This window comes from Cyprinodon tularosa, unplaced genomic scaffold, assembly GCF_016077235.1.
Source record: "Cyprinodon tularosa strain WSP-4 unplaced genomic scaffold, ASM1607723v1 ctg39, whole genome shotgun sequence".
Lineage (NCBI taxonomy): Eukaryota > Metazoa > Chordata > Actinopteri > Cyprinodontiformes > Cyprinodontidae > Cyprinodon > Cyprinodon tularosa.
In genome coordinates this window covers 1,168,758-1,312,936 of record NW_024039107.1, presented here as the reverse complement: position 1 = coordinate 1,312,936, position 144,179 = coordinate 1,168,758, and the positions used below count along the sequence as shown (strand labels likewise).

General features: G+C 41.2%; 2 protein-coding genes across 12 annotated transcripts; one reads left to right on the top strand and one right to left on the bottom strand.

Moving 5' to 3' along the window:
- Positions 1 to 41,300: 41,300 nt before the first annotated feature.
- LOC119791434 lies at positions 41,301 to 48,788 on the bottom strand. 7 transcript variants are annotated; one of them, XM_038297512.1, is made up of 5 exons: positions 48,512 to 48,788; positions 47,650 to 47,764; positions 44,310 to 44,383; positions 42,828 to 42,867; positions 41,301 to 42,314 (listed from the first exon to the last, which is right to left on the bottom strand). In XM_038297512.1, exons 2-5 carry the CDS (start codon positions 47,758 to 47,760, stop codon positions 41,925 to 41,927), a joined length of 615 nt encoding a protein of 204 aa, XP_038153440.1. In that variant the 5' UTR covers positions 47,761 to 47,764; positions 48,512 to 48,788; the 3' UTR covers positions 41,301 to 41,924. The 7 variants fall into 7 exon arrangements, 2 of the variants coding, with proteins under 2 accessions (XP_038153440.1, XP_038153441.1); XM_038297513.1 differs by lacking the exon at positions 47,650 to 47,764; XR_005281862.1 differs by lacking the exons at positions 44,310 to 44,383; positions 47,650 to 47,764; positions 48,512 to 48,788 and adding an exon at positions 44,129 to 44,206.
- Positions 43,819 to 129,610, top strand: zeb2b (zinc finger E-box binding homeobox 2b). Of its 5 annotated transcripts, none has more exons than XM_038297508.1 (10): positions 43,819 to 43,968; positions 45,692 to 45,893; positions 107,581 to 107,835; positions 112,793 to 112,861; positions 115,740 to 115,928; positions 118,101 to 118,315; positions 120,733 to 120,841; positions 121,666 to 123,671; positions 126,217 to 126,397; positions 127,489 to 129,610. In XM_038297508.1, exons 2-10 carry the CDS (start codon positions 45,821 to 45,823, stop codon positions 128,064 to 128,066), a joined length of 3,675 nt encoding a protein of 1,224 aa, XP_038153436.1. In that variant the 5' UTR covers positions 43,819 to 43,968; positions 45,692 to 45,820; the 3' UTR covers positions 128,067 to 129,610. The 5 variants fall into 5 exon arrangements, with proteins under 5 accessions (XP_038153436.1, XP_038153439.1, XP_038153437.1 ...); XM_038297511.1 differs by lacking the exon at positions 43,819 to 43,968 and adding an exon at positions 44,302 to 44,686 and having other exon boundaries at positions 107,584 to 107,835; positions 126,217 to 126,319; XM_038297509.1 differs by lacking the exon at positions 43,819 to 43,968 and adding an exon at positions 44,302 to 44,686 and having other exon boundaries at positions 107,584 to 107,835.
- Positions 129,611 to 144,179: the final 14,569 nt, after the last annotated feature.

Below are 144,179 nucleotides of genomic sequence, written 5' to 3'. Positions count from 1 at the left end.
GTCCCAAAAAACGTGTCAATATTCCTCCATACTGCTCGTCCAATGTATTCCAAGTGTCCTGAGTGGGTAGCATCCAGAATTTACTCGAAACGAAGTCATTTAGAATGTTTTTAGAGCATAAACAGTAGTGTATAGGATTTCCTGAAAGCGCGTTCACGAGTCTACGGAAACCGCGGCAGACCAAACCAGATGAAAGTGCGCATTCAGCTCGGCAAAGAACTCATGCTCTTCCTCAACACTGAAGTCCTCAGACATTTTTCTTTCGTTGTTTCTTTCTTTGCACAAGTAAACAGCACATTTCTTCTTCTACGCTTGCATTATCGGCAGAGCAGACGCTGAATGCGCACTTTCATCTGGTTTGGTCTGCCGGCTTCCGTAGCGTCATGAACTCGCAGGCGCGCGCTTTCAGGAAATCCTATACACTACTGTTTATGCTCTAAAAACATTCTAAATGACTTCGTTTCGAGTAAATTCTGGATGCTACCCACTCAGGACACTTGGAATACATTGGACGAGCAGTATGGAGGAATATTGACACGTTTTTTGGGACTTTTATGGAGCTTTCTGTCTCGGGCACAGTAGACCTCCATTATTTGAATGTCAGCAGACAGCAAGAAGCCTCCCAGATCTCCAGATGCATTTGAGATATCAAAAAAGTACTCCAGGGTGTTGTTCAGCATGGGGGTGAGTAGAAAATGAAGGCTAATCATGTTATGAGTGTACTATTCCTTTAAGATGATGAGAAAATTAACTCGTTTTCTCAAGAAAACCACAGTGGAAAAAGTATCTGAGGGACATGTGTTTTGAGTTGGCTCTATATAAATAAACTGAATTGAATTAATCTATGAAAGAATCATCTTCTGTAAAAATAAAACCTAATTTCTTCCTCTTCTTCACCCACCATTGTTGTGTGTTTTTATACATTAAATCAGCAGCAATTATGGTACTTAGCAGCCCAGTGTTAGTAATGGAGCTAATTGTTCCGCTTGGATCAACGTGGTGTCATTGGGACGGTAATCATCTGTTGGTGTGGGTCAGCGTCTGTAATGATTTCTCCCCTCCGCTGCCCTCTGACCTCCCTGTAGCACATAAATCTCCGTGTCTGAACGCAGTGTATTATCACAGAGCATTAGCCAATGAACCGTCTTCTGGCGAGTTAGGCAGGCAGAAATGAACAGTGTTATCACCTCTGGTGGTTTCCCCTCAATGAGTGCTCACTTCTCCCCGATTCAGCCTCTCCAGTGAAGCGTAGCTGCTTCTGCCGTGTTTTACCTTTATTTATTTAGTGATGACTCACTCGGTGTGACAGAGGTGCTCCGAGCCGGCTGCCAAGAGGAGCCGCTGGGAGAAGGCTTGTAACAAGCTTGACAAATTTCTTTGACATTTCAGCTCTACCTGTGCCATTTGGAGCTGTATCCCTCTCTGATTTTCCAGCGCTGTAATTGCAGAATAAACGGCGTGTTTTAAACATACTATACATGTTCAATGAACTTATGGTAAACAGGGCAGATGTGTGTTAAAGCATTGGCTTTTTACAGTGACTCTGACACATCTGTCACTATGGTTCTACGGATATGTCACTGATTATGTATAGTTCATTTTTATGCATGTAAAATCATTCTCCACTAAAATATAAATGACGACTCTAGTAAATGATGCTGTAGTTCAGATAAAGGAGAACCAATGACGGTCCTGTGAATTTCTGTCCAGTCATACTTGGTTCCAATGTCGTACCAATTTCTAAACATGTTGCAGAATTTTTTGTTGTCGTTTTAAATGCTGAAAGTGGCAACTATTCAACCAGAAACAGGTTTCATATCATTTTCTTTTGGTCCGGATCTCAGGGTGCGGGTAAATGGATTCAACTTTTTGTTGTTTTGTTGTTTTATTCTGCTGTTTGTCTTTCCTGGAATCATTTTAACACAGTAAAAACGCCAACAGAGTTGAATATAAGCCTGTTTCAGGTGGTCCCACTCCAAATGAGTGTAAAACTTACTCTATAGCCAGTGTCAACTTTTCAGAGTTAATTTCACTCATTTTGGTGTCAAAATCCAGAAGATCACAGAGACTGTCGGGTAATCAACACCATACAGAGTAAAAGTTTTTCCACTCACTATTAACCCTTTAAAGCCCGATCCAAGAATAAAACAAAACAGAAAATTACTTTTTTTTTTGGTTTGAATTCCTTATTTGGCCTTTTAACAAAATATGTAAAAAGAAAAAACAGAAATACATTTTTGATATTAATAATTTATTACTATGCGATAAGTCAAGTTTATTTTTTTGTGTAGTCTTCTACTGGCTGTTATCAGGTATATCTGATTGTGTACAATAGGATTTTGAGCAAAGTTTTTACCATTAAATTATGCAAAAGGTGTCAGACGCAAAACATTTCAGAAACCGTATGTATCAAATACGATACATTTGGCATTTTAGGGTTAACTCCAACACTTGAGCAGATTTACACTCAGATTTATACTCTATTTAGAGTAAAACAGGTTGACTGTACATTTTTAAAACCTGTTTTTTTTACTGTGCACTTTGAATACTTTTTTTATAGTATTTCTTTCCTTTAGAGTGTGTCTAATTCCTGGATGCAACCATTAAGCTTTTTCTTACAATAACTTATCAGGTTTTCTCTGTTTTCTTTCTTTCTATAGAAAGTGTCCTGGTCAGCTGTATAGACTGACCTACTGCTGTCATTTATATATGTATGTTTTTTCTGTTTTTTTTTCATAAAAAGTACATCCTGACTCTGATTCTGTTTGGGGGTTTTATCCTGCATGGATCCACTAAAAGAACTCTTGCTCACTGAAATTTAGTTTTTTCTGATACATAAAAGTTACCTCTGGCCCAGTGCTTCTGTGTTTATTTGTGTCTCTTTCTAACCTGACTCCGACAGATGGATTTGCTCCGCATATCCATCTGGAAACCTTCCGTTGAAGTAATTTTGGGAAGGGGTGAAAATACTGGTTAGCTGATTGGCCTATGTTGGTGATAGACGGGCCAAATAAACCAATCAGATCAACGAAGTATATGACGTACTAACAGAGCGACGATGAAAACACAGCCACAAGCCAGGCTACTCTTGCCGAAACCAGTCGGGAGAAGAGCAAAAACATCTTTCCCTCTGAGAAAAGCCTCCAGAGCAGTGTTTTGCTCTTCTTTCAGTGAAGAAATACTCTGTAATTCCGATAAAACTTGCTCGATAGCCACGCTAACGCTAGTTTCATCGGCTAAAGCCGCCATGTTCTTTAGACTGAACTGTCGCGCTTCTCGTTGCGTCACACTTCAACCCGCCTCAAACCCAACGCTGATTGGATGTTGTTTGGTGAACGGCTCCAAATTTTCTTCAACGGAGAGTCTCCAGACTGATCTGCGAGTGAAACCTTGAAAGCTCGCAAGATCAGGACGGTCTCACGAGGCTAGTCCCTTTCTGGATGAAGCCATAACATCTCCTATTGTCCCTCATTTTCTTTCCCCTGGAAACTATCCCTGACCCAATGGTGTAAGGTTTCCTTCTGCATTCCCTTCCTTTCATCTAAACTACCAACCAGAACCAACAAACTAACCTTAATGCTGTACTTGATTATGAAAGAGTGTTGTTGTTGTGTCAGGTTCCATTTTTATTCCTCCCACATGTTTTCTAACATTGAGGAATTGCTGCAAACTCAACTGTCTCAATGTCCTCTGGTATCTGGTCCATCCCAGCTCCTACTAATTAAACTTTGACCTTTCTGCAATGGTTTTCTGTTAAACTGTTCCTTAAAGGTTCATTTTTTTAAAGCTGTATCAGCTACCTTTAGGTATATAAATGTTTTAAGACATTTAAAATACATCTATTCCTTAATGGGAACATAATAGCAAGAATCTATATTAATACTCAACGTTTTCATTATACTGAAGTTCCTACGAGCAGGCTTTGAATTTTAATTAACTAATATCAACCTGGTCTGCATCCATTCCCTCAGGAGTTTAAGATATATAAGGTAATATCTTTGAAGCTCAAAGCCTATAAAGCGTTTTGTCAGCCAGCGTGTAAAGACACACCTACTGTCCGTGGAAAATTGCCATCATTTGTTTTAATTGAGCACTTTTTGATGTCGCTTCAGTTGTCAGAAGATATCTCGTTTGGGAGGAAATCTTCACATGTTCACTTCAAACGCTCCAGGCAAAGGATTTCTCCTCCCTTTTTGTTAAAAGTAGCTTGCTCTCGGAAATGAGGGTTGATTCTGTGACAGCTTCTGCACACGTGTGAGAACTAGGTCACTCGGTATTTAAAACACACACTTATCAGGGCTTAAAGAGGTTACTCATGCCCACCTAGCATGTTTTAAAAGGAGATCAGGAGTTACTCCACTAGCTTTGTTTCAAATAAAGGCAATAATTCTACCTTGTTTGCACACAAAAAGATTCCTTATTAAGCTTTCCTTTAGAGGTAACGATAACTTTATTCAATAACATAAAGCTTTGATATAAAGTCCTGCAGCTAAAGCAAAGGAATTAAATATTCTCTCTAAATTCTTACTGAAACTCCTCATATTGTTGCATAATTAATTCAAGAACAAGAACACATGTGAGGCAGATGTTTAAGGGCAAAGATAAGTGGAAATAAGAACATTTCCGAAATCAACCTTCCATAGAACTTCAAAGAAAGGACTGGAAAGACGATTTGATCTCTTGATCAATCTATTGTCACAATTTTGAGGTGGAACCATCTAATGGGTGAATTTGAGACGTCCTTTCACGCCCCGGACTTTCTATGTCCAGATTCCCCTAAAGCGGAGGTCTCTAACAGGGGGTCCGCGACTCCTATGGGGTCAACGGAGGTACTGCATGGGGGTCGCAAAAGTTTTGGTTGATTAAACTTCTTTTTTATATTCCCACTAATTGAAATGTCTTTAAATCTACATTAACATGAATTCAACACACTGTAGTAAACAGATAAATGGAGGCAGAAGATGTCTTTCAGTCATCAATGCACACATTCAGAGACACACAGGAGCTCTTTCAAGCTGGGCACCGATTCGCCATCAGTTTGGGGGTCCTCGGCCTGGAAAACGTTGAAGAGGCCTGACCTAAAGTATTCTGAGGTTGTCCCAAGACAAATTACACACATAATCCCTCTAGTTGGTTCATTGTTTACCCTGGGAGGGTGGCTTAAATCAGCCTGAAATGACTAAAAAACTTTGAAAGTGAAGTCCCCAGGAGGAGCTTTATCAGATGAGTGTAGAACATCAGATTCTTGTTATCTACAGGCTTTAATCCAGCCACCAAACACAGATTAAATCCTTCTGCATGTTAATGTTTACCTGAATAGGTTGAGATTCTGGTAGTTTAATATAAACTTTTTGGTTTATGATGTTATTTTTTTGGGCAAACATTTGACCTGTCCTTAATAGCAATTTTAAAATTTTTTTAAATCCTCCAGTTTAGAACAGCTTTCAGCCTCAACTCTAAGCTACTCAAACAAAAGGCTTACCAGAAATTTAAAAAATAAAACTAAACCTTTGTTTAGGGCTGCACGATGTAGCAGTTTGTGCCACTGTTGCCCCGCAGCAAGAAGGTTCAATTCCCGGCCCAGAGTCTTTCTGCATGGAGTTTGCATGTTGTCCCTGAACAGGCGTTGTTTCTCTCTGGGTACCCCAACTTCCTCCCACAGTCCAAAAACATGACTGTTAGGTGAATTGGCATTGTCCTTAGGTGTAAGTGTGTGCTTGCATGATTATATGTCTCTTTGACAGACTGCCGACCTGTCCAGGACGTACCCTGCCTCTCACCCATACACTGCCAGAGATATGCACCGGCAACACCGCAACGCTGACATATTAAGTGGGAGATGTATGGATGGACTTTGGTTTAGGTAGTCTTTGTCTTTTTGTGTTCACTTCTATTTTACACGATCAGTTTTAACCGATCGTGTAAAATATCGTGGAAAACTGCATTATTAAAAAATATATGGAACTATCATTTTTGAGATGTTGAGTGGGTTGTTTTAACTCAGAGGCCTGCTAGACATACTGGCTTTCTGTCGAATAATTCAAATATATTTAAATTATATATTTCTAAACCAATCAAATAATTCTTTTCTCATAAGGTTAATAACGAAAACATGACATAAGCTCTTTATTCCTATTCTTCGTCTTATTGATCTTCTCCCTGATTCAAGTTAGGCTCTGGGCTGAACTTTCTAACAATCCTGCTTGTGCAGTGCAGGGATAGGGTCTTTCGGCATAATCACTAAAAGCTTTCTGTGCTTGGTTTCCCATCCTCAGCGTTCTCACTCTGCCATTTAAAGATGATGTATCTCTATTGACCGACAATTGGTTCAATGGGAATCAACCTCTGAGTTGAGAACATGTTTGTCAACCAAAAAGGTAGAAAACCCACTCCAAATCAGGGAGTCGTCTCTGCCTCCACCAGAGGACTGACCATTAAATCTGTCTCTGCGCATGCTCAAAAAAATCCTGACAACACGTCGGACGGTCGCAAACCCTCGCAGACCTCAAGCAGAAGTGTGCAGACAAAAAGCCGCTGTGATTGGTCCTTGGTATGTTTTTCCTGCTGTCTGTGTGGTCGTCCTTCTCGATTCGGTGCCGGGGGGGCGCCATTTTTAAAAACAACAATGGATAACCACGACGAAAGGTTGATCGAGGAGGTTCAGAAGTACAACCACTTGTATGATGCCTCAGACATGTTGTTTTGGAAGATAAGCACTCCCGCCGGCGCCGCCAAAGAAGTTCTCCTGACCATACTCGATTAGGCTCCCCCTAGTGCTTTGGCAGGAAAGTGCTGTGCGTCCCTAGAAATTCCAGACCTATGTTGCAGAAGCATACCAGCAAAACATGTGCGGTTGCAAAAAAGGTGAAATTAAACATGAGAGGGATATATATAATTGTTTCTTATTCTTGTCTTCAAAGTAGTATGTAGTAAAGAAGGAGCTGATCCAAAGAGGGCAGTTTCTATTTTGACTGTTTCTAAATTCTGACCCTCACCTATAGTCAGCATTCACTATAAGGATCATGACCCAAAGAACAAGATCCCAGATACAAGAGGCTAAAATTAGTTTCCTCTGTAAGACAGCTGGCTCAGCCTTTGATTGAGGAGCTTCATCCTCCAGGGAGAGCTTGAAGTAGAGTGGATGGTTCTCCACTTTGCAAGGAGTCAGTAGAGGTTGTGCAGGCATCTGATCAGGAGAGGTTTTTCCCTGGAACGGGACCCCAGGATTGACCAAGAGCTCTCAAGAAACACTATATTTTTCTTTCGGCTTAGACAGTCGTATTTCAAACATATGACGGTACATTGAATATAAAGTCCTTTAGACCTTTATTGAGCTGATTGGCAGGAGAGCCATGAGATTGAATTAGAAGGGATTCCTAAACTTATACAAGAAAAGATAGCTGGATCTAACAACTGGAAGAGGTCCAAAAAGAATGGGAGCAAAGTTAGAGGAATCCATCCAAATAGAACAAGGTACAGATCAAAGCTTTTAAAAAAATGTTGAAGAAACATACCTTTAAACAGAAAATACACAATAGCAGATAAAATAAACCAAACAGCAGTTTGAGAGTTCACCCAAAAACACAGTTTATATTTGTAAGTGAACTATGAAATCGATTAACGAAAATGCCATTGATTGTAAGAATATGACAGGTGTTTTATTAGTGATGGTTCCTAAAATGGCGTTGGCCAAGGAGGAGATCTTGAAAGCACCGCTGATGAAACCAAAAATGATGTATAACTAAAGTTAATGAGCTTTAATATCTCAAATTGATTGATGATGAAGTTGTTTTTGTGGATTATGCTGCATATGTCTAGCCTCGTGAGACCATCCTGATCTCGCGAGCTTTCAAGGTTTCACTCGCTAATCAGTCTGGAGACTCTCCGTTGAAGAAAATTTGGAGCCGTTCACCAAACGAACGTCCAATCAGCGTTGGCTTTGAGGCGGGTTGAGGTGTGACGCAACGAGAAGCGCGACAGTTCAGTCTAAAGAACATGGCGGCTTCAGCCGATGAAACTAGCGTTAGCGTGGCTATCAGGCAAGTTTTATCGGAATTACAGAGTATTTCTTCACTGAAAGAAGAGCAAAACACTGCTCTGGAGGCTTTTCTCAGAGGAAAAGATGTTTTTGCTCTTCTCCCGACTGGTTTCGGCAAGAGTTTGATCTATCAATTGACTTGTGCCTGGCTTGTGGTTGTGTTTTCGTCGTCGCTCTGTTAGTGCGTCATATGCTTCGTTGATCTGATTGGTTTATTTGGCCCGTCTATCGCCAACATAGGCCAATCAGCTAACCAGTATTTTCGCCCCTTCCCAAAATTACTTCAGCGGAAGGTTTCCAGATGGATATGCGGAGCAAATCCATCTGGAAATACATCTAATTTAGTTTTTGCAATCAAGTCAATGCCTTAAACTGAGGAAAAACTACAGGAGATGCAACAACAGACTAACTGGAATGTCAAGGTAGACGGGAAGGCGACTAAGTTATGGAGAATAAGTTATGGTTTTGCATAGCTGTGTTGTTGCTCACCTCGCCTCCACCAACAAATTCCTTTCTGTGAACCAGATCAAGTAATCTACCTAGCGACTGGCTCCGGCCTTGCAGCCTCATATTTAGATAGAAACCTGGAGTGCTGCCTCTAACTTATAACTTGCTTTTGCTGTTTGGACTGTTTGGTTTACATGAACCCTCTAAGCATTAGTATAAACTCAAAGCACTTGCAGATTGATTGTTTTATTCATTTGTTGCTGGGAACATTCCCCATCTTGGGCTCCCAAAGCTAGAGTTCCAGCTCCGCTGTGGTTTTGGACTAAACCTGAATAATTCTCTCTGCCAGGCTGCTTACCCATTGAAGCATTGAAAGGGGGGGTTTGAATAAAACTCTACAGCCAAGCCTGTTGTACTCACTTACTGATGTTTGCGTTAACAGCCGCGCCTCACTGCGGGTGAAATAATATTTGACATGAGATGCCAAGTGTGAGACGGCCTGTGAGTTTTGTTCTCCTTGGGATGTGGAGGTAATGCGCCAGCTGGCTTTACTGGTTGAGAGACTGTCGACGGACAGGCCAGAACAGATGCTCAGGTATACGCACATGAAATTCCACACCAGCTCCAGTGTTCACACATTAGAAAAAGTGGAAATATGGAAGGTTTTCTGTGTGTTTCTTTTGACTTGTTCAATGTTTATCCTGATTTATTATTCCTTTTCTTTTCCTCTTCCATTTTCTACGGCTGCTGCTATCTATTGTACCGGCTGTAAGTCATCACATAAGACAGAAATTGTGTGTTTCCAACCATAATCCACCGACTATGAGCTAAAGTCGTATCCTCCAATTGAAATGAACAGGAATATGATAACCAGAAAACTGGGAACACACGCAACCTTCACCAGACACACGATTTTTCCCAACAGGTGCAGAAGATCAAGTTGCAGCACTTTTCTTCTTCCTCCCTCCTCCTCATCTTGTCCTTCCCGCCTCTCTCAAATTAATGCCGACGAGAGCGGCTTTAGAGGCATTTCTGACGTGCATGTGTGCGAATAAGGAGGGTATTGCTAATAACCAGCCAAGGTACACTAATCTCCGTTGGCAACATTTGGTTTACCTTAAGCTGGAGGGACAGCTGTATTAAAAGCAGGAATAATCCTAATCAGTTCAAACTCCATCCTCCTCCTTCCCCTCCTCCCTTCTTCACCTCTTTGCATATAAAACTTCCACATTAGGCTTAAGAGTACAACGGCTTAGCTGGTGTTTGCCCTACATCTGTCTTCCCCCTGCGACGACCAATCAGAGAGGTGGATGGAGGGATGAGGGGAGGGAGACGAGATGGAGGGGAAACAGGAAGATGTGTATGAGCAAGAGATATGACGAAAGAGACACAAAGTAAAGAAATAACACATAATATATGATGATTTAAATCATTTCATGAGTTATTTAATCTTTACAGACAAACACAAGAACCATAGTATTAAATTACCTTATTACAAAGGTACTGATAAAAGTGTTTTAAGGCATTTCTAAATGGTTTGTATAGACAGGTAAACTTTGAGAACTTTCTTTCTTCTAATTGTTTGAATGATAGTTTTGATTTAATCTATAATTTTTAATCTGGTATTTTTTCTTAAAATAAGTGCATTTGTTCTTGGATTGAGGAGGTAAAAGAGACATTTTGCCAATGGAACAAGATAATTTACACTTAAAATTAGACAATGCAATTGTGTTTTCTTATTTAAAGTGTATATTATCTAATGATCTTATTTTAAGAGTAAAAATACTCATCCTATTGGCAAACTATCTACCTTACCTACTCAAATTAAGGGTAAATACACTTAATTTAGGAAATTTTAACTTATTTCTAGATAGTTTTTCCAGTAACCTTTTCCCTGAAGAGTATGCAGAGATTAAACCAAATGAAATAGATACAAAACAAATCTCCACTTGTTGTATCCTGTTGATATATAAGCTAATCTTCCGCTATTCTGAATCTATTTGCTTTACTTTATAATCTCTACCACTAGCAAGAACCGTACATCAGCTCATCTGAAAATATCGGTAATACACTGGAAAAAATTGAAATCTCATAGTCGTTTTTTTCTTAAAATAAATAAATTTTTGCTTGAATTGAGCAGGTAAGTGTAAAACTTTGCCCATCGAACGAGACAATTTACATTTAAAATAAGAAAAAACTATTCCTTTGTCTTATTTCAAGTGCATATTATCTAATTATCTTATTTTAAGAGTAGAAATACTCACTCCATTGGCAAATCATCTTATTTATCTACTGACAGGGAGGGTAAATACACTTAATTTAAGAAATGTTGACTTATTTCTATATCGTTTTTGCAGTGTATATCGGTCACCATTGGTTACTCTTTATGAGAAGTGACATTATTCTATCACTGAATATAACAGCATAATAAAGTACATTGTGTTAAGGGTTAATAATTAACTTTGCTGAGAGATTTAATGCATTTACCTGTCTGTAGCTGATCTGTCCTGTTAGTGCAATCCCTGCCTTGTATCCAACAGCCATCAGCTTTGGATTTCCAATCATGGTCATTTTTGGTTTGATTTTTTTCTTCTTATTGTACCTGTATGTTGTATAGTGCATAATCTTGCAAAGTGCATTGGCAACGTGCATGGAAAATGTGTCTTCATGTCACCAGAGTCTCTCAACAGAACAGGAATAGTCGTTTTTTTTTTTTAAAGAAAAATTGCTCCAGGCACCTGAAAAGTCACTAAGGTTACAGCATTGCTCCCACCAGGTTACTGCCTTGCAGCATGCAGGGTCCTAGTGCCCTCATATTTACATTACGACTGTGATGTCTTATTGAATGGGGGTGGAGCTAATCGGATAATGAAGAATAAAATAAAATAATCCCTTACTTCTCAATCTGTGAAAAAAAAACAAGAAACTAACCTTGATTTAAAAGGAAAAATCTGTTTTTGACCTCTTTAGATGGTTTTGGTTACTTATGTAATGCATGTATATAAACATTGTGTTTGTATGTCACATGAGTGTGTGTATATATTGCTCTGTAGCCTGCTCATGTACAGGTGAGTAAGGTACAGAGCAATTAAGGTGGGGGCCATGTCTGACTTAAAGCCATTAAAACAGTATTTCCTTACATGAGGTGTTTCAGACCTGTTCCACTGCAAACAGTTTCTGTCTCAGTGGGTTTTTTTTTTTTTTCCCGTTTTGTTCCTTCCTCTCCTGAGGCCCTCGGCACCATAAATCCGACTGATTACTCCGCACCCCTTTTGCTTGACTGCACCTTCACAATCAGTCGTGGCTGCCAACAATGAGGCCCTGATGAATCAAACATCCATGGCATTAGTTTCACCTTGCTGCCCCTTTCCCATGCGCCGCCGCCTCTTTGTCAGGCCCCGGTTTGATGAGAAGGACTACTGACACTGCCTGCACCTATTGATAGACAATTCTGTAACGACAATCCACAAACAACCCCAGCAACCCCCTCATAACGCTCCTCCTCTTGCCCTTCAATTTGCCCCCAAAATAGGTAAAAAACTCAAGTGGCTTCATGTTTGCCAGGAAGCTGCACAGTTAGAAAGCATCTCCACATCCATATTTCTGCAAGCTACTCTTACCAGAATTCTGCTTTTATCAACTTCTTGATAAATCTATAACTAAAATGGGAAATAAGCTACCTTAGCATCAGTGTTAATTTTTGTTGACGAAGACTATGACGAAAAATACGAACCTTTTTCACGGACTTAAACTAAATAAAAACTAAATAAAAAGTGAGATATGATGACTAAGACTATTACGAAAATAACTGACACTTTAGTCAACGAATAAAAACGAGACTAAACTATTAGGGAGGGACGAATGGTGATCCTATCAGAATTACTTTTTTTGTGGGACAAGTTGGGAAGAAATCCAATCAAAAGTTAGTTGCCAACCGCCATAGAAAGAAATCCAGGTGGCGGTAATGCACCATAATGCTGTGCAAAGAAGGAGAAGAAGAGAGCGCGTATGGTTGAAGCATAGAAGCAGCATTTTCGTAGCAGTAGAAGCCTTTCAAAAATCAAATGAATAATACACATGTTACAACAGCTAGGGCGAAAAAGATGAGTTGATATCTGGGCACACGTCACATATGACACTAAGGACAACAAGACAGCCTGCAAACCGTGTGGAGCCAAAATATCCCGAAAAAACACCACCAACTTGAAACGGCATTTGCAGACGACTCATCCAGAGAAACATGCAAAGGTAAGCATACACTTTAAGCATACAGGGTTATTTTTTATTTGATTAACTGCCGTGTTTGCGCTAAACTTGGAATGAAATAGAAGTTTTTTGAGTGGTTTATCCATTTCAATAATAACATCTTGAAAATGTTATATGCATTGCATATCATTCAGGGAGAATGTACTTTTTCAGGGAGCAAAGCCACAGTTAATCTTTTTGAAATTCAAAATAAAATACATGTTTTGTATCTGTAACTGTTCAATCTGTGTCTAAATCTAGATAGATAGTTTATTGGTCCCCAAGGGGAAATTCAAGTCTAATTCAAATCTAGACTGAGACTAAACTAAGACTAAAAGACTTAAGACTAGACTAAGACTAAAACTTTTTTGACATTTAGTCGACAAAAACTAGACTAAGACTAAAAGATTTCAGATGACTAAAATATGACTAAAACTAAATGGTGTGTTATTCAAAAGACTAAGACTAAATCAGAATTTGCTGTCAAAATGAACACTGCTTAGCATTAGAATACAAAACCTACTGTTGAAGATTGTGCCACAGAAGGAAAGGAGAAAATGAAATTTATTTCATTTCGAGTTTGTTTCAAGCTATCTGGTCTCAAAGAGGTTTACACATTCAGCAGCCCTCCCTGACTTTTCCCTGTTCATTATGGGATATGGTAGTTTGCTGTTTAGAGACACTGCAACTGAACCCAACCCTAAAATAACAGCAAATTGAGTAATATATCAAATAATAACCGTTTATAGTTTGAAGAGGGAGCAGTTTTAGTGTTGTTTGCTAAATTTGCACCAGCTCTCCGCTAACGTTTATCCTTAGTGATCTTAAACCAGTGAAAACAATAAAGTGCCAAAGGGACCAGTTTGTGGAACTGAATTTATTCTTTAGAGCAGGAAATGTGTGTTTTCCCCGTGCAAAGCCTTCTGGCACCTATCACGATTATCCTCTACAAGGATGCTATCTAGTTGGTACAGTGGTAAACGTATTTAGTGCCCTTACAGATTTCTTTTGTTGTTAATGTTCTTTCCACTTGGATGTTTTAGATTAGATGTAAATATTAGACCAATATATTCTCAGTAAATACAAAAAGCTATTAAAAATGTTATTGTTTTTGTTATTTATTAAGGAAACAGAGCAGATGGATTCAAGGTTGTACGAAAAGCGGAATTCCCTACTTGTTAAATACCAAATTAACTACAATTATCAACATGTTTTTGGTTTAATTTAAGTCAGGTCTCATTTGTAAAATAAAAAAATCTCTTTAAAGGGAGCCTGTCTGACAACATGAAGTATGGAAAAAGGTTTTAAAGGGACGTGGAGTTCCACAAGGCACTAGTTTAGGCCTCATTGGTTTTAGCTTATTTATCCAAAAGTCATTTAGCAGCTATTCAGGTGTTTACTTGTTATGCGGGTGTAGATGTTTCATAAAACTTTTCATACATTTGCCAAAAGGCAAACTTCCTGTTTAGGTATTGGACTTAAAGGTATACTTTGCAACCGGTGTTGATTTTCCAGCGAGGCTCCCCCCAGAGGGCGAAAGTAAAAGTGCACTGTGGTAAATATGCTCAGCTGTTCTCCTGGTTTCTCCGTCAAGCCAGGCGCGGTTGTTTTGAGCTTAGCAGACAGGCGAATGCAACGAATCACCATGTCTACTGCGGTAAGTGACTATTTTGTTCCAATTTTCGAGTTTGAAAATTCTTGCTGCACAAATATCGCCACTGCGCTAGCAACGAGCACGCCTTTCACTGGGGGCGTGTAGCAGTTCTTGCCGTAAAGCAAGACCGTATCTCGCGATGCACGGCACTTCTGAGCCTGTGGGTGCGGGCCAAGGGCTCCTGCAATTGCAAGTATTTCCCCTACAGACCACCAGGGCGGCTGAGAAAAACCTTTGTTCGACCTGAAATGACTCATTTAATTATCCAAAACGTTATGGGAGACATTAATTAACTGAAAAATGTTGCATAGTATGCCTTTTCGGGTCGGCTTTCCAATCGTGCGAACAATTGCGTGTGTCGTGTAATGTACAGGGGGTAACGAGGGGCGATCAGCCTCTCACGACCACCTCCCCATCAGGAATTATGAGGTTCGGGAGAAAATCAAACATGTTTGAAATTCAGTCGACCGTCGTTGGCAAATCGCTCAGTGGGCATGCGTAAAACAGGATTTCTTCTTCTTTCTCTTAGATTAATACACAAATGCATGGTGGGGGGTGCGAGTAAAATGGAGTTCTTTCTGTACAATTGAAAGACCGTAGTAGCCATGTTTGTCCAAATACGTCGTCGCCTTTTCAGCACAAAATTGCACTAATTGCCAAGGCAGTGCAGTTCACTCTAGTGAACTTCATGTTCCTTTTCTACTCATTTGGCTTCTAGATAGAAGAGTCAGAGAAGCGCCATTTCACAGCAGCGCGACTTGGTTTTCAGACGTGCAGTGAGAGCAGATAGATCGCATCACGTCGCACATGCATCTTGAGCTGTGAACTCACACTGTACGACGTACATTGTGAGCTGTAGCTCGATGCTACTATAAAAAAAACGCACTGTGTACGTCCGGCTTTAGAGTCGGTTGAAAAGGTGATCCTCAAATATGCACCAACAAATTATCTTAGTAGCCATTCAAAATTTCCCTCTCCTTCGTTGATGGGCCCTCAGCTGGTCGCCTACATTTTCTTTTTAAACATCAATCTTTGCACTAAAATATTCATTCTTTCATGCTTTGTGGACATTAAGAACTAAAGAGAAGCATCATCTAATGGTCAGAACCTGTAATTCAGTGAAAGGGGGGAATCAGAGTAAAATAAGGAGAAGGAGGGGGTCACTCCTGTGGATGGAAGCTGCAGGGAAGTAAGCTGCCATTCGGCTGCCGTTTGATTGGGATGGGCCATTTTCAGTGGCTGCTACTGTAATAGACCAAAACAAATTCAGAAGCGTATGCTTCAGAATAGGTTGTGCTCAATTCCTAAAACTAAAATAATCTCTTATAAAATTGTTTTTACATTCTGAAAATGTCGTGTGAGTGCAGCAATTGCAGGTGTCTTAAGGAATCTCTGCGGTATTCCATCTAAAGCAACAAAAAGTGACAAAAAGTGATTTGCATTGTTAACTGTAGTAGCTGAAATGGGCAAGTTTTTCATTTATTTAAATTACCTGTAGGATATCTTTTAACATGCATTTTTAAAACTTACCTGTTTATGATTCATCCATGCTGCTATCAGACTTTACAATGTGGCATTATAACTGCAATAACTAACGCAATCAGTATTTGATACCTTGTGCAATAACCTGTTTATATGTAATACCCTGTGCAATAACCCTGTGCCATAATCCTGCTAAATAAGAAATGTAAGCTATTTTTGGCACATTCTTTTTCTTTGACTAGTTGAGCCAATGTAACAAGTAAATTTCTCCACTGTGAGATCAATATAGTCTAATCAATCAATCAAATTATTTATCATTGTCATAATTTTACAAAGTTCAGACTCAAATGCAGAAAACCAAACAGAGAGACCAGGGAAAAGGTTTAACGGGTTTTATTGAAGAGGTTAAACAGAGGGAGAAGTGTTCCTCTGACCACTGCTCAACCGGAACTGTAAAGTGAGGGGAAGACACAGCGGTTAGTTCAGGCTCAGTGGGGAATTTGACTCGTGAACTTGGAGAAGAGGTTCTTGGTTGCTGACTCACGTTTCCAGAGAAGTTGTTGTGTCCTTGACTCCTGTCTGTGTGCTGTGGTTCCAGTGTTTGTCTAATTCAGTGGAGGGCGGAACAGGGTTTACCCAGAATGCGGTTGATAGTTGGTGAACGGAGAAACTGACTACCACTCAGATTTCCTGCGGTACTTGAAAGGGTCGTAGTGGAGAATAATCCCTTTCTCAGTGCGAAGCACAAACGATCTCTTGGGGAAAGTGGATCCAAACCTCCTGTTTGAACCCCAGCTCAGTTTGATCCTTCCAGGGAGAGAAGGTCTGAGAAATCCAGTTTGCAGGATGACTTCCTGCCGAGAGGCAAAGACAAAAACAAAGTTAAACTCAGGTTGACAAAAACCCAGTTCGACAAAACCCATTCGGCAAAACTCAGCTTGGCTAGAATACCCAAAACTGGCAAACACTCTGGCCTCGAGGTAGTGGCAGTCAGCAGCTTAAGAACACTCCATTTAACGAGGAAACCATCAGCAGGTGTGTGAGGAGGCGGACCAGAGCTAGGCGCCTCCTGGTGGATGTAGGGAGACAAACACAAACACAAACACAAATACAGGAGTCCTGACAATCCAACCTATTGTCATTATGAGTGCGTATGAAATCGTACGAAAAGTTATGCACTGTAATTTTGTAAGTTTTGAAAGGTTTTTTTGTCGTATGCGCCTCTGACGCACCATTCACGAATGTAGAACATAGATTACAATTAGCCCTAACCCTGACCCTAACACCTAACCCTAAGATGTGGGTTTTTGAGGAAAAACGTCCAAAACGTACGAAATAGTATGCATAACTTTTCGTACGATTTCATACGCACTGATAATGAGAATATGTTGGACAATCATTACCCTAAAAATATTGTTTTTCTTTATTTATTTTCTCTATATGCTCCAATATCTGTTTTTTTTTTATTAAAGTCATAACCATTGTTAGACCAAACCTTAACCTGCAATCGTTGCACTAATCCCATCATAAAATTAATGTTCAATGTTTTAACATTGTTCAATGTTTTATTATTGCATTTAAGTTTATAAAATAGAAAAAAGTTATTTTCTTTATGCTATTTAATTTTGAAACATTTTGCTAGTGGTTTTATTTTTAGTGTGTCTATTTCAAAATCCCAACATGGGATTAAACTAATATTCCTTAAGATCTTTGTAAATCAATCAATCTTACTGGGGATGGGAAACCAAAGATGGATAATAACCTGGATTGAAATGATTACTCCTTATTTATGTCGGTTTATCTTGTTTTTTTTGCAAATTTTATATAAAAAAATCAGAGGAACCAAATAGAACAGAAATTTTCTATATGGTGTTTTTAAAGGCCTCTTCATGTCTTTGTCACCTTGCTCCACGTTTCATGGTCTCTGCATTTCTATGAGGGTTTTTTCTTAAAACTGTTTCGTGTTATTGGCCTTTTTTTTTTTTTTTTTTTTTTACCCCCATCTGCATCTCTTTCATGTAAAAAGCACTTTGTCAGACCTACGACTTAATAAATGCTGCAGTTTTCCACCCAGGACTATAAATATGACACTTCTGTTGCAATAAACTGACACACTATACCTTAAATTACATGTATTTACCTTTAATTTGAGTAGGTAAATTAGATAATTTGCCAATTGAATGAGTATTTTTACTCTTAAAATAAGATAACTAGTTAATATAAGCTTAAAATTAGACAAGGCAATTGTGTTTTCTTATTTTAAGTGTAAATTGTCTTGTTCCATTGGCAAATGTCTCTTTTACCTCCTCAATCCAAGAACAAATGCACTAATTTGAAGAAAAAATGACTCCCCTAGATTTTGATTTTTTTTCCAATTTTTTCTATACATAGCAAATGATGGTCAGGCAGAAGAACCTCCAGCTAAACAGGTTGTTGTTCTGGACTTAATGCTTCTCTAGATGACCAATTCCAGGTGTAAATGTGCCTTACAGTACAACGCTGCAGGAGGCTTCCAACCACAGGGAAACAGGGATGCAAACCATCAAACACTCTGAGCAGCTAAAGCGCATCCAACGTGTTATCCACAATGTTTTATTCATCGAAATATATTTGATTATATTTGAATCAAATTGACATTTGGAAGAAACTGACGACTTTCGTTCCAAAACGGCATAACCGCTGTTTAACAGAATTAACACCTCGTCTTAGGATTACATATCATAGAAAATCACGTGGATGCTTCTTTTAGGGTTACATGTGTTATTTGTGCGTAAATAAACTTTTACAACTGAATCTGTGAAAACCAGACAGAGTTAAAACATGTAAAGGGGTGCAAATTGTAATAATTAATTCCTCCGACTAAACCGAACCCAGCTGGTTGTTTTTTTTTTTTTCTCTGTTGCCTCCAAAGATGGATTAGTTATTTATTATTTAAAAACAAGCATACAGCTTAGGGTTTAAATTGTTATATTTTATTCATCATCAACCTTTTGAAAAGTTTTTTTCAAAATAAGTATATTTGTCTTTCTTTGAGCAGCTAAGATTAAATTGAAATGGAATGAGTATGTTGGGCCCGAAATTAATAAAAATAATTACATATAGTGCACTCAACATAAGATAACAAAAAGGGTTTTTTTCTTAACTCTTAAGATCTTTTCCATTTGCAGATTATTTTATTTGCTAATTAAAATCACGTGTAAATACATATTTTGATTAAAAAAAACTATTTTTACCCCCATCTGCATCTCTTTCCTGTAAAAAGCAGTTTGTCAGACCTACAGCTTAATAAATGCATTTGCAGATTATTTTATTTGCTAATTAAAATCAAGTGTAAATACATACAGGTGCTGGTCATAAAATTAGAATATCATGAAAAAGTAGATTGATTTCAGTAATTCCATTTAAAAAGTGAAACTTGTATATTATATTCATACATTACATACAAACTCATATATTTCAGATGTTTATTTTGTTTAATTTTGATGATTACAAATGACAACAAATGAAAATCTCAAATTCATCATATCAGAAAATTAGAATATTGTGAAAAGGTTCAAAATTGATGGCCCCTGGTGCCACACTCTAATCAGCTAATTAACTCAAACCACCTGCAAAAGCCTTTAAATGGTCTTTCAGTCTAGTTCTATAGGCTACACAATCATGGGGAAGACTGCTGACTTGACAGTTGTCCAAAAGACGACCATCGACACCTTGCACAAGGAGGGCAAGACACAAAAGGTCATCGCTAAAGAGGCTGGCTGTTCACAGAGCTCAGTGTCCAAGCACATTAATAGAGAGGCGAAGGGAAGGAAAAGATGTGGTCGAAAAAAGTGTACAAGCAAGAGAGATAACCGCACCCTGGAGAGGATTGTGAAACAAAACCCATTCAAAAATGTGAGGGAGATTCACAAAGAGTGGACTGCAGCTGGAGTGAGTGCTTCAAGAACCACCACACACAGACGTATGAAAGACATGGGTTTCTGCTGTCGCATTCCTTGTGTCAAGCCACTCTTGAACCACAGACAGCGTCAGAAGCGTCTTGCCTGGGCTAAAGAGAAACAGGACTGGACTGCTGGTGAGTGGTCCAAAGTCATGTTCTCTGATGAAAGTAAATTTTGCATTTCCTTTGGAAATCAAGGTCCCAGAGTCTGGAGGAAAAGAAGAGAGGCACTTCATCCACGTTGCTTGAAGTCCAGTGTAAAGTTTCCACAGTCAGTGATGGTTTGGGGTGCCATGTCATCTGCTGGTGTTGGTCCATTGTGTTTTCTGAGGTCCAGGGTCAACGCAGCCACATACCAGGAAGTTTTAGAGCACTTCATGCTTCCTGCAGCTGACCAACTTTTTGGAGATGCAGATTTCATTTTCCAACAGGACTTGGCACCTGCACACAGTGCCAAAGCTACCAGTACCTGGTTGAAGGACCATGGTATCCCTGTTCTTAATTGGCCAGCAAACTCTCCTGACCTTAACCCCATAGAAAATCTATGGGGTATTGTGAAGAAGAAGATGCAATACACCAGACCCAACAATTCAGAAGAGCTAAAAGCCACTATTAGAGCAACCTGGGCTATCATAACACCTGAGCAGTGCCACAGACTGATCGACTCCATGCCACGCCGCATTGCTGCAGTAATACAGGCCAAAGGAGGCCCAACTAAATACTGAGTGCTGTACATGCTCATACTTTTCATGTTCATACTTTTCAGTTGGCCAACATTTCTATAAATCCTTTGTTTTTATTGGTCTTCAGTAATATTCTAATTTTCTGATATGATGAATTTGAGATTTTCATTTGTTGTCATTTGTAATCATCAAAATTAAACAAAATAAACATCTGAAATATATGAGTTTGTATGTAATGTATGAATATAATATACAAGTTTCACTTTTTAAATGGAATTACTGAAATCAATCTACTTTTTCATGATATTCTAATTTTATGACCAGCACCTGTATTTTAATAAATACTGGCCTATTTTCAGTTAACTTTTTGCAGTTTAGCATATCCTATAATTTATAATACATAATTTTTACACTGCCAAACTTATAATAAAGAAACTGTTTTCCCTCAGTACTAGTTACCTAGTACCAGTACCTCCTGGGTTCTGTCATGATCTTGGTGCTGCAGACTGACCTGATTCCTCATTTCCTTCACCTGCCAAGCTCTGCCCAGTTCCCATTACTGTTCATCTGACCCACCTGCTCCAGCCTCTTTTTAACCAGCCTTCAATTAGTCATCAGGACCAGATTATTCGAGCCTGATTAATCCATCTGTCTGCTTCAAAAACTGGGTGGTTCTGAGTCTTGACAACCTCCAGCTCCAGCAATAATAATTATCAGTTTGTGACGTCGTAGTGCAAACATGACAGGAGTTAAATGTTTCATAAAACGGAGACTGTTCATTAAATTTGAAGTTCCATTCTAAATGATGCTATATTAGACTAGCTACCCACAGACACACTACCCACCTCTGGGTACCACCAAAATGATTAGCATGAGTTAAAGCAACACTGTGTAACTTTTGACCTAGCCTGGGTGCCATTCCGAACTTAGTCCCGCCCACAACGTTAGAGGTTAGGAAGTTTGGTCTGGCATTGCTCAACAGTAGCGCGAGTATGCTCGCACAATATCTTGCGGGCCAATCAAATTGTCAGGGCGGGCTTTATACAATGATGGACAGATGATCAACAGTAACGTAATCAACCACGTCACCAAAGCGCGCTTGGGTGACAACAACAATGGCTGCCGCTGGAGAGTTGAGGTGTGTAGATTCTGCTATTAGGTCTGTTCTAGAAGATATCGACAGCAAATTAATTTTAAAAGAGGAACAGAGAAACGCGATCAAGGCTCATCTTCTTATTCTAGGCGTGAAACTGCACGCTTTGATTTTTGTTGACAACAACTATGCCTCGCTTAACATACGTCACGCACTCCGTTGCTCTTATTGGTTGTAGGTCTATCCAATTGAGTGCAGAGGCATTTTTTTTCCTGGTTCGTTCGAAACACGCCCCATAATCACAGCTCTATGGAGCAGCATCAGACTCATATTCTGACTAGAATTGAGTAGGACTATGTCAGGCTACTTTTGACCCAAGTTTTAGCTTATTTTGAGATATTTTAGGTGATTTTTCTAGTCAGTATACATCCGTTGTCGTTTATTGATTCTCCGATGGGGCTTAAGAGGGTTGGATCCATCACTGAACCAGTCATGTGACCCATGGCGACGCTTTAGGACAGTCTAAGCTCCCCTTAAACAAGAGAGCTAGCTAAGCTGAAAGTTGTTCTTAGACAACAAAACAAATGTGACATGTAGCTGATTTGATATATTCTTTTTCTATGTCTGCTTCTGTCTCCTTGAACCCCAGTTTTTTTTCCCGTTAAAAGGGAGTTTTTCCTCTCCACTGTCACTACAAGCATGCTCGGTGTCAGGGATTGCTGAAAAGTCAGTGAGTTGATGCAAAATGGTTTTCCGTAGATAGAAAACTGTATGATCTGGCTGAATCATCTCTGTAAAGAGCCTTGAGTTGATATGTGTTGAAAATTCACTTTAATTTCCCAATATTGATTCCAAATAATGATAGATATGGATTTGCATGAAACTAAAGAGTTGATAAAGCCTTTGAGGGAAGAGTTTTGCTGCTATTGTTGCTGTTGCTAACACATACACTGCAAAAACGATATAAAAATAAGTAAAATTTTCTTAAATTAAGTGTATTCACCCTTAATTTGAGCAGGTTAATGAGATAGTTTGCAACTGGAATGAGTAATTTTACTCTTAAAATGAGATAATTGGATAAAATGCACTTGAAATAAGACAATGCAATTGTGTTTTCTTATTTTAAGTGTAAATTGTCTTGTTCCATTGGCAAAATGTCTCTTTTACCTCATCAATTCAAGAACAAATGCACTTATTTTAAGATAAAAATGACGTATCTAGATTTAGATTTGTTGCAGTGTAGGATCAAGCGTTGGGTGTTGAGTGCTGCTTAAATGTTGCCATGTTAGAAAACAGCATCAAAAAGCAGTATGTGATACGTTTTATGGTGCAAATGTAAAAACACCAGCAGCTGATAGATCACTTACCTCAAAAAGCTTCAAACTTGATATCTAACATGCCAACAGCTCCCTTCTTGGAGGTAACGAATCCAGATAATTTGCAGAGGTTAATTCAGCAAGGTTCTGTTCAGCTGGAACGCACCGTTTTAAGCTGTGTTTGTTTCCCGCCCAACACATTTAGGGAACATTTGTTGGGGAAAAAACAAACCCGCTTTGTTGGGGATGATGGCTTTGCTTCTGTCCCAACATGTGTCTGGTCCAGAGTGGTTTAAATCTGCCCACCTGTCCACACGATAATCCTCCCAGCTTTATTACAAAACTGTGCAATTAATTAAAGGCTCAATCGCGGGGATTAGTAACCAACTTCAACCTGGTTCTCAGAAATTTCCTGAATGTGGATTTGTTTACATTTCTCTGCGTTTGGAGGAAATCAGTCGTAATTCACTTACAGAGAAATGTTGAGAGCTTGCCAGGAAACGCCCCCGACAACCAGAGGTGAGCTCAGTGGAACGTTGGTCTCGTTTACAGTGGTATTACGGAGATTAGGATTATCTGTGCTGTATGTTTACAGCATAATGAAACAGGCCTGATATAATGACCATCAAATCTGGATTAGGTCATTCACAGGAGAGGAGGGAATTTCTCCCGCCGATTATTATGTTTCACGAAAATCCCTCCAAAACACACCTTTGCACACGTAGACACGAGGATCTGCTTATTTTTCCCGGTAAAATCTGCCCCGCTCCATGGAGCTCGGTGTCCTGTTGGAACTTCTGGAAAGTCTGCGACCAGGAGCTCCATAAAAAGGTGTTTATGTGTTCATTGTGTGCATCTGTGGGTTCAGGGCCGTTAGCAAAGCAGGTTATGACAGCACAGAAATGACACGGCGCAACAGATGATGGGCATTATCCCATCAACCTGCTGTTCCTGCACACACTCTGTACCCTCCATGTTCTGTCTGAAAGGACAGCAGGAGTGTCTGTGTGTGAGCGAGAGAGGGATGGACGAAGGGAGGGAGTCCTTTCACACACACACACACACTGCACCTGTCACAAACAGCCTGTCAGAGCAGAAGAAAAGAAAGTTCAGCCATGAGGAAAAAAATGAGGGACGGGGTGTTTGCTGGAGTCCAAGCAGAGTCGCAGACCCTCGACTGATATTAACTTTATTAAAGTGGTTATTTTTTAAATCTCAGTGTGTTACTGTTTGGTCTTGGATATATTTTATGATTGCTATAATCCTCATAGCTCATTTGAAGCTCCTAAAAACATAAGAACCTGCCTTAAGCATTTTTTTTCTATTTTTTACGGTGGCCCTGAAGTGCAAACTGCAACTACAAATCTAAAAGTGCAACTACATTAAGAAAAACAAAACTACATAAAGCAAAGCGCAACTACATTAAGAAAAACAAAACTACATAAAGAAAAGCGCAACTACATTAAGAAAAACACAATTACATTAACCTACCGGAAAAGGTAGGTACCAGTGGGAAACATGAGACATCGCTGATCGGACGACGGCGCAGTTTGACCCTTGAACCAGAAGTTGCGTCGTCTGAACAGTCCAGCTTCTTTTAAGTGCGTCTTCAGTGTACGCAAACTAGCTGAAATTTCGTGATTAGTCTTGAGCATATCCAGTATCACCTCATACGTATGTCCTGATTCAAAATATTCCTGGATAACGGCAGCTTTGTTTGGGGCGCCGACAATATCCATGTTTTCAAAAGCCGCGGCAGGCAGAATGACTTACAGTTCAAGGGTCAAACGGCGCCGTCGTCCAACCTACCTCTTCCGGCAGTTTCATGTAATTGTGTTTTCCTTAATGTAGTTGCGCTTTGCTTTATGTAGTTGCGCTTTTAGATTTGTAGTTGCAGTTTGCACTTCAGGGCCACCGTAATTTTTATTATTATTATATCTTTCTATTTTGCATGTCATTTTAACAGGGGTGGAAAGTAATTATATTTACTCAAGTTACTGTAATTGAGTACTTTTTATGAGTAATTTGTAATTTTCTGAGTAGTTTTTGAAATATGTAATTTTTACTTGTAGTCGAGTAAATTTTAACCTAAGTAGTTTTACTTTGCTAAATTTAAAACCCCCTCACGTTACTGAGCAAAATAAAAAATAAAAAATACTGATGGTGAAAAAATTAAATGTAATTAAATTGCATTTACCCTTTGTATTGTCTCATAATCCAGTGCTGCGCTTCGGAAGATGGCAGTATGGATGAGGAAAGGCCTGCAGGGAAAAAATATTCTGAAGAAGAAAGCCAGAAAAACCCTATGCCATATTTGGACGGATTATTTGTTTTCAAATGCACAAAAGGGAACAATTTGATAATGCAGTGCAACATGTGCCTGCCCACCAAAACAGAGCTTTCGGCTTTTAAAACATCAACATCCAATTTACGTAAAAATGTGGCGGTAAGATAGTTATCATGGTGTTGTCTGTTGGACAGTAGGATTGAAAACTGTTTGCTCTTTAAGGTTCAGGTTGTGACTGTCCTTGTGCTGTGAGGAAGTATGTTCTTTAGCCCAGCTGATCTTTTGCAAGTGTGGATGTCCAATGAAATACGCCTTGAAATCAATAAAACACCTTGTGCTCTATTCGATTCATGACTCATCCTGTTTTTTGCATTAAATAACTCAAAGGAACTAAGTAACTTTTACTCAAATAACATTTTAAATGAAGTAATTTTGTACTTTTACTTGAGTAAATTTTAAGATGGGTAATTTTACTTTTACTCTGAGTAGAATTTAGGCAAAGTAAAGATACTTTTACTCAATTACAATTTTTTTCGTACTCTTTCCACCTCTGGATTTTAAATGGTCTAACTGGACTAAAGCTGACGTCAAAGCAAACTGATCCACCTGATGGTAGCCAGTTTCTAAAACATGAAGAGTACACGTCTTTAAAAGGCTGGTATAGTCTATATTTGAATGGATTTTTAAACCATATAGTTTCCTCCATTGTTTGGGGGGTCTCCTAAAGTGACAGCAAAAACTCTATAGGGAAGTGGACAGGAAATATCCTAATATGCAGTAGTCTAAATTGTAAAAAAAAAAAAAAAAAAGGGGGATGGTGGAATTTTTTTTCTATTAACCTAAAGCAATATGCATGGTAGGGTGAGAAGCTCGGTCATCCGGGAGGGACCCGGAGTAGAGCCGCTGCTCCTCCACGTCGAGAGGAGCCAGTTGAGGTTGCTCGGGCATCTGTTTAGGATGCCTCCTGGACGCCTCCCTGGTGAGGTGTTCCAGGCACGTCCCACCGGGGGGAGACCCAGGACACGCTGGAGAGACTACGTTTCTCGGCTGGCCTGGGAACGCCTTGGGGTTCCTCCTGAGGGGCTAGAAGAATTGGCTGGGGAGAGGGAAGTCTGGGCCTCCCTTCTTAAGCTGCTGCCCCCGTGACCCGACCCCCGATAAGCGGAGGAAGGTGGATAGATGCAATATGCATGGTATGGTTTTTCTATGTCAGGTACGTCGGTCATTGACCTTGACCAAAGCACCTTACAGTAGAACTGCAGCCAGTCCCTGGAATGGCATGGCTATCACTGCAAATTTCCCACTGGGATTAGCTTCATAGTCATGGTAGGACACTTCTTTGATCTTATTTATTTAGCTCGGGCTACTCCCATCAAATGGTGAAATGGCAATATTGTTACCATTACCGTTAATATATAGTAGAAATGTTACACATTTAGTAATAACATGTCAAAGGGGATGGTATGGGGGGATAGTAATTTACAAAGGGGGATGATTTTTAAGATTTTTTTAAGAAGGTAGATGCCATCCTTCCTCATCCACCCTCAACTCAAGTACTGCAGATATTTTGTCTAGACCACCTTTACTGACGTTGACTCTTTGGACCCAGTTTTTAATGCAATGCACGGGCATTTTAACAAGTTTTAGCTATGCAGTTGTGTCAATAATCAGCCTATTGTTCATTACAAGTTGTTTAATTTCCATGACAAACTGTAGTCCTCTGCTTGTACATCTCTGAGATAGAAGATGTTGGAGTCTAAGGTCAGTGAAGGCAGGGAGATACCCTACTTCTGATATTAGAGCAATATCAGAGAAGAATATCAGCAAACATGAGTCAATCTGCATACATGAAGGCTTAAAGCCTGTATGTAATGTACCTCAGCAGAAGGTTAACTTCTCTGCCTGCAAATTGCCGCCACCCCCCACCAACACCACCGGACAAAAGGCTCAGCAGTGGCCTGGTGATTGCCTCTTTTCAAATGGAAATGCCGGTTGCTTCTCTTCTGCCCGTTGCCTTAAGCAGTGTACAAATTACAGTTTACAAGGCATGGAGGAATAAAAAGGGGAGTAGATAGATAGAGAGAAGAGAAAGTGGGAGGGAGAGAGGGCGAGCAAAGCAGAATATCTTTTCTTGCTATTATTATTTTTTTTTTTAATTCAGCAAAGTGACATGTAAATTAGCCTTTAAGTGCTCCACTCAGGGACTGTGATCGTGCCCTAATTGTCACAGTCAATTGTGGCCAACAGTCTCTTCAATCCAGGCGGCTTTTGACAACAAGCACACCGGGATCAAATGACGAATCATTGACTCGCCGCAATACACACACATGAACACTTTACTGTGTGCTTTAGGTGGAAGAAAAGAGCTCTGAAGCAAGGAGGTGAGAGTGCCAGCTTTACTCAGTTGGGTTGTCAGAGTTTACTTCCTGTATCTAGATCTTTAAATCATTAGAATAACACAGCCAGTGGATGAGTGGTGAAGTTGATCAGTGGGTTTAGAGAACTCTCGGCAGGCAAGTCCAACAGAGTTGTAGCCTTAAATGTCTCGAATGAGGAAACCTTTTGAGGAGGCAAAGGGTTCAAGACAGCTGCTGATTCTGGAACAGCAATGTTCTACCGTCAGGTGTGTCGTTCCTGAGCCTTCGGTGAGACAAGCAAGCCCAGTTATGGCCTTATTGGTTTTTTGCAAAGCAAGAACCTTTGGGATAGTTTGTCATGGAAGAAAAAAAAACACTTCATCAAAGATATCTTATATTTTCTTAGAGTTTTCTCGATGAAGATCCTTTTTTTTTTTTTATCAAGTATTGACATGTTTGCAATAGATGCCTTGACCAAACCATGACATTTTTCTAAACCACACTTGGTGTTGTACCCTACTTCCTCTAAATATTCATGCATCACGAATTACAAAGCTCCCTTGTCATAGTCACAAGCTACCGCTCACTGCCGCTCAGTAGTTTGAACAAAAACACCACACCTCTTGGTCTTCACTGACCGTGAAGAAGGAAATTATTTTAAACAGTATTACCTTAACACTTAAAGGTGAAAATGAGATCTTGTAAAAACGGTTCCAGCAAGCTATATATTTGAAAATACACAACCATGCCTCTCCCTTCAGACCACGCCTTCAAAACACATGATTGCGCATGATGTCTGTCGAGGTGTTCGGATGTTTCCGAGATCGAGAAGGAAACAAGCCGAGACCGAGTGCTCTTGACACAAGCTAACAACAACATAGCGCTTTCCTTCTGCTGCTATGGAGACAATATGGAAGACTGAGTTAAGTAACTCGCAGACCAACCATGGCTTTGAACCAGGTAACGTGACTGAGTTTACGTGACGTCACTGGTCTTCGCCCCTGCACAAGCATCGTGTGGTCGATTCGTACGTGTGTCAGGGTATTTGCACAAGCAGACGACCCTGATTCACTTCCAGACCTTCTATTTCACTGCTTGCTACGCGGATGTGAGGAGAGCTTCAAGCCACATAATAAAAAATGCGTCAGAAAACTTCTCCTACTATGCCTTTAAATGTTCATATTATCAGGCTGATTTTGATATCAGACAGAATACAATAGATTTTATTTAAAACTGAACACTTTTTGCCAACTAACTTTTCCCTATCTAAGGTACTTACTCTTTAAACCTAACAACTGCTTTTCCTTAACCTGACTCTGCCAGATGGATTTGCTCCGCATATTCATCTGGAAACCTTCCGTTGAAGTAATTTTGGGAAGGGGCGAAAATACTGGTTAGCTGATTGGCCTATGTTGGTGATAGACGGGCCAAATAAACCAATCAGATCAACGAAGCATATGACGTACTAACAGAGCGACGACGAAAACTCAACCACAAGCAAGGCTGCTCTTGCCGAAACCAGTCGGGAGAAGAGCAAAAACATCTTTTCCTCCGAGAAAAGCCTCCAGAGCAGATTTTTGCTCTTCTTTCAGTGAAGAAATACTCTGTAATTCCGATAAAACTTGCTCGATAGCCACGCTAACGCTAGTTTCATCGGCTGAAGCCGCCATGTTCTTTAAACTGAACTGTCGCGCTTCTCGTTGCGTCACACCTCAACCCGCCTCAAAGCCAACGCTGATTGGACGTTCGTTTGGTGAACGGCTCCAAATCTTCTTTAACGGAGAGTCTCCAGACTGATCTGCGAGTGAAACCTTGAAAGCTCGCGAGATCAGGATGGTCTCACGAGGCTAGCCTTTCCTCCCATTGGGCTATAAACCGCACTTTCACAGCCTGTTTAGGTTCATAGATCTACACCAACTTTACTGATTTTAATTAGACCATTCCAATAGGTTTGTTGTTTTTTTGGATATATTCAGACACAGACTTGCTTGTGTCAGATTACAAACTCCCTCAGGGTTTTCTCCAATGAATCCATCAATGCCAGCAAGTCGTCTACGTCCTGAAGAAACAAGCCTCTGATCATCAGGCTACTGTAAGCATGATGTTCTTTCACTTAAACGCTGGGTTAGTTCTACCCCTGATATAATAGCTCACAAACTTCCCTTTTGTGTTGTCAGTCCACGGAGTATTTCCCAAAAGTCTTGAAAATGTGAGAAGCACCTTTTTATGTTTCCTGGGTCAGCAGTGGTTCTGGCCTCATAACTCTCCTGTAGAGAGTCAAACCTTTTTGTCCAGTTTTCAAATCATGAACTCTGACCTTGACTAAAGTTGTGAGGTCTGGAGAGCTTTAGATGTTGTTCTGGGTGACTTCATGGGTGAGTTGTCAATGGATAATAGTTTTATAGATTATGGCTCTCGCTGTGCTTCACTGGGTCCCCATCATTAAAAATTATGCTTTATATTATTTTCCAGGCTGGTAAATGCAGGGCATTTTTAAGATATTTCGCCTACTTCGTGTTGTTAGACAGGTTCTATTCAAATGATTACTTGAAAATAAAGATTTTAAACTTATCAAGCCTGATTATCGCCTCTGAAATTGAATAGCTGTCTAAATAATCGTTCAGTCATTACTGAAAACTATGGTGAATTTCTGTTTTTAGGTCGACTTGGCTTTGATCAAGTCATTGGATTCTTTAACTATAATTTGAAAATTGTTGTGTTTTCTGAGGTTGAATTTGAAATGGCTGTTTTGAAATGAAACATTTAAGTAAAAACTGGAAACATAAGAAATCTTCAAGGCCGTGAATATTTTCCATATTCTTTAGATGTGTTTATCTAGCAGATCCGTATCCCAAAAATAATTAACTTGGGTCAATAAAAAGCATTTTTATTATGATAATGGACGTAAAAATTAGAGCTTGTGAAAAAAGTGTGACACTGTGTGTATAGAAAGTCTAAATTGTCACAGGTGAAGGTCAGAGTAACTCCCCAGTACCATGATCTACATCTCTTTGGTTTTGCTCACATTTGCCCAAACTGACATTTTAAGAACTCACAGTAAACACTGCCTAAAAACAATACCATACCTAAAATAACTTAAACTAGCAAACGTCAGTTAGAAATAACAGCAAACCCATAATGGTTTCGGATGAGCCTCTGTTATGCCTCCTTGGTAAATGTCGAAATGCCACCGCCACACCCTGCCGCACGCAGACTTGGAATTTTTCTCTTTCATAAAGGAATGCTCACCATTAGGTGGACATGGAGTAAATTATTGGCTTTTACTGTGAAAGAAAAACATTTCCAGCTTAACTTTTTAATGTGAGACATGTTTGTACACTGAACACAGAGATCATTATGTTTTTATGAATAACTGAAAATTACCATGAGATAAATCTGCTCTAGATTGCATGGTTAGTATTCTGTCAGCAGTGCTGCAGAAAAAGCCACACAGTATGTTTTACTTCCAGATTGGAGCCCAACTGGTCTTAATCCCGAGGTTCATAGGCTCTCTGAAAGTCTCCCAGTGTTTGTCTGGAGCATTTGCCTCATTCTCTTAAGCTGGGCTAACACTGTACGATTTTTTACAGTATTGTGCAAGAATTTTTCGATCGGCCTGAATTTCAGCCTGATCGTGCGTCCTGCCATCTCACTACGGAGCTGAGTCCGACGTGGTTTTTAGACGCACAATGGGAGCAGGTAGATCGAATCAGAGCGCACATGCATCGTGAGCTGTGACCTCACAGCATTAATTAGTCAATTTCTAACAAATAAAAAGTATTTGATAATAAAATCTTCAAGAACCAGAAAGAAATCCAAAAAAATCCTGGCCAAATATCAGAGAATCATGTCATCTTTCTGTCTCGATTATCTACTGAGGTAAGCTAAAGGAAGGTCAACTAAGCCAAAACAACATAAACTAAACTAAGACTAGCTAGACTAATATGGTCATGAGCTACCATTCCTGACTTTTTGGTTCTGTGGAAGTTTTTTCCATTTTAAGTCCTCAGTTATCCTTTATTTTACGTTATTCTGTATTATCAAGGTTTTTATAATTTTTGAATTCTTTTTTTTTTACTCTTCCTTGCTATCTCTTTTGCTATCATTTGTTCCTTGATCTAGTTTTAGTTGGTTATTCGTTCTCTTATTCCTAGGTTATGTTTCCCTTGGCTTCAGTTATCTCCAGTTCTAATTATCTCAGACTGCTGGACCCAGAATTCAAGGCGAGACAGACAGTGGGAAAGTTCAAAGCATTTATTTTAATACAAACAGGAGCGCGGGGCTGCTCGTCTGCTGCGGGATGGATCTCTGATTCAAAGTTCAGTCCGTCCGCGGAGAACACAGCAGAAACCAGGAGGGAGGTTTGACCGCAGGTGCGGTGGGCCACACCCCCAGAGTTCCTAGAGAGCGAGCAGAGCGTGCGCCAGCCGATGCCGAGCAGCAACAGAGTCCAGAAGGGGAATCCAAGGCCGAAGTCAGAAGACAGTTCCAGGTTCAGAAGCCGGTAGAATCCAAGATCAGATACCACAAACAGAGCAGACTGGGGGAAGGCAAAACTCGAGATCCACAGGACAGAAACTGGTCAAAATCAGGAAAGCAGACAGACTACAGATTTCTAGGGAACGTCTCACAAAAACACACGAATAACCTGCCGCTGATGGGAGGCAAACACACAACTTAAATAGTAGAGAAACCAGTGAAAATGATCAGCGATAATCAGCCGCAGAACCAATTAGACAGGGGAGCAAGGAGCAAAGGAAAAAACCAAACCATCAGCGCCAAGATCATAACAGAACTCCCCCTTCAAGGGCGCACTCCAAAATACCTCAGTCTCCTCAGCAGGAAGAGTCTGGAGGAAACCAGTTCCTGTTTTATTTTGTATTCATTTCCTATCTTATTTTAGGCAACTTTACCTCCTGAGTTCTCCCCTGCAATCACCTTAATGTCATTCACCTGGAGTTTGTGCTCCTCCTTTGTTTGTTGGTCTAGTTATTTCTTGGTCATGCAGCTTCCCTTTGCCAGTTTGACTTTGTCCTTTTGAGCCAGACATTCCAGCCTTTTTGAATTTGAATTTAGCCTTATAGTCACTGACCCTTCCCTACCTCTGTATTTGATATTCCTGCTTCCATTGGATTGTTGGTGTTTCACCCCAGTTTATTAAAATAACCTTGAACTTGATTCCACTGTGTCTGATCTTGCAGTTGACTCGTCTATTCCTGAGCCGTACAACATCTACTGGTTAAAACAATACAGAAAAGACTGCTAGATAAAACATGGAAGAACCTTCAAAAACCATGTAGAACTATTGATCAAGCCCACTTGTGAAGACATCAAGAATATCTGGCTGCTTTGATGAAACACATAACAACATAAGAAATGGTTCCAGACTTTTTTTTTTTTTCTGGCGTCGTCTTTATGATATAAACAGAATCGATTATTAAGAGAAAGGCCTATTAGTACAATCCTGCTGGTTCGACTGGATCTAAATCTAATCCATAAGTCTACAAAACATGAAGAGGTTTCCGCTTTAAAAGTATTGGTGTCTCACCAATGACTTTTTCCTCTCAGGAATATAAATTTAGCTTTTATATATTTTACCTCAAACAAGGGCTGCTAACAGAACAGAAGTAGAACAAAGTTATCATGAACAGCAACAGTGGAAAGATTTATCCTCCTGTAAGTTCATCTGTTTCTTTGAAGGGTTGGTTTCCAGGTTTTGCAGTATGATTGCAAATCTTGTTTTTCGGACCTAATCAATACATGTTTGGTAAACAGTTTTTTTCCCCTCTCTTAGCGGTGTAATATTCAAGCTGAAGCAGGGTTCATGTGGACAGCTCTGACTGAGTGGTTCAGGTTTCATGCAGATGAATGCTCCATCTTTTGATTTTATCTTTGTGTCCTGGGAGGATGTAACCTCATATACACAGGCAGATATTAAGAGCACGCAGATATGCAAATGTCTGTCGAGATTAGAGCTACAACAATTATTCAAATGTTTGATTAATTATTCATCGGAGACGCCGTCAATTATTCATTTCAGGGAGAGATAAGGCGCCTTTTTTTTTTATCTTGGAGTAAAAAGTTTTCTTGAGGGATCTATCAGCATCCCAATCAGAACCATTTTATTTGTGAAGTACAGTAAATGTACTGGATTTGTTTTGGTGGCACTTAAAGCGAGACTGTGACGGCATCAGACGGCAGACAAGTAGACAGTACGCATTATATATTCTGTATGTGAAATGCCTCTTTGTGTCTGGTTCCAAGATGATTGGATCTTTCCTGCGATTGTTTAGTTGAAGAACTGGCCACTTACTTTGATTTGGCTTCAATTGAGGCAGATGGTGTTATATCTTAGCCGGACTCTTGTGAGACTCTTCTAGCAGTATATTACCTTTAAATCACTGAACTCCCTGCAACCTCCATTGCTTTTCTCTGGTCTAAACTTTTACCCCTTAGAAATAGTTTTGTATTATAACTGCCAAGAAGACATTTAAAATCAGGGCAAACCTTGCATAATTAACACAAAAACACACCAAATTTGACTAGATTTAACCTTTCGTAAACTCTAACTGTTATCATTAAGCCGGGCATACGCCGTGCAATTTTTTTTCATTTGCTGCACGCGGCTACAGCTCACAATGTAGGACGAAACCAAAGGGTTTTCGTCCTACATTGTCGCACAACGCTCTGATGCGATCTAACAGCTCACACTGTACGTCTAAAACCCACGTCGGACTCGGCTCCGCAGTGAGATGGCGCTACTCGGACTCTTCTATCCGGAAGCCAAATGAGTGGAAGAGGAATATGAAGCTCACTAGAGTGAAAAGCGTTGCCTTGGCAATTTGTACAATTTTGTGTGCTAAAAGCCCTAAGAAGAAATGGCGGCGACGTATTTGGACAAAGACGCGGCTGAGCAAACATGGCTACTACGGTATGTCAATTTTACCGAAAGATCTCCATTTCATTCCCCCGCCATGCTTCTGTGTTTTCATCTGAGAGGCAGAAAAAGAAGAGTTGTTTCCGGATGCCATCTGAGTGATTTGCCCACGACGGCCGACTCAATTTCAAACATGTTCTTGATGCCTGATAGGGAGATGGTCATCAGAGGCTGATTGCCTCTCGTTACCCTCTGTACAATACAAGACACACAATCAGGCTGAAAGTCAGCCGATCGAAAACTTCTCGCACAACTGGAAAGTCGCCTGGCTTTAGCCTACCTAACATCAGATCCAGGCATTCTCTGGCAAGAAGGAAGTTTAAGTACTTCCGCTGGATACAGGAAACTTCCTAGGGTCTCCACCAGCAGAAAATGCCCAGAACACTTCTCTTCATTTCTTGTTCTATTTTCTGGCAAACTTCTCTAGTTTTTGGTTTCTGAGTTACCAGCCAGTAACATCTGGATTTATGTTTTTGTACCTTCAACATTAAAACTGCCAAATCTCTATCTCTGCCTCCTCTATTCTGCATTTAGGACCACAACAACATCCACCTGACGAAAATAAGATGAACTAATTTAGAATCTGTGAGGACAATAATCTAAGTTTGGCTCAACTACGGCCCCGTCCACACGAAGTCAAAACGAACACGAAACGCTAATATTTTCCAGAACGTTTGTCGTAAAGACTGAGACGTAAAATAAATGTGATCGACCACACGAATGCATGAAAACGCTGCAAAATGTTTGCCAGGCCTGTAAGTGGCGCTGTGGTGCCAAAGCAAAAATTGGGCATGCGCAGTAATATTTATACAACAACCAAACCGGAAAACCGGAAAATGGCCCTGCGGGTCCATTTTCCTGGTTCAGTCAAATTCAGGTGCTGAACTATGTTGTCTATATTGCTCTGTTCTTCCTGGCGATATTCCAGAAGAAGAAGATTCTGTTGTAAGCCCGACAGCAGGGTGAGTAGCATGAGCAGCAACAATTCAACACAGTACGGCGCCATTGTTGTTGTGATACTGTGTCGCGCATGCGTGTTTAGAGGCGACGCTATGACGCATGCGTGTAAAAAAAAAAAATGCGGTTAGAGCTTAAAGATGGAAACGCGAAAACGGCGTTTCAAAATCTTCCCACTCTGAAGGCTTAATAAAAAAAAGATCGTTTACAGACCCCCGAAACGCCGGCTTCGTATGGATGAGAGGCTGGTTTGGTGAAAAATTTGTGCGTTTAGGCCAGGGTTTGACTTTGTGTGGACGGGGCGTAAGATTAGGTAAACTAAGCCAGGACATGGTAGAATAAAATAAAGCTAGGTTAAATGATGCTTTCTAAGGAAACTGAGACATGGTAAGGTAAACTAAGGTAAGGCAGGATTTACTAAACCAAGTTGAGACTAGTCGTGTTTCCATCCCAATTTTTTTTTATTTTAATCAAATGTTAACAAAGTAAAAAAAAAAAAGAAAAGAAAACGAGAATTAGATGCATTTCCAATCCATTGGAGCAAATATACTATAGGAAGTGGCGATAGCAAGCCAACGCAAACCAAGGATCTGTGATATAATTCTACTGACGTTAAAGTCGTGCTGATCTGTTAAAGGCAATCTAATGATTATTTAAATGTTTTAATATTAGGGATGCACGATATTGGGATTTTGGCCGATATCCGATATGCCGATATTTTAAAACTCATGTAGCCGATAACCGATATCGATACCGATGTTAAAGCTGGACAAAAATAAGTAGTCATTGAAAATAGCAGTTTTGTTATCCATTTCTGACACTTTGAAAAATAATATACTCAAATATATTTTCATATGCTGATATCAAATAGATTTTTAAAAATGCGGTATCGATCTATTTTACTTTCAAAATCTCGTGAAATTTCATCGTTGTGTTACAAACTCTCGTGATATTTTGCAAATTCTTGTGAGATTTTGTTAGTAAAATAGATCGATACCGCGTCAATATATCAACATATAAAAATATGGCAAAATTTCGCGAATTTTCGGGGGATTTCGTAGCATAACGATGACATATAGCAATATTTCATTAGTAAGAGAGATTGATATGGTGTTTTTAAATGGCAATATATCAGCCTATGAAGATATTGGGATATTTTAATGTATCAATATTTTTTCCCTCGTCTTTAGAAGTTTTTAAGTCTGTAAAAAAGAAGTTTTTGAGGAAGAAGTAGTATTTTTTTATTTTTAGACTTCAGAAACTCAGAAGCTGATCAAATACCGGGTTAAATATCGGTGGGGTGGCCGATGTCCGATATTCAGTTTTAAGGCCGATACCGATAGGGGGCCGATTATAATGTGCATCCCAATTTAATATAACACAGGCACGCTTTTAATATGTTATAGTTTTAAGTGTTTAGGTTAACTTTTTAAGTCTTAAGAAGACATTAAGCTAGCAGAGCATCCTTTATTTTTATTTTACAAATCAGATTCTAGTCCTCCTAATTTAAATACTAATGCTTTGTGATAAAAGTAACTATCAATTTGAATTTGTTCATTACTTTCTAAATATTGATTTATCCTGCTGTTAGAGACACTGATAATGATGACAGAGAAACTACAAAAATATCAGAGAATAAAGTAAACGTGTCGACTGACGATGAAAGTAAAGTTTAACTTTTTGTTCAGTTGTTTCCCACCGATGCTTTTTGAAACCGTCTGACTTCTTTTTACAGGAAAGAAAAAAACGCATCATATGTTTGTCTGTTTTACAAGGGTCTGGGTTGGATAAGTGGTCATTTGTAGAAGCCTCAGCTCAGTTTTCAGCTAACAAGAACAACATGAAAATCAATACTTTTTTTTGTGCAGTGATCATTTGTTCTGCAGCTCTCTGCTTTGCAGCGTTCTTCTTCTTCTCCTGGCGAGCTTTCTTTCCGACCAGGCAAGATCAAAAATGCTCAGAGAAGAGCGGTTCTTTCCACTCCCTCTCTCTTTGCTTGTGGCGAATGTAAACCAGATTCATTATGCATTTCTTTTTTTTTTTATGTTTCCAGCCTTCGCCTCTCGGTCTTTAATTGTCCGTCATTCTCTGGTGTTTTTGTGGCGTGGCCATCACAGAGCCAAGCCCCGTCGAGAGATATGGAGTTTGATGTCGCAGAGCTGGAGGAGCTGCAAACAAGAGCGTGGAGGAGATGCGATCTAAGATACTTCTGTCTGAACAACAAGCGTTACTTTAATTAAAAAAAGAGGGGGGGAAACTTGCTTTCAGGGCTGAAGCAAACTATTTGCTGAGGGTTTAACACTCGAGAGGCTGAGCTGCAGCCGCTTGACAGCTGCTTTGAATTGTAGGAGTACATTTTCAAACTGTCCCTCCCTGCCTTTTTATCTGCACCAGACGTTGTGGTCAGATCAGCCTCGTTTGGTTTCTGCATCACATGAAGTCATGATAATTGGTATTTACTCTGTCAACTGATGGCATTTTGTTCAAACTTTCAGTCCTTATAACTTTTCTTTTCACATTCCAACAACCAAATGATAAAGTTTGAACACTGAGGGCCAAAATGCAGAGATTGCTCAGCAGGTGACTGGAATCGAACCATATTTCAGTTTAATCTTCCTTATATTAAATTAATTAGTTGGTACACTGCAAAAAACATCTAGAAATAAGTAAAAATTTCTTAAATTAAGTGTATTTACCCTTAATTCGAGCAGGTAAATGAGATAGTTTGCCAATGGAATGAGTATTTTTACTCGTACAGTAAGATCATTAGATAATATACACTTGAAATAAGACAAAGCAATTGTTTTTTTTTTCTTATTTTAAGTGTAAATTGTCTTGTTCCATTGGCAAAGTGTCTCACTTACCTCCTGAATTCATGAAAAAATGCACTTAATTTGAGCAAAAATTACTTATTTAGATTTCCATTTTTTGCAGTGTACAGCTCCCTCTCACCACTTATGTTTCACTTCAAAAACGATCTAGAAATAAGTAAAAATGTCTTAAATTAAGTGTATTTACCCTTAATTTGAGTAGGTAAATTACATAGTTTGCCAATGGATTTAGTGTTTTACTCTTAATATAAGATATTTAGATAAAATGCACTTGAAATAAAGCAATGCAATTGTGTTTTCTTATTTTAAATGCAAATTGTCTTGTTCCACTGGCAAAATGTCTCTTTTACCTTCTCAATTCAAGGAAAAATGCACTTATTTTAAGAAAAAACAACTTGTCTAGATTTAGATTTTTTCCAGTGTTCATATTTTGAGTTAATGCATTTTTTTGTTTGTTATAATTGGGCGTTTTAAATGGTTTGCAAACATTATTAAAAACCTAAAATGGAAAAATGTTTTGATAAAACTTCACAATGAACACTCCAGCCTTTAGGTTATGTATAAGTAGAAAAAAAGGAACATTTTCTGAATCAGTTTCAGGTTTAACAGAGAAATCCACTTTTGTTTTACTCACCATTAAACTAAAGAAAAGTGAAATATCAAGCCTGTTATTTAATTGTCTTTCAATAAGAACTGCTTATGTTGGAATATATAAAAAGCAGAAAACCATTAGACGTTATATAAAATATGCAGCTTGACTGCAGAAGATAAATACGTCGACTTCCTCTATCGCATTTTGTTTTTGCAGAATTAATATTCTTAGAGGCGGGTGAAAGAAGCTGTTAGTTCGCATGTTATAAGTGTTTAATTTTGGCCTCAAATCAGAGATTAGACCCAAAAAAATCAACTAAAGTTTTGTTTATGTACAGAAATAAGGGGCCTAGCAACGCTTCCTTTTAGAAACAAAGACGTTATGTAGGTTAAATATTTATGTACGGTCCTGAAAATATATAACCAACCCTTATTGTAGAAGTTGGTCAAAATGTAAAGATGGTAAAAGTCGAGCTAAGATTGTAGGAATAAGTTTTAAATTTAGTGATTTCACAATTCTTCACTACTTGCTTCATTGTAAAGTAATAAAACAATTCACTGTTAGTTTATTTGTTATTACACTGCAAAAAAATTACATCTAAATAAGTCATTTTTTCTTAAAACAAGTGCATTTTTCTTGAATTAAGTATTTAAGTGAGACACTTTGCAAATGGAACAAGACAATTTACACTTAAAATAAGAAAAAAAACAATTGCATTCTCTTTTTTTAAGTGCATAATATCTATATATCTTATTTTAAGAGTAAAAATACTCAAATCATCTTATTTACCTGCTCAAATTAAGGGTAAATACTCCTAATTTAAGACATTTTTACTCATTTTGAGGTCGTTTTTGCAGTGCATTTAGGGTGAATTTAAATGTCAACAGGTTATTTTTAAGCTTTTTCAGCTTTTATTGTTGCTGAACTTAACCTGCACTGGAAAAACGATCTAGAAATAAGTTAAAATTTCTTAAATTAAGTGTATTTACCCTTAATTTGAGTAGGTAAATGAGATAGTTTGCCAATGGATTGAGTATTTTTACTCTTAAAATAAGATAATTAGATAATATGCACTTGAAATAAGACAATGTAATTGTGTTTTCTTATTTTAAATCTACATTGTCTTGTTCCATTGGCAAAATTCTCTTTTAGCTTCTTAATTCAAGAACAAATGCTCTTATTTTAAGAAATAATGACTCATCTAGATTTAGATTTTTTCCAGTGTGAGTGATAATGAGGCGAGTATTTGGAAAAAAGGGTACTTTTATCCTCATACATTTACCTTTATACTTTGCTGAAATATATATTTTATTATATGTTAGTGTTACCTTTCATTTCTACTGAGACTACAGTGCAAAAACGATCTAGAAATAAGTAAAAAAATTCTTAAATTAAGTGTATTTACCCTTAATTTGAGAAGGTAAATACGATTATTTGCCAGTGAAATTAGTATCGTTACATTTGAAATAAGATAATTAGATAATATGAACTTGAAATAAGACAATGCAATTGTTTTTTTTCTTATTTTAAATGTAAATTGTCTTGTTCCATTGGCAAAGTGTCTCACTTTCCTCCTCATTTGGAGGAAAAATACACTTACTTTAAGAAAAAATTACTTACTTAGAGTACTTCTTGTAATCTTACACTGTAACCTTACATAAGGGAGTTATTTTCCTGATCAGTCAAGTATTTTTTGGACGGGATTCTGAAGTACAATGTTGTACTTCTTATACACTGTGTGCAGAATTATTAGGCAAGCTGTATTTTTGAGGATTATTTTAATTATTGAGCCACAATTGTGTTCTCAATCAAAGTTTCATATTACAACATGTACGAAAAGGATGATGTGGTCGAAATACTCATTTGCTAATAATTCTGAACACATTGTAGAACTGTTGATAGTAGTGTTGATGTTTCCTGTAACGTTATTATGAATGAAATCTGTTCTGATGTTAATAAAACCAAATTCAGGTAAATCCTGTAAATGAATGTGTTAATTTCACTGTAATGTCAGGATTAATGTTTTAATCATATCAAGAGTAAAAGAAAAAGTGATTTCCTCCTTCTGTATATTTATTCTATGTATCTATTTTCTATGATGAAGATAAAAATTAAGTAGATCAGATCTGATTCCACTTACTGTAAAGTTTTAATATGTTTACCTTTTTGCTACACATTAACATCCTGGACAGAATCTCTCTAAATTGAAGAATTAAAATGTATTTTGATTATTTAATTCAGCTTTAATATAATAGTTTAAATAGTTCTGTTATTGGTGTATTTAGAGTGACTTCAGTTTTGTTTTCAATCTAGAGAAATATAGAAAGTTCTGTGATTTGATTGCAATGATAATTTAAAAGTATAACAACGACGTTTCCAGCATTATGTTGTAAAATTAAAGGAATTTCCTGTAAATTACCTGCAGTTTATTAGTTTTTTTTAGCTGCTCTAATTATGAAACACTTACTAAATGTTTTAATGTTCCTGCTGCTTATTTTTTGACCAATCCGCCCTGTGTGGCTCAGTGCTCAGCTACTGCAGGTAGAAGCTTTAAGGCCTTTTTTCCCAGATGTTTTAATCAAACAAAAACAAACTAATTGTCCTTAAGCTCCGCCCATCAGGACTCTGAGGGAGGAGAAGCTGAATCATTGTTTAGCTTGGAAACGGATCCGATTTATTTGTGCTACTAGTTGGAGGATAAACCTTTGGCAGGGATGTATTTAAATGGTTTTGGCAGCTTGATGCTGAATACATCAGCTCTGCTCCAGCTCCCTGACATCCTAATAGGGAGTTCTGTGAAAAAGCTCCACGTATCTGAAGATGATGCTGCTCTGCATCAATCCATGCAGAAGATTTGTAAATTTTATTTCACATCTCTGCAGCATTTTGCTTTATTTTGTTTATAATGAGTCGAGTTTTATGCAGAAATCTCCCTTCTTTCTTTGCAACAGGTTTGGGGGAAACTGCCAGCCTGTTTCCTGAGAGGATGCAGGGATTCATCCGTGGATGCTCTCTTTCGTCACGTGACTCTCGCAGATCTAAATTAGGCCAATAATCAGGGACGCCTAGCGGCCGAGCTGCTGAATGCACAACATGTACATACAACTGTGCTCAGGTCCCGAGGCGTCGGATGCATCGGCATCTTTCTGCCTCCTGCAACTCATGGCTCTTCTATCGGTAAACTGATGCTGGAAATGTGTTAAATTTGACAAATCCAGATTGTCTGAAGCAGGTCCTAATATCCCCCCCCTCCCTGACCTCTGACCTCCCTGTAATGATTTAACTCTTGGGGCTGTGCTGAATTTCTCCTGCCGAGTCGTTCCCTCATGGAGCAGCAGCTGACAGCGCAGCAGCCAGGGTGTAACCCGAGCTCCCAAACAGAAGCTGTAATTCCACGGAAAAGACAGCGAAACATCGCTGCAGCTCCTCTGCAGCGCCGCCTCTAAGACCCAACGCTGCAGGAAAATAAAACAGGCACAAAGACATGGAGCAAAACATGAGTAGAAATGCTAAATATGTATAATAATATGTAAAAAGACTTAAGAGTTTAATTTTTTATTTAGAAATAATGACAAAAAATGTATTTTTTTGCAGAAAAAAAAGGAAAATCTGCCTGTTTTATGAGAAACATCAGCAACAAAAGTCAACAAAGTCCTCTCCTTATTTAAAGCCATATATTCATTAAACACAAGGTCCCCCTATAGGTCAGACAGCGGCTGTAATCCGTTTTCACGGTGAATATGTGGCCCCATAGACGAGGCCACTGCAGGCTCACCCTGTGTGTGTGTGTTTGCTTAGTTTACATGCTCGCACACTGGCAGTAAACTACGCATGACAATAATTCAGCCAGGATCGGATCCACGAGCGGTGCAGACTCTCCTCCTCTCCGTCTTTGTTTCAGATGAGAAGATAAAAAAAAGCTTAATGAGAAAATTAAAGGTAACATTTGAAATAAAATCCAAACTTACCCAGAAAACATTCAGGAGGCAGATCCTACTGAGTCTTCTTCTTTAGTCGGAGGCGAAAAAAGAAAATGGATATTTAAAGGTGAATTAATCCTTTAATATTAGGCTTCTGCATTTCCAGGGGGGGGGGGGCTGAAAATTTGTAAGGTGGGGGTTTAAGATGTTCCCCAAATTAAACTGTATAAGACAAAAAAACAAGGAAATGTACCTAATTATTATATAATAAATAGACGATTCAGCTTAAGTTCATTGCTATAAAATATATGCCCCCCCCTTAAAAGTGATGCAACTGAAAGACAAAAAAAAAGCATATTTAAATAGATTTTGAATCATCTTAGTTTGTTTTTAATTTGAACAATTATTAAAAAAATGAAAACAGTTTTCATTAGTGACGTCACAGCCTTTCTTTACCTCTAATAACTCCACAGAAATCTCCTGGGGGTGGGCAGGGGTCAGCAAATTCACCCCAGTCCCTATTTTAAACTGTTTAAATATATGAAAATAATTAAAATATATCAAAAATAAACATTTTAATTAATTACAGCTCGTGATTTTTTCCTTGATTTTTAAAAAATAGTTACAAATCATTGCAATAATCCCCCCCCTGACTCCACTGTTTGGTGCCACACCTCCTCTTCCTCCCGTTTTATAACATAAAAGGAAAAAAAAAAGTTAATAATTTACAGATTTATTAGTTTAGTCTCGCATTATCTTTACCTCTGCTTGTTTCTTTTTTACTTTTCAGGCTTGTAACCGTGGATCTGCTCGTCCTCCGTTTGATTGATGATTTAATTAGCCATACAGTGGCGAGCTGCAGGAGGACAGGACGCACAATAATGCTTTATTTACATAACCAATCAGGACGCAGCAAAGGTGGAGCCTCCTCACTGGGCTCCGGCTCTTCTGGGTGCGTTTTATTCCTGTCAGACCAGGCTGCGACGGTCGACCTCCACGTTTCACAGAGTTTTGCACCGTTTCCTGAAATCCTTCCATATTAACTGCGCAGAAATAAATAAAAACAAATGTTTGCGCAGGTTGCAAAATAATTTTTGCACGCGTTTAATTGTGTGGAAGCACACCTGGTTGCACCTGGCTGCAGCGCGCAGGTGCGTCTCACGTTGGAGCAGAGCGCAGAAAAAATCAGGTGCGCCAACTTATTTTAGATAAATGCATATTTTTATTGAATATATGTGGAAAAATTATGTATTTAAATTGCTTTTTTTTCTTAAATTAAATTAAAATGCATAATTTGGATATTTAGATTAAAGGTAAAGTTAATAAACAGATTAAAAAGTGACCCTTACATGATTCCAGTCGCTTCTCCTCTGATTCTGCGCCGCAGAATAAAGAGAAAACTGCCGCATATTTGCTTTTGCGCCGCATGGAAGCCCGACAATAAAAAAAGAGGAGAGCAGAGAGAAGGGAGAGGAAAGCTGGGAGAGAGAGAAGAGAAAAAAAAACAACTTCAACCGAGAAGATGCTCACGTTTGACTCTCCTCAATTATCCCCTCCCGTGAAGATAGGTGGCGCGTTTCAGGGGGCTTCTCCTTCTTCCTCCTCTGTGTTCCGCACGGCAGAGAAAAGGAGGTGGACGGAGAGGAGAGAGAAAAAAAATGTCATTAGAAGAGGCGTAACACGTCAGTCCCTACCCAGGTTTGTTTCCTGGAGTGGGTGTAAGACATCAGTTGTAAACCTGCCCTAGCAGGAATAGCGGTCCCTCCCTCCTCCCAACTATTTCTGAGGCTTTTATTTCTAAGGCTTTATTATTATCACCGGAGGAAAAGGATCCGCTCGCCATCATCCCCATCCAAGAGACGCTTCTTTTACGCCATCGTTTAATGAAAAAAAAAAGAAACAAGCAGGTAGGCATTTCTGATTCCTATTTTTATCATTATTTCAGCTTTTTTTTTTCTTCCAGGAGATTTTCATGGATTTAAACTTTTTTTGCGCGCGTCTGCGTAAAACTTGGAACTTCGACTTACCTGCACAGGTGGAAGTAAGGATAGAGGAAAGGACGGGAGGGAGAAAAGGTGCGCTCCTTTCTGTACCTTTTTTTTAAATCATCCCCGCAAAGAGAGGAGGAGAAGAAGGAGGACAAAGGTGGAGGCGTCCCGGCTTGGGTCTGACTGTCCGGGGAAGGCAGCCTCCTCTCCGGACACGGACCCCCGCTTTCAATCCGCAGCCACAATGGAACCAAAATCATCTTTGATTTTTTTTACATTTTATTACATCCAAGCGATCCGAGGCGAAAGAAGAAAAATAAACCCTCCAATTGAGAATTTATTCCTTTATTTTGGCTTTGATTGGAAAAGCGCAGAAATCTCTGCAGCCGCTCAACGCGAAATCTAAAAAAAAAGCGTTAAAAGAAAGTTTAGATCAGGTTTGAAATTAGTTTTTTAAGCTTTTAATGTGTTCGGATAATGTTTTTTTGTTTGCTTTAAACAAAGCAGCGTTTTTTTTCTCAGAGTTTGGTCCCATTTCTGCTGTTTTCCCCGTTGGTTGTGAGCGCGGTGCGCAGCTGAAGGCATGCACGGCAAAAAAATAGGGTTTAAACCTTAAAAATGCCTTTTTTTATTTATCTATTAATTTGTTTTTGCTTGTTTAAACATTTGTACCCTATCAGAGGTTCACAAATATGAGTTAATTAGGGTAAAAATATATAATCCACCAGGTTTCTATTACTTTTTTAAAATAAAATATATATATGCATGGAGAAAAATTTGTTTTCTTTATTTTTTTCTTTTAAGAATCATTCTTGGCACGACTTAAAGTAAAGTTAAACAGAAATGAAGAGTCTATTTTGGTGATTTTTATCCAAATAATGGCAGTTCTCCTCTGTGACGCGCAGTGTTTCTGTTTCCCTGCAGATATCAAGCTGAAAATCAGGGGATCGAGTCCATGCGAGCTGCCATCTGATCCCCCCCTACCTCCTCCACCACTTTCCACACACACGCACCCACCCACCCACACCCACACACACACACACACACCTATCCATGAGGCAGGAGATCATGGCGGATGGCCCCAGGTGTAAGAGGCGAAAACAAGCCAATCCGAGGCGGAAAAACGGTAAGGAACCCACGGGGAGCGCGTGTCTGTGGGAGAGTGGGGATGTGTGGATGTTGTGGCCGGGGTTGGAGGCGTCCGCGGCGGATCCGTGGACGCGCGAGAGCCCGCTGCCGGCTGCTGGAGCCTTTTTACGCATTGATGAGGGGAGAGAGTAATCCGAGGCTGCTGGGGGTCAGATGGTTGTCCCGCCTGGGAAGGCTGGTCTGGATCCGCTGTGAGGAGCATCTTAGTGGGCTTCCACTCCTCCGTCTCCATCCGGAGGAAAAAGATAAAAAAAAAAAAAAAAGTGCAATTGACTGACTTTTCCCCCGCTTGGCATCTTTTAATGATTTTATAGTTGAAATAATTCCCTCAAACGTTGCATTATTATTTTTTTATTCTAATTTTATTGAAAACATTCCAGCTTTTTTTTTCTGCAGAGGAATTTCCAGGATAAACGCTGATATTCCCAATCACCCCACACTTTATTATTACTATTATTATTTTATTTAATTCAATCTCTGCCCGCACTGCTTATTCATCTAGATCAGGTTTCCTTTATTGATTTCACACAATCAATAGCAGACAAGCCTTTAGCTCCTCTCTCAGTAGAAGCACAGCAGATTTATTCTATTTATAAATATCAATTTATCTGTTTATTTGGATTTAAAAAAGGAAAATAGGAATAATAAGAGACTTTTAAGGACTTGGTCACATGTTTTTTTTTTTTGCTTTTAGAAAAAAAAAACTTTTTTAGTTATTATTTGTGGATTTTTTTAATCCAACCTTCTCTTTAAATTAAAAAAATCTTTTTTTTCTGCTGTTTTGGGAAAGTAGAGGCTTACTGAAGCTTGGCCACTCTTTTCTTAAACACACTCTCTCTTCCCCTTCTCTGTCCCCTCTTCCTGCCTGTCTGTGGAGGGACGCCGAGCTCCAAGTCTTAGCTGACGGATAGAAATCCCCTAATCTAATCATCTAATTTGACCTAATACCAATTTATGTAGAGAATATTCCTCTCAGTCCAATAAAACATCCAAATTTAATCCCCCCCCCACTTGCAAAAAATTCCCAGAATATTTGTCTGAATTTGTTCCAGTTTGCAGAAATTAAGCGCTTCATGATTTATCCAGACCTCCATGCGTGGCATTTCTCTAGTCGCAAAAAAAAAAATATGTCATGCTGCAGAAAAAGGAGAAGAAGAGCCTCTTCGCCCTTTTTTTCCTGGTGCGAAACTTGAGCCGAGCAGCGTGAAGTTGTTTGAGAGTTTGGCCCCCGCCAGGTGTTGCCTGTCACATCCAGCTGTGAGCGGCCAGCGGAAACACACACACCTGGGATTATTTTCATCTCGCTCAAGCAGCACGAGCATCAGACGACAACATTTAAAGAAGAGAAAAGACGGAATATCTGCTGCATCGAATGGGTTTGCTGTATTTCTTCCATCTTGTGGCGTTGGGAGCACACGCATTACATAACCCGAAGTCTGCTGGGGTCCAAAGAAATCGCAAATCAGAATGTTTTAGTTACAAATTCACGTCCGAATTATCCTAATCCTCTTTTTAAAGGTGTGTGTTTAGGTGAGCCGCTTTTTTCCCCTATCATACCAGCTTTTCCTATTTATTTTTCTTTATTCCTGCCACCATGACCGAGCAATGCTGATGTAGGGGGGAGAAAAAAGAGGGGGAAAAAATGGGAGGAGGTGGAGGAGGGCTGCTTTTTCGCAGGGCGCTCGCGGACAATTGATTGTCAGCGGTAATGTGTTTCATTTACATGTTTATACCGTCAATAGTGGCGGGGGGTTGTCCAGGCCGGCATTCAGGGCTGCCATTCCCACACGGGGCTGCGCCCCACGCTCCTCGCAAGCAGCAGGAAGCTGAGGAGGAGCGGGCATTCCTCTGGAAGGAAGTCTGGGATTACTTACTTTAAAAACCAGATAGAAAAACTTGTGCTGGAAAAGTCGGACTCAAGCGAGGCCTTTTTTCTTTTGGGGCTCCTGATGAGCCTGGAAAATAGAGCAAATAGGACAGTTCCTGACTTTATTTCCTGATAATTAAATCCCCTAAATGAGATGGTCCAAACAGATTACACCACTGCTCACTTCCTTAATTGGGCTTTGCTACCATGATGTCAGCTGGATTCACCTGGATGACTTAGATGCTATAATAGCATCCCGTACAATCTGAAATACTATTTTGATAATAGGGCTTTTTAAAGCAGTTAATTTTGCTGTATCCTTTTCCTTTCGCTGTTCTGTGTCACTATATGCATGCTTTTCCTGCAGGACTGAAATGTGGAATGGATGCAGTAGACTTTTGACACACAGGACTGGCTTTGATAAGGGAGATAAAAGCTAAAAGGGGCATTGCTTGTTCCTCCGAATGACAGAAACTAATGAGTGAAACTTCCATTAATTCCTCCTTTCTCTCAAGAATCACTCAATTCTCAGCACATTTTTTTTATTATCATCAGTGCACTCTGATTGTTGGCTCTTCCTCCTGCTTGTGTGGAGATATTTCTGTGCCTGCCGGCCCTCAGAACACACACTCGCAGGAGGCACCGCCGGCCCCCCGGACCCCCTGACACCGCGGCTCTCTTTGGAATGCCTTAGGTACGATTTCACTTTCGCTCACATCAATGCTGACCTGAATGCCTTTCATATCTGATCCGCCGTGTCTCTCCTGGTAAACATCCCCCCGGGGGGAGAACAATGGAGAAAAAAAAAGAAAAAGCCTCCTCTTCTTCTTCTCCTTCTACTCCTTCTTCTTCTTCTTCTCCTTAATCACAATTCAGCCCCTCTCGCCGCCAGCAGCAGGGCTACACATTTGCATTCAGCATCAGAAAAAGGGCCCAAGATGAAAAGAGGAGGAGGGGGGGGACGAGAGAAGAAGAAGAGGAAGAGAAAAATGGAGGCAGAGAGTGGTGGGTGGGTGCAGGAGAGGAATAACCAGGGTGTTTGTGGTTGTTTGTTGCCTGTCCCCTGGTTACAAGCCTTTTATAGCCTCCTTACTGCAGCAGGGACCCCCGGCCCCTCCTGATAGACAGATAGTGTTACGAGATGGCATGCCCACACTATTCATGGACGCTCCAAAAAAAAAAAAAAAGGGGAATCAAAAGAAAATCCTGGATTGAGCAGATAAGGAGCAGGTGTCTTAATTTTGCCCTTTTCCTCGTCTTGTCTGCAGAACATCTGAATAAAAGAGTATTGAGACATTCCCAGGCATCATGTGATACGGGTTCTCAACCACAACTTTTCCTTTTTTCCCCCTCCTTCTTACTTCTGGTTAAGAACAGGGATTATTGGTACACCTTCCCTCCCTTTCTCCCTCCTGGCTGCTTGGGATTTAGGCAGATTTACTTCAGCAAACACCTTCGGACACTCCTGGGGGGGGGGAGTAGGAGTCTGTTTGGAAAAGGGGCCTTTTGTTCCGAAGGGTTCTGGATAATGCCTTACCAGGCAGCCGTGATATTAACCCCTGCTTTGGTTGTGGAAGGAGTGGGGAGGGCTGCGGGGGCGTTAGATTTTATTTATTTTGAAGGGAGCCAACGGTTCGAGTAAAAAGAGGAGCCACTTTATTTGGCCGACTGCACGTACATGCAAACACGGGAGGATCCGCCGCCTGACTAACGCGCAGGCATGAATCAGCCTCTTCCCTGCATGGCTCGTTGATGCATGCTGCAACGTTGGAGCTGTTGGCCAACTTGTACGTGGAGTAGCCTTCAAATTATGCGCTTAAAAAAACAGAAAAAACAGCAGGGATGAGTGGGGAAAAAAGGCCTTCTTTATGCCTTCTTGCTTTTTTTCTGATTTTGACAGGCAAAAAGAAAACAAAAGGCAAGCAAACAGAGAAATTGAAACTTCACTGGTCTGGCAAATAACTGCATGCATCCATTCGGACTTTTTTTGTTCATTTCCACTCCTTACCCCTAAGCCAGCATGTTTTATGCATTGCGTAGGAGGAGGATGCATCTTTTAAGATATGAAAAAAAGAAAAAAAATCATGCCTCATTTGAGTCCTTCTCCAGTAAAAATGCAAAGTCTTTATTTGGTCTCGTCCTGCTGTTTGCACTTATTCCGCCGCGTCTCGCCTGTGATTTTCTTTTTCTTTTATTTTCCTCGACTTTTTTCGAGTTTGGGCGCGACAGGCGACAGGTTGCTGAGCAGGTGTAAACTAACGTTCAGATTTCATAATTAAATGTTGATGATGGTGGGGGAAAAAAAGTGTATGGAACAAAGGAAAAAACAACTTTACAAACACCTTCTTGTACCCAACAATGCTACACGCTCGCTCGGATAGCAGCTGTTCCGCTAAAAAAATGAAAGGGTTGTATTTGCTTCGTTTTCTCCACGATTTAGTCGTGTTTCATTTGGATAACTGCTCGGATTTATCTTCCTCTTCTCTGATTCTTTAACATCCATCCCAACCTGTCAGGTCCAGCTTTTTAACAAGCTGGATTATGGAGTAACAAAAGCTTAAATGTAGATTAAATGAAAAGAACAAACACGATCACAGCTGGTCCATGTTTGTGTGAATGCTTTTCGTGTGCAATCGTCTCTATCTGTGTGTGTCTGGTGTTTGGCCATTAAAATAATTTCTCCATTTTTCTTCGTCTCTGCGCGGCAGCTGCTTTCGGAGATGACACCTTTGTGCAAACAAGTGTTGAAGGCAGCCTCCAGTTTTTCCTCGCTCTGATGTTGGTTTCTCCTTCCCTCTCTCTCTCTCTCTCTCTCTCGCTCTCTATCACACACATGCACACGCATTTAGGGAAATTCACACACTCCTTGATGTACGCAGGATTGTCAGAAGAGCTCTTCTGGCAAGGTCAGGGCCGTGTGGAGGAATCAATAGCAGATCGGCAGATTAAGGCTCGGTGACATGCGGAAATCTGGGCCGACTTGCCCACCGTTCCCACCTTTAATTCCACATAATAGAACATGCTATTTGATCAGCGCTCACTTTCTGACTCCGGTTCATTATTCAGGAGGTTTCCTGCTTCTTTTACCTCCTAAGTGTGTCCTTTTTCTTCCCGTCTTTAACGAGGACTTGTCTGGCTTTCCCCGGTGCTCCAGTTCCACCCTCCCACCGCCGCCGCCGCCTTCCCCGTCCTGCGTAGAAGTAAATTCAGATGCGTTATCTCCATTTAATTGCAGCCGATTGCCAAGCGAGATTAAGGCCCAGAATTAGGTCGTTTTGCAGTTGCACAAATTTCACTCACTTCCATGCTTTCATCTCGCCGCTGATCAAGCACCTTCCTAACCGGAGGCTGCAGCTGAGCGAGGGGAGCGGTCAGCGGACTGCTTGTTATTCCGATGTACTGTTTAACCTTTTGGCAAGAGTGAGTCAAGGAGAGCTGAGACATCTTCCCCTTTAAATGTCATCCGCTGTGCAGTCGTTGGACATGTGTAGCCAAAGTCGACCCACCGTTAATGGGTTCTGACTGGAGAGGGGACCCTCCTCCTCCTCCTGAACGCTTCATGTCCCGTCGCTTGTCAGACTGGAATGTCAAACAAACACCTCTTCAGGTAGCGAGGGAATAATCACACCGACAGCCCTGTCCTCTGCCTTTCCGACACGCACAAGGTTGGAGTCTGACAGGGTGGTAGTTTCGGTTTGGTTCTGAAAGGCTCTGAAAGGAAAGACGAGGTGATAGAAGTGAGGTTTGTGAGGCCGGAGATAACCGACGGTGACGAGGCCTTCGCTTGTTCTGGTGCCGGATCGTCAGATGCAAGGGTATTTCCTGACCTAAAAAGGTTTCAGGAAACAGCAGACATGAGTTCAAACTTGTGACTCAGCCTCTGACATGCAGCTTTGTCTCCGGTTAGGTCATGGCTTTATGACTTTCTATCAGTTTTTTCTTTGGGAAAACTCCCCCCTTGCTTATGCCGCAGTCACTAAAGTACGTTTATTATTATTTGTCCTTCTTGGGTTTTTTTTTTCCTGCTCCCATCCCAGCAGCCAGGCCAGTCATCTAACAAGTCAGCCCAGTCTAATTACTTCTCCCCCACCCAGGGGAAGCTACTTCCTTATCGCTGGGCTGTCTTGCTCCAGCATTCCTGAGATAAATTCCCCACCACTTTGTTATTCTTACTACTTAGGGGTATTGGAATTAGCATGGCCATCAAAGCAGACCTTGTACTCTGCCTTTTTCTTCTCACGACCTTATCAGCGGTCATACATTACAGCCGGGCATGGGGACGTGCCCGTGGGCTGCAGGGGTGAATAACCGACACAGTATTTGACATCAAAAGGGGATGATGAAGCGGCGTAAATGTGCAGGAAGCCGCGCAGGTACCTTCAAGGCTGCGTGGTTAAAGGATTCGTCAAACCCGTGGCGTTCAGGTAGAGCGGATAGCGTGTTTGCATTCATTGAAACTCTCATACCTGTTAAAGACTCCACTTCTTGACATTCAAACCCCACTTCTTCCTGCTGTATGTTACTCAACACGGCTTATACCTCAGCGGCGAGCTGAGTGCCGCCTTATAAACTGGCAATCACGGTATCCCTAATGTTATTACGTTTCATAATTAGTTACAGCAACACTCATTCGGCGACTGGCGGAAAGGAGTATTCCTTAGTAATTAAGGTAATGAAATATTCATTTGTGCTACCTTTTTCAGCAGTCTCACAAATGAGCCAGTCGTGCTTAATGTCCGCCTTTGCCTCTGATTTTATTATGATGGCAGACTGGCACATCTGCAATTAGTGCCCTCGCTGACAGTAAGGCAGTAAGCATTTCCCTCCTTCTTTTCCTCTCTTTGCCCCTTTTGTTGTTACCTTTGTCCCCTTCCTTCCTCAACGGAGAGGTTACCTTTCCCCCAGCGGTGCAAAATCGACTTGACATCGCTGTGCCTCCCTTCTGGTAGTTTGCATCAAATCAGGGCCCAGTCAAGCTTCAAGTGGGAATTGGCAGGCCAGAACCTGAAAGGGGAGAGGGAGAGGGAGGAGGAGGGGGTGAATCACAGCAGGCAAATGACGGCATGAGAAGCTGCAGCTTCCTGTAAGAGATTTATTCCTAGATAAAGGGGTTCTTTAGACGTTATGTCCTGCAAAGTTACCTTAATGCCTATTCACCTCTTTCATGAAAGATATTTGGGTGTAGAGGTCAGGGCATAGAGCTTGGAATCCTGAGGTTCTGAGTTTGAGCTCCACTCCCACAGACTGCCACTCTGGGTCTCTGAGTAAAACCCCCCTGATTTCTCTCCAGGCACCCCCACAATGGCAGCCCACTGCTCCCCAAGGGGATGGGTTAAACGCCAAGACTTATTTTCTCCACTGTGAGTTCAATAAAGTTAAATTTATTAATTCATTTTCATTTAAGATATGCGGTTTTGTTGAGTTTTTCATCCTGAAAAGTAAATGAGCTTGAAAGAATAAGTCATATTGGAGATATATGACCTTACCTAACGTCTAAGCTCAGCTTTCTTGGGTTTAAGTGCGGCTCATTCAATCTGAATCATCTCAGTATGCATTGTTCCTACTTATTTGATTAACATCAATGGGGATCGCTTCGATTTTATCAACTGACGTTAATCTGATCTTAACATAACGTTCGCAGCAAATATCCCTGCGTGTTATTCTTTGGATCCGCCTCTTGCGCGAAAGAAACGTGGCATTGTTAGGCTTCTTTTTGAACCCCCAGAGGAAATTACTATGAATATAAACCATGAGGTAGAACAAATGGGTTTGAAACACGATTCTCTGGTGAACCAAAGCAGTTGAGTCATGGTATTAGGAGCTCCATCTAGGCCCAGGATCGTCTAAGGTTGACTTTTTGAGGTTAAGTGGTGATAAATCCTTCTTAATTAACCGAGTATGTTTTGTTTTTTTCCCAAGTGGATCGAGGGGATAGTTTAGATGTTATCTACATGCCAAAGAAAACGGTGGCTGCTTGCAGGGTAAAAATTGGTGCCTTGTTGTCAAATACAATGATATTGACGCATTAATGTTAGGTTCTACATCTTCTTTAGAAGATGGTACCATAGCCGCCATCATAGTCTCATCAGTCCAGATGTTCTGTTTGTGTCTTCTTCCTCTCTACGCCACGGAGGGACACACACAGCCACTCTCTGTGATGAAACTTTTAGTGCTGCTCCACTTCTGCTGTTACCACGTTATAAAGCTTGAACCCCCACAAACCCCTTCCTCACCGCCAGTATATGCCCTTATTAAAAAGCACAAATTTTTATTCATTTCTTGTCAGTTTTACATCTCCTGCCCGTTGCTTTTGTGTCTTAATCTTCCCTCCCCACCTTTACGGTCTCTCCTCCTTCCCAGCTTTGTAAGGACTGACGGCAGGTTTTCGATGGGGGGGAGACACTGAGGTAAAAACGGTGTGACGGCGGCGTTTTAGTTAAGCCGAGAACAAAGGCTCGGAGACGCCGGGGCCAAATGCATTGTCCCGTGCCCATATTGGCCCCTGCCACTGTTTTTTTTTTTCTTGCAAGATTTAATGCTCTGTTTACCTCCAGCTAATATTCAAAAGAAGAGCTTCTTCCTTTAGGATGCAAACTCTGGTTGAGGTTGACAAATATGCAGCTTGAGTTGTTATGATGAGCTGATGTTGCAGTTGTAGCTGCAAAAGTAAGAGTCCATGTGATCAGACGGCTGATATAAAACAGGGAGAATAGAGAGTGTGTTGCTTGTGTGTTTGAGTGTGGACCATTGGAGTTGTCCTGCATGGTCTCTGGGCAAACTGAAAGCAGTGCTCAGTGGGATTAGGGACTGAGTGCTGCTGGGGGTGGCGAAGGGCGGAGGGACATGAACACAAGGGGATTCTGGGAGCTGTTTTTGTGCCTTGCAGCAAAGCTCTCTGCAGCACAGAGTACCACTTTCTTACAACCGAATATTTCAATGCAAAAACCACCGACTTTTAGCAGCAAAGAGTTTAAAGGGAATCCCACCTTGGTCGATGCCATGACTGACATTTAAGTAAAAGCAAAGTTTCAACGAGCGAGGAGCAATAAAGGCAGTTCGAAAGCGCTTCCATTGAACGCAATGATATTTTCACGAGCGCATAAAGATTATGAGTCCATTCCGGTAGCACCCATCTGTGCTTTCATTCGCAGCTATATGCTCAGTAGTTAAAATGGAGGCTGAGGGAAGACACTAGATGACTTTGATTTGGTTTAATAGTTTGTTTTGAGGTCAAACGAGATATCTGAGGTGGAGATCCCTCCGAGCTGACGAACTCAATATGGAGGTAAAAAAGAAATCCCTCCCTTGCCAAAAACCTGCGCCTGCCTCTTTGGCGATTAGCTGTTTTTTTTTTACAAAATAAAACAATTTCCTCAGAAAACTAACCCTTTCTCTCGTTTCTCCCTCTCTCTTTTTTTGTGCAAAACAATTAGAAAAAAATTACAGTAGATAAAAACTGAACGGCGCCAGTATTTATGCAATCAACATAACGAAGAAACAAAACAATTTAATGTGGAAAAATCATCATTCATCTGCATTATAATTGCTTCTCTTTCACATCTACGGGGATGGTTAATTAAAATTGTGATTAAATGCGCCTGCACTGCCTAAAATGTCTTCCCCCTAAACAGGTGCTACAGAATTTAAAAGTAAAGAGAGAAAAGCTAATTAGCATTGGAAATTGAGAAAGTGCCTGCAAGAATCAGTGTTAATTTCACTCACTGATGAGGTAATTTATAAAAGGAGGGTTTTGGGGGGGGGTGCAAAACGAGAGATTGCAACAGAGTGTGCTCCCCTCCACCCCCTCCCACCTCTGCATCTCTGGTTTCCCAGCATGCAGGTGAAGATGTTTGGAAACACCGAGGTTGTTTTGTGTTCTGTTAGCATTAGCATCACTTTTAGACGCTAAATAATGACACTAGAGCGCAGATTAACTCAAAGGCGGCAATTTAAGCAAGAAGGCAAAACGTAGGGGTCGGCTTAAGTGGTAAGTTGGCAACTGTCCTCCGTCCCACAGAGTTTCCAGGAACCCTCAATGGTCTGGGCCCCCCCTCTTTTATGTAATTACCTGTCGCTGTCTGTCATTATGGTGCTGAAATGCTGAAGCTAACAGTTTGGTTGCCTCTCATCTGATCAGACACAGCTTTTCCCAGCTGTGTTTGGGTTCGGACCTTTTAGGGCCAAGTTATGCTTCTTCTGATCAGTTTGTCCTGAAGGGAAAACATTTCTGTTTTGGATTGTACCGTAGTAGATGCTTGGGAGACCTAAGATTTCCCCAGAAACGGAGCTGGGAGGAGGTGGGGTGGTTCTGAGAGTGTGGGCTGCCAGGCTGGTAGATCATTAGGTTCCCGCTGCAGCGGAGCTAGAGCATCAGCCGGCATGAAAAAAGGCAAAAGGAAAAGCCAATTTGCTGAGACATACTCTGTCGACCTTTCATCATAACTGGGGCCTTTTTTTCTTTTAGATTAAGTCCAGTGAGCACAAACTCAGCCGCCTGTCAGCCCATTGAGCCCAAACCCTCCTCTCCACTTTTTAACAATCGCCTCAGAGCCCTAGAAACTTTCTGGTGCTGCTGTGTGACACATGTTGGACTACACTGCCCCCACCCCCCCATCAAATACAATACAAAAAAATCTGAATTATACTGATTTGATTTGCTGTGTAAACTCTAAACTCCCAGATCAGAGATATTTGAGGGACTTTCTGTAGATAAACAGCATAAATGTGTGCTGAACAGCTCAGGCGGGAAGTGACACGGTACGTGTCGCTTGGTGATCCTCCGCCAGGCTGATTGTTCAGTGGAAGCGTAGTGAAACTGAGCCGCTTGAGGCTCACTGAAGTGTGGAAATAAGATCCAGGATTGATTCTTTACCTTTTCCCCCCCACCTCCTCCTCTTCCCATGTCTCCTCGTCGGTTTTACAACAAAGATATTCACCCAGCTCCCACATTTCTGTTCCACCTGATGGATCACCGCAGTCTGACCTGTAACCACTTGTATCCGCCTGTTTTATCGACCTTATACATAATATAAATATACTGATTTTTCAAGTTTAAAATGAGTCTGCTGCTCATTTAGCTAATGCTTGGTTTTATGGAGCTCCTCCTCATGAGTGCAGAGGGTCACCAGCACTAAAAGTTCATTTTCACCTCATATTTTTCTGCTTCTGACGGGGAAGTACTCGCGCTGAGTCTCCCTAATGTTTCTGCCTTCATCCTTTTGTGTTTCTTCTCATTCTTGTATGGAAGAGGATTAGGGCCACTGGAAAAAAAAGAAAAGTTAACTGATTTTTTAATTTTATTTCAGTTTTCTCAGAATTCTGACCTTTTTTCTCAGAATTTTAACTTTAATCTCAGAATTCTGACCTCTTTACTCGGAATTCTAACTTTAATCTCAGAATTCTGACTTTTTTTCTCAAAATTCTGACTTTAATCTCAGAATTCTGACCTTTTTTTTCTCAGAATTCTGACCTTTTTCCTCAGAATTCTAACTTTAATCTCAGAATTCTGACCTCTTTACTCGGAATTCTAACTTTAATCTCAGAATTCTGACCTCTTTACTCGGAATTCTAACTTTAATCTCAGAATTCTGACTTTTTTTCTCAAAATTCTGACTTTAATCTCAGAATTCTGACCTTTTTTTTCTCAGAATTCTGACCTTTTTCCTCAGAATTCTAACTTTAATCTCAGAATTCTGACTTTTTTTCTCAAAATTCTGACTTTAATCTCAGAATTCTGACCTTTTTTTTCTCAGAATTCTGACCTTTTTCCTCAGAATTCTAACTTTAATCTCAGAATTCTGACTTTTTTTCTCAAAATTCTGACTTTAATCTCAGAATTCTGACCTTTTTTTTCTCAGAATTCTGACCTTTTTCCTCAGAATTCTAACTTTAATCTCAGAATTCTGACCTCTTTACTCGGAATTCTAACTTTAATCTCAGAATTCTGACTTTTTTTCTCAAAATTCTGACTTTAATCTCAGAATTCTGACCTTTTTTTTCTCACAATTCTGACCTTTTTCCTCAGAATTCTAACTTTAATCTCAGAATTCTGTTTTTTTTTTCTCAGAATTCTGACTTAAATTTCAGAATTCTGACTTTTTTCTCAGAATTCTAAATTTAATCTAAGAATTCTGACTTTTTTCCTCAGAATTCTGACTTAAATCTCAGAATTCTGACTTTATTCTCAGAATTTTGGATCTTAATGTAGAAGGTAGAGATGTGGAGCACTCAGCTTCACTGACAAAGATGTGAGTTGTTTGAGGTGGCCAGTGACACATTGGTGGAAAATGACGGCATTAGGCAACTTTTTACGTGGCCGAGGGGTCCCCTCATTAATGGAGGAACAGAAGGTCATTAAAACAAGAGAGCTAGTCTCTAAAACAGACATGGCTACAGCTTGATGCTAACATGTTAGTTAGCTGTCAGAATTCTGAGAAAAAAGTGAGAATTCTGACTTTTTTCCCATATTAAACTGAAATACTGTTTTTTTTTCAGTGGTCCTAACCCTCTTCCGTATTCTTGTGTGTTTTAAACGCAGAGATGAAGATTTCCTCCTGATGGAAATGAAATCTGTGTTTATCCGGCTTTCAGAGAGGGTTGTTTATGTTGACGTCAAGGTGGCAGGGGTAGAGCGGATTTCTACGACTTCAAAAACAAGAAGGGAAAAAAGCTTCCCTAAAACCCTCCGGGAGAGACTCATACGACAACCCGAAGGGAGGGCAGGGGGGGGGAGAAAACAATTGCTAATATTAGGAAAAAAAAAAAGACACACACACGTTGGCACACATAAACAAAGAAAAAACCTTGAGTTTGTTTATGTGCTCATAATGCGAGTCTATGCACCCCGGTGAAGCGGCGCAAATGGGAGAAGTATGCGTGGGTTCCTCAGGTAACAGGATTACGTGGGCACATAATTGATCCATTTGGGGGAAAAATGACAGGGCTCTAAAGAGGCCCCGGCTTTGGAAATGGGAGTTTATGAAACAGGCATTCGTAAATTCAAAGGAATCAATATGTCAATTTTATTACATCTCCGGGGCCAGATGGGCATTAAAGGCACAGCTCATCCCTCTGCCTTCCCAACCTCGCTCTCTCTGCTCTGTCATCTCTCTCCGTCACCGTCCTTCCTCTTTGGCTTCTTCTGCTACTATTTCTCTTCCTCTATCTGCAAATATGGAGCAAAGGTTTATTACCCCTTTCTCTTCCTCTGGGTTTTATTGTCTCGCTTGTAGACGAGCGGCACAAGCAAGTCCTCCCTGGGTCATACAGAACTTCTACTTGTCTATATTTACAGAACCGCCCAACCAAAAAATCTTTTTCAACTGGACTCCATATTGAATTTATCGGCCTGACTTTCCCTCTTACTCCAATACCTCTACTGCATTTTGAAAAACAAGCCCCAAATATATAAAAAAGGTTTCATCTGAATGTTTTTTCTCTGTATAAAACCTGCTATGGCTGTCAAAAAACAACATAAATATTCTAAATAGACGTTTTCTGACTGTCAGCATGAAAAGGCAAGGAGTTAAATTGAAAGTAAAAACAGTAAATTGAAACATTAAAGCGGAAGTTTTTTAGAATAAATGAATGTCTAGGAGCTGAAGCACAGCAGAGAGGGACTTTTACCTGCTTTTTCTTTTATTCATACAGAAATAGAAACAGAAATATAACAGGATTAAATTGGTTTGATGTGTTCCTCCTCCTGCAGTCTCCAGGGGTTTGACAGGAAACCATAACAGCTTCAGCTATGCAAGATAAACTGGATGGAAGACAAATAACTTACGCTTTGATGCACAGGCGATCAGACTGAGATGAAACAATAAGTGGTTAAAATGTAAAATTCTTACACTATGATTGATTTAACCATTTAAAACGTCATAAATGAGCAAATTTGTTCAAGTAAATTCAAACATTTGTTGTTCAAACTTATGGAAAAGGGCCCTAAAATGCATGTTTACCATTTATGGGTTTAGGGATGAGTGCGAAGATTAAAAAATTGGGGTGAAATTCATGAAGATAAAAACTCTATGAATGTTTTAGTGGCTTGATTGCAAAAAATGAATACAGGTATTAAAATAACATTTCAGTTTACACAGTTTGATTTAACTTAGAGGTTGTTTCTCTTTTGAAATCCTTTCTTCTACGTAATTCCTGCTTCCTTTATCCCCCCTGTATCTGTACTGTGACTATCATTATATGCAGATAATGGTGTCCTATATGTCATAGAGTGAAAACTTCACAATTATTTTTTGAATATTTGCATTTTTTCCAGCTTTAGGGATGAAATTAACCGTTTTTGAGGCGTTTTTTTTTGGATACATATAAAGTTGTAGATGTACTTAGAAGCATGTTTGGACTCAGTGAGACGTTTTATCAGTTTTCCCCTTTGCTGTTCCTTCTTGTCTCCTTTTCTTGCAATCTCTCACAGCTGAGAGTTTGTCATCAAGGTCTCCTCTGTCGGGCAGAGGTCCTTGGTGGCCATTTTGTTGGCCAGATTTTTGTATCTGTTTGTGTCTCCGCGTGGGCGTGAGCAGAGAAGAAAGCTGTGTGTGTCTGTGTGTCTTTGAGGTATCAAATATCCCTACCCGGGCGAACAAATCAGCTGAAATGCGTTCGTCAATGCAGTTGTTGACTCAACAGTATTATTCTTTAAGAAAAAAGCCGTTTAGAAAGAGCGGCGGGCAACAATAAACAATCTGAAAAGCCCACAGCCAGTAGTAAAATAAGGCAAAAACAGAGGGAAAAAAGAGAGTGGGTGTGTTTGTGTGAATGTGGGGGGGCAGATTAAGCATTCTGCACAACTAACCCCCCCCTTTACACTAAAATATTCACATTCCATTTAAATACAACAGCATCCCAGGCAAGATTTAATTACCACCTCGCACTATAATGCAAATGAATAATGCAGCCAAGACTGATGCAAACGGATAGAAATATGAAAACTCCTGCGCCTGATATGAGGAAAGAGAGTAAAGGAAAAGGTTAAAAACGGCCTCTTGATGCCGACTAGTTAGCTGAATTTAAAGCAGATGAAGAAGCAAAAAGAAGGGAGGAACAATTATGAGGCCCAGCTTCCCCGGCGTTTGCCAGGATTCTCCTTCTCCCATCCCACTAGTTCATTTTCAGAGTAAGTAAATAATAAGAAGTTGGTGATGCTTGCATTTTTAATTCCACCCCCCTCCCTCTCCCTGCACTTTCTCTATTTTTTCCCTTGTTCAGTTCACTGACTGACATCTGCTATCAATGCTAAGCAGGTGTTCCCGTGCAAACAGACGTGCCCCTGTTTGTGTTTCGCCGTCCCCGCCACCGTGCACCCAAATGAGCAACGTGATTAAGAATCCTGTAAATTTTTGAAAGGAAACGGATGGCTGCCCGGCTAGAACGTAATTACACCGCCGCCGACATCCGCAGCTCACCGCTGCAGCAGCCAGAGCCAAAGCAACAGCACAGAATTAATAATATATAATGGCATCTTCCCTTGTAATTCATAAATGAAATAAAATGAAGGAGGAGTAGCTGCTGATAAGTTTTTTTTTCCTCTCTTTCCTTTCTCCTGGGGGCGGGGCGGCGGCGGGTAATTCTCAGAAATCGAGTCTAGACGATCATCTTGCACGATTCGGTGACTCGACCCGATGTGTGCGAAGACAAATCTGTGGCTGCTTTAGCTAATTTGTTTCCTAAATGAAACGTCTGCATATGTTCCCTGTTTTTAGTCATTATCTGATTTCACTTCGCTGTACGATCGCACTCACATTTGCAATGGACAATTAGCTCTCAAGTGGCAGCAAACTTCCTCCCTTTGAACTTCAAAGGCAAAGGTACGGAAGAGGATTAGGGCCACTGGAAAAAAAAAAAAAATTTAACGGATTTTTGAATTTTATTTTAGTTTAATGTGGGAAAAAGTCAGAATTCTGACTTTTTTCTCAGAATTCTGACTTTGAAGCTGAGTGCTCCCACATCTCTTCCTTTATGGTGCCCATCTACATTAAGATCAAAAATTCTGAGATTAAAGTCAGAGTTCTCAGAAAAAAGTCAGAATTCTGAGATTAAAGTTAGAATTCTGAGAATAAAATCAGAATTCTGAGAAGAAAAGTCAGAATTCTGAGATTAAGGGTCAGAATTCTGAGAAGAAAAGTCAGAATTCTGAGATTAAGGGTCAGAATTCTGAGAAAAAAGTGAGATTTCTGAGATTAAAGTCAGAATTCTGAGATTCAAGTCAGAATTCTGAGAAGCAAAGTCAGAATTCTGAGATTAAAGAGAGAATTTTCAGATTAAAGTCAGAATTCTGAGAAGAAAAGTCAGAATTCTGAGATTAAGGGTCAGAATTATGAGAAAAAAAGTCAGAATTCTGAGATTAAAGTGAGAATTTTCAGATTAAAGTCAGAATTCTGAGAAGAAAAGTCAGAATTCTGAGATTAAGGGTCAGAATTATGAGAAAAAAAGTCAGAATTCTGAGATTAAAGTGAGAATTTTCAGATTAAAGTCAGATTTCTGGAAAAAAAAGTCAGAATTCTGAGATTAAACTAAGAATTATGAATCCTATTAAACTGAAATAAAATGTAAAAATCAGTTAACTTTTTTTTTTCAGTGGCCCTAATCCTCTTCCGTACAAAGGGCCGCATTAAGTTTTCTTATTTCAAATTCGGAGGTGAATCCAAAAGGGGAGAAGGTGTTAGAGCAGACGTGGTTTCGCCGTGATGGGAAACCTCCGGGGAACAGAAAAGAGGTGAGGGGAGTGAAGCAGGAAGACGAGCGTAGCGTGACACAGAGGCCAACTAAAAAAAACCTCTGACTAGAACCCTTTGACAGGATCTGCTCCTGTTTTTTTTCCCTCACGTGAGGGATTAGAGCTGCCAGGTACAACATAATCTGGATCTACAGCGCCTGATAGAGTGATCCAGAGACAGAAATGTTACATTTTCAGAGTTAAGCTACTTTTCACCCAATTTATGCCCCGTCCAAGCACCTTGGCGAGCATTTCCTCCCACAGCAGCTATTGATAGCGGCTGACAGACATTGTTTGGCCAGTGAAAGGTGCGCCTCCCCCCTAAACGCTGGCTTGCAGAAGGGAGGCAACACTCCTCTCCTGTCCCCTTTAATCAGAGCCAGAGTTGGTTGCATCCTCCCATTCGGGATACACGATAATTACCCTTCTCAGTGAACGCCGGGACTTCACTTTGAGTCGGGGGAGGGATGAACGCTGACAATTATATTAGGCATGTGTGTGTTTGCTTCCTCCTGCCTCGTAGCTACCTTTCCCCCTCCCCTTTTCTCCGTGGACTTTTGGAGCTCATGATGATGCGAAATAATAAGGTGCAGTTATGAGCGCGGCTCCCGGCTGCAGCAGGACAAACATTGGTTCTGTCTGTTTGCCGTTGCTGTGAAGAAGCGCCGAGGCCTGAGATCAGTGGGCTATTTCTCTTTTCTTTTTTCTCTTTTCTGCGTGTGGCGCTCAGTGGGAAGAACAAGGATCTGACACAGCTGGGGTGACGGAGTTCAGGTCTAGTTGGGGGAACAATGTGAACCTTTTACATAAATGCTCCGACCCTGACTGTGGATTGTTACGTCAAAAAGGTCATAAATGAGCCTTTATCATCATGTAGTTCTGGTCTAGATGGACATGAAAGGCTACCTGACCTAAAACACTGGAATATGAGTTCATTTTTAAACTACATTTGATTAACTTTGAACAGATTTCAAGAATTAAGTTGAAATTAATAAAAAAAAATTTTGTAAACTGATCCAAATCTGCATTTAGTGTCATTAATTCTTTATATTTTTCCATCTTTATCATTATTAGCATCGGGTCTGAGATTTTTGCACGCCAATGAAATAAAAATTCTTATTATCGTAACCAGCTAATGCTAATCCTTCGATAATCAAACACATTTTCACTCAAATTCTCTATAAAATACTGGAAAACTGCTTTTTAGGCAATAATAAACCAATCCCACGAAACAAATAAACATTATATTACTAATTATATTACGAAATAAAAACAAAACTATATATCTATATATATATATACAATACTTTTATATACATCTAAAAGGTCACATGGTTGATCAAACCGGGCTGTACGCCGCCATCTTTGATTAAAGGACGACTTCTCCAAATTGCAAACTAGATCAGCCTGGTTAGTTTAGCTAAAGTTTAAAGAAAAACTTTAAATTTCAGTAATTCTGGAAAACTATGAGTCAGTTTGGCAGATTAGAAACAAAAAAACTCTAGAAAGTTGAGAGAAAACTCAACTTTAAATGTCATAGACCTATCAATGTTCACTAGATGGTATCCCATAATGCTTTGAGGCATAATTTATCGTGAATGTTGTTCACAGAAACATCACAGCTGGTCTTAAACTTTTGCACAGCTCTGAAAATCTTGAAAATTAATCAAATCTTTGTTGTTTTTTTCACAATTTACATCCTGTGGTAATCAATCAGAAGTAACGGGACGATTTTCTCACATTTAATAAGAAAAAAAAGCCCCGAAACAAATGTTAGAAACATTTCAAACTGTAGATATCTCCATTAATATTTCTACTGAGGCCAGAATGAGCTTCTTAGAGCGATATCTCAACCCTTGTTTGGGCTAAATGTGGTAACTGGCTGAAAAGTTCCTCCTCTTTGTTCAAATCTCTGGTGATAAAACCGTGTCTATATCCAGAGTAGGACTTCAGAGAAAACCTGATGTGTTTTGGTTATAGGCTGCTAGATTAATTGGTGTCTTAGTGAAGGTAGGAGACACAACATGAAGGTTTAATAGTGCAGTTTTCTATCATGGAAGTTTCCCTTTGTATTGTGTGATAAATGTGCCGTAGAATAGTGCTTGCATCCTGCAGTGCACATACTGTAGAAGCCATTAGTGCACTTTATGGCTGTGTTGTAGCCTGTAGTGCTCACGCTGTTGACTGTTGAGTCTGGTTAACGTGTGCGACAGCTGTGTTAATGAATGAATAGGACACGCTGCTGCCTCTTGCCGCGCCGGGACTCATACAGTAGCTCACAGAGGGCTGTTGTAGCCTATAGAAAAGGCGGTATAATAGCAGCGACAGTCTGAGCTGTGTTCCAGGAGGAGGAAGACAGCGCAACTCTGTAGTCGTCATCGCGCGCAGACGAGGCCATCCTCCTCCAGCTGCTGTTGGGAGATGATTCGGGTCACCGCGGGCTGCTCGGAAGGGGAGGGTGGCGAATCAAGGGGGCGATTGTGTCTGGTGCCAGTCAGTCGTAATTAAGAGCAGGATCAGGGGGTGGACACGCACACGCACACACACCAGGACTCACAAACAGGCCTTGGGATGTAAAATCACGTAAACACACACATTGGAATAGACATAAACAGGGACGTCCACACTTAAGCCTCCATAGAGAGCAGCTCACCTGAAAATAATCGCTGCGAGGGGCAGCAGGGGATGCAAATGAGACCGGAGGTTAGCGTGGGAAAAATGGAGCAGTGTAGCCTGGGACTAGGTGATCCTGCGGGCAGGGGGCCGGCCTCAGGAGGGGCCTTTGTTTCCAGCCTCCGTTTAAAAATACCCGACGTGCACCTCCTCCTCCTCCTTCATCCCCATCTCCTCTATCACCTCCCCTGCCCTCCCAGCCCAGGCCAAGCCGGAGAGAAAGGCAGAGATATATGGTCTGTTTAACAAAAAGAGAGGTGTGTGTGTGTGTGCGTGCGTGTTGGTGTGTGTTTGCGCAGTTTCTTTTTTCTTAACCACCTCAAGAGACGAATCTGTTTTAAGAGTATTTTTCTATATCTTGGACATTAAAATCTGTCTCGAATTTTAAGCTGTAGCAAAAACATTAGAACATTTAGCTCCGAATTTTCATAGAATGATAGTTTAATCTCTAAACATTGGGACTTAGTGCTCTAAGCTGCTCCGACAGACGTATCTTAATAATTTTTTTCAGTGGTCCAAACACTCATCCCTGAGGACCTCCGTTAACCTGACTCTGCCAGATGGATTTGCTCCGCATATCCATCTGGAAACCTTCCGTTGAAGTAATTTTGGGAAGGGGCGAAAATACTGGTTAGCTGATTGGCCTATGTTGGTGATAGACGGGCCAAATAAACCAATCAGATCAACGAAGCATATGACGTAACAGAGCGACGACGAAGAGGAGCCAATTGATAGATCAAACTTGCCGAAACCAGTCGGGAGAAGAGCAAAAACATATTTTCCTCTGAGAAAAGCCTCCAGAGCAGTGTTTTGCTCCTCTTTCAGTGAAGAAATACTCTATAATTCCGATAAAACTTGCTCGATAGCCAGGCTAACGCTAGTTTCATCGGCTGAAGCCGCCATGTTCTTCAGACTGAACTGTCGCGCTTCTCGTTGCGTCACACCTCAACCCGCCTCAAAGCCAATGCTGATTGGACGTTCGTTTGGTGAACGGCTCCAAAGTTTATTTAACGGAGAGTCTCCAGACTGATCTGCGAGTGAAACCTTGAAAGCTCGCGAGATTAGGATAGTCTCACGAGGCTAGACCTCAGTGTGGTCAAACACTTAGCATCTTTTATATCAAGCTTTTCGCGTATCACCATAATTTGTTAAAACTTTGTTGGTGCTGGTCAGTTTGTAAAATGAAAGAAACTTTTATATCCAGCGTAGTTAAATAAAACATGTTTATGAGTATGGCAGATATTCGTGATCTATTTGTTAACATAAAACCTTAAGTATCTGATAGAAGCTCCAAAATTCAGTAATGTCTGATTCCACGCTAATCTAGTTCTTGTCCTCTTTACCAGTTTTTCTCATGCTGTATAATATGTTTTGGTTGATGTAGGCAAAAATATCTCTTCTCCTTTTCAGGATTTGTGTTTTTATGCAATTAATTCCAAGTGGATACATATCTGTCCAGCATGATTGTAGTATATGTCAATTACTCAATATGTTGATGATATCCTCATGTTTATGTGAAATTCTCAGTCTTCTATCGGAATGTATTCCTTATGTTTTTGTTGATAACCTGTATGTCAGCTGTCCAAACACTCGTCTTTAAGAAGCCTCAAAGTTGTGAATCAAGATATTCATGTACTAATTGGTTCCTCTCCCTCTTTTTACCGGTCCCCCTCCACCCTCTGCCTGCGCTTCTTCACTCCAAAGCAGGTAAGCACTTAACCTCCGGCTCTTTATGCATGCTGTAGTGTGTAAACATCACCTGTAGTACCTCCTTACATGCACAGCTCATCATTTGGTATAATGCATGCAGGAGGGTGGCATACATTCAAACCTGATGAAAGCTACAAGCATTGCTTTGTGAACAACACATTCTCATAAATATTCAAGAAGTTGAAGCTGTAAAAACGTGTGTGTGAGGGGAAGAAACCCTCCGATGGAGATGTCGAGAGGCGGTGTAAATGTTTCAACCTGTTTTTGTGCCCCTACACTGCAATACCTCTTTCTTAATTATTATTTATCGGCATTACCTCTAGCCTCCCTCGCCTCTTCTGTCGTCTCTGCCATCTTTCTAAATAATTTCTTCAAATGAGGTGGTTTTCCTGGTCTTCACGCTCAGCTTTCACTCATCAAAGTTTAATCGAAGCCCATGTTTTAGGGTTTCTTTTTTTCAAATAAAGCACACTTAAAAAATTTAGATGCAAATTATTTTGCATTATTCATGCCTCCTCCCAGTCCTTGTAGATCTAAACATATCCGAGGCCACCTTGATTCAAGTAATTACCTAGGCTACAGCCAGCACTGTCATGAATAAGGTATTCGCTACAAGCAAGAGTACGCGCCTGATGAGCTTTTAAAGTGGCTCTACACCGGACTTGTGTATTGCTTCTTACGCATGAGTGACTGGAACATGCACCGCAATCGCTCTCAGGTGGGGTGGGATGCGGGGGTGTGGGAGTGACAGCACTCTCACTTTCATGAACTGAAGGCCTCCAGGTCTCTCTGCTGTCTGCTCACTCATCTGCTCTCATGGCTCCTATAGATTTAGCGAAGATGGGCAAGAAACTACCTTATTTTGGGACGAAAATAAGCAAACATATGATTACCTTTTAAGGTGGTAAGATAACATTCAGCATTGTCTTTAATGCTTTAATTGCAGTATTTGGCTGAACAGATATACCTCTGCTTAGTTGCAATGTGTGACTTTCCAGAGTTCACTTTTTTGGCTAACTGGTTCTAGGGATAACTGTAAATGGGAAATTTTAATTAAGACCTTAATTTGGACAAATTGCAGATTCAGTTTAGTGTTTGAACTGATCCTGACATGTTTTCACAGAATTCAGAAGAAAATATAGATCGTCTTTGCTGGAAATTCATTTTTTCTTAAAATAAGTGCATTTGTTCTTGGATTGAGGAGGTAAAAGAGACATTTTGCCAGTGGAACAAGATAATTTACATTTAAAATAAGAACACACAATTGCATTGTCTTATTTCAAGTGCATTTTATCTAATTATCTTATACTAAGAGTAAAAATACTCCTTCCATTGGCAAACTACCTCATTTACCTAATCAAATTTAGGGTAAATACACTTAATTTAGGAAATTTTAACTTATTTCTAAATGTTTTTCCAATGTAGCAAATATTTTGTATCTTATACCTAGATCCTAAATTGAAATGTATACCAAAAAAAAACATTTTTTATATAATAAAGTTTTAAATGATATGGAAAAAACATACCTTTATTATCTGATTTGTTGGGGGTCCGAACACTCGTCCTTGAGGAACTCCAAGTAGTCCTAAATTCAAGATGTCATATATTAAACTAGTTATATTCAAACAAGTTCACCTTTAGCCAGATTCCTTTTAGAAAATTAGAAATCTTTTCCGTTTGTAATTAACTGTAATTCAGTGTTCGGTTAATTAATGCTTCCTTAATAAGGTCAGAATACTAACTTGCAATTTATGCCCGAGCTGCATTGATTGGTTGATGTCAGCTAAGCTACCTGAATCTCCACTTTCTGTATCTCCTCCTCCACCGCTGACTCTTTGAGTCTTTATCCTCCTCACTTTTCCAAAGTGTTTCAAATTTGAGCAGCTTAATGCTCACCTTTAAGCTGGCGGCTTTGAAATCTTTCTCTTTTCATCCACGCTTTACCTTGAAAAATCCTTGTAAATCACACCTGGCTTTGTTGGGCAAACATTCCCCTCCTTCTCCTCCTCCTCGTTCTTCACTGAGCACGTCCTCAGGAGTAAGAAGCAGTTTTATTCAGTTGCATTTCACTAAACGATATCTGCATAGAGCAGGGAAATGAGCATCAGGTGATAATTAGTTTTTGAAATTTATTCATAGCATTTTAGGAGTGAAACTTCCTCCTGTCCACTCGGTCGCCTCCATGAAAATGCCCATTTTAGCTTCTTTCTGCATCTTATTTGACTTTGTAGTAACTCTAAGTACCTGCTCCTCGGAGGGCTTGAAATGCAACCTCACTTTCATTCAGGACAAAGACGAGGAGTATTGATTCTCCGATCAAAGCTGCCACATTATACCCTCCGCGTCCTTCCAGTTATATCACATGTTTTGTTTAAACATAAAAAATTATCCGAGGAGCGACCCTGAGTGCAAGGAGGGGAGAGTGTTTTTCTCCAGGAATGGGGAACAAAGCGAGGTTCAGATGAGAGAAATAATGCAGCTGTGGCCTACAAGCAGGGGGAGGAAAAACAAAGTAGTTGACTCGGCGACTCCATCATCTTTACTACCCAGCAGAAGAATTAATATTTAAACATTCTAATAATGTAGCTCGCCTTGCATGCACTTTTAAGCAAAGCAACAATATTTTTCACCTGGGGTAACACAATGATTTTTCTTCCTGCTGTGCACAATTTCCCTTTTTGATGATCTCTTCCAAGCCTCCCACCTCCACTCTGCAGCCAGGCACTGCGCATCCCTCCCCCCCCAAACCTGTTTTGTGATTTCTACCTTATTTTTCACCCCACAAGAAAAGAAAAGAAGGAAAAAAACAAGAACAAAATATTCATAGAGATAAATATTGAAATGAATTACCCCTGTATATGAGCAGAGGCCATGGCTGTAGGAATGCACAATGTGTTCCCTCGAGGAGCAAGCAGTGATTCATAAAATCGAACCTGTTTGAAGGAGGTGTGAGGGAAGGATAGGGAAGCAGCAGAGGACAAACTTTGGGTTTTTTCAAATGCTTTGTTTATTCCGGTTCATCTGCCATTGAGATACTGGAGCCTTTTCCCATTTCCATTCTGTAAAGCCATTTTGCTTTGCCACTACATGGTAATTTAACATGTTGAAACAACTTCTATGATTTATTTTCTTTCCTCTGCTGTTCCTTTTGCAATCGGTTTTAGATGGAACTAATTAAAGAGCAGCTTTGAGAAAAGTAAAGTGATGTTTTGATAATTGATTAGGTACTTTCTTACAAAAAGTGAGGTAAAATATTGTAAAATTGATTATACTTTTTTTTTTCTGACAGACATCTTTCATTTTTCTAAATGTAAATACAATACCTTCCTATCAAATATACATACTCAAATACATTTTAATGGATAACTTCATTTTAATACTCACCTTTTCAAAATAAAGCCAAATTTATCCCAATAAGATGTCAAGGTGAAGGGTCCTTTAATAAAGCTAATTAGTTTTACATTGCCAGAAAATACTTTTTTACCCATCTTTCTTTAATTGTATGTATTATTTCTCATTTTTATAAATAATAAACACATTAAATAGGTATTTTAAGCCATTTAGGGTAGATAGCTTAGCCTTTTTTTGCTAGTTTAGCTGGTTTATCTAAATTACCCTTGATCTTATTCTCAAAATAAAGCTCAAAGGAATAAAACTAAAGGTTTTTTTATGTTTTATTTTCAATTCTGTTTATTATCTTATGTTAGATATTTATATTTTTACTCCAAATGTAGCAAGATAACAGTTACAACTGCAGCAAACTTCAAAACTCTAATGAGAAGAACTCGCTAAAGTTTAAAAAAAAAAGTAAATTTGTCTTAAATGTATTAAACATCGCCCCCTTTTCCCCTCCTGTGATTAATTTGGCATAAAATGCTTTTATCACATTTTATAGGCAATTTAAAGCCAGTTAGCTTAGCGTATTGGCCCACACTGTTAGCTTACTTAGCTGTGTTTGAATATTGGGTTTTGGTCTAATAGTCCAAATAATGTTTTATCTCCATCGCTTGTTTATACTTTAGTCATCTTTAATTTACATGAGATATTTAGCATGCTTATTTTTAACTCAAGCTTGAGTTAAAAAAGCTTTAGTTTTAGCTTGAGCTTTGACTCAAGCTAGTTTAGCTTAGCATGTTGAGAAATGTTGGCTGGATGGATTAGCTAGAGTTAAACACTCATACTGATCTCACTAACATTAATGATAGCTTGTTTTATTTTTAAATTAAATTTCTTTCTGTGATCATTGAGGTTGTCTTTACCTTACGTAAACTAAAATATTTTTTGTGCTAAACCTAGCAACTCTGCTTTTTTTGTGTCCTTATCTTTTGTCTCACAGCTTTGTGAAAAACCCGGTTTTAAGGCTGTTGACTAAACTTGATTAAAGAAAAGACGTGGATGATGAAATCTTACTGATTACTGTTTTATTTCATTTATAGTTTTTCTTTAAATCTTTACCAGGTATATCAAAATAAGACTACTTTTTATGATTTTATTTTGGTTGTTTTGCATTTTCCTTTGAATATTCCTAACTGTGTCGTTTTTATGATCTGTTTTGACTAGAACAAATTTTAGCTAAGCAATCTGACTGATGCTAATAGCATGCTTAGGTGGTGCAAAATAAGGCAAAATTGAATAAAAGGCAGAAGTATTTTATGATTAAGAAGCAAACGCTTTCTTTTCTGTTCACATTACATTTGCATACTCTTTTTCATCTGCAGATGTGCAAGGAAACAAAAAAAAAAAACAAAGCTTGCTATTAGCCTCAGAGGTGTAGGTAACTGCTGGCTCCCAGGGGAAAAATCCACATAAATATGCTATGAAAAGCAAGAAAATTAGCCAACCTGGCGCTCGGGTTAGTTTACAGTGTGTTTGTTTGTTGAGCGAGCATCTGTGAATTCACCCTGTCAAAGCAAATGCATTACAGATGCCTAAAGGTTTTGTAATTGATCTTGAAAATGAATAGCCATGTTAGCAGGGCTAAATTGAATGACATAAATAAGAGTTATGCATCAGGCCTCGCTGTCTGGTTTTGTTTATGTGTATCTGACTGCTGGAGATGAGGTGGATGTTCGTCTTTTAACAGATCACAATGGCACTCTCTGTGCTCCTTCACACTGTGCACACCTTGTAAACCTGCACACAAGAGCGGGCTTTCTTAAAAGATCATGTCGTAAGCTGATTTCGACATCTTATGCAAGGTGCCTCGCTGGGGAAAGAATAGTTTGTCTGGTGCCTCAGGGCAGAGATTAAAGCCGACGCAAAGGTGTAGAGGCACCTTTGTGTGTGCTAAGACTCGTTTCCTTTGATACATGGTGTAACTGAGTGAAATCCAACAAGCTCACCGCTAAATGGTGCAGAACGAGGATAAAGCCCCTCTCTTCCATTCTCACAGGTTTGAGGTTTTTTGTGGCGGATGATAGAGTGATATCAGATGTGAGGTTTAATGAACAAGCGGACCGAACCAGAGGGTGAGAAAAGCTAAAAGCAAAGTGAAACAAAGTTCATCAGGAATTAGAGTAGAAATGAATAGAAGATTTGAATTATCTCTGGTTTCAGGATGAGTTCATGTCGTCTCCTGGAGCCACTTTCCTCACTGTTAAAGAACCTCTGAATCATTCTGGAGAAAAAGGAGGCACCATACAAAAAAAAAAAACTAAATCTGCCTGGGACAGACTGCTGCAAATAATACTGACGGATAAAGAGATACCATGTTGGGTAGAAAGGGGTGAGGAATTATACTTTCAACAGGTTCTAATCGGGAATCAGTTGTTAAACCGGCATATAAACTTTCAAATAAGGTAATTTGCTTTTATGTGGTTTTCTCTGGACAATAGTGCCATTGAGGTGTGGGATTATATGAGTGTGGGTTTTCTCTGAGTAAACCCCCTGGGAACACCCTTTTCTCATTCCCCTCTCTTGCAGGAATAACTCCGGCCACCTTTTTAAGCGGTAATTGATTTCCCCAAACAGAGGCCTGTGCTGCCATCCAGCATTAAAACCCAGGAGACGGGCCTCTTGCTGGATTGGCCTGCCGCTCTGGATTTGTCTCCCTTCTGCCGTCGTCCCAGGACATTAGTGCAGGACTGTCAAGAATTCAGTCTAGACTGGGGTCAGGGGATTTAGCATGTTGAAGGTTGAAGCAGATGACTTTCACCAATTAGAGTAAATCCCCAGCTAATTTAAGGTACCTCTCTTATCATATCAACTCCTGTGGCGTTAAGTAATTTGTTATTTTGGTGCACACGCTCAGTAGAAAACCAAGCCTCATATGCATTTGTGTTCTTATCATGTCTTTTGAGAGCCTCTTTTGGGGGATATGATTGTATGTGTGTGTGTGATCTGCATCATCATTTTTCAGCCTCTAAAGGGCAGATTAGACGTTGGTCTCGAATATCTAGGGATGCATAGCAGTTTCCCTCCAAAACGCAAGGGGAAGCCTATACGAGAACTTGCGAGTACTTCGGATATCACGGAGATAGACCTAGACTTGTTAGACATTGGAGAGGATATCGTACAAGTGGTTCTACGTCCGAACCTCCTTGATTACCCTTTCGTCATAGTTGTCCATTGTAGTTGTTCTTCTGTTTTAAAAAATGGCGTGCCCCAGCACTGAGTCGTGAAGGACGACCACACAGACAGCTGCAAAGGCATACCAAGGACCAATCACAGCTGGTTTTTGTCTGCGTACTTCCGCTTGAGGGACGAACGGGTTTGCGACCGTCCAACGCGTAGTCAGGATTTTTTTGCACAGAGACAGATTTGACGGTTGCAGATTCTAGCATTAGAAGCATAAATTGGCCTTTACAGTTTTGTTTAACCAGTAAATGTTCCCCACATGAGCTTTTAAGTTGGTCAAGATAATTTTTTTAAGAACAATTTACTGAAAATGATGTAGGCTTCAGGATTTGAACGGTTTGAAGCTAAAAATTTAGGCTTATTTGGTTAATGGGTTATTACTGGCCTAATATGTATACATTCCATTGTAAAATGCTTGATTTCATGTTGATATTATTAACCTGTGAGGTGCTGAGGTGATATGAACCAATCCTGTAGGTAAAAATCAAGGTTCAAATCCTTTCTTATTTACTTACCTTTACCTTTACCTTACCTTTCTTATTTACTTAACTTGGGTTGGCTTTCCAAGCGAAGATTTTGGATAACTTGACCAATGGGTCAATGTTGGGTTAAGATTTTTTTTTTTTTCAGTGAATGGATACTTCTATTAGTTGCTGAAGAAAGAGCCTTTTTGCTAGCGGGACTCCTTGTTTACCATGCTAAAGTAAGCCTTAAGCCAATTATTCTTGATTTATTCTCCTGAGAGAATAAAAAACCATGTAGGATGCAGGTCACCTGTAACAAGGTAGTTTATTTTATAAGGTAGTCTTCCATGGTCTTTGATTAAGGAATAATATAATTTGTTGTAGCTGTAGTCAGTATACTGTGGACCTGTTTAAAGGCATCCTTTAAGTCAAAGAAATTAAAGACCATGCACAATGTGTTCCTGGGGAATGCAGCGAGACGGTGTGCAGCTATTTCAGTCACTGCGCTGCAAACGTGTCCGAACGCCCATCTGCTATGAATCAATCAGACCTCGTCCCCATGCCTGAGGTCGCCACAGGTCTCCCAGCTGTAATAATATGTCCCGGCTTCATCAAGAGCTCACCTCGGACTTTGGGTCAGTCCCGACATTGATGACCCGACACCTGGAGGGAAAGGGGACCCAGACGAGGGCTTTAGTTAAAGATCAAATCCAGTCCCCTCTTAACCAGTTGAACAAGCAAACCCCGACAGTTCGGTCTCAGTCAGTTTGCCAGGAGGCTAAAAATAAAACCCTTTTGATGTTGAAACTAGATCAATGCATCAGCTGGCCTCAAGAAACTGCAATCTCCTCCTCAGTCTGGCTCACAGTCTTCGACCATGATACTGAGGCTGTGGCTCTTTTTCTTAGAATAAAACAAACCAGATTCTTGGGATTTATTTTGGCTCTGGAAGCGGCCGCATTTTATGCACAAAAATATCGACCCAAACTACCACCTTTGCAGACTTGGCTTTTAAAGTCCAAATTCTGCATCTAGGGTTGTTTCGAAGCTGGTTTCACCTCTGGTGACCAGAAGGTTGGCTTGCTCTTTTGGCCGTCAGCGGTCTCGACCACAGGGCAGAGGCTCAGTTGCTCTTTTTTAGAGGTGTTGGAGGCACAAGTGCAGGTTGTTGGGTCTTTTTTTTCCACCATCTCTGTGAGTGCAGGAGAAGAAGGAGGAGGAGGAGGGAGGGAACATTCTGCATGACAATACCTACATCTGTCTGCCGTTTTGTTCTTTGTCATAACGGGGCTGTCTTTGTGGCAGAGCGCTGTCGCGGTAACAGGAGGTTAGAGGTACGGGGTGGCGGAGGAGGGGTTGTCGGAGGGAGACTTGTGACTCAAACGCCCCTGTGACACGGCTTTTGTTGTGCTTCGATATTTGATCCTCTTAGCAGTTTGCCATGCCTCCGCCCCCTTTGGTACCCTCCACCAACACTCTTACTACTATTAACACACTTTCACTCACTGTTTGTCCACCTTTGGGCCTTTATCCTGTCTTCACCAGGAGAATTCCTTCAACTTTCACCTTCAGTGCCTTCAAGCTGGGTAAGGTGTGGGGAAAGTTTTGCCTTTTCCTTCATTCCTGCCCTCTTCTCACACTTTGAGGAGAAACAAAGTTGAGGCAGCGAGCCTCTGGAGAGACCATTACAGGCACTTTATTGTTTCAAAGCTGAGGTCATCCTTCTGCTCGGTGTAGTCGAAACAAAGGCCAAGGGTTTATTGCGGGCTCAACTGTGTGAAAGGAAACACACTTCAACATTGTTTGATTGCATGGAGATAGTGGTACAGTCCACCAAAATGCGGTGGTTTTGTTTTCATTTCAGGGTTCCTATGGAGTCAGGGAAAGAATGGAAAGGTAGAAAGATATTACTCAAGAGATTCCAGACCAGGAATCTCTTTATTTTTATGAGGTATTCCAAAAATCATCGTTTTAAGTGTCTGTCCATCCATCCAAGAGGATAACTGAGGCCTGTTTACATGAAAAATGAGTAAGGACCCTGTCATTTTTTTTTTGTTTCAGTTTTTTCCCCCACAATGCCCGCAAGTGCCTCAGCTGAGGTGTTGAGCGTGACAGTTTTCTCGTACAGGGATGTCATTCCCTGTTTTTCCTGACATGTTGATGGGCATCAGAGGCGGCGAAGAGGAAAAAAGGAGGGTGAAGGGCAGCGGTTGTCAAAAATCAGGCAGGAATACTTGTCAAGGTTTCAAGCTCTGTTTATTTGTAGTATCTGACATAAAAAAAAAACTCTTGACCTCCATAAAAGTCTTTATCTGCTCCTACCACAATAAAATGTAACGGTGTTACCCCTCCTGTGATCGGAATTGCTAATAAAGGCTCATCAGACTCTATTGCAGTGGTCACAATGTCAGCCCCCTTTTGTTTTTGATGCGGTGACCTTGATAATTGTGACGGTAATTACAATAAGTGGCCATTATATTTCAAGGTGCAGCGACCTTCATTATCCAAATCAATTTGAGTCACTATCAATTTGATAATACTCTTAATGTGTGGCTGCATGGAAGATGCACACTCGGCACGGCTGTCGTCTGCCATATAATGGAATGCTATTATTGAGATTGAGCCGCCCTCCTCCCTCATCCACGGCGGCAATCAATATTAACAGGTTGTAAAGAGTACGGCAAAAGATTACCCCCTTCTCTCAATAAATGGAAAGGCATGCTTAAACAAAGTACAGCAGACAGGACTACAAGCTCCATGTATATATTACGGGCATTTCACATTGCTCTGTTGACTATTTTGGTCTTTTTTTGTTGCGATTAGGAGTAAAGACAGACCAAAATACCTTGTTTGTTTCTCAGGCTTTGTTTTTCTTCACTTCAGTTAGCAGTTCAGGATTTCTTTAATGTGATTGTGTTAAAATTTTAGCTAAAGAAAACTCTTGGAATCTCTTGGATTAGGTATTCCTGCAGGCTAAGCTAATGGCTTGTCGAAGGGAATTTCAGATTAAAGTATATTTCTATCATCTTTGAACAGACAAGCAAGGAGATGCGTCACCAATGATCTTGCCATCTCAAACAAATGCGTAGATCTGAGCATTTCCAAAAGGTTCATTCTTGAGACACCAATTCTATCATTTCTGGGTCAGTCATTTTCCAGTCCATTGCTAAGGTAGCCTCGTGAGACCATCCTGATCTCGCAAGCTTTCAAGGTTTGACTCGCAGATCAGTCTTGCTACTCTCCGTTAAAGAAAATTTGGAGCCATTCACCAAACAAACGTTCAATCAACATTGGCTTTGAGGTTTGAGGTGTGACGCAACAAGAAGCGCGACAGTTCAGTTTAAAGAACATGGCGGCTTCAGCCGATGAAACTAGGGTTGGCGTGGCTATCGAGCAAGTTTTATCGGAATTACAGAGTATTTCTTCACTGAAAGAAGAGCAAAACACTGCTCTGGAGGCTTTTCTCAGAGGAAAAGATGTTTTTGCTCTTCTCTCGACTGGTTTCGGCAAGAGTTTGATCTATCAATTCGCTCCTCTTCGTCGTAGCTCTGTTAGTACGTCATATGCTTCGTTGATCTGATTGGTTTATTTGGCCCGTCTATCACCAACATAGGCCAATCAGCTAACCAGTATTTTTGCCCCTTCCCAAAAGTACTTCAACTGAAGGTTTCCAGATGGATATGCAGAGCAAATCCATCTGGCTGAGTCTGGTTATAACCAATGATCTTGCCGTCTCAAACACACGCTTAGATCTGAGCATTTCCAAAAGGTTCATTCTTGGGACACCAACTCTATCATTTCTGGGTCAATCATTTCCAGTCCATTGCTAAGGTAGCTTAGAGATGTAAAGTTGTTGAATGACAGTAAGGGTCCGGTTCAGTGGTGACCCCAGAGGAAAAGTGTCCGCTTTGGACGTTGTTTGGTCAGCGGTTGTTATATAAATCATTTGATTTGCAAGGAGTTGCTACAGCAACAGTAGGGCAGGAGATCTGGGGGGTCTTTCAGGAGGTGCATTTAGAGATGAGTTTGTTTGGAGTCTTTGTGTTTTGCTGCTTGATACTAGATCTATATATTATGGCATTGTGTGAGAAGTACGGGTAAATAACCCATCATTGGCCTGTAAGTGGATCTATGAGCCCCTAACTGGATGAAATCTACTTCTCAAATCAATTTAAGTGTTTCTCACCTTAAAGTCCTGTTAACCAGACATAGACTCGGCTCATAGAAGAGTTTGTAAACAGGTGGAGTCCTTTTTCCTGCACTTGCACATTTGTTCACCTTTTCACTCCCAGATGTGTCTCCTGGGAGTAAATGTTAGGGAGAGCTGAGTTGCTGAGATGGAGAATGCTCACTTCAGCCTCACTCTGGAGGTTTGCCAGGCCTTGCAGGGTTTGGGAAGATCTGTATTCATGGGTTTAACTGCATTGGGGGGGATAAAGGCGGTTTGGGGGGGGGTGACTTGGCCTGTGCTGGCGATCCACCTGGTTTTTTTGTGACCTCGGCTTGAAAAGGAGCAGGCGCCCTGGCTAAGGCGTATCTCCTGTCTCTGTAGAGCCAAGCCATGGTGCAGCCCTGACAGATTAGGGTGCTTTACAAGCCTCTTTATGCTGCAGGAAAACACACACGCTTAGAGCGAGTGAGGGGCTGTTAAATGGTGCACCTGTATTGCACTGCAGGGGAAAAAAAGTGCAAGCCCGGCACTTCTCTTGGCCTTGTCCGGCTGCAACGTTCGGAGCTTCTTAATAAAAACCAGACAATTGTTTGGCAGGTCTTTTGATGTATGTGCCTATTCACTGCGTATCCTCCCTCCTATCTCACAATACATGGGAGGGATTGTTTTCTTGAAACAGACCTCCCTGTTCCCCTCCTTGTCCAGCCGAAGGATGTCTAGTGAGCCCCCAGCACGATTTACTGTCCGATTGATTCATTTTTCAAAAATTGAGGACAAACCGTATTGAGTGAGCTGCAGAAATAATTAATGACAATCCTGATTGCTCATTTTGTCCGTTTAAAGGATCTCGTTGCAAGAAAGGTTAGAGGGGAAAGCATTTTAGCGTGCAGTGAGTTTGTTTTGGTTTACATTATTGGGAATTACAAGCAGCACAGCAGCCCATGAAGGAAAAAAAAACAACAACAATTATTTCAGTGACCTCATTGTCATCTGCTGGAGAGAAAAAAATTTGTAATTAGCGCATGTTTACAAGCCTGGCACACCTGCAGCTCATCTTTCGCTGTAATGTTTGCCTTGAAGAAGCCAGGCGGCTGCCAGCCACTGTCACCGGCTGCCACTGAGATGGGAGACAAGAGAAAAAGGGAAAAACAGAGAGAGGGCTGAAGTAGAAGAAGAACTTTGTGTGCCATTCTTCCAGAAATCTGACTGGCTTAATGTGCATGTGAAGAAATGGGCTTTTACATGGGTGTACAATAGAGACTACATTACTGACACAGTAGCCTCATTATATCCCCGACGCCTACCTTCTGCCCCGCACTGGTTTACTCACTCCTAGCTCTTATTGTTGGGGTATAATGGCGCTCGGGCATTTCTGAAATTCCCTCATTATTCAGCTTATTAAGGCTGCACCAACTCGATAATCGCACCGCGTTACGTGTCAAAGGGGGTGGTAGGGGGGGATGCTGATTTGTCGCATTTTGTAAGGCAAAGACCAGGCTGCGAGCTCAATCCGCCACGCGTGCCGTGCAGGCGGGAATGAAATTGTAAACACAGTCGACGTGAAAACAGACCAGACTTGAAACCGACCTGATAGGACAAACACCTAATGGGGGTTGATGTAGAACACAACTAAATATAAACCACAACAAGAGAACCCTGACTATCTTGGTGGAGAGGGCATGGTGACTCTGGGGTAGCGCCAGAGATCTAGAGCTCAGGTTTGTACGAAATCTTACACTTAAGATAAGCCCAAAAAAACGAGACCTCAGGGTGGGAAAAGGTGGCCCCCGTCATGCTGTGGGAATGGCTTTCTTTAGGCTGGACAGGCAAACTGATTGAATTAAATCCAGGGCAATTCTGGTCAATTTAGGTGGTAAATATTGGATTGTGTTAAAAAGAGTCACCTTTAAGCTTTTTTTTACCTTTACCCCTTTCTGCCTGTTGTTTTCAGATCATCTAAGGCAACAAAACTCAAATATTGGCCCTTTAAAGTTCCTTATTTTTTTAGAAATCAAACAAAAAGGTACATACGAAGATAATAACTGCATTTTAGTCAAATAAATGTCCCATATTTCACAGAAAATGGAAGACAAACAATAAAAAATTGGTTTGCTGGACCATGAAGGGGCCCAAAGAGCCACAGGTTACGCCATAACTAACAAAATCCCAGTGAATGCATAAAAGTTTGCGGTCGTAACATGAATAGTTGCAGCGGGCACAGCGAAGGGCTCCGTCAGAGGCTAGAATAGACACCCACCATAACTGTTTACCCAGAAGCATAAGCTTTTCCAGCTTTGAGGCCTCCGAATCATGAAAATGGGTCACAAAGAAACAATTGCCAGCCGTCACACAAAGAACATTTTCTCCCTCTCGTCCTCGCTCTCCTGTTTCTGTCTTTAATTATTGTGTGAAGCATATGAGCTCTCTTTTTTTTTTTTTTTCTGAGGAACATTCAGGGATGCCAAGGATATGTGGCCGCCCAGGGCTGGTCGGGGCTGCATTTTGCTCTGTGACATGTTGTCATATAGAGAGGAAGGGGTGGGGGAGGAGAAAAATCAATTGGCAATTAAATGATACACCTTGTGTGGATGACAAGAAGCATTTGGTTGCACAGGAAGAAGTGGGTAGCGAGGGGCTTTGTAATGAAGGCCTAATGACTATTCATAAGCGATTTTCAGTCCGCCGATCCACTCGACTGGGAAGCTTCTGCCCCGGAGAGTCGACGCTGTCACTTTCCCTCACCTCACCGCGCCGCCGCGATCGACGGTGTGGGATGCGAGCGAGAAATTACCCGAAAATGTGCCGCGGGCCCATCTTGGGTCACATGCAGGAGGAGGATGATGGGTGTCGCAGATTGGGGGGACACACATCTGGCGCAGGAAAAAAACTCCCCAAAATCTCCGGGTTTGCTGCTTTGTTCGTGGTTTCTTTTTTGCTTCCAGAGCGCCGAGGTGGCCATCTGCTTGAATTTACGACCCGGCCGTGAACCACGCTCAATAGGTGATAAATTTAAAGGGCTGACGTAAAATAGTCGCTTATGACCTTTCACTCGGTCACTTCCTGCTGGGTCCTGCTGACCCGGAGCCTGATTTGTAGCCCAAAGTGTCTGTCTTTGATTCAGTCTGCAAAGAGGCTCCGTTTGTATCCATCCCCTACTCAAACATGTCGTTATCTGTCTCTTATCACCTCTACGTCTCACCTTATCTAAGGTAAATACAATAATGTGCTTATTAGGCTCTGCTTCATGGCTACTTGGCAGGCATGTTTGCTCAGTAATGAGAGCTTGTCAGAGTACAGAGTGGTGGAGGGGGGGTTTGTGTGAGGTTAAAACCCAGATATTCCTGCTTCCCGTGCCGCTCTGCGGTGCTGTAATTGAATAAGACCTTGGTACCTGAGCAGGTCGGGGGATCTGTGTGGCTCTTTTTTCTCTCCCCAGCGTCTGCTGCACGTGGCGCATGGCCAGAACGCTATTACATAATTAATCTGCATTGATCATCTGCATCTAAGGGCAGAAAGGCGCTGGTCGGCCGAACGCGGAGCCGAGAGGCGCACAAGTTCAACAGACAATGAGCTGGCTTTTTCGAACTCCGGGCGACGAGTCAGTCTGGGGTTACGGGTTGAATGCATAAATCAGGGGAAGCTCAGAAGAATCGGTTCGGTCCCGGCCGGACTCGTCTTTAGGGAATCGTACAAAGAAAACTCCCTATTTTCTTCTTATAAATTGTCTCAAGACCTCAAACTAAGCCAGGTTTCCTGTCTTTATTTTCAGCTTTCACCACGTGCAGTAAAAGCCTAAAAATGGAAACGTATATTGTCTCGTAATCTTTTACTGCTCTTTTATTAGAATAATTTACGTTTCCTGTCGGCGTCAACCTGGATGGCGTGTTACTGAGTGAATCACAGCTCAAATACTGCTTGGCAAAGCAAGTCCTGCACCAGGAGAAGGGACTCGATCAGCAGAAATAAACCTGCAAAGTTTAGCAGCAAATTTAGGGACAGGGCAGAGATGGAGGGGTAGCATGAGGAGGATGCTTTTAGGGTATCTAAATGAGCCCAACAGCTTAAAATTATCTCATAAATCAGGGAGTTGGGACTTTACTTTCTCCAAACAGATCCAGCTTCTTCATTCTTAAGTTTCTGAAGCGATTATTTAACATCTTAGGTTGTTACTTTCCTGAAAGAAGGTAGATTTTATTCAAAAAGCTGCAAGTTTTCCTATAAAAATGCAGCAGAATCCAGAATAATTCTCTTTTACAATCAATTGCAACAAGAAAGAATAAGGAAAACCTGCCTAAATAATTCCAGATGTCAATGATTTAAATAAATGTTTTAAAAAAATCTGATTTATTGCATAATTCTCTCCAAACTGATGTTTTTATTGGTGGAGATCAACAGTCTAGTGCAGGTGTGTGTTAACCCTCCAATGAGCTCTTCTGTGGCTATAAAAGACTTAGAATGAGGTTGAATTAGCTCTTGCTTCAACTCTTCACAAATGTCAGCAGGAAGTTTAGAAACAGAAAATAACAGCAGCACCTAGAAGAAGGTTTCAGTGGTGAAAGTGAATAAAATGAGACGGGCTTCGTAGGGATAGGTGTGTGGAGCAGGGAGAGGAAAAGCAGGACCCGAACACTTTCTAACAAGGTTGTTTTTGCATTTTTAATTAGCTCCAAAGCTCTAAAACTCGGCTTGTTAAACGAGGAGATGGTGTTTGTGTTGACCTGTACCCTGAACTTGACTCCTGACCCCAAAACTGCTTCTGTCTCTTCAGTGAAACTCACCCAAAACCGACTTTTTTTTAAAGACTTGAGGCTTTATTTGCAACTTTGGCCTGTTTTTTTATTATCCTTGGGAATCAATCCAATAATCGTTATACATTAAACATCTCTAAATTCTGCCCAAAAATTTAAATTGATTGCAGAAAATCACAAAGCTTGTGCTTCAACTATGACTGAAATGAGCTTCTTAGCAGGTATAATAGCGTCAGAATCAGGCTAAATTGGCGCCTTTATCCGGCTCTTCTTGCAGGACGTTCCTATTCTCACTTGGTTTAACAAAATGAGCCCCAGCTATAGTCCGAACCGACCTGATAAAAGGCGGATTTTGCAGCCGAGGAGAGGGAGACGGCTTACCTCTCCACTCTCACGGGCTGAGTCGGGGTCAGCCGCCGTCGTAGCTCAGTACTTTTAATTGAAGTAGCGGTGGCGTCATTAACATTGCTATCATTATTACAGAGCGAGTGCTTCGGATGATACTTTTGTCCCCAGCCGCCGCCGCCACCGCCGCCCCAACCCCCACCCCAGACACCCGCACATCATTATGCAGTGGCATCTATCAGATACAGGCTTAATTAGGGCCTGTACAGCACATTAAGCAAGGGGAGTAGCCAAGCTCAAATATTTATAAGGTTGAGTATATTTATGATCTGTGTCATAATCCCTTATTGGAAGATTTTTACAAAGCAGACCCATTTCTCGGCCCAGACCCCCCTCCCTCTTCCTCCTCTTTCATACAATTAACACTCCGCACACGTGAAACGGAGCCCATTCGCCGACAGCCGAGGAACCTGTAGGAAGGAGACAGACGTCTGAAGATGCAATAAATACAAAAAATGATAAGAACCAACTTGAGGATGAACCTTTACCTGTTGACATTTATCTCCTGCTGTAAAAACACTCCACATGAGGAGCGCAGTTCAGTAAAACGCTCCGTTAGAGGCTTTTATTTTCTTAATTTCTCCCCTCCCGTGTGTCAGGAGGTTAACACTCTTACTATTTTTAGTCTGAGCCGAGAGTGCGGGTCTAAGTGGCGGTGAATGGCACTTCTCCACCAAACCTCCCCGTGATAAACTCCACTCGCCTCGTTTTTTTTTTTTTTTTTTTTTAAAGCAAAGGTACCGCCGCTGTCGTCAAGAGCCCTTTCCTTTCTCCTCTCACTCAGGCATCTCTTCTCCTTTCTTAACTCTCGCCTTGGGAGAAACCACGAGGGTCATGTTTATTTCAAACACAAAAAACACACGTCTGTCCTTGTCCTCCCCCCCCCTCTTGTGAAGTGAAGGAGGAGGGGGGAGGCAGGTAAGAGTGCATTGCAATTAGAGGGTCTATGCTCGACTTATTTCCTCTCTTCAGCGGCTGCTGGTGGGGGGTGAAGATGGTTTAACGAGCTAAGATTTCCCTGAAATGTTTTTTTTTTTTCTTAATTAGCAGCACTCAAATCTGACAAAATATAGCTTCACAACTTTCTAAAGTGAATGATTTTTAGGAAATAAAAGTAAAATCTAGGGGTGCACGATATTGGGATCTTGGCCGATATCCGATATTTTAAAACTCATGTAGCCGATAACCGATATCGATACCGATGTTAAAGCTGGACAAAAATAAGTAGTCATTGAAAATAGCAGTTTTGTTATCCATTTCTGACACTTTGAAAAATAATATACTCAAATATATTTTCATATGCTGATATCAAATCGATTTTTAAAAACGCGGTATCGATCTATTTTACTTTCAAAATCTCGCGAAATTTCATCGTTGTGTTACAAACTCTCGTGATATTTTGCAAATTCTTGTGAGATTTTGTTAATAAAATAGATCGATACCGCGTCAATATATCAACATATAAAAATATGGCAAAATTTTGTGAATTTTCGGGGGATTTCGTAGCATAACGATGACATATAGCAATATTTCGTTAGTAAAAGAGATTGATATGGTGTTTTTAAATGGCAATATATCAGCATAGGAAGATATTGTGATATTTTAATGTATCAATATTTTTTCCCTCGTCTTTAGAAGTTTTTAAGTCTGTAAAAAAAGACGTTTTTGAGGAAGAAGAAGAAGTAGTATTTTATTTTATTTTTTTAGACTTTAGAAACTCAGAAGCTGATCAAATATCGGGTTAAATATCGGTGGGGTGGCCGATGTCCGATATTCAGTTTTAAGGCCGATATTTATAGGGGGCCGATTATATTGTGCATCCCTAGTAAAATCTGCATAAAAACTCGAGGTAAATGAAAGTAAGAAGCAACCCTGAATGGTTTTCACAGCTTTAAAGGCAACACCGATGCGTATAAACCTTTTAAGGTTAAGTGATAGTCAGGAAAACCAAATATTGACCCAAACGCAAAACTTAAAATGTTAATTGTTCTGTTTATAACAGGGAATTTCTTCCCTAGATATATTTCTACCAAATTGTGCTAATTTATTCTGAATTTAGCTGGATAATCAAGGTTTTACTTTTATTTTGGAGGGCAGCACCGATTTGTTTCCATTTCCCTTAAGAACTAAAAATTCACCAGAAATAAAATGATAAGATTCTGTTACAATAACCCTCCCCGCCTTTAGTAGTTGACTGTATGAGCGTCGATGGCTCTCAAAATTCATGTCCAAAACATGAATATCGGCCATCTTTGAAACTAATATGTCATATGCCTGGTTCTGCTGGAGGTTTCTTTCTGTTAAAAGGGAGTTTTTCCTCTCCACTGTCGCTACAAGCATGCTTAGTGTGAGGGATTGTATTTGAGTCAATGAGTCGATGCAATCAACTGGTTTTCCTTAGATAGAAAACTTTGTATCAATTTGATTGGATGATCTGGTGAACTGTAAAGTGCCTTGAGATGACGTGTGTTGTGAATTTGGTGCTATATAAATAAACTAATATATATAAATGTGAAAAAAAAAGCCAAATGTTAATTGTTTTGAAGATTTCTAGGTGTTTCCATAGAGAGATTTTTGTGAATATTTATATTAAGATATCTGTGGTGCATTTCAAAGTTTCCATGACTTTAATTTAACATAAAGATAGTTTAGTTTCTAGATTGCAGTTTGGACTCCTCCGAGTGTTTTAAGATGCAAGGAAACAGACGGGAGGAGAGGAACAGGATCTCACTACTCCTCTGCTGCTCCGACACTCATAGCTCCTAATGCTGCTGTGAAATGGAGGGTCAAATGTTCTTACCTCTGCTTGTAGCTCGGTTTGGGTCGTGCTGTGTGGGCTGCAGCGCTGTTTTAGGACAAGACGCAGTTGGAGTGCCTTAGGAGGGGGAGTTTTATGTTGTATTGCCATATGCTGCCAGAATAATGTGTCAGAGGGAGAGCGATGGAGGAAGGGAGGCGAGTGTTGAGTCATGTTTTGGTTTCAGCTGATGTTGGAATCCTGGAGCTTGACCTTGAGAGTCGTTAAGGAGGAAACACTGAAGAACCAAACAGTGCAGCTCATGAGAAAAATATTCTTATATTTTTAAATGTCCAGAACACTTTAGGACTTCACTGAGCCATAAAAAATGTGTATGAACACATATTTTTAACTGTGATAAGAAGCTTTATCACTAGGTGGCAGTATAGAACTCACGGTTTTAAGTAATCTTTAAAAGTTAAAAAAATGTAGAACCTTGATATGATCTACGAAAATGTCTTTCAGTGTTTCTTAGACTTAAATGGAATCAATAATGTGACTCAAACTCATCTTTACTGACATTAAAAGAGGCAAAAACATGTTTTTATGATGCAGATATGACCCTAGAGAATTAAACCTAAAATGGAAATGATTCTCTGCATCTCAGGGTAAAAAAAGTCCTTTTAAAGAGTCAAACTTTGATGCCCTAGCTTTAGCCTTAAATGCGTCGGGTCCGGCGTCAGGCCGCAGTGGCGATGTCCGACCATTTCCCGTTCTACACACGAAGGCAGCCTACAGGCACCACTGTGGGGGAGGCCCAGCTGTTCCTCCAGCTTCCGCCTCCCTGCTGTACCGAGCGTAGGAAGGAAAACCGTGCCGTGAGCCTTTGGCCAGGTTGTTGGTGGTGGGGTCTTGCCTTTTTATTGATTTTCGTTACTTTCCTGACAAACATTCTCTTCTCTCCGTTTGGCCACTGAGCAGCGTGGGGTGTGAGAGATAGAAACACTGCCTGGCCTGGAAAACCTTTGCCTCCTGCTCCTCTTCTCCATTCCCTTTGCTCCCGCTGGAAAGCTAAAACATTATTATGCATTTTGCTTTATTTTACTGCATCGATCGGAGGTGATTTTAAAGGTTCTCCGGGGACTTGTACCTGTTTTTTTCTCAGACACTTCAGTCTGTGTCTGTGTGTTAAAACAGCAGGGCCCTCTGCTACATTCAGGGTCTATTTATCCCAAAGGGAAATTTAAGTGTCAGCAAGATAAAGGAACGCAATAAATACATGAAAAGGAGAGAATCCAAGCTGTAAGTTTTCCCGTGAAGGCTCATTTGCTTCGGTATGAACCTTTTTAAAAACACGGTTTGTCAGGTAGAGGGAGGGGGGGTTCAGCTCTGCAGTGTCATATCCGCTTCAGGAAAAGCCACCAAGGTGTCCGATCGCTCACGGTTCCAGCCCTTCAACCTGTCAGACACACTTTTGTGACGCCAAATCCCTCTATTCAATTTTTCTCCTCTCCTGCACAAATATATTTCCCCCCGTCTTTTATCAAGGACAAACCTGAACGCGTACACACAACCAGGACGGAGGGGAATCTCCAGGGCCTGTCATTTTCCATTTACGTTTTTGCCATTTAGCTGACGCTCTCATCCGGGGTGACTTGCAAAGAGCAAAGCAGTAGCGACTGAACCTGAGGATGTAGGTGAAGAAATGTGAGGATATTTACCCACTTTTTGAATAAAGATGTCGGGAAGAAAAGTCTCCTTCTGTCCTCACACCTGTTTTAACCTTTTAGATTATCTGGCCTGAAAACGCAAATTTTTTGAGCCCAGAACTGCATCATCATACTTTAGCTAAAGGATACATCCCTTATTTACATCCCCAACAGAAGTCTGTTTGATTTATTGTCGTTAGCTGCAAAATGTCCGGTTCTTTATTGGATTCCACCCACATCCACTGAACTTTTTTCTCATTTGCACATATTTGTGAAGCAATTGTTTGTATTCTCTTTTAATTTAGCTTGTCAAGAATCCAGAAAGCCAAAACTCAAAGTCAAATCTAATGTCTACCTGAAAGATTTTCAGGTTTTTATTGGACCCTTCAATTTCTCAGCTCTAATTGTTTCCCTCTTCTATTGACTGCTTTATTCGTCTACTGTTCCCCATAATGGGAGATAAGTCGCTTCGCACCGTCAAGCCCCTTCCTCGTTTGTCTTGAGAGCTAACACACATTCACCCACCTCCTCCTCTTACTCCTCGTTTTCCTGCAACACAAACAGCTTTGGGCCTTGGGCCTACTGTATGAGCACTCTTATCTGCAACGCGCAGACTTTGCATTATGCCATCAAGAAGCCGGTGTCTCCCAGACGCCACCGCCGCACCACACCGCTGAGCCCCTCTCAGGTTCCTAAATTGACGTTAATTTAGCATTGCTAATCAAATAGGATGGTGTCTTTTTCTAAATAAATCGCCAAATTCGCTCAGTGTCAGAGGTCCTTTTCCACACTGGCAATATTGTCTGTTTTTTTTTGCCTTTTAATTCGATGCTCATGTATACTATGAATATCCCCACACTGTGCATAATGTAATTAAGCATGACCAATGTTATGTGGGCAGCAGTCCCAGAAGCAGTCAGTTAACTCACCCAACACATAAAACCTGAAGAAACGCCCCAACAAGCTTAAAAAATTCAACTGAAAAGGTAGCGTTGTGGCTAGAGTTCCTGGCAAATGCGTTGCAGTCCTAACCCCAGTTTTTTTCTTTTCTTTGGGGTTTTGCTAAAAAGGAACATAAAGTTCAAAGATTACAGGAGAAATGTCTCCTCTTGCTCAAGACAGAAAGAAAAAGGGAACAGAGCTAAAGTTCATCCCAAAGCTATGAGTTTCCGTCTGTCTGGGGGGGAAAAGCGAAGCTCTGACAACTGCTTCCTGTTGCAATGAGGTGATGTGCAGATATCCTCCGTCCTGTGTGGTGTGGTAATATCTTGGATGTCACGGTTGCAAGTTGAATTACGTGTTCAAGCTCCTGGAGAATTTGAATCTTCAGGGTTTGGTCTTTTTCTCCAAATGGTTTCCTAACTGAGAGAACCATGAGAGTCACTGAATAGCAACTCAAGGAATCCCGAAAGGAAACAGCTGCATGGACAGCCTGTTTGTGTGCATGTGTGTGTGTGCATACTTCTAGCATGTGTTTTCCCAAAGCTTCTGTGTGATTATGTGTTCTTATGTTTCTGGGGCCACATGTGCTTGAAGAAGGAAAAAAAAAAAAATCCCAGCCATCTAAATGTTTAAGACCCAGGTGTTTGGGCTCGTTTGGGATTGGAGAGCAGGAAATGCAGGCAGGTGTTGTGGTGTCAGGATTCCTATAAGATTTGAATGCCTAAATTCCATTGTTTTCCAGAATAAAATTTTTCCAGAATAAAATCAAACCAATTTCTGTCTAAAATATCAAAAAGTACATTCATTGGTTAGTTGAGAGGGCGTACAGAGGCTATATGGAATGATTAATACAACTTCTAGACAGTGTGACAGAGTAAAATAAAGTCTGAAAATAGAAATATAACTCTTGAATTCCCTTCGTTTCTAGACGTCTGAGCATTGCGTTGGTAACGTATGATGGGAACACGTGTCTAGTGATAGGAGGACAATCTCCCACCACCTCCTCAGCCCCTCGTCTTTGTCAGCTGATGTTCTGTCATTCCAAACAGGAATCTGGGCAGAGTGTAATTTCTCGGCCGTTCTGACAGCAGCTCAGGATAAAGTGGCGCTCTCCTCCCGGGTGATTGGAGGGAATTGCTTCTCCGGTTGACAAATGATTAGCTGTTATCTGGGACAGGATTTAATTCCTGCAAAGAAGTCAGCCGGTTGCGCTCAGCCTGAGCTGACTCAGGTAGGGTGTGTTTGTTGAAGATGAAGTCGCTCGACGGTTCTGCCTGCCGTCAGAACAATACCTAACCCCCTCTGTTAGGGGCAGGTTACAGCTTTATTTAATTGGAGATATTGTGGCAAAGATGTCCACTGCTCTCACCATGGCCTAGCATAGTGTACCTTTGAAGTAGCAGTCCAATATCAATGTGTTTGAAACAGATATTGGCTGAGATAAAATGTTCTTCTTCCTAATGAAGGGAGCTGATTGCCATATATTGCAGAAGGATTTTGACACATTAACCGCTGGGCTGACTTCACGCCCTTGTCCATCCTTGGCATGCAGGGTTCCTGTTGGAGGCCAATTTGTGGTACTGACACCAAGGTGGGTGAAGCTGCTCAGGGAGAGAAGAGGAAAAGGTGTTGAAGTCTGATTGGTTGGTCTCTGCGGTGCGACGGGCTGTTGATTGTCACACCATGAACACATGTTTCCCAAATGGGAAAATGTGTAGACACCGGCCCTCCCTTTGGACCTCGTCATGCCCTGAACTGATAAGAGAATTTGAGAGTTACAGATGCATTAGAGGAAGGAGAAAAATGTCTGTGTCGCAAGAGTAAATAAGTTCTCCCCATGCCAACGGATCCCCACGGGATCAATTAGCTGCCCATTACCATAGATACAGAGAGTTTCTTATGCAACAGCTTTGCCTCAAAATACAAGAAAAGGGAGGACGAAGACGATACAGGAGAGGTTGGGGGTATGTTTAAGGATCTTGTCAAACTTCACCTCTGGCCCAAATGAGCATTAGCTAGCAGGAGGCTCAGGCAAATCGTCCAGGGTCAGAAAAACAACATGAAAACGTCTCTGTCAGCCGCTCTGTTTTCATTACCTGAAACAACAAACAGCGCAGGGAAAGAGAAAAGGCGAGGAAGGAGAGAGCGAGTGCTCCCCTGGGGCTCCATTTACGTCCTGTGCAGATGAGAAGATCCGTAGATTGGGTTTTCTGTCGTCTCCGTCCTTTTTACTCGCACCTAGTCGTCTCTGCTGTGACATTTTGGCAATGAAAGATTGCGTTTTTAATCCCTTTACCTCACTGTGAACTATTGCTTTGAAGTTCTTGCATTAGGGATCAGCTCCACCAAGGTTAGAGGTTCAGTTCCCCCTCTAGCACTCCTGTCAGGTTGGTCCAGCTCCTGCTGAGTTCAGCCAAGCTAGAAATGTATGCAGCGAGAGATCTTTGGATAAAAATGCCCACCAACTGGCTCATGCTATGTTAACTACACTTCAGGGAATTGTCCTGCAATAACATCCACCCACCCGAGGTTCTGCTTGAGTCCCTCTTTCCTCCAACCACAAGGAAGAGGGCATTGTTCGTTGGTGCCGCCCTAGCCGGCCTGAGCCGCTGATATTTTAACTAAGGTGATGATAGCCTTGGTTGTTTTCCTCGTCTTCTGCTACCTCTCAGTCTGTGGGAGCTCGACTTTTTCAACTTCTTTCTCATGATTTATGACCTCTCCATCAGATACATCCCATGGGTCTCTCTCCAGCTCTGCCACGGCAACTCCTGACTAAAATGGATTAGGTGCAGTTATCCGCAAATGGATCCTTCACCACCTCTGCCCCAGCTAAGGTCTGATTCCAAAAGGTGGAGTGGGCCTAAGTGCCTCGCTCTGATCCGCGGCGCCTCTGTTTGCCAGCCGTAATTACCTGTTTTGAATAAGTTAATAGCCATAGGAAGCCCGTTTGCCGGGGATAAAAGGGACAGTATCTGGCGTTCAAAGCGATCAGAGGGTTTTAACCGCGCCAGGGTGGGTGCATATGTGTGTGGGAGGGGGGTACTTTTCCTTCATGCGCTCTCAAAAGAGAAGGAAAAAAAAGTTTCCTTATCAGGTATGTACTTAAAAGAATCCCACTGCTGGAAGCGCACTGTCTTGGGGGGGAAAGCGCAGAGAAGATGAAAGGCTTTTGTTAAAAGTGACGCTTGGCCCAGGTTTCCTGTGCCTTTGCCTAGACTCCCCTGTCCCTCCCCGCCTCTACGCTCGGGCTCTCTTCCTCCCACTTTTGCCTTCTCTGACTCGCAAAGCTGTCTTTGAGGGGGGAAAAGTAAACCCTTCTTGCCGCCTGCCGGTGTTAGATTAAATACCGAGATGGCGACAGGAAAAAGGCAGGGAGGAAAAACAAAAAAAAACAAAAAAAAACACAGAAAAAGAAAGTGCCTGCCTGCTTAGTGGGCTTGTGGAACGACTGGCTGGCTGGCTGCCTCACCGGTCTGGGATGAGGGATGTTGGAGCGGAGCTATCAGGTTGGCGACAGAAAACGCCAGTTAGTCAGCAAGACTCCCAAACATGGCTCTGCAGGTTTTTTGATGATATGTCAATCTGTCTCAGGGTTGATTTAAAACAGAAACCCATTTCCTTCTTATCTGTGTTGTATTGAGTGCATTTCTCATGGCTGTCTTTTCTTTACAAGAGAAATACAAATGATAGTACTTCTGGGGAAATTACAGAACCAAGAGCTGCTGAGGGTTCATGTTGTTCCACATGGCTTCTAAATGGAAAGAGGTCTGGGCTTCAACTTGTTCACACTGAGAGACATTGTTATCAAGAACTTTATTTTTGTTTTATTGCACATAGAAAGTGTTAGTCCAACACTTGAAATCTAATGCAAACTTTTGCCTTCAGCCATCACTTTGCGTTTAATTCAATCCCACAGACCCTGTCTTTCCTTATGTCCCTGCTGAAGAGAAGCAATCCCCTACCATGATGCTGCCCCCGCTTTACTGTGTGGATTCCTTTTTTTAAACCCAAGATTTCAATTTTTCCAACATGTTTATGTCCAATACATGTCCTGTGGCAAACCTGACAGATGACCTTCATGTCCTTCTCCCAGTAAGCCACATTTGCAGCCTTGCTTGTCAAATAGTTTTCACAATGATGTATTTGACACCTCTCTATGATTATGATTCGTGTAGCTTTGGAGGAGTTAAGTGGTCCGCTGTTCAGTATGAAGAAACTGTTGATACCCTGCATAAATCTGGCCCCTACTTGTTTGAATAAATCCATAAGATGTTCCCTTTGCAGGATAAAAGCTGTGTAAAGAACTCAGCAAACATCTGGAAGAAGATGAGACTTTTGTCCTACATGCCGAATGGAAATACCACTGAATGTTTCCACATGTTTTTAGCTGGTGTGCCATCAAATTCTAATGAAGTACATAAAATTGTGAGGTTGTGACATGAAAAAATGTGAAAGGTTCCATGGGTATGTATATTTTAGGGAGGCACTGTTTCAGGAAACAAACATCTTGGCTTCTGCTGCCCTATCTCTCTGTTTTCCTGCTCTGTCTCTGCCCTGCCAGCCTGACTAATCAGGACTGCAAGAAAAATGCTAATGGCTTTCATGCAGTGACAGTGCCCTGGCAGGTTTGTAAGCCCTCCACGAGAGAGAGGGAAGAAGAAGAAGGGGGAAAAAAAAGAAGCAGCCGAGGCTATGCATCCTAGAAATGAGACTCAATAAACACAATAATGTGTTTAACTTGTAAACTAGCGCGGGTGACAGATTACGGGCGGTCCAGCAGTGTGGCGAAGCGCCGACATCTCAGCCGTTCACCTTTTGCCTCTACATCTGTCCTGCTAATGGGCTCCACTTCTCTGCCAGCGCAATGGAAACCCAGTGCCTCCACAAAAAAAAAAAAAATCCTCAGGCGAAGCTCTCATTCTATTTCCCAATTAGACGAGAGGGCATGATTAGTTTATTAGCAGTAGCAAAAGCTCCGGCGAACGTGTTTGTGGATTCTTAGCCGTTAATGAGCAAATTCAAACCCTATTGAACGGACGCCTGTGGGAGGGGGGAGGTTATTCGCGTGCGTACTCTGCTAATAATAGCATCCCAAAGACAAAAGATGGAGGAAATATCATTATAGGAAGGGGGGGTCAGAACAATGAAAGCCTACTGGCACTCTTAATGGCATGCTCTTTCATTTTGAAAATTGTTTCCCTTTTGGAATTGCTCAGCATCCTCTCCTTAAGGGTTTGGCAGAGAGGATATATCCACATACTCAATTTTCACAACCAGTCATAGTTACACCAGGGTGCAGAGGCAGGAGCCGCGGTTCCACCTGTGGGATGTGAACTCTGGTGCGACCCCCTCTTCGTTTTCCGTCTGCCTTGGCAGGCCTAACCACCTCCTTTACAAGCCAGGTAAATTGTTCATTAGGGCCGACGTAAACGGGCGGCGGGGGTTGTTGTTTTCCTTCTTTTTTTCCTCCTCCTTCCTAGAAGAAGTGTGAAGAACAAACAAGTCAGAGCATTTGTTCAACGGTGTAATCTACACATCAATTATCCTGCTGAGCTAATTAGCACCTCTGCATACCCCAGGTACCTGAGCACTCACACATGCTCGACTCTTTCAAGCAACTGATCAAAAAAAAGCAGGGGAGAGGATTGACAGAAACATAGGGAGGCAGAACCCAAGGGTAGGTAGTTGGAAAGCCTTAGATCAAAATTTCCTTTTTACTTACAGTGGAGTGTGCAGATCGGTGTGTGTGTTCAAGCTACTCGAAGCCCTTACATTCATGTCGAGTTTCTCAATTATGTAAGCCTTCCATCTATCGATCTATCTTCTGAATTTCCTTTTTGTTTTATAAAACTGAAAATTCTGCCGTTGTTTTCACTTTCCAATCAACCACATTGTGTAGAACCAGCTTATATAACAGCTGAATGTCTTTTGAGGGTTTTCAGATTTAGTTGTGGACTTTGACTAGGCCATTGTAAGGCAATTCTTGCTAAATCATTTGATCTCATTGACCCACTGCTTCTTTACAAGTTTGTTTCTTTACACTGTTCCTTTAAGCGGGACTCCCTCTGGCTGTCTGAATAATTGCTTTCTCCATGGAGATCATTACCAATGATCTTGCTGTTCAGTGTGTTGTGATTCCAACACAGCATTTATGGAAAGCATAGTGTTACGAGGTCATTTTAAGTATTAAAAGTGTTGTCAATTATGATGTTAAAGGCTAAACTAGAATTTGAACCACTGGTGTTGCCCTGTTAGACTTTAAAGTGAAGGTCTTAGCATGCCTATTAAGGTGTAGAGGATATGAAAAAGCCCCAGGTAGCCTCGCCCCCCACCTCCACTCCTGCTCTGACTCTAAACTCCCTCCGTGTAATTAAAAGTGTAGTGTTCACCCACCTGCAGCTAGACAAGATAGGCAGGTATAACGTAAAAGATACGAAGTATAAAAACAAAAACCACAGGAACTGAAACGGGAGAGTCAAAACGCCTCGCTCCGCTCCCGTTTACTCCCTCCCACGTAATGTATAAGTCATCGGCTCTGGGGCCTCCGACTGCGGCGCTGCCTGGTCCTGCCGTTTACAGAGATCGAGAGAGAGGTTAAGTTGTGTCATCTCGCTGCTGTCTTACACCTGACGTACCTTGCCGCTGGCTCGGTCTGACAGGCACACATTCACACATTGTAAATAAAAAGTTGTAAACAAGACAATTCAGCTTCTAGATTTAGATAAAAACAACCTTTTCTTACTTCTAGGTCCTTTACTAGGAGCTCATAAAACACTAGCATCTAATTCATTCTCTTGCCAATCAACAAGCAGAGAAGTGATCTGTCCTTTTTCTTACTAATAACTCCCTGTTAACCAAACAACAATCGACTACTTGTATCCTTGGGTTAAAAGAGGTTGTACAAGAAAAAATGCGTCTTCCTAACAACCTCTATGGCTAAATATAAGAAATACTAGATGTGTTTCCATCGTTTTTATACACATTTTGTCTAGTAAATTCTGACATAGTGAATATTTACCCCAACAGATGGATCAGGTGTTTCAATCATTAGTTGCATTTGCTATCAGGATGGCATGTATCAATGCTAAAGGCCAATTTATGCTTCTGACACATAGCCTCTGCAACCGTCAAATCTGTCTATTTGTCTCAAAAGAATCCAGACTATGTGTCGGACGGTCGCAAACCTGCGCAGACCTCAAGAGGAAGTGCGCAGACAAAAAGCAGCTGTGATTGGTTCTTGGTATGCCTTTCCAGGCTGTCTGTTTGGTCGACGGTGCCGTGGCGTGCCATTTTTAAAAACCTAGGAACTGCAATGGACAACTACGCAAAAAGGTAATCAAGGAGGTTCCGAAGTAAAACCACTTGTACGATTCCACCGACTAAATATAAAAAGATGCCAAGGTCTCTGCCGAAACGAAGTTCTCGTGACCGTCCGCTGGAGTTCTCGCAAGTTCTCCAATAGGCTTCCCCTTACCCTTTGGCAGGAAACTGCCGTGCGTCCCAAGAAATTCCGACTCACGGTGCAGAAGCATACCAGCAAAACTGGTTCGCGACCAGACCCAAGCGGCATTTGATGTGTGCGGTTGCAGAAGTCTAATCTACCCTTTATACTACCTGACATGATGAGTATAGCTTGAACAACAGGCTCTATGCACCACTCCACTACCTCCTGTTTCCTGTCTTTCATTACTAGGTGAACTGACTAATCCAGGTGTCTCTGAGCCTGGTTACTGAGATCAGGCACACCTGGAGTGAGTTGTGCTTAGAGACAATTGCGACACATTTTTTAAAACTTCACTATCTTGCTACCTCTACTTCCCATCAAAACATAACCTAAGTGCATGACGTCATTAAACGTTGCATTGCATTGTCTTTTACCTGCTGTTTTAAAAGTTATGCTCAAAATTCTCCTATTTTGTGCTAATTTTGATTGCAACTCCAAACGGCAATTAACTTTCGGAGCACCTCTGACCACTGAATTTGTGGTTTAGTAATGCCACCCGATGCGTCATTAGAATCAGCTGTAGTACATGTTCAGGGGGGGTTCTTGGTACTTTTTAAATCTCTTCCTCCATGAGGGAAACAAAGGACTTTCCAGGAGATGGTTTTAGGCACTTGGGGTGTTACTGTGACAATAAGCTTTGGCCCCTGTCTTACAACCTGAACCCCCTCCTTTCGGTTGGCTGGTGGCTAATTGGGAAGTTGGTAACAGTGTCAGGGAGAGTTGCCTCTCTCCAGAGGGCTCTCCCTCTTCATCTCCAGAGTGTGTGTCTTTGTGTGTGTGTGATTTACAGACGGAGAACGCCGGTTAGTCGGTTCCCTGCTGTTGATGAGCTACACACACACACACAATTCCCAATTTCCTGATGCCTGTTTGATACCTGGTGGGGATGCCATTCAGGTGACAAAGATCTGCTGTGTGTGTGTGTGTGTGTGTCTGCAGGGGTAACAGATGTGATTTTACAATCTCATTAACATGTGAATGAGGCCCCGGGCCCCCAGATTGGCTCAGGCCACAGAAGAAGGATTCAGCTCTTCTCATCACCCTCCTGTGGCCCCTCACCTGGACCCCCCACCCTTCCTGTTCATCCTGTCTGATCTCTTTAGTCCATCTGAGGTCCTGGGTTCATTCCCCCTCCTTAAAGGGAACAGATCGACCTTTAAACAGCTGGTGACCGGCAGAGTTTTATAACAGCACAAGGTCTCGCTCCCTCTGCCTGCTTTTTGTTGTCATTTTTAGCTTTATTTAAGAAAATTTTTAATAACAGAGAAGTCATGTCAGGAATCACTCACGCGGCGACTGGAGCTGCTGTTGAGGAGTTTTTAAGGCTATCTGGCGTCGGGAAGCGGTTGTTTTAGCTCTCAGGTGCTGTTTTGCTGAGATAAACGTGGCCATGGCCCCATCACTGCGGACAAGAATGCAAAACAACCTTGGCCAGATCAAACTGGTTGTTTTCTCAGCTATCTGGCGTCCCACTCAACAATTTGTGCCTCTTAGTACACAGAAAAAAAGGTGAAAGAGCCTGGGATGACTGCCTGTAACCTCTGTGATGTGTTTTTTATTTTTCCATCAGCTATCATTGTTGTTCATAGTGTATTTTGCTGGATATTCTTCAGCAAACACTGATGTGCTTTTTTTTCATTTCCCAAATAGATGCATTATATCTTATTCTCTCCCCTCCCTGTGAAGAAAATGGGCATCAAAAGCTTCTGTTAGCCCGTAATTACAGCTCAGGTTCTGCTTAGCCGTTATTAGCAAAAAAAAGTACAGTAATCTGGGCTGGCAGTGCAATATGTTACCGTCGCTTTTTTAATTAATCTTACAGGCAGCGTAATAAATTTACAATATCAGATTGGGGGAATACTGTATATAGATTTATTAAAGCTTTTAATCAGTTCTGGCAAAATTAATTTAGCAATGATTGCTTACATTTGAATTTGCATATACTTAGTGCGAGTAATTTATTTTTATAGATTCCTTTTTTATTAAATCGAGGCACAAGGGGGCCGTCAGAGATGAAAAATTGCTGGATTTTGCTTCTCTTTGCTGGAAGGGAGAGAATTTTTTCTTATCCCTGCAAGCTAAGGTGTTTCATCACCTGGTTTGAAAGTTTGCTTCTGGTTCTGTAATCCTTGGCTGCATCATAACTCCTGGCATTGTGGCTGATTGAATATCCAGTAACTCTTATTGAATGGTCAAAGTTTTTTCCTTCTTATCTTATCTATATCAGATAATAACATTATTTTACCATTTATTTTAATTAGTCTGGTTTCTCAAACAATAAGCCCTCAAAAAAGGACAGAAACATAACTTTTAAGCTTTTGAGCCTTAAGATTAAGTTTAAAAATGACTATTTGATCGGAGCTTTTGCTTTCTGTTATTTAAATAAATCACTTTAAATGCTAAAGTAAGGTACTCTCCATCAGACCCATGTGTGCCAAAACCTTAGCTTGGAAAGCATGTCATCTCAAGGCACTTTACAGTTCACCAGATAATCCAGTCAAATTGATTCAAAGTTTTCTATCTAAGTTGATTGCAATCCCTGACATTAAGCATGCTTGTAGCGACAGTGGAGAGGAAAAGCTCCCTTTTAACAGGAAGATTTAACATGGCAGAGATTATCTTAGCATGCTAACTAAAATGTTAGCTCTTTGATACTTGTTCAGTTGTAATAAGTACATTTTTGGAATGCTAATAGTAATTTTAAAGGTAGTATTCATTGTTTTGCATCACTTATACTTATAGTTTCCAAACAGCAGATTAAACCTGTGATCATTTTAGCATACTAGGCTAATGGTTATTTTAATGCTCCCTTTTGTTTGATTATTCAAATATAATTACAATGTTCCAAAGGTAATTTTTTTGCATGATTTCATTAAACGAACATTAAATTTTAGCACCTTGACTATGATTTTCATATAAACTTTAACATGGAAGCAGTACCTAATTTTTAGAAAATTAGCAGCAATTTTATTATTCTAGTAGCATTTTTTTGAGTAATTCTGCCAATTTTTGTGTGATAAGGAAAATCTTTTGTCCATTAATGTAATTTTTTTATTCTTACTGCAACTTTAGCCTGAATTTCTTTAGTTTAATATTTTTTTTTTTTTAAAGATATTTCAATTCTGTTGCAGCAAATATTTCCTTACGCTTCAGCTGTGTAATCTAATGGATAAATCATTGATTTTTTTAATAAAATGTAGCATATGTGTCAAACATGTACTGTTAATTTAAACAAAACTGATTTGGTATAAACTTGTTTTTACCTGCAGGGGATAAAAGCAAAATACTTTTATTTGAATATGTGTTATTGTAAAGAAACCCTGCAGTTCCTAAGATATGAGGTTCTAATTTCATTTAAAGATGTTTGGAAAATAGATAGAGCTAAGAGTCTAATATTATATTTTGAGGTACTACAGTGTAAAGTAAATAAAAAAGCATCGTTGCTGTACTTCTGCAGATGTACCAGCCTTCCCTTTATGCTTCTGCAGTTAGAAAATCCGAGCTACATGCTGATTTTATTGCAGTTTTGTTGTTATTAACTGCCATCTTTAACTGTGATCAAAGCAGACCTTCCCCAGCACCACCTTCCTTTTTATCTACTCTCCTCCCTTGTAAACACACAGTTAAGTCCAACACATCACAGAAAGAGACAGACGTCCACTCCCACTCACAGAGAATCGGTGTAGCACCTCCATGGCAGATAGGAGTGATTCATAAACAGATGAACCCAAAGCAGATGTGTTATCACGGTGGCTTCGAGGGCTCGCAGGGCCGCGGCGTGCTCTCACAGGGCCGCCACACTCACACACACAAAGTGGGGTTTCTATAATAGTCCCAGCTGATAATACCCCACCTCTAAACCTGACTGTAAGTCAGCAGATTCCACCACCTGAGTGTGTGCTCCTATTAATAAAAATCCTCCACATGCCATGTTATCATGTTGCTGCCGTCGGTGCAGGGCGTGGATGCCATGGCATTGAGCCACCGTGTCCCTCTGAGACAGAGTAGGAGGAGATGAAGAGAAGCGATTTAGATAACACACAAACGCACTCTGTTCCTTATTATTGGGGAGAGAGCTGACCACAGGAAAAGGCTGGATCATCCATACATAGGACTGGATTTTTTATTTTTTCCTCTTCTTTAACAAAGAATTCAGTTAACAAAATCAGACATCTTGAAAATATTCCATAAAAAAACTAAAATTTGACCCCAAACAGTGACATCTGACCCTTCATGTAATGTTTTATTCTGAAAACCTTACATTTTAATCAATTTCACATTCATCCGAAACAAATAATAATGAAAAATCTTTTATTTTCCTTTTCTTACCTTCTTTAACATTCAGACACAAACCATTTTAGCATGCTAATGGGATGTTTAAAGCTTTAACACTCTGCTTTCACTTTTTAATTTAATTATAATTAAATTTTACCTTTAATTTTAATAGTTTGTTTGTAAATTCAAGTGTCGTCAAAAAAAATTTATAATTTTTGTGTCGCAAAATAAATCCTAACATTTTAAACCATAACTGCAAAGCGCTATTCATACTGTTAGCATGTTCAAACAGCAATTTTTGTTTAAAAATAAAGGGATTTTAGCATGCTAATAAAATGTAAATACTTTTACATTTACTAGATAATTCATGCTACACACTTTTATATATAAGTAATAATAATAATTTGTCCTTATAGTATTTCTCTTTGAAAGTATCGTTAGCATGCTAATGCTAATGGTAAAAGGGGATTTAAACGCAGTAATAGTAAAGTTCAAACACTAAAATTAATTTGTGAAAGGAAATACTATCATATAAAATGTGATACAGTTAAGGATGTGTTCATTAAATTGGCTAAAATAGACGATAATGAACATGCTAATGCTAACCGTAGGGTGATAATACTGTGTTGTAGTGTGCAAACACTAATTTTTTATTGCTAAAGATAGCTCACTGTATATTACCCGCTAAGTTAAAATACCCAAAGTCTAATGATTTCCCTGATCAGTCATTTAAGACTTTAATTATGGCACTAAATGCAGTCATGCGGCGTTTTATTTTGAAAATCCTGCCTTTTAATCCTTTCATATTCAGCACATAAACACTCGTCCTGACTTGAAATCGATTGCTCACATCTGTTTTATTAGCGGTGTTTCTACACCATTAACCTGCAGGTGCCTCTTCTTCCCCTACAATCTGCGTTTACATGCACATTCAGAAACAAAGTCCCGCAGATTTCACGTACTTTAGAGCACTTGCTGCTCTCATTCGGCTTCATTCGTAGCAGAAATAAAGGGGGCTTTTTATAAAGAAGGGGAAATTAGTGATGGTCTCCCTTTTATGTGCAGGAGAAGGAGCCCCCACTTCTCCTGGCGACGACTCCAAAACTGGAAGCGGTTCATCCAGCAAACGTTTCTTTTTAATTTTTTCTCCCCCCCCCTTTTCGATATATGTTGGTGTGTGTGTGTGTTTGGTTAGTTACAGTAATTACGGCCCAATAACTGACAGCCAAAAACCAGGCAGGAGAAAGTAGAAGGGGGCTGTATTTTCCTCAGCCTCGCTGCTGAACATCTGCTGAGAGATTTGCATATTAATTAACCCATATTAACTCTAATTATTCTGGGAAATTATCAAATAAATTAAATTTTCTAATTTTAACCGTGTTTTTTTTTTTTTTTTTTCTACCCCTTCTTCCCGTCGGTTGACGTGTGAAACATCCGGAAGCCTCACCTGAGTCGGGATAAAAGATATAAGCTCCCTTCTCAGAGCTTTCCCTGCCCTGTTTTCCTTCCTCCCACTCTCCTCTCCTCCTGGCCTGGGAGTCCTCAGGGCAGCCAGGGGAAGCTTTTGTGTGTCTTTTTTATTCTTCTTCTTTGGCTTTTGTGACAGGGGAGGTGGGAGGAGGGTCTACTTGGAACATTTGTTGGAGGGAGAAACATGTGTGAACTGGGAGGAGGAGGAGGAGGAGGTGGTGGCACAGATGGTGAATCCATGCAGGACCCAGCAAAGGTGGGACCTCTGAGCTTCCCCCTCCCCTCCCCAGCCTGTTGCCTGGGCCTCCTCTGCAAATAAATGGCACATTAATTGAATTAGAGTCATTGCTGCTATGAACGAGTCCTTATGGACACAACCCAGCATAAACTGGACGCAAGCTTCCTCCATTTTTAATAAATCATCCAAAAAATGGAAGATATGTGATCCTTTCTTTTAATCTGAGGGATGTAATCTGTTTAGAATCATTTATTCAGATTATTTAATCCTGCTATGACACACACACTTCTAAAATAAAAAAAGGTATAATATTAATGTAAAAAAAAAAGATGGAGCAAATACAGACTTTATTATCTTATATTTCAAACTGCTTTAACTGTTCAGGGAGATTTCAACATTAAATATAAAAAAAATCTGAGATTTATTTTTCTCTTGTGATCAAAAACAAACAAATAATGTGCAATATAAGAGAAAACAAAACATATTTTACCAAAAAAAAAATGAAAGAAATAAAGATATAATCAGAAATAATTGCTAAATTTAATAAACAGTTGGATGAACTGAAACGGAGGAATAAAACATAATTAAATATATTTAAAACATACAAAGAATATAGACAGTTAACTGTTTGAATTAATAATTTAAAAATCAGGTTTCCCTAAACTTTTATATTTCAGGTTTGTTTTTAACTGCTTTTGTGTGTCAAAGCTGTGAGTTTCTACATGAAGAGATTGATTCAAGAATTCAATAAAATGTATTTTGTGCATTTAATGTTTCCAGGAAGCTTTAAAAAGCATTAAGTTTCTAAATTTAGGGTTTTTTTTAGAAGCTGCAGGATTAAAAAAAAAAAAAAAAAGTGTGAGACTGTAACACGGTGGCGGCAGCATGGAGGGTATGTCCTGAAGGAAAGTGAAATCTCTCACTTGTTCCTGCCGTAATAAAGGTTAAACTCATCTCTTAAACACCTAAATTGTAAAGAAACTTCTATCTGTCAAACAAACACTTACTCACTTCACTCCCCCGTCTCTGCAGAGACACACACACCCAGGTTAGGTTTACACTTCACTGAGTTTTCACCATTCATCGTCTCCCTCACGTCGCCCCCCTCCTCTCCCTCACCCCTCACTCTCGCTGTCTCTTTTCAGAGCTTTTGTTTGCCCTCTGCCACCGTCCTTTCACCGACTTGGCCCCGATTTGCCCCTTGTGCTCGATCACGCCATTATACTGAGACAAGATAGCACAAAATATCCAAACATGTCTGCTTTTCTTTTGTCCGGGCTCGGCTCACGTCATCGGGCGGCTTTTTTTGTTTTACGGAGGAAATGCTTTATTCTTCCTGGTTTGTCCAGTTTAGAAACGGTTGTTTGGAAAAAAAAGAGAAATTGGATGAAGGTTGTCTGAAAGTGTAGAAATGAGCAAACTGTGGAGAAAATCCGCCCTGGGTTGGTGCGAGGTTTCTATCAGACTTACCCGAGGAAGTGCTTAAACTGTTGCAGACGTGAACAATGGCAGACAAAAGGTCATCAAGAGAATCGGCTACCGCCGGCCGTAGCCATGAGGCAGCGACCCCGCTTCCACCTTAATGCCCTCCCACACACACACACTCTGTCGGAGCTCTCCTGCATGCCCGTCTCTCCCTCGCAGCCATCCAGGTGATCCGCTTGGCTCACATTCATGAGACAGGGAGCGAGCGCGAGCAGTTATCGTCCAATAGGGAGAATGTCCCGGCTCATTATCGGCGTAGGAGGCCGAGCGTGTCACCTGGAGCTAAGCCTCGACACTTGACTTTAAAAAAAGAGGGGAAAAAGTCAGCCGGGGTGAGCGCTGGAGCTCCAACGTGGGTGTTAGTCATTCTCCCTGCAGCGATCACCTCCACAGAGCTCTGTTTCTCTCTCTGGCTCTGACACTCGAGCAGGAAGGCCTTTTAACGCAGCCTCCTGTGGGCTCCGCTTTAGCTTCTTGGGGATTGTTAAATAAATGTGATTATACCTGTTAGTTTGGTGAAAGGATTTTCCTGAGCAGCCTGCAGGTAAAACACAACTGAGCTGAGGTGTTTTAAGCTGAAATTTGTTGCAGAGCCTTTTTATTCCAGGTCTTGCCTCTTCTAACACATCCAACCGTGCTGCTACCGTAAGATTCAACAAGAAAGTAGCAGCAATTGATCAAATAGTTGTTTAAAAACTATTTCAATCAGGTGGTGTGAACATTTTTGCAAAAATGCCCTTATAATTCAGTATTTGATGCTTAATGTTGGACAAAAAAAGCTGGACAAGGGAATTCTCGGCTTAACTCTAGTACCTCGAAACACCATTACCTGATAAAGTTGTTTCTTGACACTTCAAGTGTTTCTAAACTTTGCAGTCTTTGGAGCTCTGTCAGAAACTTCTGGACCTCCATACACCTTAAGTGCTCCATCTTGGACACCAGCGGCCGCAGCTGGCAGGTTAATTGTTGAAGTTCTTTGTTTGACAGTTGGAGAAAAAGTAGGGCTTGTTTGGATGGGGTGTGCTGGAGGAAACCTCTTTACATCTTAATGGGCCATGAAGTCTTTTGTCCAGATCAGACCAAAGTAGAAAAACTTGGCCACAGGGCACAGTGCCATTTCTTAAGAAAACCATCCTGTCTAGCATGGAGGTGGAAGATTGATGATATGGGCTTGTTTTGCAGCCATATGAGCTAACGAACTTATAGTCAAGGAGCCGGTTCTTCACTAAAACCTAAAGCCATCTGTCCAACACCTGAATCCTGGTCCAAACTGGATCTTCAGAACGTCTATGATCCCAAACACAGCAGCTAATCTAACCCTACTTGTCCGAAAGACAAAGAAATTATGCTCCAGTTTAAGTCCACGCCTCAGTTATGTCTTTGCATCAGTCAGAGTTCTCTAAACTTTCTTTTTTATCATTAGTTTTGCAACCCAAACTTTGCAAGATGTTGCTATTTCAGATAAAAAGGGGAGAAACGCCAGCATTGGTCTTTGTTTATGACTTCTTTGAATGCTCCCAAGCATTTGGCAAGAGTTGATTATAACTCCACTGCTGTAAGTGTGTCTTTTTGCTGTCAAACCCTTCGCAGACACAGTCATTTTAGCGCCGAGGTTTGTGAGATTGATTCCCCCAGTAGCATTGTCACTTATGAACTGTCGCCTTTGCAGATGGAGTAAGTTGCTTCACTTAAATTCCCTTCCAACCGCCCTAATCGATACGCAATATTAGCCCTAGATATGCTCCTTCTCTCAGCCAGCTGACAGAATAATACCAGGTTGCGTCAAAAACTCTAAAAACATGTGTCATTTTAATTATCTGCAATGTTGAAGTCGAAGAGAAGAAACAGGTAGCAAAAGAAAAAAGAGCGTCATCCATAATTTGCCTTTGTCAAGGATGACACTCAAGGTAAGACAAGGACTGAGGAGTAAACATTATCTCCTTTTTGTCTTCTTCTCTCCCAAAAGGCACAAAAGGCTGATTAAGACCGATGTTCTGCAGAGATTTAAAAGCTGCCTGCGAAATATTAGTAGGTTAGAATTACTTTGTTGCGTGACACAATACCAATAGATAATCGGCGCTTGCAGAGGGAGCGGCTCCTGTCAGCCATGGCACCTCAACAATGGGCGGCTTTCTCCGTGTTAAGACTACACATTCGACTTGACGAGCGCCCCGCTGTCATTTTGCCTTCTCGGAGGTGCGCGTTGACAGCTGACGTTCGGAGATGATTGCGTTTCAGACAGTTCAGCGCCACCCCCGTTAACGTTCGGAAGCAGCAACAAAATTTTTTTAACTTGGGACGGAAATAACTGCAAGTCCCGAGAAGTTGGTTTGAAGTTAGATCAGCGAGGGCAGCGATCCCCTCATTCCCTATGTGGGAAGTCAGGAACGGTGCTCTTTGCTGTGGCTGGATGTGTGCGGAAACAAAAAGAAGCTCCCTCACTCCTTTTATTGGGGAAGAATGGGCCCTTTAAAACCTGTCCAGCCTTAGATAATTTCATTCAGCCGGCCCCTGCCTGGTCGTCATTGAATCTGCATCCAGGGATCAGGTTCACAGGGATGGGTTGATAGCTTCCCAAGCCTCTCGGCCTTTTGTTCTAGCGGCGACCCCCCTCTTTCCTCTGTAAGCTGGGAGGGGAGGGTGTTCCGAGCTTATGGGACATGGTTAAGAACTGTTAGACATATTGGACGGATATAAAATTTAAACAACTTCAGAAAACTTTTGATGACATATTGAAGCAGGTACAGAGTTCTTCGGAGGTTGCGGACCACCCAGAAAGTCCTAGCATCTCCAGCCTTCGTTGCCTTTTTGTCATCCGTAAGGAGCATTACTGAGTCTGAACTTGCCTAAACCCTTGTGATCACACCTCTTGAAAAGGTTTTGTTTCCTCCGCCGATTGGTATTCGAGGCAGGTCACCTCTCTCCCACCCTCCCGCTCCTCCTCCTCCCCCTCCGCTCCCCCGTCTGAAAGCCCCGTTTTCATTTTAATTTGCACCTGTTGTGCAGTTGTTCGCTGGAGGCAAGTGCAGACCGGTCAGTCGCAGGGAGACGTGTTAGGAGGAGCTGTGGGGAGGCTTATCTTTTCATATGTATGATGTTTTCAGAAATGTCATGGGTGGACTTTGTTTGGTTATCGCTCTTACTTCGGAGACACTCAAGAGGCATCAGTCGCTCCTACTTTTGCATGAAGATTAACCACCCTGCACACTTATTCTGACTTATTAAAGCTATTGTTTCATCTTAGCAGAATTTAGAAGCAGCAATCTTAAATGTTTAGGTTCCTCACCTTGGGTTGCCAGTGAGGTGTGTCCCAATGTGATTCCATGTGCTCCTGGCTCGCCTTGTTCTCCATCTGTGCCACTCAAATAAACCCTCCAACGTCCGTTTTCAGCAGTGATTTACGCCGAGGCGCGTATTTGCAGATGAACAGCCGTTAGTGGTGACAAATTTGCATGAGAGCCACCATTGATTGAGTTCACAGCCCTTATTTACAGGCTGTCTATTTTGAGGAAACCAGGCGTGTGTGTCAGGGACCGGTGTGCCATGGGAGCAGCCGTGTGTGTGGAGTGTGTTTATGATCAAAAAGCATTTAAAATTACAGTAACAGTGAGGAAGGCTGTTTGAAATAATCTAAATGACTATAAGTTAAGCCTGTTGTGGTACAGTTTCTGCAATGTGGAGCATCTAAGGCCCGGCTGGTATGTTTCAGAGCTGAGCCGTTCTGAAAGGTGCAGCTCAGCGGCATCTGAGGCATGTGACCAGGACTGAAAATTAGAGGCTATTTTGACCCGCATCTCCTGGACAGCTGTCTGCCCACCGCTGCGGTTCGGCCACAGATTCCACTCGCAGATGCTGTAATTGGGTTGTAAACCACCCCCACCACCCCACCCAAAGCTGAAATCCCCAATAAGTTTCCACCACTGACTGGCGTTCCTCTGTCCACCTTCTCTTTTTCCGGTTTGCAGCTCTCAACTATGAGAACTTGGTGGAGACGGGCTCAGAGACGGAGGAGGATGACAAGCTGCCTGTGTCCGAGGAGGACCCCCTGATCAACGGCACGAGCAGCCCAGCCAGCCTCACAAACCCAGAGGCGTCGCCCCACGCCGAGAGCCACGGCCTGCTGACCAAGGACGAAGAGGACGACGAGATGCGGGACAGCGGTGTGGAGCACATCTGGCCTGACAATGACATCCTGAGTGCCTCGGTCGACGGTACTGGTAAGTGTCGGAAACCTCTCCCAACCACAACTCTTAACCCTAATGGTCACATTCAATAACTCTTACCTGAAGGTAGTGTCTACACAGGTTGCACCTCTCATAATGTCATATATGACATTTTTTTTGTGTTGAAAACCAATTTCAAAAGCCTCCATAAAGAATGGAGATTGTTGGATTCCAATGTAACGCAATGGCCATACAGCACCATTGGCCTCAACCCATTGACATACTCCATTTTCATTTAGTTCATCGTCCCATTATGTAGTTTATACCACATTTGGTACAATAAAAACCCTTTATAGAATCCTTCTTTCAGGTAGACAAAGGGTGTCTAACACACTGCAGTTGGATTTTGGTCAAACCGACAAAGATTTTCCACAAAACCAAATCTTGTTTTTCACCTTCCTTGGTTTCACCAGATGTTTGAGGTTCAGGTGAGCTCCCAATCCCTAAAAAACGACCCCTTAAGCTGAACCTCGCAGGCTTTGTGTGCACATCCTGCCACTTGTGGAACTTATCTAAGCCCCACCCATCTGGTGCTGGTGTAGACTCAGGCAAACGGCATGGAGCGTTTTGCAAACAGCGATCAAAGCCAGGTCTGACTGCGACGCCCCCCCCCCCCCCCCCCCCCCCTCCTTCTCGTTAGACAGACGTGATAAACAGTTTCTCCACAAGCAGCGTTGAACCATTTGGTTTGCGCTTAGAGAAAAGACCCTACCCTGAGCCAAGCAATGGAAAATATTTACAGATATGTAGGAGCGGGGGGACAATGCAGGGAGGAATCAAAGTCTCCGGATTCTGCAGGAGATCCAAGACATTAAAGGTTGTCAGGTGATACCTCCCCAAACCTGACTGAGCGATGGTCTTTTGTTGAGCAGCTCCCATTTCAGGGGGTGCCAGTCACGAATGCTTGAAAGATAAATACTTTTAATTAGGGGGCAGGGTATAATCATTAAAGGAAGGCAGACTGCTGCAAAAAAAGGTCATTAACAATCTTAAATGAAATTTTTATTTTTATGATAGCCATTTACATGTATAATAAGAGTCAATGATTCTTGGAAGCATGTGACAGGAACAGAGTATGGCGAGAAGTCATGTAAGACAGCCCATCTAAATGAGCCGGGCCTCGCTATTCATTTCTGCTAATGAACTGGCTGTGCACGGTGGCGAGAAAACCGGGGGAACATTCTGCAGCCTTAAATTTTAATACGGAAGGTTTGGGCGGGGGGGGGGGGGGGGGGGGGACAGAACGGAGCATTTATTAGGGACAAATCGAACGAGAAAAACTTCTAAATAACGCTTCACGTTTTGCTCCTTAAGGGGTGGAAGAAAGAGGAGACGGTTTGGTAAATAAATCAAGATAAAGGATAAACAAGCTGTCATTGCATACGGTAATTGTTTATTTGATAAAGACCTGCGGTGCCATAATGTCTGTAATTCAACTATGTTGCAATTTCCAGATAATCTGCTTCTTGTGTGATAAACTGGCTGACATATTTCGGAGAGCAAGTCAAGTTCATTAGAACGTTCGGGAGTCTCTTTCCCAATCTTGCGGCTGCTGTGTTTCCCAGACTGACTTTTTTTCTTCTTCTTTTTTTTTTCTTCCTCTACGGTGCCTTGGTGTCTACAGTGATACCTCAGCACATAGCTCGGGTCTGAGATAAGTCGGCAGCCTCCCTCCTTCCTTCACCATTCTGCTGTCACTCCCCTATCAGGAGTTGCTACACAGGTTTAGATAGAGGAAGCAGAATCTGGAAGATTGGGACATTTCTGGATCTCTTGGGGGGGATCTCTACTCTCAGGTGTAGCTACCATGTAACTTATAGATCAAGATTCTGGAGAAAATAGGCGCTAAAGAACAGAAAGTAAAGTTCGTCAGGGATCTCCCTCGGATTCCAGGGTACAATCTTGGCCCGGAGTTGTCCTTGACATTCCTTAATCCCACAGTGAGGCTGGACGCAATGTGCTAGAAAGCATGACATCATTATCACTGACAGACGTTCTCAAATAAATCACCTGATCTCCTCCAGAAGGTCAGGGAGATTTCTGCCTATTTGACTGATTCTGTTTCCCCACAAAAAAGATGCAACTGCAAAAAATGGAAGTCTAAATAAGTAATTTTTGCTCAAATTAAGTGCATTTTTTCTTGAATTCAGGAGGTAAGAGAGACACTTTGCCAATGGAACAATTCAATTTACACTTAAAATAAGAAAAAAACAATTGCTCTGTCTTATTTCAAGTGTATATTATCTAATTATCTTATTTTAGGAGTAAAATATACTCATTCCATTGGCAGATCATCTTATTTCCCCGCTCAAATTAAGGGTAAATACACTTCATTTAAGACATTTTTTACTTATTTCTAGATGTTTTTGGCAGTGTTGGTCTAAACCTCAAAAACCTTTTTTACATTTTTCTCCTGTTACAGTGACAAACGTTCGTGTTTTCTATGTAATAAACCAACAGAAAGTAAAAGGAGTCTCTGTTGATACACACTGTCAAGCTGTACGCACCACAGCCACAGTGAAACATTGTGGTGGCAGTATTATGCTGTGGGGAAGCTTTTCTTGGTTTACTGGTAGAAAACATACTCCAAAAACATTTCAGCTACATGTTTAAATTGGAAACCATGTATGCTTTTCATTGTATTTATGATACTCTGTTGTTTATCCCATGAAATTGTACAAAATATGTAAAGTTGAAGTGTTATGGATACCTCCGTACAAGGCCATACAATGGGCGTACTGTTTTAGACGCCAAGAGGTAGATACCCTGTTATTTGCTTATAAAAACATAACATAACCTGCAGTTCAAAGAGCCTTTACTCAAACCTGACAGATCCAGGATACCTAAAAGGTTAATATGCACAAAAAGTCAGGGGGGTGGACTTAAAAAGACCCTGCGACTGCAGCGACCGGCCGTAAAAATAGGAATGTTTTGAAAATAAACACCATCAGTGCGGCTATGAAAATAGGTGAAATTACAGTCGGGCCCCTCGGAGGTAGCCCTTCAGACCCCGACATCAGTCTTCAAGGAGGTGTCTGAAGTCGCCTGTGATTTACTGCTGACAAAACAGGCTTCGCTTACCTCCAGAATGCTCCCCAAGAACACAAACAAGCGCGTATATCCAATATAGACGTGGAAAGTTGGGCTTCGTTTTGCCTATTTTTTTCGTTTTTTGGTGATTCCACCACAGAGAGACTGAATCCAGCCCACAGATCTGTGCTTGTGAATGTGTGTGCCAGAGGCCACAGCCTGAGAGGTGAGCGCGGTGTTCGCCTACCTCCTGCTGGAAGCGGCCGCGCTCAGACAAACCGCAGATAACCCCAAATTTTCCAAGGTAAACAGAGGGAGAGTGAAGGGCCAGTTAATCCCGCCGGTCATCCCTCCACGTCAGGCCCAAAGCATGCAGGCAAATTTGATTACCCAAAGCAAACACGGTGCCTACGAGGACGCGGAAATGTGAGGGAGTTTTTGCCCCTGTTGGGAGGTTTCCATCCATCCAGACATCTGATACCTGTGGGGATATTTTAATCTATTTTGACTTCCTTTATTTATGTATTTAGCTTCCCATACATGTACAGGAAGGGGGGGGGGGGGGGAAGATAGGAAGATGTTACCCTAACCATCAGAGAAGTCTGTCATTATATATTTATCATCCCATAGCTGAAGCAACGTCTCTAATTCCAAGCAAACCCTGGAATTGCAGGCCCCGGAAAGCATCCCGCAAACTATGGAGCCCCATTGTTTTCATCTGAAAATAAAAATTCCTGCTGCTTCTGGCCTTTGTGTGCAATAATGTAAGCAGGATGACATTATTATCAACATGCACACCCACGACCTCTTCCTGTATTATCCCAGTCAGGTTCCTGCGATCTCCAGAAAGGGAGACATTAGTATGGATGTGAAAGTCGCCCTTCATGAGCGGCACATGTTCTCGGAAGCACCTTGATTTGATTTGCACCGACGGGGCGGGAAGGAGGGACCGCCGACTTCTTAGGCTGATTGTCCGCTCGGTGTCCTCGTGTGGAGGAAGAATTTGTCAGGAGTGGGTTTGTTTATGAGCCTCTCTCAATCCACTGTTTATTTACAGCTGCCTCACCTGTGCCAGGACCATATCAGTCTCTCTGCACGGGCCTGGTGCCATTACCCTGATTAGGCCTGCTCGGTGTGGCCTCCTAGGAAAAAAAAGAAAACATATTTCTCGAGGTTTTGCACTTTAATTATGACCTAGCGACGGATCAAAAAGGTTGTCTGGATGTTTCTCTGTCTCTTTATGGTCAAAAACTCACGTCCTCCTTCAGGATCCCTGCAAGTAAAAGTTAGAATTAAAGGCCTCGCTTGCCCGTTTTGTTGCTTGAAAACACTGAGCGCTTCGCCCCGCCCACTTGAGGTCTACCCCGGACCGATGAGGTTATTTCTGCCGCCGAGAAATGTTCCTGCAGCTACAACCTCTCATTTGTGGTGGAGGGTTTGTATTCTTTTTAGTTCCAGGAGCGAGGAACCGACTCTCTGCCGGGGCTTTTGCGGCCAATCACAAAAAAATGCGAGTGCTTCACAATGGGCTCGTAGAGAGAGGCATCCGCCGCGTCACGTGTGATAAAATAGGCGTGCAGAGGGCGGCGGCGGCGTCACAGCCGGGGAGTAATAAGCTCAGCCGGCGTGTTGGCTGGAGGTCTGTGATTGCTCAGGTGGATGTGCTCCGTGTTGTATTTAATCGCCGCGTTTGGCGACCGAGGCTCCCTTTGCCTCCCTGCAGCTTTTTGTCATGTTAAAGGTAAATAAGTCACTGTCTGGCCCTGATGATAGCATTCATTAGGCGTGCTGAACAAAGCAGCGGCACGCCGTGATGCACAGCGGTGCCTTTATTGCTTTCTTCATACCTTCTTCTTCTTAAAGGCCTTGTTGTCAACATCACTCACCCTCCCTTCCTCTTCCTTCTCTTCTGTGCTTGCAGATGAAATGAAAGATGATTTTGACGCCCTGGGGCCCGACGCCACCTTACAGGCAGTTGGAAACGGTACAGGTGAGTTCAGATCTTCCTCCTTTGACCTCCAACCTTATTTAAAGTTGCTCTTTTGACCCGACAGGATTAAAAATCATTAAAATCCTGCACAACAGTAACATTACAGAGATGATTATAAATACATATTTTAGGGATGCACGATATAATCGGCCCTCTATCGGTATCGGCCTGCATCGGCATTAAAACTGAATATCGGACATCGGCCACGCCACCGATATTTAACCCGATATTTGATCAGCTTCTGAGTTTCTAAAGTCTAAAAATAAAAAATACTGCTTCTTCTTCTTCCTCAAAAACTTCTTTTTTACAGACTTAAAAACTTCTAAAGACGAGGGAAAAAATATTGATACATTAAAATATCCCAATATCTTCATATACTGATATATTGCCATTTAAAAACACCATATCAATCTCTTTTACTAATGAAATATTGCTATATGTCATCGTTATGCTACGAAATCCCCCGAAAATTAACGAAATTTTGCCATATTTTTATATGTTGATATATTGACGCGGTATCGATCTATTTTACTAACAAAATCTCACAAGAATTTGCAAAATATCACGAGAGTTTGTAACAGAACAATGAAATTTCACGAGATTTTGAAAGTAAAATAGATCGATACCGCGTTTTTAAATTAAATTGGATATCAGCATATGAAAATATATTTGAGTATATCATTTTTCAAAGTGTCAGAAATGGATAACAAAACTGCTATTTTCAATGACTACTTATTTTTGTCCAGCTTTAACATCGGTATCGATATCGGTTATCGGCTACATGAGTTTTAAAATATCGGATATCGGCCAAAATCCCAATATCGTGCATCCCTAACATATTTACATTCAGTGTATTCTCATTATTAGTTCGTATGAAATCGTACGAAATTACGGTGCATAACTTTTCGTACGAAAATGCGACGAAAAAAACGTCTAAAACGTACGAAATTACGGTGCATAACTTTTCGTACGAAAAGTTATGCACCGTAATTTCGTACGTTTTAGACGTTTTTTTCGTCGCATTTCGTCATATTTTTATGTCTTGCCTCGAGACAAGACATCCTTGCGCATGTTACGCACCATTAAATAACATAGAATTTAACATACAATTAACCCTAACCTTAACCCTGAGATACAAAACAGAAAGCAACGTAGTTAGAGACCTGAAGAAGTGATTATTGCACTGTTTTTTCCCAGTTTTACGTCCGTCCGCGGATCTGCTTTCTCGTCTGTCTGGCTGCGCATGCGCACTGATCTGTTTTTTCGCGGAAAAACGTCCAAAACGCACGAAATACTGTGCATAACTTTTCGTACGATTTCATACGAACTGATAATGAGAATATGTTGTTACATTCTGTCTGCTGAAACCCTTCAGAGCGAAAACATCACCTTTTTGCCACATTTTTCAGGCTTCAGTCAGAAGGAGAAGTTATTATTTTTGATGTTACTGAGCTGCAGCAGAGCAGAGAGGGATGGTAAACCTAAAAAGTTTTGGTGTTGGAATCTGAGGTGTTGGGGCTGATTCCATGATTTCATCCAGAGCCACCTCAACAGTTGGCCGCTCTGGCGAACAGAATTCACCCTCCACTTTTCTCCTTTCTCCCACCGCTCCAAATACTGCAAATCTTTTCCATTTCCAGCACTTTAAGAGATTTTTTTTTCTTTTTGTTTGTTTTTCTGGAAACGATGCAGCGAAAGCCTCCCCCCTACCCCTCCACTGACTCACATGTGATTCTGTTTAAAGGCATGAGCAGTTCGATCACGTCGTGCTGCCAAAGCACACTCTGATCCAGGTGATTTCCTGAGCTGCCGGGACAAGGATTTCTCCCTCATACCTTCTATCCAAACGTGATTTGGATCGGCCGAACAATCAATCATCAGCTCGTCTTCACAACAGTCTCAATTAGACCAGCAGAACGCTGTAAATTCTGCCGTCACCGTTGTCTAAAGCGGTCCATTGGCACCGGTGACATTTCAGTGCCATTTTTGACATCCAAATATCTACTACCTTGACCTTTTGCAAATTGGCAGCCGAACAAACCGCTCTTTAAACCTCACCTTGGCTAGCGATTTTAAAAGCCTCATTAACAGAGGAGGACGCCTGATGAGACGCCAAAAAGGACGTCTGCAGGTTGCGGGCGTGGACGGTTTTCTGACTAATGAAGTCTCCCTGTTTCGCTCAGGTTTTAGTCTGTTTTGTTTGTTTGCAGCTATCTCCAGGCTGCAGCTTAAGAGTTTCCCTGAAGCGAAGGGACTGGGAAATAATTTCACATTGTGTGGCCTCAGCACTTTGGCTGGCTTAAGACACGTCGGGCTCAGCCATGGCAGAGCGTGTCTTTTCTTCTCCTTCCATACCCCGACTTGCGGTTTGGCCTCCGTAATCTGTTCAACACAAAACCAACAAAAGCCACGGCCCCTTGATTGACCTTTTATGTGAAAGCTGATAGAGGGGAACGTGGCGCGGCTGCTGATTAAGCAATGATTCTCTACATTTGTGGGTTTATATATGAACGAGGTTCTGTTCTTTGTATTTTCTGACATGAAATCAGATTCTGTGTCAGAGGTAAATTAGGTCAGTGAAGTTCCTCTAAGTCGGTGCTCCTCAGCAGCTCATAGTGGCACATTTATCTCCGATTTTTGGCCAGATTAAGTTACAGTTCTTGTTTTAGCAGACATGGCATGACAAGCAAGCCCAGTAATGTAGATATATTCTCCCCCAAAGCACTGCTGCAATGTTTCAGGGTGGCTGTCCTCATCGCATTTCCACCACAATGTTCCCAATATCCTCCTGTAAGACATTTCTCTGGGGGTAGAAAAAAAAAAAAAAGAAGTGAATCCAATTTATCCCACCGCCTCTTCTTCGTCTTCCTCTCTGCAGTCAAGAGCATGGATTGCACTTCAGAGCTGGAGGACTTCTTTTCCAAGCGAAAGCTGGACGATAGTGACAGCCACGTGGTGAGCATCGCCGAGTACCTGCAGCGGGGCGACACGGCCATCATTTACCCAGAAGCCCCGGAGGAGCTGAGTCGGCTGGGGACGCCGGAGGCCACGGGACCAGAGGAAAACGGTAAGCCTCTACTGATGCACTTGTCTGTTTCAACTCGGAATCTGTAGAGGAAGAAATATCTGAACCATTTCAGAGGTTATCCTTGTTTTATTCAAACCAAAAGCTTTTTACTATGTAACCAAGAATGACTGTTTACTGCACTGGAAAAACATCTAGAAACAAGTTTAAATTTCCTAAATTAAGTGTGTTTACCCTTAATTTGAGTAGGTAAATGAGACAGTTTGCCAATGGAATTAGTATTTTTACTCTTAGTATAAGATAATTAGATAATATGCACTTGAAATAAGACAATGCAAATGTGTTTTCTGATTTTAAATGTAAATCTTCTTGTTCCATTGGCAAAATGTCTCTTTTACCTCCTCAATCCAAGAACAAATGCCCTTATTTTAAAGGAATAGTACACCCAAAACATGATTAGCCTTCATTTTCTACTCACCCCCATGCTGAACAACACTCTGGAGTACTTTTTTGATATCTCAAATGCATCTGGAGATCTGGGAGGCTTCTTGCTGTCTGCTGACATTCAAATAATGGAGGTCTATGGCGCCCGAGGCAGAAAGGTCCATAAAAGTCCACAAAAAACGTGTCAATATTCCTCCATACTGCTCGTCCAATGTATTCCAAGTGTCCTGAGTGGTTAGCATCCAGAATTTACTCGAAACGAAGTCATTTAGAATGTTTTTAGAGCATAAACAGTAGTGTATAGGATTTCCTGAAAGCGCGTTCACGACGCTACGGAAGCCGGCAGACCAAACCAGATGAAAGTGCGCATTCAGCGTCTGCTCTGCCGATAATGCAAGCGTAGAAGAAGAAATGTGCTGTTTACCTGTGCAAAGAAAGAAACAACGAAAGAAAAATGTCTGAGGACTTCATTGTTGAGGAAGAGCATGAGTTCTTTGCCGAGCTGAATGCGCTGGTTTGGTCTGCCGCGGTTTCTGTAGCGTTGTGAACTCGCAGGCGCGCGCTTTCAGGAAATCCTATACACTACTGTTTATGCTCTAAAAACATTCTAAATGACTTTGTTTCGAGTAAATTCTGGATGCTACCCACTCAGGACACTTGGAATACATTGGACGAGCAGTATGGAGGAATATTGACACGTTTTTTGTGGACTTTTATGGACCTTTCTGTCTCGGTCACCATAGACCTCCATTATTTGAATGTCAGCAGACAGCAAGAAGCCTCCCAGATCTCCAGATGCATTTGAGATATCAAAAAAGTACTCCAGAGTGTTGTTCAGCATGGGGGTGAGTAGAAAATGAAGGCTAATCATGTTTTGGGTGTACTATTCCTTTAAGAAAAAAATAACTTTTCTAGATTTCGATTTTTTTTTTCCAGTGTGGTAGGAAGATATCAGCACATCTGGAATATTTGACACATTTCAGAGTTCGCACAATTGCGAAAAATGACAATGATTGGCTAGAATATTGGCTCTAAATGTAAATTATTATGTTTGTCTTTTTACTTATAGTTTATGATCTTTTATCTAGGTTAATTTAAGGTATAATTAAGTTTCAAAGTGGAGTAATTTAAAGATTATTCTTCCAAAATCTTCTTTTATGGCTATAAAGGTAAACATGAACATCCACACATTTACTAGACTTTACTTTCAAAGGCTGCAGCTGCAAATCCCAAAGTTTAAAACTTCCCAAAACGAAGGGATTCTGTGATCCGTGAGAACCAACATGTGGCCTCATGAATCCCGCAGTAACAGGTTCCTCTGGCTGGAATCTTCGGAGAAGGCCAGCAGAGGCTCTCCCCGCTGACACGGGCGGGCAGCTGTTGGTCCCACAGATTCGCCGGATGCCTGAGTGTTTACCTACAGCCTCACAGCAACAGCTGGGCAGCCTCTTGAAATCAGATAGCAGCACCTCCGAGGCTCGATTTGAACGCTCCTGTGATTCATGCTGCAGACCTGAAGCTCTTGTAGGAGGAGGGGTGTGGAGGGAGTTTGTAGGTTTATGGAGGGGTTAATGGGGAAAGCATAAAGGAAAGTGACGGTGAGGAGCTGGAAGGAGGTTGCAGTCCAGCCTTGGAGCAGATTGCGTGGATAACTCCCATACCACTCTGGGCAACCTGCCCGCTCGCTGCCATTGATTCTCTGACCTTTTGGCCTGCTTCTCCTTCCCCTTCCTCCCCCTCCCTCCCCCCTCCCTGCTGTCTCCCTTACAGACCTGCCACCTGGAACGCCAGATGCCTTCGCCCAACTGTTGACCTGCCCCTACTGCGACCGAGGCTACAAGCGTTTGACATCGCTCAAGGAGCACATCAAGTACCGCCATGAGAAGAACGAGGAGAACTTCGCCTGCCCTCTGTGCAACTACACGTTCGCCTACCGCACTCAGCTCGAGCGGCATATGGCCACACACAAGCCTGCCAGGGATCAGGTGAGGCGGGGTTTCTCTGATTTTCCTTTCCCCTCGCCTGTTTCATTTCATCCCTAATGCGCTCCGATCCCTCGGAGAAGGGAGATCATTTTTTCTGATTGGCAATCATTATTAATTTTTCATGGCATTTTGAAGATGCAGATCCTTTAATGGTAATAACTTTAATTGAGGCCCTAAATGGTTTTTTGATGGCCCTCTCTGATATGATTTTCCAGCCTCGTGTTCACGATCGAATGATTGTGTTAATTTCCAATTTGGAAATTTTTATCAGCTCCTTAACTTCGCTCCACTCCTGGCCTTTAATGTTGTTCTGCTGCAGGCCTGCGGTGGCGGCACTCCATCACGCAGCCCCCCCGCCCCCTCTCCCTCCACTTCTAATTTCATGCACTGCATAAACATCTGTGTACGCTCGGATTTTCTCCCGCGATTTATGTCGTGCGTGCCCGAGATGTGACGCGGATCTGCTGGAAGTTAGCATGAATCACCTTAAAGTCCCGCATCCGGCAGTTACGGCTGTTTAACTCCACTTTCTACACATTCGGAGTAATTATAAGTTTTGAAATTGGAGCCGTAAATTTTAAGGAAGATGAAGTCTGAAAGTAATCTGTTTAGGATAGGGTGTTAAAAACAAGTTTAGTCACAATCTGGAGAGAGTCTGGAATTAGAGCCGTCTATAAAGGTTTTTAATCACCCCTAAATAACAAATGTTTCTCTAAATATGAATCTGTAAAGTAAAGAATGCTGGTATGAAAACATGAAGGAGCCCCAAGTCGCTCTTTTGGAGGAACCAGGCAAACGGTTTAGAGAGGAAGGGCTAATTTTTCCCTGTACATGGTCTACCAGGCGGGGTCTCATTTTGTCAGAAACAAAACAGCGGCGCTGCGGTGCCAGTACCAGATGATTGTGTGTACCCCGGCGCGTCGGGGTGTGCTGTCCCAGGCCGTGGGTGTTTGTACTGTTGTGCTCTCTGAAGCAAGGATGACAGGCTCAGGCTGCGGCTGATTTGATCAGATGTCAGCAGCTAGTGCTTTCACCTGATCTACCAGCTGGGTGTGAACGTGAGCAGATGGGGCCGGGCCGAGCGGGGGGCCTCGTGTTTACAATGCTCCCGCACCCCATCGGGGTCCGGTCAGTGGCCCCACAAAGGCATTTAGACCCAGACTGTTTAAGCATTAATCCGTCAGATGAGCTTGAATTATGTCTTCCTTAAGTCCTTTTTTTTTTTTTCTTTCTGCTGCTCTTTCTAATTACTGACTGATTAGTCAAGACAGACGCAACACGCATGTGTACTAAATGTACATTTGGTAATTAACAGTAAAACTGAGGAGGAGTGAGTCAGATTAACATAAAGAATTACGTCCTGATAGGTAAACATGCGCCGCGGTGCTGTGTCTTGTGTGTTTACAAGCATTAATACTCCTCCTTCTCTTAACCAATTAGCTAGAATATGACTAATTAGAGCTTATACATATGCAAACATCCCATCCGGCGCAGTCTCCGCCCACAAGCCATGAGGAGATCAGCCTGACGGTGCAATTGTGTCCCATTAGCAGCAGACGAAACTTTACCGGGCAGGGGTCCTCATGGGGGAGGTGGATTGAAAAGGGGAGGGGAGCAGCTGTTGCTGTTTGTTTATGCAACTCAGCAACATGCGAGAGGCAGGTCCTACACACCCCAACCCCCCCACCAGCCCCTCCGTTCTTTCCTCAGCTTGATCTCTGAAGGTTGGGGCTGTTTGAACAATTCCTCCAAGTCCTCCCAGTGTCCTGCACGCCGCCATCTGTCTCCCCAGGAATGTGGGCAGAGTCAGCAACACACCCCGGCATTTGTCTGGGCCGAGGCGTTCTTCGTCCCACACCTCCCACTCGGAATTAATTCTTCTGCTAAGCCACATTTTTTTGTGTATTATTTCGCCTTTTCTTAAGAGAAAAAGCAGCGTTTGATTGGATTACCACTGATGTTTACTTTGAACAGTGAATCAAGGCTATTAGGGGTTCTAGAAACTGACCCAATTACTGCGCACCAGCTCTGAAGAAGAGGGTGCATACAGGTATGCGTGGTGATACTTTCTGAGCTGATTAGGCTGAAATTAATGAAAAAGTAGATCAGATCGGTGCTCCTAATGAAGACTCTAAAAAAGCCTCTTTTCATGTATTCTATTTTCTGGGCTGCCAGATTGTAAAGGCAGCCCTCCTTCTGGCCGCACATCCAGGAAATTAAAAGGTATGTGATTCTCTCTGTTATCGCCGAGGTAGGCGCAGGAAGCCAAGACGCCTTGTTGGCCGCTTAGAGAGTGTTGTCATGCCGACCGATTGTGAATATTTACTGAACTCTAACCCTCACTGTGTTTGCACCTCTACTTTTTTTTTTTTAAACATTGAATTTAATCCCTTTCCTTTATCTGTGTTTCCTCACAGCACCAACTGCTCAACCAAGCAGCCGGTAACCGCAAGTTCAAATGCACAGAGTGTGGCAAGGCCTTCAAGTACAAGCACCATCTGAAGGAGCACCTCCGGATTCACAGTGGTGAGTTATACCCAGGACGTTGCCACACTTCAGGAATGTGCAGGAAATCTCAGTTTTCTTCAGAGCCTGCCCACTAGTGATAACATAAGAACATCACAAAGAATGCAAATTCCTAGCAGTGTGTGTGCAAGACTTGTTAATCCTTGACCTTAGGTCTGATGGATTGGTTGGTCAAATTAGTGTTGCAGTCAAGACCACACCAACCGAGACTAAGGAGTACGAGACAAGGCCAAGACCTTTAGAGGCCTTGGACTTGGCCTTGGACTCTAAATGTCTTGGTCTTGTCTTGGACTCGGTACTTCTTGGTTTTGGTTGGTGTGGTCCTCACTACAACACTAGGTCAAATGTGTAGGCACTGGAATTTAAGTCAGAAGGCACCAAGTATTCAAAATCAAGTCATTCATCTAGAAAGTTTGTCTTTTATGTTATCTATTTAGGAAGAAAAGTAAAAAATGTTAATCCCTTTGATCTCAACTTGACTACCATTTAATAAAAATGAAACTTCTACTATTAGGAGCATGAATTTCTTGCAATCTCTGAAACAGTACCTTTGGCTAAGGTTTTGTTGCTTTATGACAGGATGTAAAATTGTCCTTAAAACCTGAATATCTTTGGTTGATAAACAGCATCTGAGTGTTGCACCTTAATGCCACAAAAGGTCAAGCAAAGACCTAAGAGATGCATTTGCCTTTGGTGTATTGAAAGATTTCAGAACTGCTCTGTCTAAACTAAAGTAAAATGATTTCTGAGTCAAATTGTTTGAAACTGTGAAAACAGCCGAAATCAAAAAAGAAAATCTTAAATGGACCTCTTTGTCATTTTAGGTGAAAAACCCTATGAGTGTCCAAACTGCAAGAAGCGCTTCTCTCACTCAGGCTCCTACAGCTCCCACATAAGCAGCAAAAAGTGCATTGGCCTGATAGCTGTTAACGGTCGCATGCGCACCAACCTGAAGCCGGGCTCCTCCCCAACCTCAGCCTCGGCCTCGCCTACCAACACTGCCATCACCCAGCTGCGCAATAAGATTGAGAACGGCAAGTCGCTTGGCTTCTCCGAACACGGGAATCACATGAGCATCAAAACGGAGCCGCTTGACTTTAACGACTATAAGTTAATGATGGCTTCTCATGGATTTGGTGCCCCTGTTCCGTTTATGAATGGAGGTATGGGAGGGAACAGTCCACTAGGGGTAAACCACAACTCGACAGCTCAGAGTCCTTTGCAGCATCTGAGCATGGCCGGCCTCGAATCGCAGTTTGCTGGATACCCAGGTCAGTTGGGAAACAACCTCAGTGAGGTACAGAAGGTTCTCCAGATTGTGGACAACACTGTGTGCAGGCAGAAAATGGACTGCAAGCCAGAAGAGCTCTCCAAGCTCAAGGCCTACATGAAGGAGCTGGGAAACCAGATGGAGGAGCAGAGACAGGGGTTAACATCTCCAGGGGGCCATCAGGCTGGTCTTCCACTGGTCAATCACAATGGTGCCACCAAAAGCATCATCGACTACACGTTAGAGAAAGTGAATGAAGCCAAAGCTTGCCTCCAGAGCTTGACAACAGACTCAAAGAGACAGATTAGCAATATTAAACGAGAGAAATCCAACCACATGCTCGAGGGAGGTGTGGACGAGAAGGTGCCGGAAAACATGTTTACACCTTACGCTTGTCAGTATTGCAAAGAAACCTTCCCAGGGCCAATACCTTTGCATCAACATGAACGCTACCTGTGCAAAATGAATGAGGAGATCAAAGCTGTGCTGCAGCCCAGTGAGAATCTGATGGCTACCAAACCAGGGATATTCGTGGAGAAGAACTGCCATGCCTCCATTATGTCTGAGAAGGGACTCACTGGCCCCCTCAACCCTTATAGGGACCACATGTCTGTGCTAAAAGCTTATTTTGCGATGAACATGGAGCCGAACTCGGAGGAGCTGCTCAAAATTTCCATAGCGGTCGGCCTTCCTCAGGAATTTGTCAAAGAATGGTTTGAGCAGCGAAAGATGTACGAGTATAGCACTACCAGGACGCCACCACTAGAGTACAGGAACAACACAGATATGGTTGTCGGAACAAATAACCACCAAACTCCACCAAAAGACTCTTTGGCAGCTAGGTCGCCTGTGTCTCTTATCAAACCTGCCGACCGCATCACGTCCCCCTCCATCGCAGAACTCCACAACAACGTCAACAACTGTGATAACGCCCTCAGACATCTGAAGAACCACCAGTTCGGCGGTAACACCAAGTCTGCAGGTGAAAAGTTGGACCACTCCCGCAGCAACACCCCGTCGCCTCTAAACCTATCGTCCACATCTTCTAAAAACTCCCACAGCAGCTCTTACACTCCAAACAGCTTGACTTCAGAGGACCTGCAGGCTGAACCCCTTGACCTCTCTCTGCCGAGACTCATGAAGGAACCCAAACATGCACTGACAGTCAAAAGCAGGCCAAAAGTCAACAGCATCACCATCGACCACAACAGCATCCCTTCTCCTCGAGAGCACTTCGAAGAGCCTCTGAACTTGGCCTATCTCAAGAAGGATTTCTCAGGCTCAACTAACAATGGGAACCTTGAAAAAAGCACTAGCCCCATCTTTGGCATTAACCCATTTGCTGCCAAACCCTTGTATTCGTCACTTCCACCCCAAAGCGCTTTCCCCCCTGCCACATTCATGCCCCCCATGCAGGCCAGCATACCAGGTCTAAGGCCATACCCGGGCATGGATCAAATGGGCTTCCTACCGCACATGGCCTACACTTACGCAGCAGGGGCGGCTACCTTTGCCGAGATGCAGCAGAGGAGAAAGTACCAGCGAAAACAAGGTTTCCAGGTAAATGAGCCACCTGTGATTTTCGTGAAAAGCCCCAGGCTCACTTAGATTCTCTGAAATGTGCTGAACTAATTTCTGTGCTAATTAAAAGAGTCAGGAGAGAGAAAAGCTCACCTGAGGTAGGATGAACTGGCAAAGTCAATGGAGATAAACAGCTGGGACACCACCCTGAGGTGGGAAAAACCGAGATGTCATTAGCAGTGTAAAGGTTTATGATAATGATACTAGCAGCCAACTATGGGGGAGCTTTTTCTTTTCGAAATAACCGCATCTTTGTGATGTTTTAATGCAGCCTGAAAAAGACATACATTTTTATCTGCCGATGCATTAGTGCTCTCATCTTCCTCTATAGCCAGGCTGAGCTCAGTTATTTGTTATTAAATATGGGTGAAAGGCCTTTGTAAAAATGACAAAGGTGAGGCCCGGAGCAGTGCACTTCTCTAAAATTTCCTATTGCGGTTTTTGCCTGCATTTTAAAGAGAGCCGAAGCCAAAATGAGCTTCTTCACTACATGTGGATTAATAATGCACAGTCTCCATGTTCATTACCAGTGAATGCTGAAGGCTGTTTAACATAGAGGGAACCATTTTGATGAAAAAAAGTATTAATAATGTTTCCTATTCTAAGTTATTAAATTAGATTTTAAAAATACAGCTACAGGCGTTTAGTTCAAATTGATTGCAGAGTGATAGTGGTCCGTTCTTAAAACACAGTGCAGCACTGTCCTCACATTATCACACATATTCATTAAAGCAGGCTTTGGTGACTCAATATTGGCCATTAAGGTGCACCTTCTGATTATAATCATTATATGGGTTTGCAATTTCAAGAATGGCTCGCTGCGTCTCCTCTAATGTTGTAATATTGTCCTCCATCAATTTGAATTTAAGAGTAATCTTCATCATAAAAGGGGAAGGTTTTTAAGGAATGTGCAGAATTAACACCAGTTTAAAATTAGCCGGAGCTAGCTGTGTTTCATAACGAGAAGGCTGTCAGTTATAAATGGGAGATATTAATCCAGAGCTGAAAGTTTTATAAGGAATAAACGCTTGTGGGTGCCGGTAATCAAAAATGCATGAGAACTCACAGCATTGTGTTGAGTTTAAGGCTTTGAATGGTGTCACACTTTACTTTCTATGGCCTCAAAAATATATCATCTTTCTTGTTTTGTTTTGGGGTTTTTTGTTTTATTTTTGCTCCTGAAAAAAAATTGCATCCGGTTGTTGTTCAAATTAGTTGGACAGTGACTATATTATGAAATTTGCTAAAAAATTTGTGTTTTTATTTAAACCGTTTTATGTCTTAAGGGCTTTGCTTCTTGTACGACCAGATTTATATTAGAAATTAGCATGTCAGCTAATTTTTTTTGTTTAAATTTAGCAGATATCCCTTTTTATCTTCTATTTTTTTAGTATCCCACCAAATATTGAATGGTAGCAAATCATACGTATTCAATATCAAGGCGATTGACCATTAAAAGAGGATTTTCAAATTAGCAATTAGCGTTTTGCTTGTTAGCAAATATTTATTTTTGTTTAATTTCTTGAAGTTGCATATGTAAATTATATTGAGGGTATTGTTGCAACATCTATACATGCTAATAGGTGTTTTTTGCTGTATTAAAACTTTTTTTCTAAGAAAATGCTCACTAGAAATGCATTTTGTTCTTTTAAAACTTATTTTAGAAGCAGAGCATTCTCACTGAAAAATGTAGCTTAAATAAACTAGCTTCTCAAATATCTTCAAGTAATAACCTTTTTTATTATTGTTTTTTGTTAGAAGTAGATAAAAAAACTGATTTCAAAGTAAATATTTATTTTTAACTCATTTTGCTGTTTTGTTTTTTTCAATCAAAGATAAGCAGCCTGTGTCTGACCCTTTGTTAATTATCAAAGGAAGCCGTTAGCCTATCACCAAAACTTTTATGTTTCTTTGTTTTATGTCTCATATCATAAATCTAAAAATTAGAAATCAGAATATATCACCAAATTAAATTTAGGCATGTTTATTCCGGAAATATGTCATCTATTGTTCAAAGTCTGAGACTCTCCAATAAATATCAGGCTTTGATCGTTTGGCGCCTGATCAGCTTAGCATGTTAGCAGCTAACTGTTTTCAACAAAACATTGAATCTTAGTCCAGCCACTTGGTTCAGCTTAACATTTTGTGTGAATTTGGATGGTTTATTGTTTTGCCAAATTTACAGCATCCTAGTTTTTTTTTTAGGATTTAGCTAATTAACATGTAGACCAAATTTCCTTTTTTAGCTTAGCTTTAGCTCCTAAATCGGATAATTTGAGTATTAGCATATTTACCTTTACGCACACATAACATTAGGATACATTTTCAATGAAATATTTGATTAATAATTTAACATGAAGCAAGAAAAATATCTTGGGCTTTTGTAATATTTAGCTACACACCTTAAATTAACGGGAAACTCCACTTTTATTTAAAAACCTCTCTTAAGCCTCTTGGGATTTATTTAACGTCACATTGCTTATTATTTTCTTTGCCTTTTCTCTCTCTGTTCTTCCTCTCTAAGGGGGACCTTCTTGACGGTACACCAGATTACTTGTCAGGGCTGGACGACATGACAGACCCCGACTCCTGTCTGTCGCGGAAGAAGATAAAGAAGACCGAAAGTGGTATGTACGCGTGTGACTTGTGCGACAAAACATTCCAGAAGAGCAGTTCCCTTCTAAGACACAAATATGAACACACAGGTATATACTGTTCTAGACCCTTATTTTAAACCCCATGCTTTTTTTTATTTTATGTTTTAAATGTTTGTGTTGCCAAATCCTACCAGTAAATACTTATATATTTTGTTTGATCTCCCTTTTTCTCCTTTTTTTCTGTTCTGTTCAATCCTTAAGCTGTATATGTAAACCAACCCCTAACTTGCTTCTTCATTGACAGGGTTAAGATGCCATGTGATGCATTTGTGTGTTCCTTTTTACAATAAGAGTAATTAATGCAGGTGGCCAAAGAAAAGGGAGCTGTACTCTTTTCTAATCATATCCTGTTAAAACCGTTTTGCTATCTTAAAAGATACACACCAATTCACCTTGATATATAAAGAAAGGGGGAAAAGGAGCTTCTTAATGCTTTTATCGGCCCCATTATTGGCAGTAGATCATATCAGCAAAGCCACAGGAGCTTCTAAGTCCTGATAAGAAGTCTTTCATTATAGTTATTATACAGAGATCCCCTTTCACGAGGTTGCATCATTTATTTTATCAGCTATCAGTAGCTCAGAGTGCTCAAAGCTTTATGCAGCTGTCTTGCTATCTGCCTGAACAAAAAAAGCATGAAGGGTGCACTTTCACCCTGAAAGCTGCCTCTTTTTAAGTTCTTTTTGAGCTGGCAGCTAGAGGTGCAGTGGCTGCTGTACCTGGAAGGTGGAAATAGCTACATTAGTTTTAGTTGTGGTGTTCCACAAGGTTCTGTTCTCGGCCCACTTTTATTTACTATTTATTGGCATCCCGGGATTAGTTTGTGGAGTTCTAAAACATCTGTTGCCATATGTATAAGGATGATGAGTAGAGCATTTTACAGCCTAGCATGTTTGAATAAAACATTAAAGGTGTTTTAAGTACTATTTGTTTTCGCCTTAAGGAGATCTTTGCCATATCCTTGAACTTGATATGCATTTAGAAATTAGGATAACCTCTCGCTCCATAATCTGTCCTCCCATAGTGAAAGGAACTTAAATAATGAATGTGTTTGCTTGCTATGACTTTTGTAAGTTGTTTGCTGGATGGGTGATACATCCATCTAACGTCTCGTCCCTCTTCCTGTTGTGTCTCCGCAGGCAAGAGGCCGCACCAGTGCCAGATCTGCAAGAAAGCCTTCAAACACAAACACCATCTCATCGAGCACTCGCGGCTGCACTCCGGCGAGAAGCCGTACCAGTGCGACAAGTGCGGGAAGCGCTTCTCCCACTCGGGCTCCTACTCGCAGCACATGAACCACCGTTACTCCTACTGCAAACGGGAGGCCGAGGAGCGGGAGGCGGCCGAGAGAGAGGCACGTGAGAAGGGCCACCTGGAGCCCACCGAGCTGCTCATGAGCAGGGCGTACTTGCAGGGCATGACTCCTCAGGGTTACCCGGCGGAGCTGGCAGAGCGCGAGGCCATACTGAGGCACGACGGCGTGAACGGAGGGATCAGGGCAGAGGGACGGAAGGAGGTGGAAGGAACGTACGCAAAGATAGGACGGAGGGATGATTTTGAGGAGGAGGAAGAGGAGGAAAGCAAGAGCATGGACACGGACCCGGACACGTTGAGGGACGAGGAGGAGAACGGGGAGCACTCAATGGACGACAGCTCGCTGGACGGCAAAACAGAAATCAAATCGGATCACGAGGATGCGATGGAGGACGGCATGTAATAAAACGGCAGGACAGGGGGTGGGGGACATTTTTTTAATGACGCTTCCCATCTTAAAGTTTTCATTTTGTCTCTTTGGGTTCAGTATTCTCACCTGCTCGGTTTAAAACGCCGTGTTTTAAGCTGCACGTGCCTGAAGCTTCAGGGAAGCTCTCTTTGGGACGACGTCTGCCTGATAGGGACGGGGGACTCAAAAATCAATCCGAAGTTACGGGAGGCGCGGGTTTGTGAAATAAGCTGCATTATGCAAACCGAACAACAAATAAATGAATAAAAAAATGTACAGTACTAAGGCCTAAAACAACGTGTGGTGCTAACCTCCTGTGTTCCATAGTATTTATAGCACAACTAGTGACTTGTACAAATTGCACTCCGCTTCTATAATCATGAACAAAAATAATAAAAAGTATTGCCTATGTATATATTTATACAGTGTTGGAAAAGAGCAGTATTACCTGCACTGCAGTCCTTCAGTATTACCACCTACCTGCGTTTTTTGGTGTCGTCCTTATTTCTTGAAACATCTCCAGCCGCACTGTTTTAGGCCTCTTGAATTGAATCAAATGAAGGAATTTAAACTGTTTTTTTTTGTTTTGTTTTTCTCAAAGAAACTTTAAAGAGACCTTTGTTTTAAGGGAAAATGACAGTTTATGGACGGAGCATAGGGGGAATAAAAAGAAGAAAAAAATGAAGGAAGAAGCCTTTGTAAGGTGTTTTTTGATAAGAAAAAAGAAGCCTTATATGCAAACCTTTTAACCTGTGTGTTTTTCTGCAAGTGCCACCCTCGTATTGTGTAAAAGGACGGTTCGGTTTGTTATTTTTTATTCTTTTTTGGTTTTGTTCTTCTTCACCAGCTTCAGTATTATGATGAGATGGTTCACCGTTGTTCTCCGAAGCACCCGTGTCAGTATTAAAGACGTATAGGCAGCAGTTTTTCCTTTAGTTTACATTATGTTGTGCAATGTTTTCTCAGCTCTTTTTCTTTTTAAACTCTCTCAGTATTACAACCAAACCGTTTTTTGTTTTTTTTTTCCTTTTTTGATTATTTATGTGGCCCATTTTATATTTCCTAATTTTATTTATTTCATACTGTTGTGTACAGTACTATAGTTCTTCAATATATAGATATATTTTAGTAAAAAGGAACATGTTGTCGATCATAGGGGCAAATTTTACGTAAAAAAAAAAAAGAGCATTTATTGTGTTTTGAAACATTGTGAAGTTTTATTCTTATTTTATTTTTTTTTCTTTTACTTTCCAGTTACTGGAAGAAAAAATCCAAAATTTGGGAACTTTTATACAATTGTGAAAACACTGTATTTTCGACTGAAAAAAAAAAAATTCCACTTTCTTCATCTTTGTTTTCTTTTTTTAAGCTGAAAAAACAATGAAGAGGGACTGTTAAATACTATGTATGATATGATGACTGAAGAAGAAATCTTTCCTGAAATGTCTTTGTAAAAGTATTATGGATTCTTAATTTGTAATTTTCTCTTGAAGATGACCCTGCTCGAATAAAAAGTAGCCAAATTACAGAGTACTGAACCCTTCAGCACTTGGTTTTTCTTGCCATCCAGCTCCTCTTGCACCTCCTCCTCCTCTCATATGCACGTTATTCCAGAGCTGCAGCGGCAGGAGTGCCTGCTCCTCATTATTATGCTAATTAGATACAGTTTCAGTGCTCATTTTCAGGCGGATCAAAGCGAATTGACCTCGGCGCTGCTGCTTACGTCTCACTCAGATGAAGCTAAACATAGATTCCACATTTTTCCACCTGTTTATGCTTTAAACAATAATCATCAACAAGTTTTTAATAATTCATATGCTTCCCTCTGTCAGTTAGCTCCTACAGAGGCGCCACAGCACCGTAAACACAAAACAAGTTTTAATCCGCCGCAGAAAATAGTCCCCCTTGAAGCTTCTGCTTCATTATTCTAAAATATTTAAGCAAATAAATTGAATTTTAATGTTTTTTTTTTTTTTTTAGATTAATATTTTTCCTTTTTTAAAAACTTTTTTTAAATAATTTCAAGTATTACACTTGGTTAATATTTAAAAAAGTACTTTTAACAAATATCTTCACAGTATAGAGATTAGTATAGAGATTCATCATAGAATGATTTATTTGAATTATTTACTTTTTGGGATAAAATCTATTTTTTCTCCCTGAATAAAAAAAAAAAAAGGTATGAATTTAGATATTTAAAAAAATCAAGTACTTTTCTGTTTTGCCAGGCTTAAAAACTCTATACTTTAAATCTCTAAATGTATTCAAAATTAGTTATATCCAAGATTATCAATCATTTCCTCCTGATAATAAAAAAAAACCTCAATGTTATAGATATTTTATTGTTTTAAAACGTGTATACATACATACACACAAACTTATATATATATATATATATATAGAGAGAGAGAGGTTTGTGTTTTGAGGAAATATTTTGGATTATGTTAAAAAAAATTAACATTTCATTGATTTCTTGCATTAAAGATAAAACATTAATCATTATAAACAGCAATTAAACCTTTTTTCAACCTTAAATTCAGATTTTTTTTTGTATTGATCAGTTTCTTTCAATATTTTTATTGATTCTGTCTATATTGGCTTAGTAGTCGTGTAAATTAAACATATATCTCTAATTATTTAGATAACCTTCAGCACTATGATTAAAATCCTTGAAATATTAAAACTAAGATCTGTTCTTCTGATGCTCTTTGCACTGGAACTACAAATCTGAACACTTGGGATTAAAAAGAGATTTCAAATGGAAAAGCTGATGAGGCAACAAATGTTTAAGAACATGTTTGCAAAGATTAACTGTTAAAATTAAGAGGAAATTAAGATTATATATTGATTGACTGGGCAAGGAGGGTTTATTTATGTAGATATTTGTCAATTCTAAGTGCTGTAGATGAAGGGAAAAATAACATTTTTAATTGCATAAAATTTTATATGATTTTATTAAAAAAGGAAACAGGAAGAGTTGCTCTTTAGGATCCCTGCTGGTGTCTTTCCATCCTGCTGGAGGCCAATAAACCAGAAAAGCTCCTTTAAATGTTCAGGCATCGCCACAGAAGCTAAAACCAAAGGTGACACGTCTTCTAGATGGTGGATTTCTACAGTTGACATCAGAACCAATCTTGCTGACATCTTTCCACCCTGACATTGTGTTAACCTCAGCTGCTTAGTTTGTTTTTCTACAGATTAATGAGGTTTATTTCTACACAAACCTAAAGCGTGTGTATTAGAAGCTCCTCTATGAGGTAAAAAACTAATACAACTAAAATGTATGGAGGACCAACTCTGCCATATTTCAAAATAAATAAATAAATAAATAAATGCTTAATAAATAAATAAGCATACAATTAATTGCCCCCCAAAAAACAAATAATGTAGGTAGAAATTAAATTATACAGTGAGAAATAAATGTATATATATCTTTTAATTATATCTTTATTTTTTTATTACTTATATTTTTAAGTATTTATGTGCATGTGATAATATTTTTTGTCTTTTTTATTCTTCCTTTGCATTTTTTTACCCCATTTATGTCATTTTAAAATCTCTGTATGCATTTCTGCCTCATTATGCAAATGAGGAGGGGTTTGTTTTAGGTAAAATAATATTGATTTATTTTTTAAATATGGCAGAGTTGGTCCTCCGTACATTTGTTGGTGTTTTTGAGGCTAAAATCATGATCATTTCTCAACTAGAGTTTAAATTAAACAAAAAAGAAACACCTTGTTGTTTTAGAGCAACCAGTAAAAGTCCTCCACAGATATTTGCAAAAGATTTATAACTAAAACTAGACAGATTTCCTTTGTAGTAAATGCAGAACAAACACGTTTAAACTTTACTTCCTTACTTTTAAACGGTCAGCAGTGAGGGAGGCGGCTTCCCTCCCTCCATGGAGCAGGGCCTCGTTTTTCTGAATCCACATCCCCTGACCCTGACAGGTGGATTCACGCTGAGGGGTCCTCTCCAGCGGAGGAGACGCCCGTCTCCATCAGCCACTCCAGCCCTGCCTTGCAAAGTAAAAGCAACTTCAAACGCCAGAGATGAAAGCGCCAAAGGTTGAGCGATGCCAAAAGACAGGAACGCGCTCTGCATATTCTGATTTTCCTATCGATCGGCCTACCGTCGGATCATTTGTGAACCGTTTCTTTAGATAAAAGAAGGGAAGGGGGGGGTTGTCCTAAATGATTAGCTGATGAATTTGATAATGTGCTGCGAACAATTACAAATGCAAAGAGAAGAGAGGGAGCGAGGGCTCGTGTAGAGATGAGCAAAGAGGGGAATCCTCTGGAGTGCATCGCTATCATTAGGGGGAGAAATTTCAACCTTCCTCTGCTTTTACATTTTACATCTGTTAGATTCCGACTCTTCCACTTCACAGCCGACTAATAGGGAGGTCAAAGGTCGGCCATGGATGTGATGAAACATTCCTGCAACCCCAGAGTGGTGCAGAAAGAGGAAATTTACATTCATTAAACTGGGCTGCATGGAGGGAAAAGAGGAAAAAAAGGTGCAGAAGAAACAGACTTTTTACTGCAAACGAACGTACTTTTTAGGTATTTTTAGGTATTTATACTTTACTCCATTACTTGTTTTTCTTCCTACTTCTGACTTCTACTCATTACATTTTCACACAAGTATCTGTACTTTCTATTCCTTACATTTTTATGACAAATGTTACTCATTACTCTTGGCTTTGTGCTCCATCCAATGCAGATCATTGGCTCCATCCACATCTAGTGAAAACTAGTGTAATTGGATGAGTCGTAAAACGCAAACACTCATTGGTTAGTTAAAGGAAATCATCAGAAGCAAGCAGGTGTTCTTCAAACTGCTAACACGAATTATCTATGCCATGCTACAATGTTGGATTCAGAAAAAGATTAAATGTCTGAAAGGTCGGACACAGGTGAGAGCGTATTCCTCATCCTTGGCCCTATCTCAAAGAATTTTTCGAAATGGTCTAAAAAATTTAGCTTTAAATTCATACAGTGGCATCTGGCTGTTTTTTTTTTAAAGGTTACTTTATACTTTTATACTTTAAAGGTATACTCTGCAACATTTTTTTAGTTAATTAATGTGTTCCGTAATGTTTTGGATGATTAAATGAGTCATTTCAGGTCGAACAAAGGTTTTCTCCGCCGCCCTGGTGGTCTGTAGGGGAAATACCGTACTTGCAATTGCAGGAGCCCTCGGCCCGCACCCACAGGCGCCGAAGTTTCGTGCATCTCGAGAGTTGGTCTTGCTGTACGGCGAGAACTGCTACATGCCCCCAGTGAAAGGCATGCTCGTTCCTAGCGCAGTCGCGATATTTGTGCAGTTATCATGGCGGAACCAGCGAGAAAACAGCGAAAGCCCATGTCGGAAACATGCTAAATTTTCAAACTTGAAAATTGGAACAAAATAGTCACTTACCGCAGTAGACATGGTGATTCGTCGCGTTCGCCTGTCTGCTAAGCTCAAAACAACCGCGCCTGGCTTGACGGAGAAACCAGGAGAACAGCTGAGCATATTTACGACAGTGCACTTTTACTTTCGCCCTCTGGGGGGAGCCTCGCTGGTTGCATAGTATACCTTTAAGTAGTTTTTGGGGCACATATTTTTTCACTTTTACTTGAGTAAAGAGGTCAAGTAGATACTTCAACTTTTACCAGAGTGTCGGCAAGACTGGGTAAATTTGCTGCCTCAAACAAAGGATTCGACAATGCTGTTGTCTTGCAGCAAGAGGTGGAATATGGGAACTCTGGAAAATCTCCTGGATATAAATTGTCTTTATATAAACATAGAGAAGCCGCTCATGCTTCTAATGAAAGCAGGAGTTTTAGGAGCAAACCAGGAGGCAGAGCCATGCAAAGCTCACAGAAATGACTAGAAGCTTTCATGGTCTTGGTTCTGTTGTACTTTACTTTGCTCCTTGTTTTCTAGTTTTATTGGTTTAATTCCAGTTTTGTTATTTCTAGATTTATGTTTTCATGTTTTTCTGTTGCCCTCTTGTTTGTGTGTGTTCCTTTCCCCTTGGCTCCCTCGTTGTCTCCTCTCACCTGTTCCTTGTCAGCTCGTTAACCCTGCCTTTGTCTCAGTCAGCTACATATGCTCTCCCTCTGCTCTCACTCTTTGTTGGTTTCTCTGTTGTTGCTGGTCCTGTCATCGCTGTCGTCGTCTCACCTCGTCTCTCCCTGGCTCCTTGTACGTGTTTTCCCTTGATGTCTCCATGGTTCTGGTCCGTTACATTTTTAGTTGGATTTTTGGACTGTCTTTGTTAACCATTTCATCATTAAAACTACAAGTATTCACCTCAGCCTCTCTGTCTCTACATTTGGGTCCTCCAAACCACAACCAAAACGTGACATTCCATTACAAATCTGCACAATTCTATTCTGCTAATTTCGATGATACAAATTCTATCAATTTCTGTATTTCCATTCAATAAGAAATACATTTAAAATTGCACTTCAATACGTTTGTTGATGTGATAACTCCTGGAGTGGATGTAAACACAAGAGATACGTAGATCAGCCTCGGCTCTAGTGGGCGCCATCCTCTTCCAACTGCTTCCAGTTTTATTTCTTCGCCTTACAAGGCAGTATGGTCCAGCTATAGACAACATGACTAAAAAACCACCTTTTTAGAAGCTTAAAACAATATTTTCCCTAACATAAACGCAGCTAATGTGAGTTACTGTGGTAGATCGCTCATGTAGTTTCCTCTCAACCTGCAGGTTTACTAGTGGTTCCTAGAATTTCTAAAAGTAGAATGGGAGGCAGATCTTTTAGTTATCAGGCTCCTCTCCTGTGGAACTAACTACCAGTTTTAGTCCGTGAGGCAGACACCCTGTCTACTTTTAAGGCTAGGCTTAAAACTTTCCTTTTTGATAAAGCTTGTAGTTAGAGTGGCTCAGGTTATCCTGATCTATCTCTATAGTTATGCTGCTATAGGCTTAGACTGCTGGAGGACATAGGGACCCCCATTTCATAATTCTGCTTCATTCTATCTTTATTCTGCCACTCTGCAGAATCTATTAGTTCAATCTCTAACGTTCTGCTTTTTCTCATAGTAGCTCTGGTCTGTTCCTGTTTGGCTGTGAGAAATATCAGCTGTGCTGCTGCCATCAACACCTTTGTTTATACTTGTTGGATGTCGGCCTGTTTTTCAGTGCAGTCCTGTTTTGGCTGGATGTGCTCTCTTCATCCATGTGTGTTTCCTGGACGGGGCCGCCTTTTAATTCAATTCAATTCAGTTTATTTATATAGCGCCAAATTCACAACACATGTCATCTCAAGGCACTTTACAGTTCACCAGATCATCACCTTTTATATCACTGCTTCTGTCGCCTTGAACCACAGTCGGTCTCAGCAGATGGCCGCTCACACTGAACCTGGTTCTGCTGGAGGTTTCTTCCTGTTAAAAGGGAGTTTTTCCTCTCCACTGTCCCTGCAAGCATGCTTAGTGTGAGGGATTGCATTTGAGTCAATGAAACGATGCAATCAACTGGTTTTCCTTAGACAGAAAACTTTGATTTAATTTGACTGTATGATCTGGTTGAACTGTAAAGTGTACAGTAGTATGGTATCTAAATTGAACCCAAAATAGAACTTTTAGTTTGGAAAGTTAAGTGTGAAGCACGGTGGTGGAGTAGTCATAATTTCGGGATCTTTTCAGCTGCAATGGACATATGTTAATGCAGCCTCAGACAACCGGCTGGACCTCAGAGGTCGACCTGGTGCCTGCCCTCTGGTGTTTATGTTTTTCACTGTATGTTGTTTCCAAACTGCTTTAAAATCCGACCTAAAGATCCCGGGTTCCCTCACAGCTCGCCTCTGTCTGACTCCGCCTCCACAGCCCCGTCTGGACCTCGGTGATCCTCATCTCCGCTGATGTAAGTCGACGTTTGGAGCTCGTAGAACATTTAAAAGGCAGGGAAAAACAACAACCCAGGCGTGTAGTAGTAATTCATACCAGTGTCATGCAGCCATATGCCCGCTCCAGATTGGACAGCTGAGCTCCGATGATTCACTGCTGGGCCTTGCTTGGACCAAAGCTAAGTGTACGTTTTGCCTCAGGCTGCTCCGCTGCCTCCACTGATTATCTAAGCAGTAAAATCGACTCGTTTTAGAAACACTCCTCTTTTATTCTCTTACTCATCTTCTCCAGCTTTTGGTGTTTTACTCGCATCCTTCACCCTCATAAACAAAAAATCCATATTTCTACTCATTTATTAGGGAAAAGGAGACATGTCACAGAGTGGAAAAAGGGAGGGACGTAAAGCTACGAAAGGAAAACATGCAAGAAGCAGAAGGAAAAGTAAGAGTGATAGAGCATGACAGAGCACGGCAGAGGCCAGAGGATGAAAATAGGTTTGAGGTTTTGTTGAAAGAAGCAGTTTTTTCCTTCTTTTAGTCGGCCTGGGCTCTGCTGGAGAACAGATTAGTGCCTGAAATAAAACAGGAGGTTTGCATCAGTAAAAGAAAGGACCCGACTGCACAGAAAACAAGGAAACTAAAGAAAGAACAGATCAGGGGAGGAAAACAGGTGCCATCGACACATTTCACATAATATACTAATTTTCTCTCAGTAAATCAGTGATCCAGTTAATCTGCAGGCCTCAGTCAGCGATAGTTTCAGTTTATTCTCTGTTTTCTTTAAAGGTGATGATGCAGCAGCGGAAGGAAAATCAAACATTTTACATTTTTTAACATGTAAAGATCCAAAACATTTGCTCTGCATCTTTTCTTCTAACTTCCCTGCCCTTGCTGAGGACAAGCGTCCCCACAGCCTTATGCAGCCACCACCATGTTCCACTAATGGTGCATTCTGTCATGATTTGGTTTGCTCTCCCTTAATTAGTCGTTCCTTTTTACCTGTCGTTTTCCCTCCCTGACTCAATTATGATTTATTCCTCTCACCTGTTTCCTCTTGGTTATATTCAGTTCAGCCTGAGCATTCAGTGCTGTCGAGTTTTAGCCTTGGTTCATGTCCTGGATCCTGGCAGCCAGTGGAAAGAGGTTTTTGTGTTTGTCTCACCTCCTGATTGTCCACTGTTCCTCCCCCGCGGAGTCCTCTAAGTTTTTGGCTCTATATGTGGGGAGGTTCAGCTTTTATCTCAGTGAGCCTGGCTCCAGGGGGGAGATCAGTTTAAAGTCCTGCATCAAGTTCTGGTACCACGTCCTGTCTTGGCTACCCTCTTCCACTGAGCCTGCTCATCTGCACCTGATCCTGACTGTCTCTCCTTGAATACTGGGTCCATCTGTCCTCGGTTCATGACACATGTCTTAGCTTTCTGTCACTGTGCGGAGAACTTTTTTCCACATGCTGCTGGAGTATAAATGTTCAGCCATGTTTGGTCAGGCAGCTGCTAATTAACCATAAAATCAGGCTACTGAGAGCCGTACAAAGAAAATGATCCACATATGTAGTTTCTGACTGTAGAAGGTTAGAACTATTGTGGTGCTATCATGGTACATTGCCAGAAGCTGGAGCATATTTGCCAATTTTTCCCCTGTTGAGTCTCTTTTTTCCAACCTCTATCTGCTTTATGATATCTTGATTCTGGACTTTCTGTCAAAAAGTCTTTTGGTTCTTTTTAAGTGTCTCTTTTGGGTTTGCAGTCATACTTTGATTCATGTCTTTCTGTGATTTCTAGTTTATTGTTTTCATCTCCATTTTGCATTATTTTAGTTATTTCGTATTCTAGTTCTTAGGTATTACACCTCTGTCTCTCTCTTGTGTCAGTCTCCTTTCTCTAGCTCCCTTCTAGACTCCTCTGTCCACACCTGCTCCCAATTTGCTAATTAGCTTGATCTCTGTTCAGACTCCCATTTATACACCTCATGTTCAGTTGCTGTTTGCTGGTTCCTTGTTGTCGTTAGTTGGTTCCTCATCTATGGCTCCAAATGTGAGTTTTTCCTGATGTTTTCTGCTTTTTTTTGTATTTTGGACTTTTGGATTTTTGCCTCAGTTACTTCATTTAACCTGCAAGAACTCATCTCTACCTCTTAGTCCTCAACCAACCTCCAACCACATGTTGACTCCCTCTCTGTTTAGATCCACAATAATCTCATTCTAAAAGGCTCATTTAGCTCTTTTTCCCCATCTGAAAATGTTCTTATTGTGTATAAGCTTAACGTCAGATTTAAAAGGAGTCTGTTTAGGCGTGTATGAGGTAAAAGTAGAGGAGATTCTCAGACGTTCGACCTCATTAGATTATTTACATATCCCCATATACAGGCGGGGGCTAATGAAGGACGAGGCTGGGCGAAGACCAGACGAGGCAGAGATTGCTCTCCTCTGACCTGGCAATGGCTGCTGGGAGGTTCAATGACATGTGAGGAGGAAGAGAGTGCATCTGACCAGCAGGGATTAGCCAATGGGAGCGTCAGAAGAGCAGCCAGCTGTTGATTCTGGCTGGACGGAGAAGAGTCTCTGAGCAGGTGGTGCAGCCCGGTGCCAGCGGTGCTACAGAGGGCAGGGAGGAGAGGAAAAACAGGCTTAATATGCCTGAAACACTCAGCCTTTGTTTCCCAGAGACGATTCAAATTGGAAGAAATTTCAACTTATCTCGTTAAAGTTTTAAGCTTTGGATCGAGATAATCTGGTGCTTTGTGAGAATGAATTTAAATTATCCAGTTATTTCCTCTTTGGTTTTGTTACGGCGTGATGAAGAGCAATGAACCCAGCTGACAGGTCAGGGAGGAACTTCTGGAGGAGCTTAGAGCAGAATGTTGCTCTAAAATAAGAAAAATCTCCTAAAGTTCTGTTTAATCCATCAGATGTCTTATATCCAGGACAAGCGAGGAGGAAAACCTGTTAGCAGACTGAGTCTGGGGTAAAGTTCTCCTTCCAGCAGGACCACCATCCTAAACAAACAGCAAGAGACACAATGATAGGTTTAGATCAGGGCTCTGCAACCTTTCTAATCCAAAGAGCTGTTTAACCCCAAGGCCAGCGAAGTAAAAATCCTTCAGAGCTGCAAACACTACATTGGCTTCAAATGAAAAACAAATTATTACTTCTAATAAATATCTGCAATAGAAAACCTGCCGTCATTTTAAACAAAAAACATTTATTTGCATTTTTAGCTTTTAAAATAAGGACAAAACATGAAAGTGTTAGAAATCCAGTTTTGTGTGGGTTGTGTTTTTTTGTTTGTTTTCTCCACCACCAGGTGGCGCTTGGTTGTAGTTGGCCTTCTCACACACCTGCGGATGGTTACCTCATTACCGGAGGATTCTTAAGCTGCTGACTGCCACTACCTCGACACCAGGAGGTGGTAGTGTTTGCCAGTTTTGGGTACTCTAACCAAGCTGAGTTTTGCTGAGTCAAACTGAGTTTTTGTCAACCTGAGTCTAACCTTGTTGTTTTTGTATTTGCCTCTCAAACTGGAGGTTTTGGACCTTCTCCCCCTGGAAGGATTGTCCGAGTTTCAAGCTGAGCTGGGGATTCAAACTGGTGGTTTGGATCAACTTTTCCCCAAGGGATTGTTTGGGCTTCACACCGAGCAGGGGATTCATCTCCACATGAAACCGTTCAAGTACCATAGGAAATCTAAGTGGCAGTCAGCTCCTCCGTTCCTCAAGGAAACACCTCAACCTGGTTAAACCCTGTCCGCCCTCCACCGAGCAAGTCATTCACTGGAACAACCCACACCGACTGGATTCAAAGAAAGACACCTTTTACTGGAAACGTGAGTCCTGTTGCCTTTATTCCCTTTTTCTTATCAAAAACACAAATTTCCCACTGAGCCCGAACTAACCGCAGAATCTTCCCCTTCACTTTTCAGTCCCGGTTCGCCAGTGTTCAGAACAGCACTGGATCCTTCTCTACCAACTCACAATGAACCGGTCAAACCTTGCCCTGGTCTCTCTGTTTGGTTTTCTGCATGTGGGTCAGATCTTTGGATAAAATCATGACAGAAAGTTTCATAACAAGTAAGCATTGATCTCAGATTTTATTTTATGTAAAATAAATCAATACAGGTTCCAAGCTAATGACAAGAAATATAGTTCTAAAAACAGTCCTAATTCTTTGATGTAATTCTGAGTAAAAGTGTCATTAAAATGTTATTTTTAAAATGACTATCATTTTCTTACGCTAATAAGAGCCGCTGTTGAAGGTCCAAGGAATCACTTGTATGTAAGAATGGCCTAGTCAAAGTCCAGCCCCAGTATTAATTAGAAATCTTCTGTTCAATGTGAAACTTGATGTTCAAACTCTCTATTCAATCGGACACAGTTTAAACTTTCCTTTTCAAAGATTTTCAATCAAAACTATTTAAATTCCAGAGTTCTGGAGACATTTTGTGGTGCATATCAACATAAAATTTAGAAAAATTATCTCACAGCTGTACAATAGCTTAATGTCATGTAAAAAAAAAAATACAACTCTATATGTCAAAGAAAAGACATCTATTTATCGACATCTATTAAAAGTAAACAACTGTCCACCCAACAAATGTGTTGGAGGCAACGTAGCTCTGCTGATGCCAAAAAAAACCCATAAAACCTTTCTGGTCTTCTATTACTCTTACTCTGTGCAAAGTACTGCTGTATTCTGTTCCATTTACTTCTACCACCATGTAACTGGGCCTTATGTCTAATGTGAAAAAAGATGATCAGTATTTGCTTAAGATATCACTGTCAGCAGGGAGGAAAGCAATAACAAGACGATGGTTCAGACCTGAGTCATCAAACCATACTAGGTGGAAATATTCACTATGGAAAGAATGACGTTCATTTTAAGATTAAAAAAGCTAAATTTAAAGAAAAATGGGAAAAATGGATAACATATAAATTAGCCTCGGAAACTGTAACCGGTTGCTGTCTTAGGTTCGAGTGTTCATTTTGTTTTGGTTTTGCACCTTGCTGATGCTCAGAGGGCTGAGATCAGTGCATTACTTCTTTTATTGTCAAAAAAAGAGATAAAGGTGAAAAAAAAAATTAAATTCTTTTCTCCCGGCTGTGATCAAACTCGTAGTTTGTGGTCGTAATGTTTTGCAGCGTCTCAGAGATGGTTCACAGCAGTTTGCTCTGTGAGAAACGTCTCCATCTCCTCCCGGGAATGCACCAGCTGCACAGCATCACAAAGACAACAATGCGCTCCCTGTCGAAGGGGGGGGGGGGGGGGGGGGGGGGGGGGATGCTACACCTTAGTGGTGTTGGGCAGCTCTGTAAGCACCCCCGCGTGGATCTTTATTAATTTGCATTTATGGTTTTATGAGTATGCTGTCACTGAAAAACCTCGTTTGGCAACAGCCAACTGCTCTCCTGCTGAGATCTGGGACTGTGCTGCTGTAAATATCCTCCCATAGGGAAGTTTATCTGCTCACTTAGAGAAGTGACAAAAGAGTAGCTAAAAAAAGGTCAAAGAGAGGCTGTGTTTCCTTTAGACTGATAGAAGCTAAACACGACGTCATCACCGATCGTCTCAATAAAGGTTTGCTCTTCAAGGAAACTCCTCCATGAGGTTTTGCTCGTCTGTCGCCTGTTTTTGTTGGGATGCTGGTCCAGATCCACAGCTTTTCCTTTAACTAGGAAACATCTGCCAACGCATGTCCCAGATCTGTTATTCTTGGAGAAGAGAAGGTTTATTCACTGTGTTGAACCAACATGTTTGAACTTTTATCCTCTGAAATAGAGCTCAGTTTTAAGGACATATGTAGACAGGCTCGGACTGGTAATCTGTGATACCAGGCATTTGCACCTTTACTCACACCGGCCCCAACACTTATTCTCCAGCCGAAGCTCCTACCTGTGACAGTAAATAGCTCAAGAAGTAATCCAATGTTTTCTACCTACATGATGCATTCAGTTGGTATATGGCGTAATTTTTTATTTCTTCAAAATGTAAAATCCTTTCAACAAACTAAATGATAATAAAACTAAAATGCTTTCTTTAAACCAAATTACGATGTTCCTCTTATGTTTGGTGAATTTATGTTAGAATATTTTGCAAAAACATGTTGCGGTGCATGATGGGGTTTAGCATCTAAAGGCTAACTTTTTCCATCTTACTCATTCCGTAAAAGTTCAAAAAATCCACTGGACTCTGTTTCCAACATTTGAAGACATTTCACCACCTCTCCTAGCCTGACGTAGTCCGACTCAATTCTAGTCAGAATATGAGTCTGATGCTGCTCCATAGAGCTGTGATTATGGGGCGTGTTTCGAACGAACCAGGAAAAAAATGCCTCTGCACTCAATTGGATAGACCTACAACCAATAAGAGCAACGGAGTGAGTGACGTATGTTAAGCGACGCATAGTTGTCAACAAAAATCAAAGCGTGCAGTTGCACGTCTAGAATAAGAAGATGAGCCTTGATCGCGTTTCTCTTTTCCTCTTTTAAAATTAATTTGCTGTCGATATCTTCTAGAACAGACCTAATAGCAGAATCTACTCACCTCAACTCTCCGGCGGCAGCCATTGTTGTTGTCACCCAAGCGCGCTTTGGTGACGTGGTTGATTACGTTACTGTTGATCATCTGTCCATCATCGTATAAAGCCCGCCCTGACAATTTGATTGGCCCGCCAGATATTGTGCGAGCATACTCGCGCTACTATTGAGCAATGCCAGACCGAAGTTCCCGACCTCAAACGTTGTGGGCGGGACTAAGTTCGGAATGGCACCCAGGCTACACCTCTCCATTGTTAAGAGTCGGTCTTTAAGGGGGTGTTGTTCACCGGCTGGAGCAGGTAGGTGAACAATACCTCCTTAATGACGACCGTTAACAATCACAGACAGGTTTCAGGTATTACAGGCTAACAATGGAACCAAACGACCCACTCATCAGTTTTCATTTGCATGTTTCCAAGCAATACAAGGCCTTGTCTATATATAGACTCAAACTCACTGGGGATCCAGAGATTTGAATTGAGAAAGCTTCCTGGAGAGGCGGTGAAATGTCGTCAAATCTTGGAAACGAAGTCCAGCGGATTTTTTGAACTTTTACGGAATGACTATGACCTGGATGACTGAGAATCTTTATCAGCATATTTTCCATCTTACGTGCATTGTTGCCAGGTTGGGATGTTTCCCAATCTGGCAGTCTAGGAAGGCTGTCTATAGGTGAAAAATGCTTTTCTTTGGATTTATGGACTAAGAGATCAATAGACTTTGGTTCAAATTGGGCAAGATTTCGAATATCCAGGCGGTTTATGAATTTTCTTTGGCTGGAAAATGTAAGTTGGTGACATCTGGCAACCCTGATGATGTCACTGTTGATAACCAAAGCGCAAAACCGCATTATAGAAGTCATGGTGATGGTTGTTGTGTGATGCTTGAAGATAGATCAGTTAATCCACAACGTGTGTTCGTATTGTGTTTCACATTTGAGATACACGATTTTGACTGAGCTTCTATTTTTTTTATTCAGGGGGGAGGAGGGGGGGTCCATAAGTGGGCTGGTGTAGATGGAAAGATTCCAGGGCCAAAAATCGTTCCCAGTCAGAGGCTGTATGTAGGGAGGAGGTTTCTACCTTGGTAGTGATGTAAACCACCTTTTTACTATCTGAAATAATTTAGTCTGAATTACTTTTAGCTCTAATAAGATCCAGGAGTCATGATCTCAGAGATGTTCTTGCTGACCTCTGAGGAAGTGGAGTTTAAACAGCCTGCTGTCTTCATGCCGACTGTCCTCAGGGTCAGAAAAAACAGGGTTATCAGAAATGAGAAAATGTTCAGAGCTGAATCGTTTCTGTTCGTGTCGCTGCAGGTGATTCAGAGTTTTATGATCTGTTTACAGATAAAAGGAGGCAAACTTTCCTGTGTTATTTGTTAATGTTAACAGACTTATTTTTATCAAAATAGAACCTAAACAATTTCTTCCTTCAGGTTAGGAAGTTTATATTTATTTCTCCAGCATTTGGTTAAACTGCCTTTTAAACAGTATAATTTGAATATATATATATATATATATATTTTTGCATTAATGCTGCATGCGCATCGGTCTCCATACCAACATGATGGTGCGAGTGGTGGTTCATCAGGGTCAGGCAAGGACCGATCTGGCTGGAAACTGAAGGCCGGCAAAACCAGTTTAGCATCATGAAAAGTAAAAAAAAAATCAATCCTCTGGAGTTTGATTCCAAGTTTGAAGCCGTTTGGC

What these genes read in the sequence shown, in the direction of transcription:
- zeb2b (XM_038297508.1), top strand. Translation starts at nt 45,821, where the DNA reads ATGAGGCAGGAGATCATGGCGGATGGCCCCAGGTGTAAGAGGCGAAAA. An exon ending in TGCCTCGGTCGACGGTACTG is followed by an intron (nt 107,836 to 112,792) that starts GTAAGTGTCGGA and finishes CTGTGCTTGCAG; the next exon opens with ATGAAATGAAAGATGATTTT. An exon ending in ACAAGCCTGCCAGGGATCAG is followed by an intron (nt 118,316 to 120,732) that starts GTGAGGCGGGGT and finishes GTTTCCTCACAG; the next exon opens with CACCAACTGCTCAACCAAGC.
- LOC119791434 (XM_038297512.1), bottom strand. Translation starts at nt 47,760, where the DNA reads ATGCCCGCTCCTCCTCAGCTTCCTGCTGCTTGCGAGGAGCGTGGGGCG. An exon ending in ATAATTGAGGAGAGTCAAAC is followed by an intron (nt 42,868 to 44,309) that starts GTGAGCATCTTC and finishes CTCCGACTAAAG; the next exon opens with AAGAAGACTCAGTAGGATCT. An exon ending in GCCTCCTGAATGTTTTCTGG is followed by an intron (nt 42,315 to 42,827) that starts GTAAGTTTGGAT and finishes ATTTTCCTGCAG; the next exon opens with CGTTGGGTCTTAGAGGCGGC.